Source organism: Perissodus microlepis, chromosome 3, assembly GCF_051167445.1.
Source record: "Perissodus microlepis isolate ML-2025 ecotype Zambia chromosome 3, ASM5116744v1, whole genome shotgun sequence".
In the NCBI taxonomy this organism is placed as follows: Eukaryota; Metazoa; Chordata; class Actinopteri; order Cichliformes; family Cichlidae; genus Perissodus; species Perissodus microlepis.
This window is the reverse complement of record NC_140463.1, coordinates 49,605,497-49,723,908: the sequence shown is the minus strand read 5'-3', so window position 1 is coordinate 49,723,908 and position 118,412 is coordinate 49,605,497. Positions and strand designations below refer to the sequence as shown.

The 118,412-nt window shown below is 48.7% G+C and overlaps 4 protein-coding genes and 1 pseudogene across 4 annotated transcripts; 3 read left to right on the top strand and 2 right to left on the bottom strand.

The window, feature by feature from the left end:
• Positions 1–69,206: 69,206 nt before the first annotated feature.
• LOC146391759 (uncharacterized) lies at positions 69,207–71,297 on the top strand (annotated as a pseudogene).
• Positions 71,298–71,315: 18 nt separating this feature from the next.
• Positions 71,316–75,555, top strand: LOC146391758 (uncharacterized). Its single transcript, XM_084917080.1, has 5 exons — positions 71,316–71,532; positions 71,858–71,945; positions 72,024–72,429; positions 75,064–75,223; positions 75,416–75,555. The coding sequence occupies exons 1-5, from the start codon at positions 71,316–71,318 to the stop codon at positions 75,553–75,555; spliced, it is 1,011 nt and encodes a 336-aa protein (XP_084773206.1).
• Positions 75,556–76,690: 1,135 nt separating this feature from the next.
• LOC146391757 (uncharacterized) lies at positions 76,691–94,402 on the bottom strand. Its single transcript, XM_084922894.1, has 7 exons — positions 93,869–94,402; positions 93,301–93,304; positions 92,850–93,157; positions 86,070–86,171; positions 85,347–85,778; positions 84,934–85,232; positions 76,691–76,742 (listed from the first exon to the last, which is right to left on the bottom strand). The coding sequence occupies exons 1-7, from the start codon at positions 94,400–94,402 to the stop codon at positions 76,691–76,693; spliced, it is 1,731 nt and encodes a 576-aa protein (XP_084779020.1).
• An 86-nt stretch (positions 94,403–94,488) lies between these two features.
• Positions 94,489–96,357, bottom strand: LOC146391756 (uncharacterized). The gene is given in 3 exon segments (XM_084922892.1): positions 94,489–94,508; positions 95,155–95,247; positions 95,250–96,357. Coding segments are annotated over 3 exon segments (1,221 nt in total).
• A 7,850-nt stretch (positions 96,358–104,207) lies between these two features.
• On the top strand, positions 104,208–117,970 carry znf16l (zinc finger protein 16 like). The gene is made up of 3 exons (XM_084916489.1): positions 104,208–105,070; positions 106,393–106,605; positions 114,890–117,970. The coding sequence occupies exons 1-3, from the start codon at positions 104,323–104,325 to the stop codon at positions 115,594–115,596; spliced, it is 1,668 nt and encodes a 555-aa protein (XP_084772615.1). The 5' UTR covers positions 104,208–104,322; the 3' UTR covers positions 115,597–117,970.
• Positions 117,971–118,412: the final 442 nt, after the last annotated feature.

Sequence of the window (118,412 nt, the reverse complement as noted above, 5' to 3'; positions counted from 1 at the left end):
AGTGCAGTCTCCAACTTCACCTCCAGTGCAGTCTCCAGTGCAGTCTCCAGTGCAGTCTCCAACTTCACCTCCAGTGCAGTCTCCAGTGCAGTCTCCAACTTCACCTCCAGTGCAGTCTCCAGTGCAGTCTCCAACTTCACCTCCAGTGCATTCTCCAGTGCAGTCTCCAATGCAGTCTCCAACTTCACCTCCAGTGCAGTCTCCAGTGCAGTCTCCAACTTCACCTCCAGTGCAGTCTCCAGTGCAGTCTCCAGTGCAGTCTCCAGTGCAGTCTCCAACTTCACCTCCAGTGCAGTCTCCAGTGCAGTCTCCAACTTCACCTCCAGTGCAGTCTCCAGTGCAGTCTCCAACTTCACCTCCAGTGCAGTCTCCAGTGCAGTCTCCAGTGCAGTCTGCACTGCAGTCTCCAACTTCACCTCCAGTGCAGTCTCCAGTGCAGTCTCCAACTTCACCTCCAGTGCAGTGTCCGGTGCAGTCTCCAACTTCACCTCCAGTGCAGTCTCCAGTGCAGTCTCCAACTTCACCTCCAGTGCAGTCTCCAGTGCAGTCTCCAGTGCAGTCTCCACTGCAGTCTCCAACTTCACCTCCAGTGCAGTCTCCAGTGCAGTCTCCAACTTCACCTCCAGTGCAGTCTCCAGTGCAGTCTCCAACTTCACCTCCAGTGCAGTCTCCAGTGCAGTCTCCAACTTCACCTCCAGTGCAGTCTCCAGTGCAGTCTCCAGTGCAGTCTCCACTGCAGTCTCCAACTTCACCTCCAGTGCAGTCTCCAGTGCAGTCTCCAACTTCACCTCCAGTGCAGTCTCCAGTGCAGTCTCCAACTTCACCTCCAGTGCAGTCTCCAGTGCAGTCTCCAGTGCAGTCTCCAACTTCACCTCCAGTGCAGTCTCCAGTGCAGTCTCCAACTTCACCTCCAGTGCAGTCTCCAACTTCACCTCCAGTGCAGTCTCCAGTGCAGTCTCCAACTTCACCTCCAGTGCAGTCTCCAGTGCAGTCTCCAGTGCAGTCTCCAACTTCACCTCCAGTGCAGTCTCCAACTTCACCTCCAGTGCAGTCTCCAGTGCAGTCTCCAACTTCACCTCCAGTGCAGTCTCCAGTGCAGTTTCCAGTGCAGTCTCCAACTTTACCTCCAGTGCAGTCTCCAGTGCAGTCTCCAGTGCAGTCTCCAGTGCAGTCTCCAACTTCACCTCCAGTGCAGTCTCCAGTGCAGTCTCCAACTTCACCTCCAGTGCAGTCTCCAGTGCAGTCTCCAACATCACCTCCAGTGCAGTCTCCAGTGCAGTCTCCAACTTCACCTACAGTGCAGTCTCCACTGCAGTCTCCAACTTCACCTCCAGTGCAGTCTCCAGTGCAGTCTCCAGTGCAGTCTCCAACTTCACCTCCAGTGCAGTCTCCAGTGCAGTCTCCAGTGTAGTCTCCAGTGCAGTCTCCAACTTCACCTCCAGTGCAATCTCCAGTGCAGTCTCCAACTTCACCTCCAGTGCAGTCTCCAACTTCACCTCCAGTGCAGTCTCCAGTGCAGTCTCCAACACTCACCTCCAGTGCAGTCTCCAGTGCAGTCTCCAGTGCAGTCTCCAACTTCACCTCCAGTGCAGTCTCCAACTTCACCTCCAGTGCAGTCTCCAGTGCAGTCTCCAGTGCAGTCTCCAGTGCAGTCTCCAACTTCACCTCCAGTGCAGTCTCCAGTGCAGTCTCCAACTTCACCTCCAGTGCAGTCTCCAGTGCAGTCTCCAGTGCAGTCTCCAACTTCACCTCCAGTGCAGTCTCCAGTGCAGTCTCCAACTTCACCTCCAGTGCAGTCTCCAGTGCAGTCTCCACTGCAGTCTCCAACTTCACCTCCAGTGCAGTCTCCAGTGCAGTCTCCAACTTCACCTCCAGTGCAGTCTCCAGTGCAGTCTCGAACTTCACCTCCAGTGCAGTCTCCAACTTCACCTCCAGTGCAGTCTCCAGTGCAGTCTCCAGTGCAGTCTCCAACTTCACCTCCAGTGCAGTCTCCAGTGCATTCTCCAACTTCACCTCCAGTGCAGTCTCCAGTGCAGTCTCCAGTGCAGTCTCCAACTTCACCTCCAGTGCAGTCTCCAGTGCAGTCTCCAGTGCAGTCTCCAACTTCACCTCCAGTGCAGTCTCCAGTGCAGTCTCCAACTTCACCTCCAGTGCAGTCTCCAGTGCAGTCTCCAACTTCACCTCCAGTGCAGTCTCCAACTTCACCTCCAGTGCAGGCTCCAGTGCAGTCTCCAACTTCACCTCCAGTACAGTCTCCAGTGCAGTCTCCAGTGCAGTCTCCAACTTCACCTCCAGTGCAGTCTCCAGTGCAGTCTCCAACTTCACCTCCAGTGCAGTCTCCAGTGCAGTCTCCAGTGCAGTCCTCCAACTTCACCTCCAGTGCAGTCTCCAGTGCAGTCTCCAACTTCACCTCCAGTGCAGTCTCCAGTGCAGTCTCCAGTGCAGTCTCCAACTTCACCTCCAGTGCAGTCTCCAGTGCAGTCTCCAACTTCACCTCCAGTGCAGTCTCCAGTGCAGTCTCCAACTTCACCTCCAGTGCAGTCTCCAGTGCAGTCTCCACTGCAGTCTCCAACTTCACCTCCAGTGCAGTCTCCAGTGCAGTCTCCAACTTCACCTCCAGTGCAGTCTCCAGTGCAGTCTCCAGTGCAGTCTCGAACTTCACCTCCAGTGCAGTCTCCCAACTTCACCTCCAGTGCAGTCTCCAGTGCAGTCTCCAGTGCAGTCTCCAACTTCACCTCCAGTGCAGTCTCCAGTGCAGTCTCCAACTTCACCTCCAGTGCATTCTCCAGTGCAGTCTCCAATGCAGTCTCCAACTTCACCTCCAGTGCAGTCTCCAGTGCAGTCTCCAACTTCACCTCCAGTGCAGTCTCCAATGCAGTCTCCAGTGCAGTCTCCAACTTCACCTCCAGTGCAGTCTCCAGTGCAGTCTCCAACTTCACCTCCAGTGCAGTCTCCAGTGCAGTCTCCAGTGCAGTCTCCAACTTCACCTCCAGTGCAGTCTCCAGTGCAGTCTCCAGTGCAGTCTCCAACTTCACCTCCAGTGCAGTCTCCAGTGCAGTCTCCAACTTCACCTCCAGTGCAGTCTCCAGTGCAGTCTCCAACTTCACCTCCAGTGCAGTCTCCAACTTCACCTCCAGTGCAGGCTCCAGTGCAGTCTCCAACTTCACCTCCAGTGCAGTCTCCAGTGCAGTCTCCAACTTCACCTCCAGTGCAGTCTCCAGTGCAGTCTCCAGTGCAGTCTCCAACTTCACCTCCAGTGCAGTCTCCAGTGCAGTCTCCAGTGCAGTCTCCAACTTCACCTCCAGTGCAGTCTCCAGTGCAGTCTCCAACTTCACCTCCAGTGCAGTCTCCAGTGCAGTCTCCAGTGCAGTCTCCAACTTCACCTCCAGTGCAGTCTCCAGTGCAGTCTCCAACTTCACCTCCAGTGCAGTCTCCAGTGCAGTCTCCAACTTCACCTCCAGTGCAGTCTCCAGTGCAGTCTCCAGTGCAGTCTCCAGTGCAGTCTCCAACTTCACCTCCAGTGCAGTCTCCAGTGCAGTCTCCAACTTCACCTCCAGTGCAGTCTCCAGTGCAGTCTCCAACTTCACCTCCAGTGCAGTCTCCAGTGCAGTCTCCAGTGCAGTCTGCACTGCAGTCTCCAACTTCACCTCCAGTGCAGTCTCCAGTGCAGTCTCCAACTTCACCTCCAGTGCAGTGTCCGGTGCAGTCTCCAACTTCACCTCCAGTGCAGTCTCCAGTGCAGTCTCCAACTTCACCTCCAGTGCAGTCTCCAGTGCAGTCTCCAGTGCAGTCTCCACTGCAGTCTCCAACTTCACCTCCAGTGCAGTCTCCAGTGCAGTCTCCAACTTCACCTCCAGTGCAGTCTCCAGTGCAGTCTCCAACTTCACCTCCAGTGCAGTCTCCAGTGCAGTCTCCAACTTCACCTCCAGTGCAGTCTCCAGTGCAGTCTCCAGTGCAGTCTCCACTGCAGTCTCCAACTTCACCTCCAGTGCAGTCTCCAGTGCAGTCTCCAACTTCACCTCCAGTGCAGTCTCCAGTGCAGTCTCCAACTTCACCTCCAGTGCAGTCTCCAGTGCAGTCTCCAGTGCAGTCTCCAACTTCACCTCCAGTGCAGTCTCCAGTGCAGTCTTCAACTTCACCTCCAGTGCAGTCTCCAACTTCACCTCCAGTGCAGTCTCCAGTGCAGTCTCCAACTTCACCTCCAGTGCAGTCTCCAGTGCAGTCTCCAGTGCAGTCTCCAACTTCACCTCCAGTGCAGTCTCCAGTGCAGTCTCCAACTTCACCTCCAGTGCAGTCTCCAGTGCAGTCTCCAGTGCAATCTCCAACTTCACCTCCAGTGCAGTCTCCAGTGCAGTTTCCAGTGCAGTCTCCAACTTTACCTCCAGTGCAGTCTCCAGTGCAGTCTCCAGTGCAGTCTCCAGTGCAGTCTCCAACTTCACCTCCAGTGCAGTCTCCAGTGCAGTCTCCAACTTCACCTCCAGTGCAGTCTCCAGTGCAGTCTCCAACATCACCTCCAGTGCAGTCTCCAGTGCAGTCTCCAACTTCACCTACAGTGCAGTCTCCACTGCAGTCTCCAACTTCACCTCCAGTGCAGTCTCCAGTGCAGTCTCCAGTGCAGTCTCCAACTTCACCTCCAGTGCAGTCTCCAGTGCAGTCTCCAGTGCTAGTCTCCAGTGCAGTCTCCAACTTCACCTCCAGTGCAATCTCCAGTGCAGTCTCCACTTCACTCCAGTGCAGTCTCCAACTTCACCTCCAGTGCAGTCTCCAGTGCAGTCTCCAACACTCACCTCCAGTGCAGTCTCCAGTGCAGTCTCCAGTGCAGTCTCCAACTTCACCTCCAGTGCAGTCTCCAACTTCACCTCCAGTGCAGTCTCCAGTGCAGTCTCCAGTGCAGTCTCCAGTGCAGTCTCCAACTTCACCTCCAGTGCAGTCTCCAGTGCAGTCTCCAACTTCACCTCCAGTGCAGTCTCCAGTGCAGTCTCCAGTGCAGTCTCCAACTTCACCTCCAGTGCAGTCTCCAGTGCAGTCTCCAACTTCACCTCCAGTGCAGTCTCCAGTGCAGTCTCCACTGCAGTCTCCAACTTCACCTCCAGTGCAGTCTCCAGTGCAGTCTCCAACTTCACCTCCAGTGCAGTCTCCAGTGCAGTCTCCAACTTCACCTCCAGTGCAGTCTCCAACTTCACCTCCAGTGCAGTCTCCAGTGCAGTCTCCAGTGCAGTCTCCAACTTCACCTCCAGTGCAGTCTCCAGTGCAGTCTCCAACTTCACCTCCAGTGCAGTCTCCAGTGCAGTCTCCAGTGCAGTCTCCAACTTCACCTCCAGTGCAGTCTCCAGTGCAGTCTCCAGTGCAGTCTCCAACTTCACCTCCAGTGCAGTCTCCAGTGCAGTCTCCAACTTCACCTCCAGTGCAGTCTCCAGTGCAGTCTCCAACTTCACCTCCAGTGCAGTCTCCAACTTCACCTCCAGTGCAGTCTCCAGTGCAGTCTCCAACTTCACCTCCAGTGCAGTCTCCAACTTCACCTCCAGTGCAGGCTCCAGTGCAGTCTCCAACTTCACCTCCAGTACAGTCTCCAGTGCAGTCTCCAGTGCAGTCTCCAACTTCACCTCCAGTGCAGTCTCCAGTGCAGTCTCCAGTGCAGTCTCCAACTTCACCTCCAGTGCAGTCTCCAGTGCAGTCTCCAGTGCAGTCTCCAACTTCACCTCCAGTGCAGTCTCCAGTGCAGTCTCCAGTGCAGTCTCCAACTTCACCTCCAGTGCAGTCTCCAGTGCAGTCTCCAACTTCACCTCCAGTGCAGTCTCCAGTGCAGTCTCCAACTTCACCTCCAGTGCAGTCTCCAGTGCAGTCTCCACTGCAGTCTCCAACTTCACCTCCAGTGCAGTCTCCAGTGCAGTCTCCAACTTCACCTCCAGTGCAGTCTCCAGTGCAGTCTCCAGTGCAGTCTCGAACTTCACCTCCAGTGCAGTCTCCAACTTCACCTCCAGTGCAGTCTCCAGTGCAGTCTCCAGTGCAGTCTCCAACTTCACCTCCAGTGCAGTCTCCAGTGCAGTCTCCAACTTCACCTCCAGTGCATTCTCCAGTGCAGTCTCCAATGCAGTCTCCAACTTCACCTCCAGTGCAGTCTCCAGTGCAGTCTCCAACTTCACCTCCAGTGCAGTCTCCAATGCAGTCTCCAGTGCAGTCTCCAACTTCACCTCCAGTGCAGTCTCCAGTGCAGTCTCCAACTTCACCTCCAGTGCAGTCTCCAGTGCAGTCTCCAGTGCAGTCTCCAACTTCACCTCCAGTGCAGTCTCCAACTTCACCTCCAGTGCAGTCTCCAGTGCAGTCTCCAGTGCAGTCTCCAACTTCACCTCCAGTGCAGTCTCCAGTGCAGTCTCCAACTTCACCTCCAGTGCAGTCTCCAGTGCAGTCTCCAGTGCAGTCTCCAACTTCACCTCCAGTGCAGTCTCCAGTGCAGTCTCCAGTGCAGTCTCCAACTTCACCTCCAGTGCAGTCTCCAGTGCAGTCTCCAACTTCACCTCCAGTGCAGTCTCCAGTGCAGTCTCCAACTTCACCTCCAGTGCAGTCTCCAACTTCACCTCCAGTGCAGGCTCCAGTGCAGTCTCCAACTTCACCTCCAGTGCAGTCTCCAGTGCAGTCTCCAACTTCACCTCCAGTGCAGTCTCCAGTGCAGTCTCCAGTGCAGTCTCCAACTTCACCTCCAGTGCAGTCTCCAGTGCAGTCTCCAGTGCAGTCTCCAACTTCACCTCCAGTGCAGTCTCCAGTGCAGTCTCCAACTTCACCTCCAGTGCAGTCTCCAGTGCAGTCTCCAGTGCAGTCTCCAACTTCACCTCCAGTGCAGTCTCCAGTGCAGTCTCCAACTTCACCTCCAGTGCAGTCTCCAGTGCAGTCTCCAACTTCACCTCCAGTGCAGTCTCCAGTGCAGTCTCCACTGCAGTCTCCAACTTCACCTCCAGTGCAGTCTCCAGTGCAGTCTCCAACTTCACCTCCAGTGCAGTCTCCAGTGCAGTCTCCAGTGCAGTCTCGAACTTCACCTCCAGTGCAGTCTCCAACTTCACCTCCAGTGCAGTCTCCAGTGCAGTCTCCAGTGCAGTCTCCAACTTCACCTCCAGTGCAGTCTCCAGTGCAGTCTCCAACTTCACCTCCAGTGCATTCTCCAGTTCAGTCTCCAATGCAGTCTCCAACTTCACCTCCAGTGCAGTCTCCAGTGCAGTCTCCAACTTCACCTCCAGTGCAGTCTCCAACTTCACCTCCAGTGCAGGCTCCAGTGCAGTCTCCAACTTCACCTCCAGTGCAGTCTCCAGTGCAGTCTCCAGTGCAGTCTCCAACTTCACCTCCAGTGCAGTCTCCAGTGCAGTCTCCAGTGCAGTCTCCAACTTCACCTCCAGTGCAGTCTCCAGTGCAGTCTCCAGTGCAGTCTCCAACTTCACCTCCAGTGCAGTCTCCAGTGCAGTCTCCAACTTCACCTCCAGTGCAGTCTCCAGTGCAGTCTCCAGTGCAGTCTCCAACTTCACCTCCAGTGCAGTCTCCAGTGCAGTCTCCAACTTCACCTCCAGTGCAGTCTCCAGTGCAGTCTCCAACTTCACCTCCAGTGCAGTCTCCAGTGCAGTCTCCACTGCAGTCTCCAACTTCACCTCCAGTGCAGTCTCCAGTGCAGTCTCCAACTTCACCTCCAGTGCAGTCTCCAGTGCAGTCTCCAGTGCAGTCTCGAACTTCACCTCCAGTGCAGTCTCCAACTTCACCTCCAGTGCAGTCTCCAGTGCAGTCTCCAGTGCAGTCTCCAACTTCACCTCCAGTGCAGTCTCCAGTGCAGTCTCCAACTTCACCTCCAGTGCATTCTCCAGTGCAGTCTCCAATGCAGTCTCCAACTTCACCTCCAGTGCAGTCTCCAGTGCAGTCTCCAACTTCACCTCCAGTGCAGTCTCCAGTGCAGTCTCCAGTGCAGTCTCCAACTTCACCTCCAGTGCAGTCTCCAGTGCAGTCTCCAACTTCACCTCCAGTGCAGTCTCCAGTGCAGTCTCCAACTTCACCTCCAGTGCAGTCTCCAGTGCAGTCTCCAGTGCAGTCTGCACTACAGTCTCCAACTTCACCTCCAGTGCAGTCTCCAGTGCAGTCTCCAACTTCACCTCCAGTGCAGTGTCCAGTGCAGTCTCCAACTTCACCTCCAGTGCAGTCTCCAGTGCAGTCTCCAACTTCACCTCCAGTGCAGTCTCCAGTGCAGTCTCCAACTTCACCTCCAGTGCATTCTCCAGTGCAGTCTCCAATGCAGTCTCCAACTTCACCTCCAGTGCAGTCTCCAGTGCAGTCTCCAACTTCACCTCCAGTGCAGTCTCCAGTGCAGTCTCCAGTGCAGTCTCCAACTTCACCTCCAGTGCAGTCTCCAGTGCAGTCTCCAACTTCACCTCCAGTGCAGTCTCCAGTGCAGTCTCCAGTGCAGTCTCCAACTTCACCTCCAGTGCAGTCTCCAGTGCAGTCTCCAGTGCAGTCTCCAACTTCACCTCCAGTGCAGTCTCCAGTGCAGTCTCCAACTTCACCTCCAGTGCAGTCTCCAGTGCAGTCTCCAGTGCAGTCTCCAACTTCACCTCCAGTGCAGTCTCCAGTGCAGTCTCCAACTTCACCTCCAGTGCAGTCTCCAGTGCAGTCTCCAACTTCACCTCCAGTGCAGTCTCCAGTGCAGTCTCCACTGCAGTCTCCAACTTCACCTCCAGTGCAGTCTCCAGTGCAGTCTCCAACTTCACCTCCAGTGCAGTCTCCAGTGCAGTCTCCAGTGCAGTCTCGAACTTCACCTCCAGTGCAGTCTCCAACTTCACCTCCAGTGCAGTCTCCAGTGCAGTCTCCAGTGCAGTCTCCAACTTCACCTCCAGTGCAGTCTCCAGTGCAGTCTCCAACTTCACCTCCAGTGCAGTCTCCAGTGCAGTCTCCAACTTCACCTCCAGTGCATTCTCCAGTGCAGTCTCCAATGCAGTCTCCAACTTCACCTCCAGTGCAGTCTCCAGTGCAGTCTCCAACTTCACCTCCAGTGCAGTCTCCAGTGCAGTCTCCAGTGCAGTCTCCAACTTCACCTCCAGTGCAGTCTCCAGTGCAGTCTCCAACTTCACCTCCAGTGCAGTCTCCAGTGCAGTCTCCAACTTCACCTCCAGTGCAGTCTCCAGTGCAGTCTCCAGTGCAGTCTGCACTACAGTCTCCAACTTCACCTCCAGTGCAGTCTCCAGTGCAGTCTCCAACTTCACCTCCAGTGCAGTGTCCAGTGCAGTCTCCAACTTCACCTCCAGTGCAGTCTCCAGTGCAGTCTCCAACTTCACCTCCAGTGCAGTCTCCAGTGCAGTCTCCAACTTCACCTCCAGTGCAGTCTCCAGTGCAGTCTCCAGTGCAGTCTCCACTGCAGTCTCCAACTTCACCTCCAGTGCAGTCTCCAGTGCAGTCTCCAACTTCACCTCCAGTGCAGTCTCCAGTGCAGTCTCCAACTTCACCTCCAGTGCAGTCTCCAGTGCAGTCTCCAACTTCACCTCCAGTGCAGTCTCCAGTGCAGTCTCCATTTCACCTCCAGTGCAGTCTCAAGTGCAGTCTCCAGTGCAGTCTCCAACTTCACCTCCAGTGCAGTCTCCAGTGCAGTCTCCAGTGCAGTCTCCAACTTCACCTCCAGTGCAGTCTCCAGTGCAGTCTCCAACTTCACCTCCAGTGTAATCTCCAGTGCAGTCTCCAGTCAGTCTCCAGTGCAGTCTCCAACTTCACCTCCAGTGCAGTCTCCAGTGCAGTCTCCAGTGCAGTCTCCAACTTCACCTCCAGTGCAGTCTCCAGTGCAGTCTCCAACTTCACCTCCAGTGCAGTCTCCAGTGCAGTCTCCAGTGCAATCTCCAACTTCACCTCCAGTGCAGTCTCCAGTGCAGTCTACAGTTCAGTCTCCAACTTCACCTCCAGTGCAGTCTCCAGTGCAGTTTCCAGTGCAGTCTCCAACTTCACCTCCAGTGCAGTCTCCAGTGCAGTCTCCAACTTCACCTCCAGTGCAGTCTCCAGTGCAGTCTCCAGTGCAGTCTCCAGTGCAGTCTCCAACTTCACCTCCAGTGCAGTCTCCAGTGCAGTCTCCAACTTCACCTCCAGTGCAGTCTCCAGTGCAGTCTCCAGTGCAGTCTCCAACTTCACCTCCAGTGCAGTCTCCAACTTCACCTCCAGTGCAGTCTCCAGTGCAGTCTCCAGTGCAGTCTCCAACTTCACCTCCAGTGCAGTCTCCAGTGCAGTCTCCAACTTCACCTCCAGTGCAGTCTCCAGTGCAGTCTCCAACTTCACCTCCAGTGCAGTCTCCAGTGCAGTCTCCAACTTCACCTCCAGTGCATTCTCCAGTGCAGTCTCCAATGCAGTCTCCAACTTCACCTCCAGTGCAGTCTCCAGTGCAGTCTCCAACTTCACCTCCAGTGCAGTCTCCAGTGCAGTCTCCAACTTCACCTCCAGTGCAGTCTCCAGTGCAGTCTCCAGTGCAGTCTGCACTGCAGTCTCCAACTTCACCTCCAGTGCAGTCTCCAGTGCAGTCTCCAACTTCACCTCCAGTGCAGTGTCCAGTGCAGTCTCCAACTTCACCTCCAGTGCAGTCTCCAGTGCAGTCTCCAACGTCACCTCCAGTGCAGTCTCCAGTGCAGTCTCCAGTGCAGTCTCCACTGCAGTCTCCACCTTCACCTCCAGTGCAGTCTCCAGTGCAGTCTCCAACTTCACCTCCAGTGCAGTCTCCAGTGCAGTCTCCAACTTCACCTCCAGTGCAGTCTCCAGTGCAGTCTCCAACTTCACCTCCAGTGCAGTCTCCAGTGCAGTCTCCAGTGCAGTCTCCACTGCAGTCTCCAACTTCACCTCCAGTGCAGTCTCCAGTGCAGTCTCCAACTTCACCTCCAGTGCAGTCTCCAGTGCAGTCTCCAACTTCACCTCCAGTGCAGTCTCCAGTGCAGTCTCCAACTTCACCTCCAGTGCAGTCTCCAGTGCAGTCTCCATTTCACCTCCAGTGCAGTCTCCAGTGCAGTCTCCAGTGCAGTCTCCAACTTCACCTCCAGTGCAGTCTCCAGTGCAGTCTCCAGTGCAGTCTCCAACTTCACCTCCAGTGCAGTCTCCAGTGCAGTCTCCAGTGCAGTCTCCAACTTCACCTCCAGTGTAATCTCCAGTACAGTCTCCAGTACAGTCTCCAGTGCAGTCTCCAACTTCACCTCCAGTGCAGTCTCCAGTGCAGTCTCCAGTGCAGTGTCCAACTTCACCTCCAGTGCAGTCTCCAGTGCAGTCTCCAGTGCAGTCTCCAGTGCAGTCTCCAACTTCACCTCCAGTGCAGTCTCCAGTGCAGTCTACAGTTCAGTCTCCAACTTCACCTCCAGTGCAGTCTCCAGTGCAGTCTCCAGTGCAGTCTCCAACTTCACCTCCAGTGCAGTCTCCAGTGCAGTCTCCAACTTCACCTCCAGTGCAGTCTCCAGTGCAGTCTCCAGTGCAGTCTCCAACTTCACCTCCAGTGCAGTCTCCAACTTCACCTCCAGTGCAGTCTCCAGTGCAGTCTCCAGTGCAGTCTCCAACTTCACCTCCAGTGCAGTCTCCAGTGCAGTCTCCAACTTCACCTCCAGTGCAGTCTCCAGTGCAGTCTCCAACTTCACCTCCAGTGCAGTCTCCAGTGCAGTCTCCAATGCAGTCTCCAACTTCACCTCCAGTGCAGTCTCCAGTGCAGTCTCCAGTGCAGTCTCCAACTTCACCTCCAGTGCAGTCTCCAGTGCAGTCTCCAGTGCAGTCTCCAGTGCAGTCTCCAACTTCACCTCCAGTGCAGTCTCCAGTGCAGTCTCCAACTTCACCTCCAGTGCAGTCTCCAGTGCAGTCTCCAACTTCACCTCCAGTGCAGTCTCCAGTGCAGTCTCCAACTTCACCTCCAGTGCAGTCTCCAGTGCAATCTCCAACTTCACCTCCAGTGCAGTCTCCAACTTCACCTCCAGTGCAGGCTCCAGTGCAGTCTCCAACTTCACCTCCAGTGCAGTCTCCAGTGCAGTCTCCAGTGCAGTCTCCACTGCAGTCTCCAACTTCACCTCCAGTGCAGTCTCCAACTTCACCTCCAGTGCAGTCTCCAGTGCAGTCTCCAACTTCACCTCCAGTGCAGTCTCCAGTGCAGTCTCCAACTTCACCTCCAGTGCAGTCTCCAGTGCAGTCTCCAGTGCAGTCTCCAGCTTCACCTCCAGTGCAGTCTCCAGTGCAGTCTCCAACTTCACCTCCAGTGCAGTCTCCAGTGCAGTCTCCAACTTCACCTCCAGTGCAGTCTCCAGTGCAGTCTCCAACTTCACCTCCAGTGCAGTCTCCAACTTCACCTCCAGTGCAGGCTCCAGTGCAGTCTCCAACTTCACCTCCAGTGCAGTCTCCAACTTCACCTCCAGTACAGTCTCCAGTGCAGTCTCCAACTTCACCTCCAGTGCAGTCTCCAACTTCACCTCCAGTGCAGTCTCCAGTGCAGTCTACAGTTCAGTCTCCAACTTCACCTCCAGTGCAGTCTCCAGTGCAGTTTCCAGTGCAGTCTCCAACTTCACCTCCAGTGCAGTCTCCAGTGCAGTCTCCAACTTCACCTCCAGTGCAGTCTCCAGTGCAGTCTCCAACTTCACCTCCAGTGCAGTCTCCAGTGCAGTCTCCAACTTCACCTCCAGTGCAGTCTCCAGTGCAGTCACCAGTGCAGTCTCCACTGCAGTCTCCAACTTCACCTCCAGTGCAGTCTCCAGTGCAGTCTCCAGTGCAGTCTCCAACTTCACCTCCAGTGCAGTCTCCAGTGCAGTCTCCAACTTCACCTCCAGTGCAGTCTCCAGTGCAGTCTCCAGTGCAGTCTCCAACTTCACCTCCAGTGCAGTCTCCAACTTCACCTCCAGTGCAGTCTCCAGTGCAGTCTCCAGTGCAGTCTCCAACTTCACCTCCAGTGCAGTCTCCAACTTCACCTCCAGTGCAGTCTCCAGTGCAGTCTCCAACTTCACCTCCAGTGCAGTCTCCAGTGCAGTCTCCAGTGCAGTCTCCAGTGCAATCTCCAACTTCACCTCCAGTGCAGTCTCCAGTGCAGTCTCCAGTGCAGTCTCCAGTGCAGTCTCCAACTTCACCTCCAGTGCAGTCTCCAGTGCAGTCTCCAACTTCACCTCCAGTGCAGTCTCCAGTGCAGTCTCCAGTGCAGTCTCCAACTTCACCTCCAGTGCAGTCTCCAGTGCAGTCTCCAAATTCACCTCCAGTGCAGTCTCCAGTGCAGTCTCCAACTTCACCTCCAGTGCAGGCTCCAGTGCAGTCTCCAACTTCACCTCCAGTGCAGTCTCCAGTGCAGTCTCCAGTGCAGTCTCCAACTTCACCTCCAGTGCAGTCTCCAACTTCACCTCCAGTGCAGTCTCCAGTGCAGTCTCCAACTTCACCTCCAGTGCAGTCTCCAGTGCAGTCTCCAGTGCAGTCTCCAGTGCAATCTCCAACTTCACCTCCAGTGCAGTCTCCAGTGCAGTCTCCAGTGCAGTCTCCAGTGCAGTCTCCAACTTCACCTCCAGTGCAGTCTCCAGTGCAGTCTCCAACTTCACCTCCAGTGCAGTCTCCAGTGCAGTCTCCAGTGCAGTCTCCAACTTCACCTCCAGTGCAGTCTCCAGTGCAGTCTCCAAATTCACCTCCAGTGCAGTCTCCAGTGCAGTCTCCAACTTCACCTCCAGTGCAGGCTCCAGTGCAGTCTCCAACTTCACCTCCAGTGCAGTCTCCAGTGCAGTCTCCAGTGCAGTCTCCACTGCAGTCTCCAACTTCACCTCCAGTGCAGTCTCCAGTGCAGTCTCCAACTTCACCTCCAGTGCAGTCTCCAGTGCAGTCTCCAACTTCACCTCCAGTGCAGTCTCCAGTGCAGTCTCCAGTGCAGTCTCCACTGCAGTCTCCAACTTCACCTCCAGTGCAATCTCCAGTGCAGTCTCCAGTGCAGTCTCCAGTGCAGTCTCCAACTTCACCTCCAGTGCAGTCTCCAGTGCAGTCTCCAACTTCACCTCCAGTGCAGTCTCCAGTGCAGTCTCCAGTGCAGTCTCCAACTTCACCTCCAGTGCAGTCAACAGTGCAGTCTCCAGTGCAGTCTCCACTGCAGTCTCCAACTTCACCTCCAGTGCAGTCTCCAGTGCAGTCTCCAGTGCAGTCTCCAACTTCACCTCCAGTGCAGTCTCCAGTGCAGTCTCCAACTTCACCTCCAGTGCAGTCTCCAGTGCAGTCTCCAGTGCAGTCTCCAACTTCACCTCCAGTGCAGTCTCCAACTTCACCTCCAGTGCAGTCTCCAGTGCAGTCTCCAGTGCAGTCTCCAACTTCACCTCCAGTGCAGTCTCCAGTGCAGTCTCCAACTTCACCTCCAGTGCAGTCTCCAGTGCAGTCTCCAGTGCAGTCTCCAACTTCACCTCCAGTGCAGTCTCCACTGCAGTCTCCAACTTCACCTCCAGTGCAGTCTCCAGTGCAGTCTCCAACTTCACCTCCAGTGCAGTCTCCAGTGCAGTCTCCAGTGCAGTCTCGAACTTCACCTCCAGTGCAGTCTCCAACTTCACCTCCAGTGCAGTCTCCAGTGCAGTCTCCAGTGCAGTCTCCAACTTCACCTCCAGTGCAGTCTCCAGTGCAGTCTCCAACTTCACCTCCAGTGCAGTCTCCAGTGCAGTCTCCAACTTCACCTCCAGTGCATTCTCCAGTGCAGTCTCCAATGCAGTCTCCAACTTCACCTCCAGTGCAGTCTCCAGTGCAGTCTCCAACTTCACCTCCAGTGCAGTCTCCAGTGCAGTCTCCAGTGCAGTCTCCAGTGCAGTCTCCAACTTCACCTCCAGTGCAGTCTCCAGTGCAGTCTCCAACTTCACCTCCAGTGCAGTCTCCAGTGCAGTCTCCAACTTCACCTCCAGTGCAGTCTCCAGTGCAGTCTCCAGTGCAGTCTGCACTGCAGTCTCCAACTTCACCTCCAGTGCAGTCTCCAGTGCAGTCTCCAACTTCACCTCCAGTGCAGTCTCCAGTGCAGTCTCCAACTTCACCTCCAGTGCAGTCTCCAGTGCAGTCTCCAACTTCACCTCCAGTGCAGTCTCCAGTGCAGTCTCCAACATCACCTCCAGTGCAGTCTCCAGTGCAGTCTCCAGTGCAGTCTCCACTGCAGTCTCCAACTTCACCTCCAGTGCAGTCTCCAGTGCAGTCTCCAACTTCACCTCCAGTGCAGTCTCCAGTGCAGTCTCCAACTTCACCTCCAGTGCAGTCTCCAGTGCAGTCTCCAGTGCAGTCTCCAACTTCACCTCCAGTGCAGTCTCCAGTGCAGTCTCCAACTTCACCTCCAGTGCAGTCTCCAACTTCACCTCCAGTGCAGTCTCCAGTGCAGTCTCCAACTTCACCTCCAGTGCAGTCTCCAGTGCAGTCTCCAGTGCAGTCTCCACTGCAGTCTCCAACTTCACCTCCAGTGCAGTCTCCAGTGCAGTCTCCAACTTCACCTCCAGTGCAGTCTCCAGTGCAGTCTCCAACTTCACCTCCAGTGCAGTCTCCAGTGCAGTCTCCAACTTCACCTCCAGTGCAGTCTCCAGTGCAGTCTCCACTGCAGTCTCCACTGCAGTCTCCAACTTCACCTCCAGTGCAGTCTCCAGTGCAGTCTCCAACTTCACCTCCAGTGCAGTCTCCAGTGCAGTCTCCAACTTCACCTCCAGTGCAGTCTCCAACTTCACCTCCAGTGCAGGCTCCAGTGCAGTCTCCAACTTCACCTCCAGTGCAGTCTCCAGTGCAGTCTCCAGTGCAGTCTCCACTGCAGTCTCCAACTTCACCTCCAGTGCAGTCTCCAGTGCAGTCTCCAGTGCAGTCTCGAACTTCACCTCCAGTGCAGTCTCCAACTTCACCTCCAGTGCAGTCTCCAGTGCAGTCTCCAGTGCAGTCTCCAACTTCACCTCCAGTGCAGTCTCCAGTGCAGTCTCCAACTTCACCTCCAGTGCAGTCTCCAGTGCAGTCTCCAACTTCACCTCCAGTGCATTCTCCAGTGCAGTCTCCAATGCAGTCTCCAACTTCACCTCCAGTGCAGTCTCCAGTGCAGTCTCCAACTTCACCTCCAGTGCAGTCTCCAGTGCAGTCTCCAGTGCAGTCTCCAGTGCAGTCTCCAACTTCACCTCCAGTGCAGTCTCCAGTGCAGTCTCCAGTGCAGTCTCCACTGCAGTCTCCAACTTCACCTCCAGTGCAGTCTCCAGTGCAGTCTCCAGTGCAGTCTCCAGTGCAGTCTCCAACTTCACCTCCAGTGCAGTCAACAGTGCAGTCTCCAGTGCAGTCTCCACTGCAGTCTCCAACTTCACCTCCAGTGCAGTCTCCAGTGCAGTCTCCAGTGCAGTCTCCAGTGCAGTCTCCAACTTCACCTCCAGTGCAGTCTCCAACTTCACCTCCAGTGCAGTCTCCAGTGCAGTCTCCAGTGCAGTCTCCAGTGCAGTCTCCAACTTCACCTCCAGTGCAGTCTCCAACTTCACCTCCAGTGCAGTCTCCAGTGCAGTCTCCAGTGCAGTCTCCAACTTCACCTCCAGTGCAGTCTCCAGTGCAGTCTCCAACTTCACCTCCAGTGCAGTCTCCAACTTCACCTCCAGTGCAGTCTCCAGTACAGTCTCCAATGCAGTCTCCAACTTCACCTCCAGTGCAGTCTCCAGTGCAGTCTCCAACTTCACCTCCAGTGCAGTCTCCAGTGCAGTCTCCAGTGCAGTCTCCAACTTCACCTCCAGTGCAGTCTCCAGTGCAGTCTCCAACTTCACCTCCAGTGCAGTCTCCAGTGCAGTCTCCAACTTCACCTCCAGTGCAGTCTCCAACTTCACCTCCAGTGCAGTCTCCAGTGCAGTCTCCAACTTCACCTCCAGTGCAGTCTCCAGTGCAGTCTCCAGTGCAGTCTCCAACTTCACCTCCAGTGCAGTCTCCACTGCAGTCTCCAACTTCACCTCCAGTGCAGTCTCCAGTGCAGTCTCCAACTTCACCTCCAGTGCAGTCTCCAGTGCAGTCTCCAGTGCAGTCTCGAACTTCACCTCCAGTGCAGTCTCCAACTTCACCTCCAGTGCAGTCTCCAGTGCAGTCTCCAGTGCAGTCTCCAACTTCACCTCCAGTGCAGTCTCCAGTGCAGTCTCCAACTTCACCTCCAGTGCAGTCTCCAGTGCAGTCTCCAGTGCAGTCTCCACTGCAGTCTCCAACTTCACCTCCAGTGCAGTCTCCAGTGCAGTCTCCAACTTCACCTCCAGTGCAGTCTCCAGTGCAGTCTCCAACATCACCTCCAGTGCAGTCTCCAGTGCAGTCTCCAACTTCACCTACAGTGCAGTCTCCAGTGCAGTCTCCAACTTCACCTCCAGTGCAGTCTCCAGTGCAGTCTCCAGTGCAGTCTCCAACTTCACCTCCAGTGCAGTCTCCACTGCAGTCTCCAACTTCACCTCCAGTGCAGTCTCCAGTGCAGTCTCCAACTTCACCTCCAGTGCAGTCTCCAGTGCAGTCTCCAGTGCAGTCTCGAACTTCACCTCCAGTGCAGTCTCCAACTTCACCTCCAGTGCAGTCTCCAGTGCAGTCTCCAGTGCAGTCTCCAACTTCACCTCCAGTGCAGTCTCCAGTGCAGTCTCCAACTTCACCTCCAGTGCAGTCTCCAGTGCAGTCTCCAACTTCACCTCCAGTGCATTCTCCAGTGCAGTCTCCAATGCAGTCTCCAACTTCACCTCCAGTGCAGTCTCCAGTGCAGTCTCCAACTTCACCTCCAGTGCAGTCTCCAGTGCAGTCTCCAGTGCAGTCTCCAGTGCAGTCTCCAACTTCACCTCCAGTGCAGTCTCCAGTGCAGTCTCCAACTTCACCTCCAGTGCAGTCTCCAGTGCAGTCTCCAACTTCACCTCCAGTGCAGTCTCCAGTGCAGTCTCCAGTGCAGTCTGCACTGCAGTCTCCAACTTCACCTCCAGTGCAGTCTCCAGTGCAGTCTCCAACTTCACCTCCAGTGCAGTGTCCGGTGCAGTCTCCAACTTCACCTCCAGTGCAGTCTCCAGTGCAGTCTCCAACTTCACCTCCAGTGCAGTCTCCAGTGCAGTCTCCAGTGCAGTCTCCACTGCAGTCTCCAACTTCACCTCCAGTGCAGTCTCCAGTGCAGTCTCCAACTTCACCTCCAGTGCAGTCTCCAGTGCAGTCTCCAACTTCACCTCCAGTGCAGTCTCCAGTGCAGTCTCCAACTTCACCTCCAGTGCAGTCTCCAGTGCAGTCTCCAGTGCAGTCTCCACTGCAGTCTCCAACTTCACCTCCAGTGCAGTCTCCAGTGCAGTCTCCAACTTCACCTCCAGTGCAGTCTCCAGTGCAGTCTCCAACTTCACCTCCAGTGCAGTCTCCAGTGCAGTCTCCAGTGCAGTCTCCAACTTCACCTCCAGTGCAGTCTCCAGTGCAGTCTCCAACTTCACCTCCAGTGCAGTCTCCAGTGCAGTCTCCAACTTCACCTCCAGTGCAGTCTCCAGTGCAGTCTCCAGTGCAGTCTCCAACTTCACCTCCAGTGCAGTCTCCAGTGCAGTCTCCAACTTCACCTCCAGTGCAGTCTCCAGTGCAGTCTCCAGTGCAATCTCCAACTTCACCTCCAGTGCAGTCTCCAGTGCAGTTTCCAGTGCAGTCTCCAACTTTACCTCCAGTGCAGTCTCCAGTGCAGTCTCCAGTGCAGTCTCCAGTGCAGTCTCCAACTTCACCTCCAGTGCAGTCTCCAGTGCAGTCTCCAACTTCACCTCCAGTGCAGTCTCCAGTGCAGTCTCCAACATCACCTCCAGTGCAGTCTCCAGTGCAGTCTCCAACTTCACCTACAGTGCAGTCTCCACTGCAGTCTCCAACTTCACCTCCAGTGCAGTCTCCAGTGCAGTCTCCAGTGCAGTCTCCAACTTCACCTCCAGTGCAGTCTCCAGTGCAGTCTCTAGTGTAGTCTCCAGTGCAGTCTCCAACTTCACCTCCAGTGCAATCTCCAGTGCAGTCTCCAACTTCACCTCCAGTGCAGTCTCCAACTTCACCTCCAGTGCAGTCTCCAGTGCAGTCTCCAACACTCACCTCCAGTGCAGTCTCCAGTGCAGTCTCCAGTGCAGTCTCCAACTTCACCTCCAGTGCAGTCTCCAACTTCACCTCCAGTGCAGTCTCCAGTGCAGTCTCCAGTGCAGTCTCCAGTGCAGTCTCCAACTTCACCTCCAGTGCAGTCTCCAGTGCAGTCTCCAACTTCACCTCCAGTGCAGTCTCCAGTGCAGTCTCCAGTGCAGTCTCCAACTTCACCTCCAGTGCAGTCTCCAGTGCAGTCTCCAACTTCACCTCCAGTGCAGTCTCCAGTGCAGTCTCCACTGCAGTCTCCAACTTCACCTCCAGTGCAGTCTCCAGTGCAGTCTCCAACTTCACCTCCAGTGCAGTCTCCAGTGCAGTCTCGAACTTCACCTCCAGTGCAGTCTCCAACTTCACCTCCAGTGCAGTCTCCAGTGCAGTCTCCAGTGCAGTCTCCAACTTCACCTCCAGTGCAGTCTCCAGTGCAGTCTCCAACTTCACCTCCAGTGCAGTCTCCAGTGCAGTCTCCAGTGCAGTCTCCAACTTCACCTCCAGTGCAGTCTCCAGTGCAGTCTCCAGTGCAGTCTCCAACTTCACCTCCAGTGCAGTCTCCAGTGCAGTCTCCAACTTCACCTCCAGTGCAGTCTCCAGTGCAGTCTCCAACTTCACCTCCAGTGCAGTCTCCAACTTCACCTCCAGTGCAGGCTCCAGTGCAGTCTCCAACTTCACCTCCAGTACAGTCTCCAGTGCAGTCTCCAGTGCAGTCTCCAACTTCACCTCCAGTGCAGTCTCCAGTGCAGTCTCCAGTGCAGTCTCCAACTTCACCTCCAGTGCAGTCTCCAGTGCAGTCTCCAGTGCAGTCTCCAACTTCACCTCCAGTGCAGTCTCCAGTGCAGTCTCCAACTTCACCTCCAGTGCAGTCTCCAGTGCAGTCTCCAGTGCAGTCTCCAACTTCACCTCCAGTGCAGTCTCCAGTGCAGTCTCCAACTTCACCTCCAGTGCAGTCTCCAGTGCAGTCTCCAACTTCACCTCCAGTGCAGTCTCCAGTGCAGTCTCCACTGCAGTCTCCAACTTCACCTCCAGTGCAGTCTCCAGTGCAGTCTCCAACTTCACCTCCAGTGCAGTCTCCAGTGCAGTCTCCAGTGCAGTCTCGAACTTCACCTCCAGTGCAGTCTCCAACTTCACCTCCAGTGCAGTCTCCAGTGCAGTCTCCAGTGCAGTCTCCAACTTCACCTCCAGTGCAGTCTCCAGTGCAGTCTCCAACTTCACCTCCAGTGCATTCTCCAGTGCAGTCTCCAATGCAGTCTCCAACTTCACCTCCAGTGCAGTCTCCAGTGCAGTCTCCAACTTCACCTCCAGTGCAGTCTCCAATGCAGTCTCCAGTGCAGTCTCCAACTTCACCTCCAGTGCAGTCTCCAGTGCAGTCTCCAACTTCACCTCCAGTGCAGTCTCCAGTGCAGTCTCCAGTGCAGTCTCCAACTTCACCTCCAGTGCAGTCTCCAGTGCAGTCTCCAGTGCAGTCTCCAACTTCACCTCCAGTGCAGTCTCCAGTGCAGTCTCCAACTTCACCTCCAGTGCAGTCTCCAGTGCAGTCTCCAACTTCACCTCCAGTGCAGTCTCCAGTGCAGTCTCCAACTTCACCTCCAGTGCAGTCTCCAGTGCAGTCTCCAGTGCAGTCTCCAACTTCACCTCCAGTGCAGTCTCCAGTGCAGTCTCCAACTTCACCTCCAGTGCAGTCTCCAGTGCAGTCTCCAGTGCAATCTCCAACTTCACCTCCAGTGCAGTCTCCAGTGCAGTTTCCAGTGCAGTCTCCAACTTTACCTCCAGTGCAGTCTCCAGTGCAGTCTCCAGTGCAGTCTCCAGTGCAGTCTCCAACTTCACCTCCAGTGCAGTCTCCAGTGCAGTCTCCAACTTCACCTCCAGTGCAGTCTCCAGTGCAGTCTCCAACATCACCTCCAGTGCAGTCTCCAGTGCAGTCTCCAACTTCACCTACAGTGCAGTCTCCACTGCAGTCTCCAACTTCACCTCCAGTGCAGTCTCCAGTGCAGTCTCCAGTGCAGTCTCCAACTTCACCTCCAGTGCAGTCTCCAGTGCAGTCTCCAGTGCAGTCTCCAGTGCAGTCTCCAACTTCACCTCCAGTGCAATCTCCAGTGCAGTCTCCAACTTCACCTCCAGTGCAGTCTCCAACTTCACCTCCAGTGCAGTCTCCAGTGCAGTCTCCAACACTCACCTCCAGTGCAGTCTCCAGTGCAGTCTCCAGTGCAGTCTCCAACTTCACCTCCAGTGCAGTCTCCAACTTCACCTCCAGTGCAGTCTCCAGTGCAGTCTCCAGTGCAGTCTCCAGTGCAGTCTCCAACTTCACCTCCAGTGCAGTCTCCAGTGCAGTCTCCAACTTCACCTCCAGTGCAGTCTCCAGTGCAGTCTCCAGTGCAGTCTCCAACTTCACCTCCAGTGCAGTCTCCAGTGCAGTCTCCAACTTCACCTCCAGTGCAGTCTCCAGTGCAGTCTCCACTGCAGTCTCCAACTTCACCTCCAGTGCAGTCTCCAGTGCAGTCTCCAACTTCACCTCCAGTGCAGTCTCCAGTGCAGTCTCGAACTTCACCTCCAGTGCAGTCTCCAACTTCACCTCCAGTGCAGTCTCCAGTGCAGTCTCCAGTGCAGTCTCCAACTTCACCTCCAGTGCAGTCTCCAGTGCAGTCTCCAACTTCACCTCCAGTGCAGTCTCCAGTGCAGTCTCCAGTGCAGTCTCCAACTTCACCTCCAGTGCAGTCTCCAGTGCAGTCTCCAGTGCAGTCTCCAACTTCACCTCCAGTGCAGTCTCCAGTGCAGTCTCCAACTTCACCTCCAGTGCAGTCTCCAGTGCAGTCTCCAACTTCACCTCCAGTGCAGTCTCCAACTTCACCTCCAGTGCAGGCTCCAGTGCAGTCTCCAACTTCACCTCCAGTACAGTCTCCAGTGCAGTCTCCAGTGCAGTCTCCAACTTCACCTCCAGTGCAGTCTCCAGTGCAGTCTCCAGTGCAGTCTCCAACTTCACCTCCAGTGCAGTCTCCAGTGCAGTCTCCAGTGCAGTCTCCAACTTCACCTCCAGTGCAGTCTCCAGTGCAGTCTCCAACTTCACCTCCAGTGCAGTCTCCAGTGCAGTCTCCAGTGCAGTCTCCAACTTCACCTCCAGTGCAGTCTCCAGTGCAGTCTCCAACTTCACCTCCAGTGCAGTCTCCAGTGCAGTCTCCAACTTCACCTCCAGTGCAGTCTCCAGTGCAGTCTCCACTGCAGTCTCCAACTTCACCTCCAGTGCAGTCTCCAGTGCAGTCTCCAACTTCACCTCCAGTGCAGTCTCCAGTGCAGTCTCCAGTGCAGTCTCGAACTTCACCTCCAGTGCAGTCTCCAACTTCACCTCCAGTGCAGTCTCCAGTGCAGTCTCCAGTGCAGTCTCCAACTTCACCTCCAGTGCAGTCTCCAGTGCAGTCTCCAACTTCACCTCCAGTGCATTCTCCAGTGCAGTCTCCAATGCAGTCTCCAACTTCACCTCCAGTGCAGTCTCCAGTGCAGTCTCCAACTTCACCTCCAGTGCAGTCTCCAATGCAGTCTCCAGTGCAGTCTCCAACTTCACCTCCAGTGCAGTCTCCAGTGCAGTCTCCAACTTCACCTCCAGTGCAGTCTCCAGTGCAGTCTCCAGTGCAGTCTCCAACTTCACCTCCAGTGCAGTCTCCAGTGCAGTCTCCAGTGCAGTCTCCAACTTCACCTCCAGTGCAGTCTCCAGTGCAGTCTCCAACTTCACCTCCAGTGCAGTCTCCAGTGCAGTCTCCAACTTCACCTCCAGTGCAGTCTCCAACTTCACCTCCAGTGCAGGCTCCAGTGCAGTCTCCAACTTCACCTCCAGTGCAGTCTCCAGTGCAGTCTCCAACTTCACCTCCAGTGCAGTCTCCAGTGCAGTCTCCAGTGCAGTCTCCAACTTCACCTCCAGTGCAGTCTCCAGTGCAGTCTCCAGTGCAGTCTCCAACTTCACCTCCAGTGCAGTCTCCAGTGCAGTCTCCAACTTCACCTCCAGTGCAGTCTCCAGTGCAGTCTCCAGTGCAGTCTCCAACTTCACCTCCAGTGCAGTCTCCAGTGCAGTCTCCAACTTCACCTCCAGTGCAGTCTCCAGTGCAGTCTCCAACTTCACCTCCAGTGCAGTCTCCAGTGCAGTCTCCAGTGCAGTCTCCAGTGCAGTCTCCAACTTCACCTCCAGTGCAGTCTCCAGTGCAGTCTCCAACTTCACCTCCAGTGCAGTCTCCAGTGCAGTCTCCAACTTCACCTCCAGTGCAGTCTCCAGTGCAGTCTCCAGTGCAGTCTGCACTGCAGTCTCCAACTTCACCTCCAGTGCAGTCTCCAGTGCAGTCTCCAACTTCACCTCCAGTGCAGTGTCCGGTGCAGTCTCCAACTTCACCTCCAGTGCAGTCTCCAGTGCAGTCTCCAACTTCACCTCCAGTGCAGTCTCCAGTGCAGTCTCCAGTGCAGTCTCCACTGCAGTCTCCAACTTCACCTCCAGTGCAGTCTCCAGTGCAGTCTCCAACTTCACCTCCAGTGCAGTCTCCAGTGCAGTCTCCAACTTCACCTCCAGTGCAGTCTCCAGTGCAGTCTCCAACTTCACCTCCAGTGCAGTCTCCAGTGCAGTCTCCAGTGCAGTCTCCACTGCAGTCTCCAACTTCACCTCCAGTGCAGTCTCCAGTGCAGTCTCCAACTTCACCTCCAGTGCAGTCTCCAGTGCAGTCTCCAACTTCACCTCCAGTGCAGTCTCCAGTGCAGTCTCCAGTGCAGTCTCCAACTTCACCTCCAGTGCAGTCTCCAGTGCAGTCTCCAACTTCACCTCCAGTGCAGTCTCCAACTTCACCTCCAGTGCAGTCTCCAGTGCAGTCTCCAACTTCACCTCCAGTGCAGTCTCCAGTGCAGTCTCCAGTGCAGTCTCCAACTTCACCTCCAGTGCAGTCTCCAGTGCAGTCTCCAACTTCACCTCCAGTGCAGTCTCCAGTGCAGTCTCCAGTGCAATCTCCAACTTCACCTCCAGTGCAGTCTCCAGTGCAGTTTCCAGTGCAGTCTCCAACTTTACCTCCAGTGCAGTCTCCAGTGCAGTCTCCAGTGCAGTCTCCAGTGCAGTCTCCAACTTCACCTCCAGTGCAGTCTCCAGTGCAGTCTCCAACTTCACCTCCAGTGCAGTCTCCAGTGCAGTCTCCAACATCACCTCCAGTGCAGTCTCCAGTGCAGTCTCCAACTTCACCTACAGTGCAGTCTCCACTGCAGTCTCCAACTTCACCTCCAGTGCAGTCTCCAGTGCAGTCTCCAGTGCAGTCTCCAACTTCACCTCCAGTGCAGTCTCCAGTGCAGTCTCCAGTGTAGTCTCCAGTGCAGTCTCCAACTTCACCTCCAGTGCAATCTCCAGTGCAGTCTCCAACTTCACCTCCAGTGCAGTCTCCAACTTCACCTCCAGTGCAGTCTCCAGTGCAGTCTCCAACACTCACCTCCAGTGCAGTCTCCAGTGCAGTCTCCAGTGCAGTCTCCAACTTCACCTCCAGTGCAGTCTCCAGTGCAGTCTCCAGTGCAGTCTCCAGTGCAGTCTCCAACTTCACCTCCAGTGCAGTCTCCAGTGCAGTCTCCAACTTCACCTCCAGTGCAGTCTCCAGTGCAGTCTCCAGTGCAGTCTCCAACTTCACCTCCAGTGCAGTCTCCAGTGCAGTCTCCAACTTCACCTCCAGTGCAGTCTCCAGTGCAGTCTCCACTGCAGTCTCCAACTTCACCTCCAGTGCAGTCTCCAGTGCAGTCTCCAACTTCACCTCCAGTGCAGTCTCCAGTGCAGTCTCGAACTTCACCTCCAGTGCAGTCTCCAACTTCACCTCCAGTGCAGTCTCCAGTGCAGTCTCCAGTGCAGTCTCCAACTTCACCTCCAGTGCAGTCTCCAGTGCAGTCTCCAACTTCACCTCCAGTGCAGTCTCCAGTGCAGTCTCCAGTGCAGTCTCCAACTTCACCTCCAGTGCAGTCTCCAGTGCAGTCTCCAGTGCAGTCTCCAACTTCACCTCCAGTGCAGTCTCCAGTGCAGTCTCCAACTTCACCTCCAGTGCAGTCTCCAGTGCAGTCTCCAACTTCACCTCCAGTGCAGTCTCCAACTTCACCTCCAGTGCAGGCTCCAGTGCAGTCTCCAACTTCACCTCCAGTACAGTCTCCAGTGCAGTCTCCAGTGCAGTCTCCAACTTCACCTCCAGTGCAGTCTCCAGTGCAGTCTCCAGTGCAGTCTCCAACTTCACCTCCAGTGCAGTCTCCAGTGCAGTCTCCAGTGCAGTCTCCAACTTCACCTCCAGTGCAGTCTCCAGTGCAGTCTCCAACTTCACCTCCAGTGCAGTCTCCAGTGCAGTCTCCAGTGCAGTCTCCAACTTCACCTCCAGTGCAGTCTCCAGTGCAGTCTCCAACTTCACCTCCAGTGCAGTCTCCAGTGCAGTCTCCAACTTCACCTCCAGTGCAGTCTCCAGTGCAGTCTCCACTGCAGTCTCCAACTTCACCTCCAGTGCAGTCTCCAGTGCAGTCTCCAACTTCACCTCCAGTGCAGTCTCCAGTGCAGTCTCCAGTGCAGTCTCCAACTTCACCTCCAGTGCAGTCTCCAGTGCAGTTTCCAGTGCAGTCTCCAACTTTACCTCCAGTGCAGTCTCCAGTGCAGTCTCCAGTGCAGTCTCCAGTGCAGTCTCCAACTTCACCTCCAGTGCAGTCTCCAGTGCAGTCTCCAACTTCACCTCCAGTGCAGTCTCCAGTGCAGTCTCCAACATCACCTCCAGTGCAGTCTCCAGTGCAGTCTCCAACTTCACCTACAGTGCAGTCTCCACTGCAGTCTCCAACTTCACCTCCAGTGCAGTCTCCAGTGCAGTCTCCAGTGCAGTCTCCAACTTCACCTCCAGTGCAGTCTCCAGTGCAGTCTCCAGTGTAGTCTCCAGTGCAGTCTCCAACTTCACCTCCAGTGCAATCTCCAGTGCAGTCTCCAACTTCACCTCCAGTGCAGTCTCCAACTTCACCTCCAGTGCAGTCTCCAGTGCAGTCTCCAACTTCACCTCCAGTGCAGTCTCCAACTTCACCTCCAGTGCAGTCTCCAGTGCAGTCTCCAGTGCAGTCTCCAGTGCAGTCTCCAACTTCACCTCCAGTGCAGTCTCCAGTGCAGTCTCCAACTTCACCTCCAGTGCAGTCTCCAGTGCAGTCTCCAGTGCAGTCTCCAACTTCACCTCCAGTGCAGTCTCCAGTGCAGTCTCCAACTTCACCTCCAGTGCAGTCTCCAGTGCAGTCTCCACTGCAGTCTCCAACTTCACCTCCAGTGCAGTCTCCAGTGCAGTCTCCAACTTCACCTCCAGTGCAGTCTCCAGTGCAGTCTCGAACTTCACCTCCAGTGCAGTCTCCAACTTCACCTCCAGTGCAGTCTCCAGTGCAGTCTCCAGTGCAGTCTCCAACTTCACCTCCAGTGCAGTCTCCAGTGCAGTCTCCAACTTCACCTCCAGTGCAGTCTCCAGTGCAGTCTCCAGTGCAGTCTCCAACTTCACCTCCAGTGCAGTCTCCAGTGCAGTCTCCAGTGCAGTCTCCAACTTCACCTCCAGTGCAGTCTCCAGTGCAGTCTCCAACTTCACCTCCAGTGCAGTCTCCAGTGCAGTCTCCAACTTCACCTCCAGTGCAGTCTCCAACTTCACCTCCAGTGCAGGCTCCAGTGCAGTCTCCAACTTCACCTCCAGTACAGTCTCCAGTGCAGTCTCCAGTGCAGTCTCCAACTTCACCTCCAGTGCAGTCTCCAGTGCAGTCTCCAGTGCAGTCTCCAACTTCACCTCCAGTGCAGTCTCCAGTGCAGTCTCCAGTGCAGTCTCCAACTTCACCTCCAGTGCAGTCTCCAGTGCAGTCTCCAACTTCACCTCCAGTGCAGTCTCCAGTGCAGTCTCCAGTGCAGTCTCCAACTTCACCTCCAGTGCAGTCTCCAGTGCAGTCTCCAACTTCACCTCCAGTGCAGTCTCCAGTGCAGTCTCCAACTTCACCTCCAGTGCAGTCTCCAGTGCAGTCTCCACTGCAGTCTCCAACTTCACCTCCAGTGCAGTCTCCAGTGCAGTCTCCAACTTCACCTCCAGTGCAGTCTCCAGTGCAGTCTCCAGTGCAGTCTCGAACTTCACCTCCAGTGCAGTCTCCAACTTCACCTCCAGTGCAGTCTCCAGTGCAGTCTCCAGTGCAGTCTCCAACTTCACCTCCAGTGCAGTCTCCAGTGCAGTCTCCAACTTCACCTCCAGTGCATTCTCCAGTGCAGTCTCCAATGCAGTCTCCAACTTCACCTCCAGTGCAGTCTCCAGTGCAGTCTCCAACTTCACCTCCAGTGCAGTCTCCAATGCAGTCTCCAGTGCAGTCTCCAACTTCACCTCCAGTGCAGTCTCCAGTGCAGTCTCCAACTTCACCTCCAGTGCAGTCTCCAGTGCAGTCTCCAGTGCAGTCTCCAACTTCACCTCCAGTGCAGTCTCCAGTGCAGTCTCCAGTGCAGTCTCCAACTTCACCTCCAGTGCAGTCTCCAGTGCAGTCTCCAACTTCACCTCCAGTGCAGTCTCCAGTGCAGTCTCCAACTTCACCTCCAGTGCAGTCTCCAACTTCACCTCCAGTGCAGGCTCCAGTGCAGTCTCCAACTTCACCTCCAGTGCAGTCTCCAGTGCAGTCTCCAACTTCACCTCCAGTGCAGTCTCCAGTGCAGTCTCCAGTGCAGTCTCCAACTTCACCTCCAGTGCAGTCTCCAGTGCAGTCTCCAGTGCAGTCTCCAACTTCACCTCCAGTGCAGTCTCCAGTGCAGTCTCCAACTTCACCTCCAGTGCAGTCTCCAGTGCAGTCTCCAGTGCAGTCTCCAACTTCACCTCCAGTGCAGTCTCCAGTGCAGTCTCCAACTTCACCTCCAGTGCAGTCTCCAGTGCAGTCTCCAACTTCACCTCCAGTGCAGTCTCCAGTGCAGTCTCCAGTGCAGTCTCCAGTGCAGTCTCCAACTTCACCTCCAGTGCAGTCTCCAGTGCAGTCTCCAACTTCACCTCCAGTGCAGTCTCCAGTGCAGTCTCCAACTTCACCTCCAGTGCAGTCTCCAGTGCAGTCTCCAGTGCAGTCTGCACTGCAGTCTCCAACTTCACCTCCAGTGCAGTCTCCAGTGCAGTCTCCAACTTCACCTCCAGTGCAGTGTCCGGTGCAGTCTCCAACTTCACCTCCAGTGCAGTCTCCAGTGCAGTCTCCAACTTCACCTCCAGTGCAGTCTCCAGTGCAGTCTCCAGTGCAGTCTCCACTGCAGTCTCCAACTTCACCTCCAGTGCAGTCTCCAGTGCAGTCTCCAACTTCACCTCCAGTGCAGTCTCCAGTGCAGTCTCCAACTTCACCTCCAGTGCAGTCTCCAGTGCAGTCTCCAACTTCACCTCCAGTGCAGTCTCCAGTGCAGTCTCCAGTGCAGTCTCCACTGCAGTCTCCAACTTCACCTCCAGTGCAGTCTCCAGTGCAGTCTCCAACTTCACCTCCAGTGCAGTCTCCAGTGCAGTCTCCAACTTCACCTCCAGTGCAGTCTCCAGTGCAGTCTCCAGTGCAGTCTCCAACTTCACCTCCAGTGCAGTCTCCAGTGCAGTCTCCAACTTCACCTCCAGTGCAGTCTCCAACTTCACCTCCAGTGCAGTCTCCAGTGCAGTCTCCAACTTCACCTCCAGTGCAGTCTCCAGTGCAGTCTCCAGTGCAGTCTCCAACTTCACCTCCAGTGCAGTCTCCAGTGCAGTCTCCAACTTCACCTCCAGTGCAGTCTCCAGTGCAGTCTCCAGTGCAATCTCCAACTTCACCTCCAGTGCAGTCTCCAGTGCAGTTTCCAGTGCAGTCTCCAACTTTACCTCCAGTGCAGTCTCCAGTGCAGTCTCCAGTGCAGTCTCCAGTGCAGTCTCCAACTTCACCTCCAGTGCAGTCTCCAGTGCAGTCTCCAACTTCACCTCCAGTGCAGTCTCCAGTGCAGTCTCCAACATCACCTCCAGTGCAGTCTCCAGTGCAGTCTCCAACTTCACCTACAGTGCAGTCTCCACTGCAGTCTCCAACTTCACCTCCAGTGCAGTCTCCAGTGCAGTCTCCAGTGCAGTCTCCAACTTCACCTCCAGTGCAGTCTCCAGTGCAGTCTCCAGTGTAGTCTCCAGTGCAGTCTCCAACTTCACCTCCAGTGCAATCTCCAGTGCAGTCTCCAACTTCACCTCCAGTGCAGTCTCCAACTTCACCTCCAGTGCAGTCTCCAGTGCAGTCTCCAACACTCACCTCCAGTGCAGTCTCCAGTGCAGTCTCCAGTGCAGTCTCCAACTTCACCTCCAGTGCAGTCTCCAACTTCACCTCCAGTGCAGTCTCCAGTGCAGTCTCCAGTGCAGTCTCCAGTGCAGTCTCCAACTTCACCTCCAGTGCAGTCTCCAGTGCAGTCTCCAACTTCACCTCCAGTGCAGTCTCCAGTGCAGTCTCCAGTGCAGTCTCCAACTTCACCTCCAGTGCAGTCTCCAGTGCAGTCTCCAACTTCACCTCCAGTGCAGTCTCCAGTGCAGTCTCCACTGCAGTCTCCAACTTCACCTCCAGTGCAGTCTCCAGTGCAGTCTCCAACTTCACCTCCAGTGCAGTCTCCAGTGCAGTCTCGAACTTCACCTCCAGTGCAGTCTCCAACTTCACCTCCAGTGCAGTCTCCAGTGCAGTCTCCAGTGCAGTCTCCAACTTCACCTCCAGTGCAGTCTCCAGTGCAGTCTCCAACTTCACCTCCAGTGCAGTCTCCAGTGCAGTCTCCAGTGCAGTCTCCAACTTCACCTCCAGTGCAGTCTCCAGTGCAGTCTCCAGTGCAGTCTCCAACTTCACCTCCAGTGCAGTCTCCAGTGCAGTCTCCAACTTCACCTCCAGTGCAGTCTCCAGTGCAGTCTCCAACTTCACCTCCAGTGCAGTCTCCAACTTCACCTCCAGTGCAGGCTCCAGTGCAGTCTCCAACTTCACCTCCAGTACAGTCTCCAGTGCAGTCTCCAGTGCAGTCTCCAACTTCACCTCCAGTGCAGTCTCCAGTGCAGTCTCCAGTGCAGTCTCCAACTTCACCTCCAGTGCAGTCTCCAGTGCAGTCTCCAGTGCAGTCTCCAACTTCACCTCCAGTGCAGTCTCCAGTGCAGTCTCCAACTTCACCTCCAGTGCAGTCTCCAGTGCAGTCTCCAGTGCAGTCTCCAACTTCACCTCCAGTGCAGTCTCCAGTGCAGTCTCCAACTTCACCTCCAGTGCAGTCTCCAGTGCAGTCTCCAACTTCACCTCCAGTGCAGTCTCCAGTGCAGTCTCCACTGCAGTCTCCAACTTCACCTCCAGTGCAGTCTCCAGTGCAGTCTCCAACTTCACCTCCAGTGCAGTCTCCAGTGCAGTCTCCAGTGCAGTCTCGAACTTCACCTCCAGTGCAGTCTCCAACTTCACCTCCAGTGCAGTCTCCAGTGCAGTCTCCAGTGCAGTCTCCAACTTCACCTCCAGTGCAGTCTCCAGTGCAGTCTCCAACTTCACCTCCAGTGCATTCTCCAGTGCAGTCTCCAATGCAGTCTCCAACTTCACCTCCAGTGCAGTCTCCAGTGCAGTCTCCAACTTCACCTCCAGTGCAGTCTCCAATGCAGTCTCCAGTGCAGTCTCCAACTTCACCTCCAGTGCAGTCTCCAGTGCAGTCTCCAACTTCACCTCCAGTGCAGTCTCCAGTGCAGTCTCCAGTGCAGTCTCCAACTTCACCTCCAGTGCAGTCTCCAGTGCAGTCTCCAGTGCAGTCTCCAACTTCACCTCCAGTGCAGTCTCCAGTGCAGTCTCCAACTTCACCTCCAGTGCAGTCTCCAGTGCAGTCTCCAACTTCACCTCCAGTGCAGTCTCCAACTTCACCTCCAGTGCAGGCTCCAGTGCAGTCTCCAACTTCACCTCCAGTGCAGTCTCCAGTGCAGTCTCCAACTTCACCTCCAGTGCAGTCTCCAGTGCAGTCTCCAGTGCAGTCTCCAACTTCACCTCCAGTGCAGTCTCCAGTGCAGTCTCCAGTGCAGTCTCCAACTTCACCTCCAGTGCAGTCTCCAGTGCAGTCTCCAACTTCACCTCCAGTGCAGTCTCCAGTGCAGTCTCCAGTGCAGTCTCCAACTTCACCTCCAGTGCAGTCTCCAGTGCAGTCTCCAACTTCACCTCCAGTGCAGTCTCCAGTGCAGTCTCCAACTTCACCTCCAGTGCAGTCTCCAGTGCAGTCTCCACTGCAGTCTCCAACTTCACCTCCAGTGCAGTCTCCAGTGCAGTCTCCAACTTCACCTCCAGTGCAGTCTCCAGTGCAGTCTCCAGTGCAGTCTCGAACTTCACCTCCAGTGCAGTCTCCAACTTCACCTCCAGTGCAGTCTCCAGTGCAGTCTCCAGTGCAGTCTCCAACTTCACCTCCAGTGCAGTCTCCAGTGCAGTCTCCAACTTCACCTCCAGTGCATTCTCCAGTTCAGTCTCCAATGCAGTCTCCAACTTCACCTCCAGTGCAGTCTCCAGTGCAGTCTCCAACTTCACCTCCAGTGCAGTCTCCAACTTCACCTCCAGTGCAGGCTCCAGTGCAGTCTCCAACTTCACCTCCAGTGCAGTCTCCAGTGCAGTCTCCAGTGCAGTCTCCAACTTCACCTCCAGTGCAGTCTCCAGTGCAGTCTCCAGTGCAGTCTCCAACTTCACCTCCAGTGCAGTCTCCAGTGCAGTCTCCAGTGCAGTCTCCAACTTCACCTCCAGTGCAGTCTCCAGTGCAGTCTCCAACTTCACCTCCAGTGCAGTCTCCAGTGCAGTCTCCAGTGCAGTCTCCAACTTCACCTCCAGTGCAGTCTCCAGTGCAGTCTCCAACTTCACCTCCAGTGCAGTCTCCAGTGCAGTCTCCAACTTCACCTCCAGTGCAGTCTCCAGTGCAGTCTCCACTGCAGTCTCCAACTTCACCTCCAGTGCAGTCTCCAGTGCAGTCTCCAACTTCACCTCCAGTGCAGTCTCCAGTGCAGTCTCCAGTGCAGTCTCGAACTTCACCTCCAGTGCAGTCTCCAACTTCACCTCCAGTGCAGTCTCCAGTGCAGTCTCCAGTGCAGTCTCCAACTTCACCTCCAGTGCAGTCTCCAGTGCAGTCTCCAACTTCACCTCCAGTGCAGTCTCCAGTGCAGTCTCCAACTTCACCTCCAGTGCATTCTCCAGTGCAGTCTCCAATGCAGTCTCCAACTTCACCTCCAGTGCAGTCTCCAGTGCAGTCTCCAACTTCACCTCCAGTGCAGTCTCCAGTGCAGTCTCCAGTGCAGTCTCCAACTTCACCTCCAGTGCAGTCTCCAGTGCAGTCTCCAACTTCACCTCCAGTGCAGTCTCCAGTGCAGTCTCCAACTTCACCTCCAGTGCAGTCTCCAGTGCAGTCTCCAGTGCAGTCTGCACTACAGTCTCCAACTTCACCTCCAGTGCAGTCTCCAGTGCAGTCTCCAACTTCACCTCCAGTGCAGTGTCCAGTGCAGTCTCCAACTTCACCTCCAGTGCAGTCTCCAGTGCAGTCTCCAACTTCACCTCCAGTGCAGTCTCCAGTGCAGTCTCCAACTTCACCTCCAGTGCATTCTCCAGTGCAGTCTCCAATGCAGTCTCCAACTTCACCTCCAGTGCAGTCTCCAGTGCAGTCTCCAACTTCACCTCCAGTGCAGTCTCCAGTGCAGTCTCCAGTGCAGTCTCCAACTTCACCTCCAGTGCAGTCTCCAGTGCAGTCTCCAACTTCACCTCCAGTGCAGTCTCCAGTGCAGTCTCCAGTGCAGTCTCCAACTTCACCTCCAGTGCAGTCTCCAGTGCAGTCTCCAGTGCAGTCTCCAACTTCACCTCCAGTGCAGTCTCCAGTGCAGTCTCCAACTTCACCTCCAGTGCAGTCTCCAGTGCAGTCTCCAGTGCAGTCTCCAACTTCACCTCCAGTGCAGTCTCCAGTGCAGTCTCCAACTTCACCTCCAGTGCAGTCTCCAGTGCAGTCTCCAACTTCACCTCCAGTGCAGTCTCCAGTGCAGTCTCCACTGCAGTCTCCAACTTCACCTCCAGTGCAGTCTCCAGTGCAGTCTCCAACTTCACCTCCAGTGCAGTCTCCAGTGCAGTCTCCAGTGCAGTCTCGAACTTCACCTCCAGTGCAGTCTCCAACTTCACCTCCAGTGCAGTCTCCAGTGCAGTCTCCAGTGCAGTCTCCAACTTCACCTCCAGTGCAGTCTCCAGTGCAGTCTCCAACTTCACCTCCAGTGCAGTCTCCAGTGCAGTCTCCAACTTCACCTCCAGTGCATTCTCCAGTGCAGTCTCCAATGCAGTCTCCAACTTCACCTCCAGTGCAGTCTCCAGTGCAGTCTCCAACTTCACCTCCAGTGCAGTCTCCAGTGCAGTCTCCAGTGCAGTCTCCAACTTCACCTCCAGTGCAGTCTCCAGTGCAGTCTCCAACTTCACCTCCAGTGCAGTCTCCAGTGCAGTCTCCAACTTCACCTCCAGTGCAGTCTCCAGTGCAGTCTCCAGTGCAGTCTGCACTACAGTCTCCAACTTCACCTCCAGTGCAGTCTCCAGTGCAGTCTCCAACTTCACCTCCAGTGCAGTGTCCAGTGCAGTCTCCAACTTCACCTCCAGTGCAGTCTCCAGTGCAGTCTCCAACTTCACCTCCAGTGCAGTCTCCAGTGCAGTCTCCAACTTCACCTCCAGTGCAGTCTCCAGTGCAGTCTCCAGTGCAGTCTCCACTGCAGTCTCCAACTTCACCTCCAGTGCAGTCTCCAGTGCAGTCTCCAACTTCACCTCCAGTGCAGTCTCCAGTGCAGTCTCCAACTTCACCTCCAGTGCAGTCTCCAGTGCAGTCTCCAACTTCACCTCCAGTGCAGTCTCCAGTGCAGTCTCCATTTCACCTCCAGTGCAGTCTCAAGTGCAGTCTCCAGTGCAGTCTCCAACTTCACCTCCAGTGCAGTCTCCAGTGCAGTCTCCAACTTCACCTCCAGTGCAGTCTCCAGTGCAGTCTCCAGTGCAGTCTGCACTACAGTCTCCAACTTCACCTCCAGTGCAGTCTCCAGTGCAGTCTCCAACTTCACCTCCAGTGCAGTGTCCAGTGCAGTCTCCAACTTCACCTCCAGTGCAGTCTCCAGTGCAGTCTCCAACTTCACCTCCAGTGCAGTCTCCAGTGCAGTCTCCAACTTCACCTCCAGTGCATTCTCCAGTGCAGTCTCCAATGCAGTCTCCAACTTCACCTCCAGTGCAGTCTCCAGTGCAGTCTCCAACTTCACCTCCAGTGCAGTCTCCAGTGCAGTCTCCAGTGCAGTCTCCAACTTCACCTCCAGTGCAGTCTCCAGTGCAGTCTCCAACTTCACCTCCAGTGCAGTCTCCAGTGCAGTCTCCAGTGCAGTCTCCAACTTCACCTCCAGTGCAGTCTCCAGTGCAGTCTCCAGTGCAGTCTCCAACTTCACCTCCAGTGCAGTCTCCAGTGCAGTCTCCAACTTCACCTCCAGTGCAGTCTCCAGTGCAGTCTCCAGTGCAGTCTCCAACTTCACCTCCAGTGCAGTCTCCAGTGCAGTCTCCAACTTCACCTCCAGTGCAGTCTCCAGTGCAGTCTCCAACTTCACCTCCAGTGCAGTCTCCAGTGCAGTCTCCACTGCAGTCTCCAACTTCACCTCCAGTGCAGTCTCCAGTGCAGTCTCCAACTTCACCTCCAGTGCAGTCTCCAGTGCAGTCTCCAGTGCAGTCTCGAACTTCACCTCCAGTGCAGTCTCCAACTTCACCTCCAGTGCAGTCTCCAGTGCAGTCTCCAGTGCAGTCTCCAACTTCACCTCCAGTGCAGTCTCCAGTGCAGTCTCCAACTTCACCTCCAGTGCAGTCTCCAGTGCAGTCTCCAACTTCACCTCCAGTGCATTCTCCAGTGCAGTCTCCAATGCAGTCTCCAACTTCACCTCCAGTGCAGTCTCCAGTGCAGTCTCCAACTTCACCTCCAGTGCAGTCTCCAGTGCAGTCTCCAGTGCAGTCTCCAACTTCACCTCCAGTGCAGTCTCCAGTGCAGTCTCCAACTTCACCTCCAGTGCAGTCTCCAGTGCAGTCTCCAACTTCACCTCCAGTGCAGTCTCCAGTGCAGTCTCCAGTGCAGTCTGCACTACAGTCTCCAACTTCACCTCCAGTGCAGTCTCCAGTGCAGTCTCCAACTTCACCTCCAGTGCAGTGTCCAGTGCAGTCTCCAACTTCACCTCCAGTGCAGTCTCCAGTGCAGTCTCCAACTTCACCTCCAGTGCAGTCTCCAGTGCAGTCTCCAACTTCACCTCCAGTGCAGTCTCCAGTGCAGTCTCCAGTGCAGTCTCCACTGCAGTCTCCAACTTCACCTCCAGTGCAGTCTCCAGTGCAGTCTCCAACTTCACCTCCAGTGCAGTCTCCAGTGCAGTCTCCAACTTCACCTCCAGTGCAGTCTCCAGTGCAGTCTCCAACTTCACCTCCAGTGCAGTCTCCAGTGCAGTCTCCATTTCACCTCCAGTGCAGTCTCAAGTGCAGTCTCCAGTGCAGTCTCCAACTTCACCTCCAGTGCAGTCTCCAGTGCAGTCTCCAGTGCAGTCTCCAACTTCACCTCCAGTGCAGTCTCCAGTGCAGTCTCCAACTTCACCTCCAGTGTAATCTCCAGTGCAGTCTCCAGTACAGTCTCCAGTGCAGTCTCCAACTTCACCTCCAGTGCAGTCTCCAGTGCAGTCTCCAGTGCAGTCTCCAACTTCACCTCCAGTGCAGTCTCCAGTGCAGTCTCCAACTTCACCTCCAGTGCAGTCTCCAGTGCAGTCTCCAGTGCAATCTCCAACTTCACCTCCAGTGCAGTCTCCAGTGCAGTCTACAGTTCAGTCTCCAACTTCACCTCCAGTGCAGTCTCCAGTGCAGTTTCCAGTGCAGTCTCCAACTTCACCTCCAGTGCAGTCTCCAGTGCAGTCTCCAACTTCACCTCCAGTGCAGTCTCCAGTGCAGTCTCCAACTTCACCTCCAGTGCAGTCTCCAGTGCAGTCTCCAACTTCACCTCCAGTGCAGTCTCCAGTGCAGTCTCCAGTGCAGTCTCCAGTGCAGTCTCCAACTTCACCTCCAGTGCAGTCTCCAGTGCAGTCTCCAACTTCACCTCCAGTGCAGTCTCCAGTGCAGTCTCCAGTGCAGTCTCCAACTTCACCTCCAGTGCAGTCTCCAACTTCACCTCCAGTGCAGTCTCCAGTGCAGTCTCCAGTGCAGTCTCCAACTTCACCTCCAGTGCAGTCTCCAGTGCAGTCTCCAACTTCACCTCCAGTGCAGTCTCCAGTGCAGTCTCCAACTTCACCTCCAGTGCATTCTCCAGTGCAGTCTCCAATGCAGTCTCCAACTTCACCTCCAGTGCAGTCTCCAGTGCAGTCTCCAACTTCACCTCCAGTGCAGTCTCCAGTGCAGTCTCCAACTTCACCTCCAGTGCAGTCTCCAGTGCAGTCTCCAGTGCAGTCTGCACTGCAGTCTCCAACTTCACCTCCAGTGCAGTCTCCAGTGCAGTCTCCAACTTCACCTCCAGTGCAGTGTCCAGTGCAGTCTCCAACTTCACCTCCAGTGCAGTCTCCAGTGCAGTCTCCAACGTCACCTCCAGTGCAGTCTCCAGTGCAGTCTCCAGTGCAGTCTCCACTGCAGTCTCCACCTTCACCTCCAGTGCAGTCTCCAGTGCAGTCTCCAACTTCACCTCCAGTGCAGTCTCCAGTGCAGTCTCCAACTTCACCTCCAGTGCAGTCTCCAGTGCAGTCTCCAACTTCACCTCCAGTGCAGTCTCCAGTGCAGTCTCCAGTGCAGTCTCCACTGCAGTCTCCAACTTCACCTCCAGTGCAGTCTCCAGTGCAGTCTCCAACTTCACCTCCAGTGCAGTCTCCAGTGCAGTCTCCAACTTCACCTCCAGTGCAGTCTCCAGTGCAGTCTCCAACTTCACCTCCAGTGCAGTCTCCAGTGCAGTCTCCATTTCACCTCCAGTGCAGTCTCCAGTGCAGTCTCCAGTGCAGTCTCCAACTTCACCTCCAGTGCAGTCTCCAGTGCAGTCTCCAGTGCAGTCTCCAACTTCACCTCCAGTGCAGTCTCCAGTGCAGTCTCCAGTGCAGTCTCCAACTTCACCTCCAGTGTAATCTCCAGTGCAGTCTGCAGTACAGTCTCCAGTGCAGTCTCCAACTTCACCTCCAGTGCAGTCTCCAGTGCAGTCTCCAGTGCAGTGTCCAACTTCACCTCCAGTGCAGTCTCCAGTGCAGTCTCCAGTGCAGTCTCCAGTGCAGTCTCCAACTTCACCTCCAGTGCAGTCTCCAGTGCAGTCTACAGTTCAGTCTCCAACTTCACCTCCAGTGCAGTCTCCAGTGCAGTCTCCAGTGCAGTCTCCAACTTCACCTCCAGTGCAGTCTCCAGTGCAGTCTCCAACTTCACCTCCAGTGCAGTCTCCAGTGCAGTCTCCAGTGCAGTCTCCAACTTCACCTCCAGTGCAGTCTCCAACTTCACCTCCAGTGCAGTCTCCAGTGCAGTCTCCAGTGCAGTCTCCAACTTCACCTCCAGTGCAGTCTCCAGTGCAGTCTCCAACTTCACCTCCAGTGCAGTCTCCAGTGCAGTCTCCAACTTCACCTCCAGTGCAGTCTCCAGTGCAGTCTCCAATGCAGTCTCCAACTTCACCTCCAGTGCAGTCTCCAGTGCAGTCTCCAGTGCAGTCTCCAACTTCACCTCCAGTGCAGTCTCCAGTGCAGTCTCCAGTGCAGTCTCCAGTGCAGTCTCCAACTTCACCTCCAGTGCAGTCTCCAGTGCAGTCTCCAACTTCACCTCCAGTGCAGTCTCCAGTGCAGTCTCCAACTTCACCTCCAGTGCAGTCTCCAGTGCAGTCTCCAACTTCACCTCCAGTGCAGTCTCCAGTGCAATCTCCAACTTCACCTCCAGTGCAGTCTCCAACTTCACCTCCAGTGCAGGCTCCAGTGCAGTCTCCAACTTCACCTCCAGTGCAGTCTCCAGTGCAGTCTCCAGTGCAGTCTCCACTGCAGTCTCCAACTTCACCTCCAGTGCAGTCTCCAACTTCACCTCCAGTGCAGTCTCCAGTGCAGTCTCCAACTTCACCTCCAGTGCAGTCTCCAGTGCAGTCTCCAACTTCACCTCCAGTGCAGTCTCCAGTGCAGTCTCCAGTGCAGTCTCCAGCTTCACCTCCAGTGCAGTCTCCAGTGCAGTCTCCAACTTCACCTCCAGTGCAGTCTCCAGTGCAGTCTCCAACTTCACCTCCAGTGCAGTCTCCAGTGCAGTCTCCAACTTCACCTCCAGTGCAGTCTCCAACTTCACCTCCAGTGCAGGCTCCAGTGCAGTCTCCAACTTCACCTCCAGTGCAGTCTCCAACTTCACCTCCAGTACAGTCTCCAGTGCAGTCTCCAACTTCACCTCCAGTGCAGTCTCCAACTTCACCTCCAGTGCAGTCTCCAGTGCAGTCTACAGTTCAGTCTCCAACTTCACCTCCAGTGCAGTCTCCAGTGCAGTTTCCAGTGCAGTCTCCAACTTCACCTCCAGTGCAGTCTCCAGTGCAGTCTCCAACTTCACCTCCAGTGCAGTCTCCAGTGCAGTCTCCAACTTCACCTCCAGTGCAGTCTCCAGTGCAGTCTCCAACTTCACCTCCAGTGCAGTCTCCAGTGCAGTCACCAGTGCAGTCTCCACTGCAGTCTCCAACTTCACCTCCAGTGCAGTCTCCAGTGCAGTCTCCAGTGCAGTCTCCAACTTCACCTCCAGTGCAGTCTCCAGTGCAGTCTCCAACTTCACCTCCAGTGCAGTCTCCAGTGCAGTCTCCAGTGCAGTCTCCAACTTCACCTCCAGTGCAGTCTCCAACTTCACCTCCAGTGCAGTCTCCAGTGCAGTCTCCAGTGCAGTCTCCAACTTCACCTCCAGTGCAGTCTCCAACTTCACCTCCAGTGCAGTCTCCAGTGCAGTCTCCAACTTCACCTCCAGTGCAGTCTCCAGTGCAGTCTCCAGTGCAGTCTCCAGTGCAATCTCCAACTTCACCTCCAGTGCAGTCTCCAGTGCAGTCTCCAGTGCAGTCTCCAGTGCAGTCTCCAACTTCACCTCCAGTGCAGTCTCCAGTGCAGTCTCCAACTTCACCTCCAGTGCAGTCTCCAGTGCAGTCTCCAGTGCAGTCTCCAACTTCACCTCCAGTGCAGTCTCCAGTGCAGTCTCCAAATTCACCTCCAGTGCAGTCTCCAGTGCAGTCTCCAACTTCACCTCCAGTGCAGGCTCCAGTGCAGTCTCCAACTTCACCTCCAGTGCAGTCTCCAGTGCAGTCTCCAGTGCAGTCTCCAACTTCACCTCCAGTGCAGTCTCCAACTTCACCTCCAGTGCAGTCTCCAGTGCAGTCTCCAACTTCACCTCCAGTGCAGTCTCCAGTGCAGTCTCCAGTGCAGTCTCCAGTGCAATCTCCAACTTCACCTCCAGTGCAGTCTCCAGTGCAGTCTCCAGTGCAGTCTCCAGTGCAGTCTCCAACTTCACCTCCAGTGCAGTCTCCAGTGCAGTCTCCAACTTCACCTCCAGTGCAGTCTCCAGTGCAGTCTCCAGTGCAGTCTCCAACTTCACCTCCAGTGCAGTCTCCAGTGCAGTCTCCAAATTCACCTCCAGTGCAGTCTCCAGTGCAGTCTCCAACTTCACCTCCAGTGCAGGCTCCAGTGCAGTCTCCAACTTCACCTCCAGTGCAGTCTCCAGTGCAGTCTCCAGTGCAGTCTCCACTGCAGTCTCCAACTTCACCTCCAGTGCAGTCTCCAGTGCAGTCTCCAACTTCACCTCCAGTGCAGTCTCCAGTGCAGTCTCCAACTTCACCTCCAGTGCAGTCTCCAGTGCAGTCTCCAGTGCAGTCTCCACTGCAGTCTCCAACTTCACCTCCAGTGCAATCTCCAGTGCAGTCTCCAGTGCAGTCTCCAGTGCAGTCTCCAACTTCACCTCCAGTGCAGTCTCCAGTGCAGTCTCCAACTTCACCTCCAGTGCAGTCTCCAGTGCAGTCTCCAGTGCAGTCTCCAACTTCACCTCCAGTGCAGTCAACAGTGCAGTCTCCAGTGCAGTCTCCACTGCAGTCTCCAACTTCACCTCCAGTGCAGTCTCCAGTGCAGTCTCCAGTGCAGTCTCCAACTTCACCTCCAGTGCAGTCTCCAGTGCAGTCTCCAACTTCACCTCCAGTGCAGTCTCCAGTGCAGTCTCCAGTGCAGTCTCCAACTTCACCTCCAGTGCAGTCTCCAACTTCACCTCCAGTGCAGTCTCCAGTGCAGTCTCCAGTGCAGTCTCCAACTTCACCTCCAGTGCAGTCTCCAGTGCAGTCTCCAACTTCACCTCCAGTGCAGTCTCCAGTGCAGTCTCCAGTGCAGTCTCCAACTTCACCTCCAGTGCAGTCTCCAACTTCACCTCCAGTGCAGTCTCCAGTGCAGTCTCCAACTTCACCTCCAGTGCAGTCTCCAGTGCAGTCTCCAGTGCAGTCTCCAGTGCAATCTCCAACTTCACCTCCAGTGCAGTCTCCAGTGCAGTCTCCAGTTCAGTCTCCAACTTCACCTCCAGTGCAGTCTCCAGTGCAGTTTCCAGTGCAGTCTCCAATTTCACCTCCAGTGCAGTCTCCAGTGCAGTCTCCAACTTCACCTCCAGTGCAGTCTCCAGTGCAGTCTCCAATGCAGTCTCCAACTTCACCTCCAGTGCAGTCTCCAGTGCAGTCTCCAGTGCAGTCTCCACTGCAGTCTCCAACTTCACCTCCAGTGCAGTCTCCAGTGCAGTCTCCAGTGCAGTCTCCAACTTCACCTCCAGTGCAGTCTCCAACTTCACCTCCAGTGCAGTCTCCAGTGCAGTCTCCAGTGCAGTCTCCAACTTCACCTCCAGTGCAGTCTCCAACTTCACCTCCAGTGCAGTCTCCAGTGCAGTCTCCAACTTCACCTCCAGTGCAGTCTCCAGTGCAGTCTCCAGTGCAGTCTCCAGTGCAATCTCCAACTTCACCTCCAGTGCAGTCTCCAGTGCAGTCTCCAGTGCAGTCTCCAACTTCACCTCCAGTGCAGTCTCCAGTGCAGTCTCCAACTTCACCTCCAGTGCAGTCTCCAGTGCAGTCTCCAGTGCAGTCTCCAACTTCACCTCCAGTGCAGTCTCCAGTGCAGTCTCCAACTTCACCTCCAGTGCAGTCTCCAGTGCAGTCTCCAGTGCAGTCTCCAACTTCACCTCCAGTGCAGTCTCCAACTTCACCTCCAGTGCAGTCTCCAGTGCAGTCTCCAACTTCACCTCCAGTGCAGTCTCCAGTGCAGTCTCCAGTGCAGTCTCCAGTGCAATCTCCAACTTCACCTCCAGTGCAGTCTCCAGTGCAGTCTCCAGTTCAGTCTCCAACTTCACCTCCAGTGCAGTCTCCAGTGCAGTTTCCAGTGCAGTCTCCAACTTCACCTCCAGTGCAGTCTCCAGTGCAGTCTCCAACTTCACCTCCAGTGCAGTCTCCAGTGCAGTCTCCAATGCAGTCTCCAACTTCACCTCCAGTGCAGTCTCCAGTGCAGTCTCCAGTGCAGTCTCCACTGCAGTCTCCAACTTCACCTCCAGTGCAGTCTCCAGTGCAGTCTCCAGTGCAGTCTCCAACTTCACCTCCAGTGCAGTCTCCAACTTCACCTCCAGTGCAGTCTCCAGTGCAGTCTCCAGTGCAGTCTCCAACTTCACCTCCAGTGCAGTCTCCAACTTCACCTCCAGTGCAGTCTCCAGTGCAGTCTCCAACTTCACCTCCAGTGCAGTCTCCAGTGCAGTCTCCAGTGCAGTCTCCAGTGCAATCTCCAACTTCACCTCCAGTGCAGTCTCCAGTGCAGTCTCCAGTGCAGTCTCCAACTTCACCTCCAGTGCAGTCTCCAGTGCAGTCTCCAACTTCACCTCCAGTGCAGTCTCCAGTGCAGTCTCCAGTGCAGTCTCCAACTTCACCTCCAGTGCAGTCTCCAGTGCAGTCTCCAACTTCACCTCCAGTGCAGTCTCCAGTGCAGTCTCCAACTTCACCTCCAGTGCAGGCTCCAGTGCAGTCTCCAACTTCACCTCCAGTGCAGTCTCCAGTGCAGTCTCCAGTGCAGTCTCCACTGCAGTCTCCAACTTCACCTCCAGTGCAGTCTCCAGTGCAGTCTCCAACTTCACCTCCAGTGCAGTCTCCAGTGCAGTCTCCATTGCAGTCTCCAACTTCACCTACAGTGCAGTCTCCAGTGCAGTCTCCAACTTCACCTCCAGTGCAGTCTCCAGTGCAGTCTCCAACTTCACCTCCAGTGCAGTCTCCAGTGCAGTCTCCAATGCAGTCTCCAACTTCACCTCCAGTGCAGTCTCCAGTGCAGTCTCCAGTGCAGTCTCCAACTTCACCTCCAGTGCAGTCTCCAGTGCAGTCTCCAGTGCAGTCTCCAACTTCACCTCCAGTGTAATCTCCAGTGCAGTCTCCAGTACAGTCTCCAGTGCAGTCTCCAACTTCACCTCCAGTGCAGTCTCCAGTGCAGTCTCCAACTTCACCTCCAGTGCAGTCTCCAGTGCAGTCTCCAGTGCAGTCTCCAACTTCACCTCCAGTGCAGTCTCCAGTGCAGTCTCCAGTGCAGTCTCCAACTTCACCTCCAATGCAGTCTCCAGTGCAGTCTCCAGTGCAGTCTCCAACTTCACCTCCAGTGCAGTCTCCAACTTCACCTCCAGTGCAGTCTCCAGTGCAGTCTCCAACTTCACCTCCAGTGCAGTCTCCAGTGCAGTCTCCAGTGCAGTCTCCAACTTCACCTCCAGTGCAGTCTCCAGTGCAGTCTCCAGTGCAGTCTCCAACTTCACCTCCAGTGCAGTCTCCAGTGCAGTCTCCAACTTCACCTCCAGTGCAATCTCCAACTTCACCTGCAGTGCAGTCTCCAGTGCAGTCTCCAACTTCACCTCCAGTGCAGTCTCCAGTGCCGTCTCCAGTGCAGTCTCCAACTTCACCTCCAGTGCAGTCTCCAGTGCAGTCTCCAGTGCAGTCTCCAGTGCAATCTCCAACTTCACCTCCAGTGCAGTCTCCAACTTCACCTCCAGTGCAGTCTCCAGTGCAGTCTCCAGTGCAGTCTCCAACTTCACCTCCAGTGCAGTCTCCAGTGCAGTCTCCAGTGCAGTCTCCAACTTCACCTCCAGTGCAGTCTCCAGTGCAGTCTCCAACTTCACCTCCAGTGCAGTCTCCAGTGCAGTCTCCAACTTCACCTCCAGTGCAGTCTCCAGTGCAGTCTCCAACTTCACCTCCAGTGCAGTCTCCAGTGCAGTCTCCCGTGCAGTCTCCACTGCAGTCTCCAACTTCACCTCCAGTGCAGTCTCCAGTGCAGTCTCCAGTGCAGTCTCCAACTTCACCTCCAGTGCAGTCTCCAACTTCACTTCCAGTGCAGTCTCCAACTTCGGACGTGCTGGTTTTAGGTGTTGGGCGTGGCTCGACGCGCCGGGGTGCGAGGGCCCTCATAACGCTGCTTGCAGCTTTAATGAGGGCCCGAGCACCGAGAGTGCGAAGGCCCTATTGTATCTGCTCCGTTTCTTATTATTAGGGCCCGAGCACTGAGAGTGCGAAGGCCCTATTGTATCTGCTCCGTTTCTTATTAGGGCCCGAGCACCGAGAGTGCGAAGGCCCTATTGTATCTGCTCCGTTTGTTATTATTATTATTATTATTATTATTATTATTCAGGCAAAACAAGGGCCTTTTTGAGGGCCTAAACATGGTCAAAAACTCATGAAATTTTGCACACATGCCAGGTCTGGTGAAAAATTTCGTATTTTAATGGTTTTACATATGAGCACTGGGAAATGGCTCTAGAGCGCCACCTATACCTTGTTAAATGCAGCCCTACGACCACATCAACAGGAAGTCCGCCATTTGGACGTGAAAGTGATATTTTGGCTCTAATTTTGCCATTTCCATGCCTCGAACTTTTTCGAACTCCTCCTTGGGATTTGGTCGTATAACCTTCATCTTTGGTCAGTGTCAACTACACAACTGGGCCATGTTAAATTGCGGAGCTTTTGAGTTTTCGTGATACGGTGAGGCCGTGGCGCCATGGCGAATTTCGATGACTCGCCATGAAAATCTTATTGACTCTTATTTTGTCATACATTTTCTGACCTTGACCAAAGTGAACACATATGATAAGGCTCCACCCCTGAACATATTTCAACTGCCATATTTGACATCAGGGACAGCGCCACCTAGTGGGAACAGGAAATGTCATGTTTTACACTTTGGGATACAGTATTGTGATGGGTGACATCTGCAGCCTCAAATTTCTCCAGGAAAGCCTTAAGGAGTTGGTCTTTCGCGAAAGGGTGTGACCCCAGCAGCATGGCGAACTTTGATGTCTCGCCATGAAGAAACAAATTAGTATAACTCAATGAAATCCAGTCTGATCAGTACCAGACTTTACAGGCATGATGTCAGACCCGCCCTGAACAGATTGATGTGCCCATTGTCAGGAATACGCAGAGCGCCACCTAGAAAAATGAAAAACGCGAGCCCCCGGTATGGGTATGACCTACATGTTTGAAAGTCGGTACACATATATAACGTTCAGAGTCGAACAAAAAAGTCTATTATGGCCATGTCCTAAACCCAACAGGAAGTCCGCCATTTTGGATTGAAGGTGACATTTTGGCTCTGATTTTACCGTTTCCATGCCTTGTACTTTAACGAACTCCTCCTTGGGATTTGGTGGCGCTGTCACTTGGTGTTCGCTCGCTCTGCGGTAGAGTATCACTTCCTGTTCCTGCTCAAACACAGTGGTGTTTCTGAGTAGCTTATTTGCTTAGCAATTTAATTAACAACTTTTAAATACATTCTTCTTTCATAGTATAATCTTCACGTGCTTCATCCGAAGCACACTTTCTGTGTACTCACTACCTAATTTATAGCCAAAGTTTTCACTCACTGTCTCTGTACTGTTTCGCTAGCTTAGCTTAGCTCGTAGCCGACTCGTTAGCACCATGGCTACTTCACCTGTCCCTCCTGCACTTTCTTGCTCATTGTGTCAGATGTTTAGTTACTCCTCGGCCTCCTTTAGCAGTAATGATATCTGTAACAAATGTAGCATATTTGCAGCTCTGGAGGCCAGGATTACTGAATTGGAGACTCGGCTTCGCACCCTTCATTCACCCGTAGCTAGCCAGGCCCCTGTAGCTGGTGCAGCCGAAGATAGCGTAGGCCCCGCTAGCTGTTCCCCGGCAGACCCCAAGCAGCTGGGGAAAGAGGGCGGCTGGGTCACGGTGAGGAGGAAGCATAGTCCTAAACAGAAGCCCCAGGTACACCACCAACCCGTTCATGTGTCTAACCATTTTTCCCCACTCGGTGACACACCCGCCGGGGGTCAAACTCTGGTAATTGGTGATTCTGTTCTCAGACATGTGAAGCTAGAGACACCGGCAACCATAGTCAATTGTCTTCCAGGGGCCAGAGCAGGCGACATTGAAGGAAATTTAAAACTGCTGGCTAAGGGTAAACGTAAATTCAGTAAAATCATAATTCACGTCGGCAGTAATGACACCCGGTTACGCCAATCGGAGGTCACTAAAATCAATATTGAATCGATGTGCAACTTTGCTAAAACAATGTCGGACTCTGTAGTTTTCTCTGGTCCCCTCCCCAATCAGACCAGGAGTGACATGTTTAGCCGCATGTTCTCCTTAAATTGCTGGCTGTCTGAGTGGTGTCCCAGAAACGATGTGGGCTTCATAGATAATTGGCAAACCTTCTGGAGGAAACCTGGTCTTGTTAGGAGAGACGGCATCCATCCCACTTTGGATGGAGCAGCTCTCATTTCTAGAAATATGGACAAATTTATTAAACCCCCCAAAATATGACTATCCAGAGTTGGGACCAGGAAGCAGAGTTGCAGTCTTACACGCCTCTCTGCAGCTTCTCTCCTCCTGCTACCCCCCCAAAAACCCATCTCCATAGAGACTGTGTCAGCTTCCAAAAAGACAAAAAACAAACTAAAAACCAGCAACAAACAACTTAAACATAAACAATCAAAAAGAAAGAACAATACAGTATCCACATCTGAACCAAAGAGTAAAACAGTGAAATGTGGATTATTAAATATTAGGTCTCTCTCCTCCAAGTCTCTGTTAGTACATGACTTAATAATTGATCAACAAATTGATTTACTCTGCCTTACAGAAACCTGGTTGCAGCAGGATGATTATGTTAGTTTAAATGAATCAACACCCCCGAGTCATTCTAACTACCAGAAACCTCGAAGCACAGGCCGAGGGGGCGGTGTGGCAGCAATTTTTCACACCAGCCTATTAATTAATGAAAGACCAAGACAGACTTTTAATTCATTTGAAAGCCTGATGCTTAACATTGTCCACCCCAGCTGTGAAACTCAGAAACCAGTCTTACTTGTTATCATCTATCGTCCACCTGGGCCTTACACAGAGTTTCTGTCTGATTTCTCAGACTTTATATCTAATCTAGTTCTGAGCTCAAATAAAATAATTATTGTGGGTGATTTTAACATCCATGTAGATGCTAAAAATGACAGCCTCAACATGGCATTTAGTCTGTTATTAGACTCAATTGGCTTCTCTCAAAATGTAAAAGAACCCACCCACCACTTTAATCACACTCTAGATCTTGTTTTAACATATGGCATAGAAACTGAACATTTAACAGTGTTTCCTGAAAACCCTCTCCTGTCTGATCATTTCCTGATAACATTTACATTTACAATAATTGATTACACAGCGGTGGAGAGTAGATTTTATCAAAGTAGATGTCTTTCTGAAAGCGCTGTAACTAAGTTTAAGAATATAATCCACCCACTGTTATCATCTTCAATGCCCTGTACCAACACAGAGCAGAGCAGCTATCTGAACGCTACCCCAACAGAGGTTGATTATCTTGTTAATAATTTCACCTCCTCACTACGTACGACTCTGGATACTGTAGCTCCAGTGAAAACTAAGGTCTCTAATCAGAAGTACCTGACTCCGTGGTATAATTCTCAAACACGTACCCTAAAGCAGATGACTCGTAATCTGGAGAGGAAATGGCGTGTCACAAATTTAGAGGATCATCATTTAGCCTGGAGAAATAGTTTGCTGCTTTATAAGAAAGCCCTCCGCAAAGCCAGAACATCTTACTATTCATCACTGATTGAAGAAAATAAGAACAACCCCAGGTTTCTCTTCAGCACTGTAGCCAGGCTGACAAAGAGTCAGAGCTCTGTTGAGCCAACCATCCCTTTAACGTTAACTAGTAATGACTTCATGAACTTCTTCACAAATAAAATTTTTATCATTAGAGAAAAAATTACCAGTAATCATCCCACAGATGTAATATTATCTACAGCTACTCTTAGTACCATTGATGTTAAGTTAGACTCTTTTTCTCCAATTGATCTTTCTGAGTTAACTTCAATAATTACTTCCTCCAAACCATCAACATGTCTTTTAGACCCCATTCCTACAAAACTGCTCAAAGAAGTCCTGCCATTGATTAATTCTTCGATCTTAAATATGATCAACCTATCTCTAATGGTCGGCTATGTACCACAGGCCTTCAAGCTGGCTGTGGTTAAACCTTTACTCAAAAAGCCATCTCTAGACCCAGCAGTCTTAGCTAATTATAGGCCAATCTCCAACCTTCCTTTCATATCAAAAATCCTTGAAAGAGTAGTTGTCAAACAGCTAACAGATCATCTGCAGAGGAATGGTTTATTTGAAGAGTTTCAGTCAGGTTTCAGAGCTCATCACAGCACAGAAACAGCTTTAGTGAAGGTTACAAATGATCTTCTTATGGCCTCTGACAGTGGACTCATCTCTGTGCTTGTCCTGCTAGACCTCAGTGCAGCGTTCGATACTGTCGACCATAATATCCTATTAGAGCGATTAGAACATGCTGTAGGTATTACAGGTACTGCACTGCAGTGGTTTGTATCATATCTATCTAATAGACTCCAATTTGTGCATGTAAATGGAGAGTCCTCTTCACCCACTGAGGTTAATTATGGAGTTCCACAGGGTTCAGTGCTAGGACCAATTCTGTTTACATTATACATGCTTCCCTTAGGCAGCATCATTAGAAGACATAGCATACATTTTCACTGCTATGCAGATGACACCCAGCTCTATCTGTCCATGAAGCCAGATAACACACACCAATTAGTTAAACTGCAGGAATGTCTTAAAGACATAAAGACCTGGATGGCCGCTAACTTTCTGCTTCTTAATTCAGATAAAACTGAGGTTATTGTACTCGGCCCTGAAAATCTTAGAAATATGGTATCTAACCAGATTCATACTCTGGATGGCATTACCTTGGCCTCCAGTAACGCTGTGAGGAACCTTGGAGTCATTTTTGACCAGGACATGTCCTTCAACGCACATATTAAACAAATATGTAAGACTGCTTTCTTCCATTTGCGCAACATCTCTAAAATTAGAAATATCCTGTCTCAGAGTGACGCTGAAAAACTAGTTCATGCATTTATTACTTCCAGGCTGGACTACTGTAATTCATTATTATTAGGATGTCCAAAAAACTCACTGAAAAGCCTTCAGCTAATCCAAAATGCTGCAGCAAGAGTACTGACAGGGACTAGAAGGAGAGAGCATATTTCTCCTGTTTTGGCTTCCCTTCATTGGCTTCCTGTTAAATCCAGAATTGAATTCAAAATCCTGCTCCTCACATACAAGGTCTTAAATAATCAGGCCCCATCTTATCTTAATGACCTTGTAGTACCATATCACCCTATTAGAGCACTTCGCTCTCGCTCTGCAGGCCTACTTGTTGTTCCTAGAGTATTTAAAAGTAGAATGGGAGGCAGAGCCTTCAGTTTTCAGGCCCCTCTTCTGTGGAACCAGCTTCCAGTTTGGATTCGGGAGACAGAAACTATCTCTACTTTTAAGATTAGGCTTAAAACTTTCCTTTTTGCTAAAGCATATAGTTAGGGCTGGACCAGGTGACCCTGAATCCTCCCTTAGTTATGCTGCAATAGACGTAGGCTGCCGGGGGATTCCCATGATGCATTGAGTTTTTCCTTTCCAGTCACCTTTCTCACTCACTATGTATTAATAGACCTCTCTGCATTGAATCATATCTGTTATTAACCTCTGTCTCTCTTCCACAGCATGTCTTTTATCCTGTCTTCCTTCTCTCACCCCAACCGGTCGCAGCAGATGGCCGCCCCTCCCTGAGCCTGGTTCTGCCGGAGGTTTCTTCCTGTTAAAAGGGAGTTTTTCCTTCCCACTGTCGCCAAAGTGCTTGCTCATAGGGGGTCATATGATTGTTGGGTTTTTCTCTGTATCTATGAAGCGCCTTGAGGCGACTTTTGTTGTGATTTGGCGCTATATAAATAAAATTGAATTGAATTGAATTGAATTGAATTGGTCCTATAAACTTCAAATTTGGACAGTGCCAACTACACACCTGGGCCATGTTAAATTGCGGAGCTTTTGAGTTTTCACAATACGGTGAGGCTGTGGCGCCACGGCGAATTTCGATGACTCGCCATGAAAATTTTATTGCCTCTCATTCCGTCATACATTGTCCGATCTGGACCAAAGAGCACACATATGATAAGGCTCCACCCCTGAACATTTTTAAACTGCCATATTTGACATCAGGGACAGCGCCACCTAGTGGGAACAGGAAATGTCATGTTTTACACTTTGGGGTACAGTATTGTGATGGGTGACATCTGCAGCCTCAAATTTCTCCAGGAAAGCCTTAAGGAGTTGGTCTTGGGTTACAGTGAAAACTGTGACTTTTCGCGAAAGGGTGTGACCTCAGCAGCATGGCGAACTTTGATGTCTCGCCATGAAGAAACAAATTAGTATAACTCCATGAAATCCAGTCTGATCAGTACCAGACTTTACAGGCATGATGTCAGTCCCGCCCTGAACAGATTGACATGCCCATTGTCAGGAATACGCAGAGCGCCACCTAGTGGCAACAGGAAATGTCATGTCTTTCATTTTGTTGTACGGATTTTCAGACGTTCATCGTGGCCACCTCAAAAGTGCTCAATATAAGCATCAGTCCTTCATGATGCTTCAGTGTGAAAATTGTGACTTTAAACTGAACGGCGCACCCTGGTGGCAACACAGTTCACCATGAAAGATGAAGTGGCTTTTGAGGGGCTTGGAAAGTTTAAAAAGTCTTGAAATTTGGCGCACACCTCCAATCTGATCAGCGCTATCTGGTTATGTGATCAATCTCATTGAATAGCGCAAAATGGCTCCACAGCGCCCCCTACAAAATTTCAAAACATCAGCCCCTGCTCTGTGTTTTATCTATGAGTCTGAAACCTGGTAAGCTTATGGAAGATATCAAGATGTACAAAAAAGTCTCTTGGAGCAATATCCCAAATCCAACAGCAAGTCAGCCATTTTAAAATGAATGTGCAATTTTGGCGACATTTTCCCCTCTTTTCAGGCCTCATACTTTGACGAACTCCTCCAAGGGATTTCATCAGATTGACGCGATTTCCTGTGTGTGGAATCTAAAGACCTTTGTGATGTTAAATTGCGAAGCTTTTTACATTCAGGGAAACGGGGTGGTCATGGCGGCACGTGGTTTCAGTCACTCGCCAAAAAGCAGTAATCTGCTGTCACTCAAAAACACAATGTTCAATCTCTCCCAAAGGTCATAGCCGTGATGAGACTCGAGCTCGGAAATGTTTGTTATGCCATTTGTCAGTAATGGTTAGAGCGCCACCTAGTGGGACGACTAACTAATCATGATTGAACGAGATGAAATGTTAGCTGGTGGTTAAATGCATGAATTCCATCAATGTGACATCAGATCGGACGTGCTGGTTTCAGGTGTTGGGCGTGGCTCGACGCGCCGGGGGTGCGAGGGCCCTCATAACGCTGCTTGCAGCTTTAATTATTATTATTATTATTATTTCGGCAAATGAATCGGCCTTTTGAGGGCCTAAACATGCTCAAAAACTCATGAAATTTTGGACACGAGTCAGGTCTGGTGAAAATTTACGTATTTTAATGTTCTCAGACATGGCCAGGGAAAATTAGCTCAGTAGCGCCACCTAGAAAAATGAAAAACGCGAGCCCCCGGTATGGGTATGACCTACATGTTTGAAAGTCGGTACACATATATAACGTTCAGAGTCGAACAAAAAAGTCTATTATGGCCATGTCCTAAACCCAACAGGAAGTCCGCCATTTTGGATTGAAGGTGACATTTTGGCTCTGATTTTACCGTTTCCATGCCTTGTACTTTAACGAACTCCTCCTTGGGATTTGGTCCTATAAACTTCAAATTTGGACAGTGCCAACTACACACCTGGGCCATGTTAAATTGCGGAGCTTTTGAGTTTTCACAATACGGTGACGCCGTGGCGCCGCGGCGAATTTCAATGACTCGCCATGAAAATCTTATTGCCTCTCATTCTGTCATACATTGTCCGAGCTGGACCAAAGAGTACACATATGATAAGGCTCCACCCCTGAACACATTTCAACTGCCATATTTGACATCAGGGACAGCGCCACCTAGTGGGAACAGGAAATGTCATGTTTTACACTTTGGGGTACAGTATTGTGATGGGTGACATCTGCAGCCTCAAATTTCTCCAGGAAAGCCTTAAGGAGTTGGTCTTGGGTTACAGTGAAAACTGTGACTTTTCGCGAAAGGGTGTGACCCCAGCAGCATGGCGAACTTTGATGTCTCGCCATGGAGAAACAAATTAGTATAACTCAATGAAATCCAAGCTGATCAGTAGAAGACTTTACAGGTATGATGTCAGACCCGCCCTGAACAGATTGATGTGCCCATTGTCAGGAATACGCAGAGCGCTACCTAGTGGCAACAGGAAATGTCATGTCTTCCACTTTGTTGTACTGATTTTCACAGGTTCATCGTGGACACCTCAAAAGCGGTGAATATTAACATGGGTCCCTCATGATGCTTCAGTGAGAAAATTGTGACTTTAAACTGAACAGCGCACCCTGGTGGCAGCGCAGTTCACCATGAAAGATGAAGTGTCTTTTGAGGGGCTTGGAATGTTTATATAGGCTTTAAATTTGGCCCACATCTCCAATGTGATGAAGGCTTTGTTGTTGTGTAACCATTTTCCTTGAATAGCGCAAAATGGCTCCACAGCGCCCCCTACAATATTTCAAAACATCAGCCCCTGCTCTGTGTTTTATCTATGAGTCTGAAACCTGGTAAGCTTATAGGAGATACCAAGATCTACAAAAAAGTCTCTTGGAGCAATATCCCAAATCCAACAGGAAGTCAGCCATTTTAAAATGAATGTGTAATTTTCCCGTTTTCCCCTCTTTTCAGGCACCATTCTTTGACGAACTCCTCCAAGGGATTTAATCAGATTGACGCGATTTCCTCTGTGTGGAATCTGAAGACCTTTGTGATGTTAAATTGCGAAGCTTTTTACGTTCAGGGCAACGAGGTGGTCATGGCGGCACGTGGTTTCGGTCACTCGCCAAAAAGCAGTAATCTGCTGTCACTCAAAAACACAATGTTCAATCTCTCCCAAAGGTCATAGGCGTGATGAGACTCGAGCTCGGAAATGTTTGTTATGCCATTTGTCATTAATGGTTAGAGCGCCACCTAGTGGGACGACTAACTAATCATGATTGAACGAGATGAAATGTTAGCTGGTGGTTAAATGCATGAATTCCATCAATGTGACATCAGATCGGACGTGCTGGTTTCAGGTGTTGGGCGTGGCTTGACGCGCCGGGGTGCGAGGGCCCTCAAAACGCTGCTTGCAGCTTTAATTAGGGCCCGAGCACCGAGAGTGCGAAGGCCCTATTGTATCTGCTCCGTTTCTTATTATTATTAGCGCCCGAGCACTGAGAGTGCGAAGGCCCTATTGTATCTGCTCTGTTTATTATTATTATTATTATTAGGGCCCGAGCACTGACAGTGCGAAGGCCCTATTGTATCTGCTCTGTTTATTATTATTATTATTATTATTATTATTATTATTATTATTATTTCGGCAAATGAATCGGCCTTTTGAGGGCCTAAACATGCTCAAAAACTCATGAAATTTTTCACACGCGTCAGGTCTGGTGAAAATTTACGTATTTTAATGTTCTCAGACATGGCCAGGGAAAATTGGCTCAGTAGCGCCACCTAGAAAAATGAAAAACGCGAGCCCCCGGTATGGGTATGACCTACATGTTTGAAAGTCGGTACACATATATAACGTTCAGAGTCGAACAAAAAAGTCTATTATGGCCATGTCCTAAACCCAACAGGAAGTCCGCCATTTTGGATTGAAGGTGACATTTTGGCTCTGATTTTACCGTTTCCATGCCTTGTACTTTAACGAACTCCTCCTTGGGATTTGGTCCTATAAACTTCAAATTTGGACAGTGCCAACTACACACCTGGGCCATGTTAAATTGCGGAGCTTTTGAGTTTTCACAATACGGTGACGCCGTGGCGCCGCGGCGAATTTCAATGACTCGCCATGAAAATCTTATTGCCTCTCATTCTGTCATACATTGTCCGAGCTGGACCAAAGAGTACACATATGATAAGGCTCCACCCCTGAACACATTTCAACTGCCATATTTGACATCAGGGACAGCGCCACCTAGTGGGAACAGGAAATGTCATGTTTTACACTTTGGGGTACAGTATTGTGATGGGTGACATCTGCAGCCTCAAATTTCTCCAGGAAAGCCTTAAGGAGTTGGTCTTGGGTTACAGTGAAAACTGTGACTTTTCGCGAAAGGGTGTGACTCCAGCAGCATGGCGAACATTGATGTCTCGCCATGGAGAAACAAATTAGTATAACTCAATGAAATCCAAGCTGATCAGTACCAGACTTTACAGGTATGATGTCAGACCCGCCCTGAACAGATTGATGTGCCCATTGTCGGGAATACGCAGAGCGCCACCTAGTGGCAACAGGAAATGTCATGGCTTCCACTTTGTTGTACTGATTTTCACAGGTTCATCGTGGCCACCTCAAAAGCGGTGAATATCACCATCAGTGCCTCATGATGCTTCAGTGCGAAAATTGTGACTTTAAACTGAACGGCGCACCCTGGTGGGAAGGCGGTTGACCATGAAAAATGAAGTGGCTTTTGAGGGGCTTGGAAAGTTTATATAGGCTTTAAATTTGGCCCACACCTCCAATGTGATGAAGGCTTTGTTGTTATGTGATCACCTTCCTTGAATAGCGCAAAATGGCTCAGCAGCGCCCCCTACAAAATTTCAAAACAACAGCCCCTGCTCTGTGTTTTATGTATGAGTCTGAAACAAAGTCCAATCTCTTCCAAAGTTCGCAGGCATGATGAGACTCGAGCTCGGAAATGTTTGTTATGCCATTTGTCAGTAATGGTTAGAGCGCCACCTAGTGGGATGACTATAATCATGATTGAATGAGATGAAATGTTAGCTGGTGGTTAAATGCATGAATTCCATCAATGTGACATCAGATCGGACGTGCTGGATTTAGCTGTTGGGCGTGGCTTGACACGCCGGGGTGCGAGGGCCCTCATAACGCTGCTTGCAGCTTTAATTATTATTAGGGCCCGAGCACCGAGAGTGCGAAGGCCCTATTGTATCTGCTCTGTTTCTTATTATTATTGTTATTATTATTATTATTATTATTATTATTATTATTCAGGCAAAACAAGGGCCTTTTTGAGGGCCTAAATATGCTCAAAAACTCATGAAATTTTGCACACATGCCAGGTCTGGTGAAAAATTTCGTATTTTAATGGTTTTACATATGTTACATATGTTCGGAATTCCGGAATGCGTTCCGGAATGTTCGGAATTCCGGGATGCGTCAACGTTCCGGAATGTTCGGAATTCCGGGATGCGCCATAGTTCATAGTGTCACAGTTCATGTTTTTTGCCACTTCCCTCTTAGCTGTGAGTCCCCTAGTTCATAGTTCCTGCTCTGTTTTCAGCCTCTCATAGTTCATGCTCTTAGCTCCTGCTCAGCTTTTATTGATATTAACTCTCCTACAGTCCCTCTTCCCCTCCTTCTCATTTGGTACCACCACCTTGACCTTTCCGGAATGTTCGGAATTCCGGGATGCGTTCCGGAATGTTCGGAATTCCGGAATGCGTTCCGGAATGTTCGGAATTCCGGGATGCACCAAGGTTCCGGAATGTTCGGAATTCCGGGATGCGCCAAGGTTCCGGAATGTTCGGAAAGTTTTCAGCGTCTCATAGTTCATGCTCTTTGCTCCTGCACAGCTTTTATTGATATTAACTCTCCTACAGTCCCTCTTCCCCTCCTTCTCATTTGGTACCACCTTGACCTTTCCGGAATGTTCGGAATTCCGGGATTCGCCAAGGTTCCGGAATGTTCGGAATTCCGGAATGCGTTCCGGAATGTTCGGAATTCCGGGATGCGCCTTTTCTGGAATGTTCGGAATTCCGGGATGCGTTCCGGAATTTTCGGAATTCCGGAATGCGTTCCGGAATGTTCGGAATTCCAGAATGCGTTCCGGAATGTTCGGAATTCCGGGATGCGCCATAGTTCATAGTGTCACAGTTCATGTTTTTTGCCACTTCCCTCTTAGCTGTGAGTCCCCTAGTTCATAGTTCCTGCTCTGTTTTCAGCGTCTCATAGTTCATGCTCTTAGCTCCTGCTCAGCTTTTATTGATATTAACTCTCCTACAGTCCCTCTTCCCCTCCTTCTCATTTGGTACCACCACCTTGACCTTTCCGGAATGTTCGGAATTCCGGGATGCGCCAAGGTTCCGGAATGTTCGGAATTCCGGAATGCGTTCAAGAATGTTCAGAATTCCGGAATGCGTTCCGGAATGTTCGGAATTCCGGGATGCGCCATAGATCATAGTGTCACAGTTCATGTTTTTTGCCACTTCCCTCTTAGCTGTGAGTCCCCTAGTTCATAGTTCCTGCTCTGTTTTCAGCCTCTCATAGTTCATGCTCTTAGCTCCTGCTCAGCTTTTATTGATATTAACTCTCCTACAGTCCCTCTTCCCCTCCTTCTCATTTGGTACCACCACCTTGACCTTTCCGGAATGTTCGGAATTCCGGAATGCGTCCCGGAATGTTTGGAATTCCGGGATGCGCCAAGGTTGCGGAATGTTCAGAATTCCGGAATGCGTTCCGGAATGTTCGGAATTCCGGGATGCGCCATAGTTACGGAATGTTCGGAATTCCGGAATGCGCCAAGGTTCCGGAATGTTCGGAATTCCAGGATGCGCCATAGGTCATAGTGTCACAGTTCATGTTTTTTGCCACTTCCCTCTTAGCTGTGAGTCCCCTAGTTCGTAGTTCCTGCTCTGTTCTCAGCCTCTCATAGTTCATGCTCTTAGCTCCTGCTCAGCTTTTATTGATATTACAGTTTTTCTCAAATGTTAAAACACAAAAGCCAATCCTGTAACCCAAATGACCAGTAGTCTAAACACATTTACTAAATGTAGCCACCATATTCCAGTACCATAAACACATGTCACATGAAGACACAATTCACAAAACACAACCCTCTGTACTCATAAATCTAAACACATTTTTCCTTGCTAAAACACATGTTGCAAAACAACTCTGCTCATATTCTCAAATGAAAGCCCATGTGATGCAAAATGCTTGCCACAGTCACCAATCTTTGAACACAGGGAACACACCTGGCGTCAGTCACTACACACAACGACTCAAAATTGAAGACACCCGTTGCTAATGATGTGACCCCACCTATAAAAGCATAGTTTGGTGAAGATGCCAAACAATCACAATGGATGAAGGCATTCGAGCGTGCGGAAGGAGAAGAGCTGCAGGCCAAAGAGGAAGAGGGGTTGAGATCAGAGGAGGAAGAGGTGAAGGCCTAAGAAGAAGAGGAGTTCGGAGTAGAGGAGGAAGAGAAGGAGGCCAACAAGAGAGAGGAGAAGGTCCAGGTGGGAGAAGAAGACAACCTCGCACCATCATAACAGATGATATGCGAGCAACAGTAATTGATCATGTCATTGGCCATGGCATGACAATGGCTGAAGCGGGACGAAGAGTACATCCAAACCTGAGTAGGTTCACCGTGGCCACCATTATCAAGGCATTTAGACAACACAACAGGTATAGTACGCTATTGCTTTCTTTGTCACACTACAGTTTTACAGGCCTGTGAAAGTGGTCTGTTACTTTACATGTAGTTTTACATATAAATCAGTCAATTGACAACACATGTTTCTTTCTTTAGAGCTGAAAGGATGCCACATAGAGGTGGGAGGGTTGCCATATTCACAGCGGCACAAGAAACCCTCATTGCAGATATGGTCCGTGAGAACAACTGCATTAGACTCCGAGAGATCAGAGACAAAGTCATTGCAGATAATGTAAACTTTGAGAACATTGATGCTGTCAGCGTGTCCACAATAGACCGAGTTCTCCGGCGCCAACAGATGAGGATGAAACAGGTCTACAGGGTTCCCTTTGAGCGCAACTCTGCGCGACACATAGAACAACGTTACGAGTATGTGCAAGTACGTATACATCCATGTCCACAGTACAGTTAGTGGACATACTGTGTTGCTTAGTGGCCTACATTACTTCTGGACAATACTGTGCTACCTGATTGACCGTTCTGAACACCTGTATGCTTTTCCATGTTGACAGAGGATAATGCAGTTGGACGCGATGGCCAGACCCCATGAGTACCTCTTCCTGGATGAGGCTGGCTTCAACCTCCAGAAACGAAGGCGAAGAGGCCGTAACATCATTGGCCAAAGAGCCATCACTGAGGTTCCTGGCCAACGGGGGGGTTACTCTTTGTGCAGCTATGGGTACGGAGGGGCTTGTCCACCGGCATGCTGTCCTTGGGTCTTACAACACCCAACGTCTCCTCACCTTCCTAGAGGAGCTAAAAGACATCCTCCTGGACCGTCAACAACACCATCCTAGGCTAGCACATCACATGTATGTGATCATTTGGGACAACGTCCGCTTCCACAAAACACACCAAATCAGAGAGTGGTTCACCACCAACAGTGACCACTTTTTAAACGTCTGTCTGCCACCCTACTCCCCTTTCCTGAACCCTATAGAGGAGTTCTTCTCATCATGGAGATGGAAGGTGTATGACAGACAGCCATACACAAGAGAGAACCTCGTACGGGCAATGGAGCTGGCCTGTGCTGACATCCCAGTGGAGGCCTTCCAGGGATGGATTCGCCATTCCAGGGCGTTTTTCCCGCGGTGCCTAGCAAGGGACAATATAGCCTGTGATGTGGATGAGGTGATGTGGCCCAATGCAGCTCGGCGACATGATGCCGCACAGTGACTGTGTGTAATACTGTAAAAAGACCGTGTAGACAATAAAAAAGACTTCACACCCTGATCATGTTTCCGAGAGTACTGTTGTGTGCGATAGATTCTGTTTTTGCATTGAGTTGTGTTACAGTAGTGTACGTACATGCAGGATGTTTTTATAGATTTATAGTCTTCATGTGAAACTCACAAATCTAAATGCCTAATCCTCTGCAGGGTTCTATGACGATCCGTTACTGTACAGTTTATAAAAATATGCATTGGCAGTTATGAACCAAAGAACCTTCTCACAAATTGAGCATTGTGTTTTCAATTGTTTTGCTGTAGTGTGTAATGCTGTGTATAGTGTTTACAGTTTTGACAGCTTCGAGCTGCTCTCTTGGTGTGGGAGTTTGAGTTTTGCAGTGGGAAGGTGTGGTTGTGTTTATGTAGCTTTAGAGAAGGGTGTTGTGTTTGGACATTGGGGGACCTGGTGGTAACGTTTGTGACATGTGTTTTAGCATTTGAGAAAAACTGTAACTCTCCTACAGTCCCTCTTCCCCTCCTTCTAATTTCGTACCACCACCTTGACCTTTCCGGAATGTTCGGAATTCCGGGAACTATGAACTAGGGGACTCAGACCCAGCCAACATGTATATATGGGCCCCACGTGGTTTTTGCTCGGGCTGGATGGGTACCATATGGGCATGGGCTCAAACTGGGCTTTTTGTATGGGGCCTAATTGGGTTCTTCACATTAAACCCATATGGGCAATCCCAAGTGGGCACTTTTAGTAGGTCCTAGCTGGGTCAAACATGGGAAACACTTTACTTGGTCCAAAATGGGAAACACATGTAGGACCCACTTGGGTTTTCCACCTGGGATAGACATGGGCAAACACAGTCATTTAAGGATAGGCTGTTGTTGTGTGCCCCAGGTGGGGCAAAGTGAGGTAATCAATATATGTTTTAGTATCGATGACACAGGTGGGGCCCACCTGATCAAACTAAATGGGTCACACATGGGCAAATGCAAGTCAGACCCTGAAAAAATGTCTATGTGGGCCCCAGGTGGGGCAAAGTGAGGTAATCAGTATATATTTTTTAGTACTGATGACACATGTGGGGCCTACCTGGTCAAACTATATGGGTCACACATGGGCAAATGCAAGTCAGACCCTGAAAACATGTCTATGTGGGCCCCATATGGGTTATGTTAAGTTAATATGGGCATATATTTTACGTGGGCTCAAGATTGTTTAGTATATATGGGACCCACTTGGGTTTATCACATGAAAGCCATATGGGCAAAACCAAGTGGAAACATATAGTAGGTCCTGGCTGGGTCAAACATGGGAAACACTTCACTTGGTCCAAAATGGGAAACACATGTAGGACCCACTTGGGTTTTCCACCTGGGATAGACATGGGCAAACACAGTCATTTAAGGATAGGCTGTTGTTGTGTGCCCCAGGTGGGGCAAAGTGAGGTAATCAATATATGTTTTTAGCACTGATAACACAGGTGGGGCCCACCTGGTCAAACTATATGGGTCACACATGGGCAAATGCAAGTCAGACCCTGAAAACATGTCTATGTGGGCCCCAGGTGGGGCAAAGGTGAGGTAGTCAATATATTTTTTAGCACTGATGACACATGTGGGGCCCACCTGGTCAAACTATATGGGTCGCACATGGGAAAATGCAAGTCAGACCCTGAAAAAACGTCTATGTGGGCCCCATATGGGTTATGTTAAGTTAATATGGGCATATATTTTACATGGGCTCAAAATTGTTTAGTATATATGGGACCCACTTGGGTTTATCACATGAAAGCCATATGGGCAAAACCAAGTGGAAACATATAGTAGGTCCTGGCTGGGTCAAATATGGGAAACACTTCACTTGTTTCAAAATGGAAAACACACGTAGGACCCACTTGGGTTTTTCACCTGGGTTAGACATGGGCAAACACAGTCATTTAAAGAAAAGCGTTTGCTGTGTGCCCCAGGTGGGGCAAAGTTAGGTAATCAGTATATATTTTTTAGTACTGATGACACATGTGGGGCCTACCTGGTCAAACTATATGGGTCACACATGGGCAAATGCAAGTCAGACCCTGAAAAAATGTCTATGTGGGCCCCAGGTGGGGCAAAGGTGAGGTAGTCAATATATTTTTTAGCACTGATGACACATGTGGGGCCCACCTGGTCAAACTATATGTGTCACACATGGGCAAATGCAAGTCAGACCCTGAAAACATGTGGGCCCCAAATGGGTTATGTTAAATTAATATGGGCATATATTTTACATGGGCTCAAGATTGTTTAGTATATATGGGACCCACTTGGGTTTCTAACATCAAATCCATATGGGTGGGCATCCAATGTAGGTCCTAGTTGGGTCAGTGATGGTAAATGTGTACATTGGTTCAAAATGGTAGCACATGCTGTGCTGACTTGCATTTTGAATGTGAGGATTCTTCTTCTGTGAAGAGCCTGAGAAAGTGTTATTTGAATAAAGGAGGATTTATTCCAAACAAGCCCATCACAGATTACACACAATCCAGGGAGTTGTGAAAGTCAAATTTTAAAAAGAATCTCAAAAGGAAGTAAGAACATAACTCTCTTTTATAACCTGCAGACGGCACCCATGGGTACCATTCTCTAACAAATCACCCTAACTTTAAAATATTTTGCACAACCTCAGTCTATCACTTCTGCTATCCTTAGGCACAGTCAAATATTCTTTACTTTTCATTTTTGACCCTCTCAGTTTTTAGCCTCAGTATTTGAACTTTCAGTGCTCTGCATGGTCAGGCTCAGATAAGATAAAATAAGAACTTAATTGATTCCTCTTGGGGATATTCACTTGTCACAGCAGCAAAAAAATGTGATGAAAACGGACATAAGAATAGAAAAAAAAACATTATACCATGCAATATCAAGAAAAGCAAAAAAATACAAATTAAAACCTAAGATATAAGTGAATTATACAGAGAAAAATACAGATTTGGCATTTTGTGCAAATTCAGGATTTCCAGTTGTTCAATTAGGACTGTTCACATTAGCAAACATGCAGTTGACGATTTCCAGTAAATCAGACACACTATACTGCATTAGAGAAAAGACCATTAGCTATATTACATATGTGGAAGCATAACTCACTTGAAAAACTAAAAAGACTTTGGAAGTTGAAAGTTTTGGTTGATCAGATCCAATATGTAAAAGCTCCTCAGTATAAAGCTTACTCTTCAACTTGAGTCCACAAATTATATAACCAGAAATAATTTATATTTTCTTTGAACTGATGCAAAGGGAATGCAGCCTTTCCAGCAGTCACGCCTCAACTGTATGGTGTATTGACACTTGAAACTTTTCAAAAGAACTTTTCAAAAACTTTTCTATTGTTTATTTAGAAGAGCTTTACACATCACCTCCTCCCACCACTACTCTCCATATTCATGAAGCAGATGTGAGGAAGCAGTTTAAGAGTCTGAATGCTCGAAAAGCTCCTGGCCCAGACGGTGTGTCTCCTGCCACCCTCAGACACTGTGCAAACGAGCTGGCCCCAGTGTTTTCTGGCATTTTCAACTCCTCACTGCAGGCATGTCATGTGCCTGCCTGCTTCAAGTCCTCTACCATAATCCCTGTCCCCAAGAAACCTAGGATCACTGGACTAAATGACTACAGACCTGTGGCTCTGACATCTGTGGTCATGAAGTCATTTGAGCGCCTGGTTCTCTCCTACCTCAAGACCCTCACGGCCCCCCTCCTGGACCCCCTGCAGTTTGCATACAGAGCCAACAGGTCTGTAGATGACGCCATCAACATGGCTCTACACTTCATCCTGCAGCATCTGGACTCCCCAGGAACCTACGCCAGGATCTTGTTTGTGGACTTCAGCTCTGCCTTCAACACCATCCTTCCAGACCATCTCCAAGGCAAGCTTTCCCAGATGAATGTGCCTGATCCCATCTGCCGGTGGATCACTGACTTCCTGACGGACAGGAAGCAGCATGTGAGGCTGGGAAAGAATGTCTCGGACTCCCGGGCCATCAGCACCGGCTCCCCTCAGGGCTGTGTTCTTTCTCCTCTGCTCTTCTCCCTGTACACCAACTGCTGCACCTCCACCCACCAGTCTGTCAAGCTAATCAAGTTTGCAGATGACACCACCGTTATTGGACTCATCTCGGACGGGGATGAGTCTGCCTACAGGAAGGAGGTTGAACGTCTGGTGTCCTGGTGCAGCCACAACAACCTGGTGCTGAATGCCCAGAAGACAGTGGAGATTATTGTGGACTTCAGGAAGCACACAGCCCCACTGCCCCCCATCATCCTGACTGACACCCTCATCACCTCTGTGGACTCATTCCGCTTCCTGGGTACCACCATCACCCAGGACCTGAAGTGGGAGCCCACCATCACCTCCGTCATTAAGAAAGCCCAGCAGAGGATGTACTTCCTGAGGCAGCTGAAGAAATTCAACCTGCCAACACGGACGATGATGCAATTCTACACTGCAATCATCGAGTCCATCCTCACCTCCTCCATCACCGTGTGGTACGCTGGAGCCACTATCAGGGACAAACAGAGACTGCAGCGTGTTGTGCGCTCTGCTGAGAAGGTGATTGGCTGCAGACTCCCATCTCTGCAGGACCTGTACACCACCAGGACACTGGGGCGTGCAGCTCGGATCTCAGCTGACCCTTCTCACCCTGGACACAGTCTGTTTGACCTGCTCCCCTCAGGCAGGAGGCTCCGGTCCATTCGCACCAGAACCTCTCGCCATAAGAACAGTTTCTTCCCCTCTGCTGTTGGACACATGAACAATAACCGTATGACTGTTCCCACCACTAACACATGACCCTACGGTGTGTTCACTGCATCATTCCATGTTTGGCATTGATCACCACCTGCACTCATGTATATATCTATCTACTTAGCACTTTTAATTCTTATTCTTATTTTTATTTTTATTTAAGCGTTTGCACCAAGCACCGCAGCAATTTCCTAATGTTGTAAACCTGCTCAACATTTGGCAATAAAACCCTTTCTGATTCTGATTCTTTTAAGTGAGGTGTTGCTATTGTTATCATTATGATATATTCTGTCAATTATACTTTTATTATTATGTTGTTTTATTTTTATGTTATTTGACAATAATTACATATGATTTTTTAAAACATATTAACCATTCCTATACTTAAAAAACTAAGAAAAACTAAAATTTATCTTTTTAGCTTGTGCATGGTTTGCCTTTTAAAATGTTTGTATCAGGCGTAAAATGACTTTTTAAATAAAGTTGTTTTTTAAAGTGAGCGGTTTCTATTGCAACCAGTCTTCGCGGTCTTTTTTGTTTAAATGAGGGAGGAGCGGATTGCGCCGCCTATGAAAAAAACAACTTTTTAAATAAAGTTGTTTTTTAAAGTGAGCGGTTCCAGTCTTCGCGGTCTTTTTTGTTTAGGGAGGAGCAGATTGCGCCGCCTATGGACTAGTGTGGTCTGTCCTCAGCTGTGAGCAGATTTTTCACTCGCTGGTGCCTGGAGTACGTGGAGGACATCGATTATTTAAAGGAATTTAAAACTAACACCAAGGTAAATACTGAAGGTTTGATAAGTTATCATCAATGGTTATTTTAGTTGCTTTCTATACTTGTCCTAAACAGTATAAGGGAGAGAGGCATATAACATCCTTAGCTAGCAGGTGAAACTGGGTTAATTTACTGTCATTGTCTTTGGCAAACATAATTAAAAGTTACTCACAAAACTCCTACTGCCTATATTCTACTCAGTAAAGTACATTTTATCTTATCTTATTCTGTTTCCATCGCACCAATATCTCTATACAGTTTGTGAATTTACATAATATAATGTACACCGCGTTTTTTCTCCCTCTGTGCATCTGCAACCAGGTATTTTTAATTAATTCAAAAAGTAATGATTTTTTAGTACTGTGCTTTAGTGGATTCCCGCTCAGGTAATGCGGCCATTATGCACTACTCAGTAAACAAAATGGCAGTTAGTCATACAGTACCACGTGACATACATGTGCAATGTGGCAAGCTCACTTTATAGGGGTGTAAAATATGAGATGATTGTTTAAATTACTGCAGTAGATGCCTGCAGCTTAAATGGTAATGTTATCAGATATGCATTTATGGTGTGCAAAAAGAAGGGGGGGAGAGAAACACAGCTTTTTCAGCTTAAACACTGCCTGGATCACTCTCTTAGGCTACGTCCACACGTACATGGGTAATTTTGAAAACGGAGATTTTCTGTTTTCGTTAAAAAAAAAAAATCCCGTCCACTCGTAAAAGCCAAAACGCTGCTAGGAACATGCCAAAGCAGCAGGTGGCGATATATTCCTAACGTGTAGAAATGTTGGCCAATCAGAAGTCATGAAGCCTCGGTGGGAAAGAGTAAACAAAGATGGTGCATAGAAGCAGAACTGAGTCCTATGTGTGGAGGGACAGTAACTGTGTATATGTAAGCATTGAAACACTGCATGGAGTAAAATTAACAGTAATGGTATTTTGTCTAAGTCATTGTAGAAATTCATTTCACCAAAGCAATAACCTGGCGCACGGTGTGATGTCAAAAAAGGCACAGACCTTTGATGCTGCGTTTCCTCTGTTTCCCTCATCCACACCTAAACCCAAAAACGGTTTTTGAAAATCTCCACCCTGGCATGAGTTTCAAAAAAGTCTCCGCTTTCAGTAACCGTAAATGCCGTTTACGTGTGGACGAAAGGTGAAAACGCACAGAAAAATCTGCGTTTTCAAAAATACCTGTGTACGTGTGGACGTAGCCTTAAATACTGTGCTGTTCCATCTAGTTATTGGTTACTGAAAAATGTTTGGCCAAGGCAGTTATTAATTTAATAAGTGCAGCTGTTCAGATCAGATGGTGATGTAGGAAAATGCAGAACATGTTACTATAGCTGAATGCTGTGTAAAACACTAGTATTAAATCTAACTCCCATTGATGGCTTAATTAACTATTTAATAAAATTAAGTCTTTCACTAAATATCCCCCTATGCATAGTTAAGTACTCTATGTAGCAGTCTACTGCAGGATGTCCAAAGTGCAGCCTGCAGGTCATATGTGCCCCTCTAAGTGATTTTGTGTCATTCAACTGCAAATGAAACATGTTAAAATTTTATAGTGCTTGTACAGCACACAGTTGCTGAAGATAGACAATTAATAATATTTTTATGTTCAGATTTGTTCTGGGATATGTCACCATTTATATATATCTTCCTGTGACTTTAAAGTCTGTCAGCTAGTTAAGTACATTTTTGCACTGCCAGTGTTTGCTGCTGGAGTTGATCAGTTTACCATATAAACACTTGCAGTGCATTTCAAACTTATAATTACACTGTTCATTTTGTGCATTAGTAAGTAAATCTCCTATATTGAATTATCCTGGAAAAAATGGACACGTTTGCAACTTTTTCTTTCTCATGTACTTTTATTTCCTTATGACATTTAGATTCTTTGGGATCTCAAACACCATCTTTGACATCTAAGTCATTTTCAAATTATTTGTATTACTTATTAGCCATATTCAATAGCTTGCACGGATTATTTTGAAAAGTGATGGTTAATGGGACATCTGTGAAAGGAGTGCATTACTATTTTTTTTCTTCTGGTAATCGGTATAAATGTTTATTTAGCTGCAGGAGTCAATGACCAATTTCATAATTAGACATCTATTGAAATTTCAATGTTTTGTGCTAACATAATGCCAACAGTGCTCTCTTCACATGTCCCACAACTCTGACAGTTTTGCTCCTCCCCTCACAATTGGAGTTCTCTCTGAGCTGCTGCTGTCAGGTGCATCAAAACATTTTACATTCCCTTGTTATTCTGATCTCTATCTGAGTTTAGGACTCCAAACATTCACACCTGCTGTCAGTAACCAGAGCTCACAGGACTGTAAGTAGTGCAGCTCATTAAGGTGAATTGAATTGAAATCTATACTTTATAGGAAGGTTTTTACTGATAAAAGTGGTAATAAACATGGTAACCAATAAAAATGCAGGCTTACCGCTTAAAAAAAAAGAAAAAGAAATTACTCCTGTAATTTCTAACAGTTTTTTTAACAGCAGGTGTGAGCATCCACAGCCGTTAAGCTTTGGTAAAGATTTAAAAATAACATAACATTAAACATTAAATAAGTTTGATGGTGTTGACAGCAGCAGCTCAGTGTTAATCAGCTGATGGTGAGGGGAGCAGGAAAGCGTTTTTCGTCATAGTTGTTGGAGTTGTTTAAGATGCTGGTATTCATAGGAACAAAAATTAACTGAGTTGTTTTCCATTCTATAGAAATTGTGTATCTACTTTTTAATAAGTCTTTCTGCTGATGTTCTTAATTATCATGTATTACAGATTTTATTTTTAAGCAACAACATTTTAGCATGCAATCAGAGCATGCCTTACAGTACAGTTTTGTAAGCTGTGCACACAAACATAGACTGTTAATTTACAAAATTGATCATTCAACAAATGTAAATCACTGCAGATTTTTTGTTTTAGGTGCACTGTATGGGCTCAAAATGTGGACATAAATATTTTGTACTTGTAAATCAGGATTTGTATGTGTAAAAAGAATTTGTGTGTGTGTAAAAAAAGATTTGTGTGTGTAAAAAAGATTTGTATGTGTAAAAAGAATTTGTGTGTGTGTAAAAAAAGATTTGTGTGTGTAAAAAAGATTTGTATGTGTAAAAAGAATTTGTGTGTGCGCAAAAAAGATTTGTGTGGCCAAAAAACCCCTGCACGTTACAAGTACGAATTTTGACCCTATTTTTCTTCCTTTCATCTGATTGGTCAATGTCATGTCAATCACAATTGTAACAATCCAATCAGAGAACAGATGGGTTTGGCTGTCGGAGGGGAGCTTTTTTGAACTGCAGGTCCTTGAAGGGTGATACAGTTTGAACCTGGAGGATCTCTATATAAATATCCGATAGCAGCTAGGTCCCCTAACTTTCAGCAGCTGTTGAAAGGATAAAGTTGTGGTATATCACTGGTTAGAAATACCATTATTACTTTAGGATTAGTTTAACACAAAGTCAGGGCTGACCCGGGACCATTGCTGTGAGTCACAGTGCGCAGCATAAAAGTGCTTTCACATCGGACGCAGGATGTGCTGCTAATGCTAACTAAAAGCAAAGGATCCAGAATTTGTAGCGCTGGCTGCTGGGCTCTGTGGGTTTTTGCAGCAGCTCTACCTGTACTAGATGCACCTGCTCCTTGTCGTTTCTATCTCTGACTTTATGTCCTCTACAAGAGTTTCTGGTTTTTTTGCTAGTTCTTCAAATGTTCAATAAAAACATGTATGCTAATTCATAACGGAGAAAGCTTTGTAATGAAAACTGTCATTTCCAAAAGACTGCCCCCCCCCCCTTTTTTTCTTTTTTATGCACACACACAAATCTTTTTTTACACACACACACACACACACACACACACACGCGCACACACACACACACACACACACACACACACACACAAATCTTTTTTACACATACAAATCCTGATTTACAAGTACAAAATATTTATGACCACATTTTGAGCCCATAGCACTGTAACAGCTAGAAGGAACTCCTCAAAATTAAAGGCAGAATAGGGAAATACATGGAAATAACCATTTTCCTTCAAGCACATCAGCAAAGTTAAATTGGTATACTTGATAACTGTTGTTATAAGTATCACATGAATATGAATCCCCACAATTATAGATTTTAATTGGGAAGCAACATGCAGATGTACAGAAGGACTATAAACAGCAATTTCTATCACATACAACTCTTTGAGAAAATACCAGCAACAGTGATAATTTATCACTTGCTGATATTAACATTTTACAGTGTAGATTGATGGAAAATCTCCACTCTGGCTGAAGTGTTTTTTACAAACAATGTTTCCACATACAGTGGCTTGCAAAAATATTCGGCCCCCTTGAACTTTTCCACATTTTGTCACATTACAGCCACAAACATGAATCAATTTTATTGGAATCCCACGTGAAAGACCAATAGTGGGGATGGTGTGTTCAGAATGTGTGCAGTGTTAGTTTTCCGCCACACATAGCGTTTTGCATTTTGGCCAAAAAGTTCCATTTATGGTCTCATCTGACCAGAGCAGCTTCTTCCACATGTTTGCTGTGTCCCCCCACATGGCTTGTGGCAAACTGCAAACGGGAGTTCTTATGGTTTTCTGTTAACAATGGCTTTCTTCTTGCCACTCTTCCATAAAGGCCAACTTTGTGCAGTGCACGACTAATAGTTGTCCTATGGACAGATTCCCCCACCTGAGCTGTAGATCTCTGCAGCTCATCCAGAGTCACCGTGGGCCTCTTGGCTGCATTTCTCTCTTTCTCTGCAACGCCCTCCTTGTTCGGCCTGTGAGTTTAGGTGGACGGCCTTGTCTTGGTAGGTGTACGGTTGTGCCATACTCCTTCCATTTCTGAATGATCGCTTGAACAGTGCTCCGTGGGATGTTCAAGGCTTGGGAAACCTTTTTGTAGCCCAAGCCTGCTTTAAATTTCTCAATAACTTTATCCCTGACCTGTCTGGTGTGTTCTTTGGACTTCATGGTGTTGTTGCTCCCAATATTCTCTTAGACAACCTCTGAGGCCGTCACAGAGCAGCTGTATTTGTACTGACATTAGATTACACACAGGTGCACTATATTTAGTCATTAGCACTCATCAGGCAATGTCCATGGGCATCTGACTGCACTCAGACCAAAGGGAGCTGAATAATTACGCACACCCCACTTTGCAGTTATTTATTTGTAAAAAATGTTTGGAATCATGTATGCTTTTCATTCCACTTCTCACGTGTACACCACTTTGTGTTGGTCTTTCACATGGAATTCCAATAAAAATGATTCCTGCTTGTGTCTGCAATGTGACAAAATGTGGAAAAGTTCAAGGGGGGCGAATACTTTTGCAAGCTACTGTATTCCTCTTCAGAATATCTTCTGCAATTTTTTGGATTGCCGTATGTGTGAAAATGGCTCACACTTCTATTCTGCACACAATCTTCTGTGTATTTTAGTGAAATGGATTACCTTCTTGCCAAATCATGGACGAGGAGAAGGAGAATTAAAGTTAGAGTTCAGCAGCATTTACAGAGCCTTGCTTTAGATGCTGTGGAACTTGCAGAGAAGGCCGTGGACCAGGCTTTGCAATACACCGAAGATGTGGCGAACAAACATTCGATTGTGGATGAAGCAGTGGAAAATATTGAAGATATAGAAAATAAAGATGAGACTATCAACAAGGCAGAGGACAATGTAGAGGAATATTCGAGTAACAGCTTGGATGAAGATTTACCTCTGGATTTTAATAGTAATGACTTTTACATGGATAGTGAAGCAGATGAAGAACAAAACTGTGACTTTCCTGATGTGGAGTCAAACTCTGATGCTAAGAGGAAACTTGCTGAATGGGCAGCAAACCGAAATGTGTCTCATTCTGTGTTGTCAGAGCTCTTAACCATACTTTTGGAGCTTGGTCTAGATTTGCCAAAGGATCCCAGAACTTTGCTCAGTACATTAAAAGACTGTGAAGTGAAACAGATTGGCAGGGGAAGTTACTACCATTTTGGTCTTGAAAGTGCAGTATTGTCAGAACTGAAAATGATAAATCAACATGAACTGAAAACTGATACATTAACCATTCGTATGAATGTTGATGGTTTGCCTCTCTTTAAGAGCTCTAATATGCAACTGTGGCCTATTTTAGGTAAGATAGTTGAACTGCCACAAGCAAATGTTTTCATGATAGGTATATATGCTGGTCCCTGCAAACCTGAGTCGGTGAACGACTACATGCATGATTTTATAGAAGATGTAAAAAAGGTCACAAAAACTGGTATTGTTTTCAATGGAAAACACTTCAATGTACCCCTTCCAGATGCTTTTATCTGTGACACCCCAGCTAGAGCTTATTTAAAATGCATCAAAGGTCATGGTGGCTACAGTTCTTGTGAGCGCTGTACACAGTATGGTGTTTATGTTGATGGGAAAGTTATTTTTCCAGATATGGATTCAAGTCTCAGATCAGATTCTCAGTTTGAAGAAATGTTAGATGAAGATCACCACAACTCCAAATAACCTCTTCAAGAGCTAGGCATTGGCATGGTTTCAGCCTTTCCCTTAGACTATATGCATTTAATTTGCTTGGGTATTGTACGTAAATTACTTGCCCTGTGGATTAAGGGACCATTGCAGTGTCGGGTTCCTACTTCTACTCTGTCTGCCATTTCAGATCACTTAAAACAGTGTAGGCAAAGTCTGCCACGCACATTTTCCAGAAAGCCACGGTCCCTAATGGAGTACAGACAATGGAAAGCTACAGAATTAAGACAATTTTTGTTGTATACTGGACCAGTTGTGCTTTTCCAGAAACTGTGCAATCCACAGTACAAGAACTTCCTGGTTTTGTCATCTGCTATGAGGATACTTTTGTCTCCTTTGTGTAAAGAGTACTGTTATTATGCAAAAAATTTATTGAGATGCTTTGTTGCCAACTTTGCTAAGATTTATGGGACTAAATTCTTAGTTAACAATACACACAGTCTTTTGCACCTAGCAGATGATGCTACAAAGTACGGCCCTCTGGATTTGGTTTCATGTTTTCCATTTGAGAATTATTTGGGACAGTTAAAAAAGATGATGAGAAGACCACAGGATCCTGTACAGCAAATTGTCAGACGAGTTTGTGAAAAGCAATTGTATCCTCACAGGTCTTGCAAAATGCCAGAGGGTGTACTCACACAGCCACATACATCTGGACCTATGATGACTGAATTTTTTGTCCATCATTCTTTTCAGTACAAGATGTACAGACATGGAAATCAAATAATCTCCACCTCCAATGGAACAAATTGTTTTGATCTTGAAGGCAAAGTTGCAGTTGTGCAGAACATTGTGCTGTTCATCAGGGAAATACACGTTTTGTATGAACTGTTTGAGACTGGAACAGCGTTTTTTAACTACCCTATTGATTCAACATCTCTGGGTGTACATTTGTTGTCAAAACTGTCAGGTCATCTTGCTAGTGCTCCTGTAACTAAATTTACAAAACCAATTATTTTGTTACCTTTTCGTAATGCATTTGTAGCTTTGCCTCAGCTACACAGCATGTAACTTAATGGCGTTTACAGGATGTCTTCATTCAGTGTGGTCGAGTTTGTGGATGAAGTTGACTCTGATGGCTGCAAGAAGGTAGACATCATTCCATCAGAGTGGTTCCATGACGCAGAGAGAAAATTATGCTGGTGGCCTCCTGCCTCATTGGTGAATGTGACAAAGGCTGTAAAGGAAGGAACACCACCAACCAGCAACTGGATACTCTGCAAAGTCCGTGTCATGGGAAATGCAGGTAAGTTTGACTTTATTTGTACACTACATCTGTATTTCCTTTTCTTTAAAAGTTTATACATGAACTTTTTTTTTTACTTGGAGGCTTTTGAAAATGTAAGGCCCTGTATTACTGTATTATTGTATGTTTCTGTTCTGTGTACTGTTTGTTTGTATATGTGTCTTTCTGGCTGCTGTTACAACCAAATTTCCCCTTGTGGGACAATTAAAGGATTATTCTATTCTATTCTACTGGAAACCATTTTTTCATTGTCATTGTTTTTGCAGATTTATTTCTTCTTTACATTGTATCTTACATGTTGTATTCTGTACAATTTATGTTATAGCAACTTATGCAAATGCCAGGGCAAAGTTGCATCAAGCAGAGTATTCATCAGACTTGACGGACAATGAGAATGGCATAAGAAAAAGAAAGTAAGTGGTACTAGCATACAAACAAGATGAAGTTTATTTCCTGCAGTGTCATAAATGTTCTGTGCTTAACCTTTCTAGGCCAAGTGTTAAACTGATCAATCAACTGAGCAGCCACACTGAATCAAGTGAGCCTTCTGATTCAGATGAAGAACTTCCACCCACGCCTCCAGAACAACTCCTTAAGCGACCCTCTGGAAAAAACAATAGTGTAGTCACCAGCCCCGCTGCCCGGAGTGCCGCCAGCCCCACTGCCCGGAGTGCCGCCAGCCCCACTTGTGAAGCCATGTTCTCGAAAGTACTTGCCATTTTAGAGGAAGTGAAGGAGACTCAACTGGTTCATAGCAAGATGTTAAATGCCTTGCTGAAACAGAAAAATGGTTCAGTTACGGAGGTCCCTGAAGGGGTTGTTTTACCTCTTAAAACCCAAGACGATGTTGAGGCTCTTAATGGAAAACTGGAGGACTCCAGTCTCATGTCTGCTGAAGTAAGTTTTTTTTTCCTCCCCATTCAGCTTGCCACTGTTCTTTATACAGTAGTCAGAAAACATTCTTTGATATATTTTCTGAAAGACATTCTCCTTCATGATTTTTTTTGGTATACAGCATAATTGGTTTCATTTAACACAGCAAGTCTTACTGGTCCTGAGGCAGCAAAGCAGGCCAGAGACCATCACATCTGCTACCATGTCTTTCTGTTGCTATGATATTTTTTTTTTTCTGAGATGTTACTTTTATACCACATGTTTACCTTCCAGAAAGTTCCATTTTTTTATTCTAATGAAGCATTTGATTCTGATTTTGATAACGGATAGATTTCTTATTTTTGTTCTGCTATGATAGTTTATGCAAATTCTGGCCAGTTCCTATTTATTTTAACCCTTTAGCCCCCAACCCATCGCCGATGACAGGTTTTTCCAACCTGTCTCTTCCAACCAGAGCTCTACCAGGGGCCCAACACGGCTGGACTTATTTAGAAGAAAAGAGATGCCCAAAAACAAACCACAGGGCCAAAGGTCACAAAATTGTTTTTGTTCTGTTTTAAAATTAATAATTCAAATTGCCTATTCTAAATCTTTTATTCATGTACATTATGAGTCCCTTTTTCAGTTAAAAAAACAGTAAAATTTCAAGTTTGTTTTTTGCCCTTTTCTGTTATTAATCCCCGATTACACTCTTATAGTATACAGTAGAGAAAAAAAACTAGCAGATGTGGAAAGTAGAAGTAATCCTGAAAAAAGGGATAAAAGCACACACACTCACAGCTGATTTTATGACACTTTTACAGCTAAAACAACAAAATATTCACAGGTGTCCTGCTTAACATTATGGATAAATGATAAAGGGGTAAGGAATAGGGGTGGGTTTTGATTATAGATTTATCAAATAAAACCTATTTTAGGCACGGTGGTTAGCACTGTTGCCGCACAGCAAGAAGGTCCTGAGTTCAATTCCACCATCAGGCCGGGGTCTTTCTTTGTGGAGTTTGCATGTTCTCCCCGTGTTTGCGTGGGTTCCCTCCGGGCACTCCGGCTTCCTCCCACCGTCCAAAGACATGCAGCTTGTGGGGATAGGTTAATTGAATAATCCAAATTGTCACTAGGTGTGAATGTGCGAATGAATGTGAGTGCGAATGGTTGTCTGTCCCTGTGTGTTGGCCCTGCGACAGACTGGCGACCTGTCCAGGGTGTACCCCGCCTTTCGCCCTATGACAGCTGGGATAGGCTCCAGCGACCCCCGCGACCCTGAAAAGGATAAGCGGAAGCGAATGGATGGATGGATGGAACCTATTTTAGTTTGGAGAAAGTAAATGAAAGCAGGCACACGCATTCTGCACAAAGATGTAAACACAAAGCGCGGACCCGCCGATGGATCAGAATCAGTGAGATGTGGCCTTTCTCAGCCGACGGCACTTTGTGTTTTTTGTGCTAGATTCTGAAGCTGCAGGTTTTATCTTTCTCCAAACAATATTGACTGAACCAGCAGCAAAAGAAGATCCAAACTACACTGAAAATTTCGCTTCACGTAAACATCGTCATGAATTCCCTCTTACTTTTGCTGTTTTGGTTTTCCACCATGGTAGTTTTCCACCACGGTAAAATCACACTTCACGCAGAGCTCGCTGTCTCTCTCTCACTCTCTCTCAGTGTACTTCAAGAACAGTTTCCCATCTAAAAATCTGTTTTCTGCATTTACAGTGCGGTCGCTTATTTTTTTCCCTTTCACTTACGAAGAGAAAGCCTTTCTGCCTTTCAATAGGCCTGCTGAACAAATTTAAACTTTTTAAAATTATGCAAAATTGCAAAATGCTTAGCTGTGTCTCTAATAAAACCTCTGTAACTTTGCTCTGCTTCACTTCAGCAGCATCAGGTAATGTTCAGATGTTGATTAATTTTTTTTTTTCATTTTTGATCTACTGCAGAATATTTTTAAGGTCATCTGCTATAAAATCCCAGGCCAGAAAATCGGCTTCATGTTTTTCTGTGTTTTATCCTCAGTTACTTTGATACAAAGGCATCTGCTGTGATGCTTACACCTTTGATAAAGTCTCACAAGTGTCAGCTTTCTTTTATAGATATAAAAATATGGAAATGTACTGATACGTGATCAGGTGATAGTATTTCTGACTGTCTGAGACAAAAGTTCTCCGAATCGAATCGATTCGGGACCTTGTGAATCGGAATCGAATCGACTCTAGAAATCTAGAACCCAGCCTTATTAAGGAACTTCAATTCAATTTTTAACAGTTTAGCTTGTGTTACTACCATATTTTTTTATGTATATATTTTTTTATCTCCACACAATTAACATTAAGTAATATGTAAAGCGTCCATTTATCCTCCATTCCTGGTCCATTATCTTAAGCTTAGGCTGCTCCCCCTGTGACCCAATCCGGTACTAAGTAGAGAGGCCCAGACTTCGCTCTCTCCAGTCACTTGGCCCTGCTCCTCCAGCGGAATCCCAAGGCATTTCCAGGCCAGCCGAGAAATATAGTCCCTTTAGCATGTCCTGGGTGTTCCTCTGGGTCTCTTCCTGGTTGGATGTGCCCAAAACACCTCCCCAGGGAGGCATCCTACCCAGATGCCAGTATCTAATCTGTCCTTTTTGTATGTTCCCCTCAGGTTGCCATGGTAGCAGATATAGGGGGAACAAGTGTAGATGATGCTACAAGGAGAATGATGAAATTCCTCATATCACCCGAGCTTGCCGTGGAGTACAACTTGCTTGGCCGACATGGGAAGAAAAAGTTCCGAGATTTGCGCCTCTTTAATGTTGTGTATGGTAAGTTAATTTCACTTGAGACACTTTTTTTAATAAAGTGTTTGAAAGTGTAAGTGAGATTGGTTATTGTGCCATCTTATATATTTGAGGCAAGAAAGTGAAATAAACATTGTTCTTTGTAAATCATCACCAAAGGAAGTAAGCTACGGTTAACTTTACTTTGGCTTACCCATTTTTCTTCTTCATTTGCAGAGGCACTGAAGAAGAATTCTTTGACTGCAAAAGTCAACCTGCAAGAAGCAGAGAAAGCTCTCTCCAAATGGTTCACTGGAGCTAGAGACAGAGGAGGACTGAGGGCTGCTAGGGGACAAAATAGACTAACGGCTCTGTAAAAAAACATAACAGACACCCCTGCTGATTCAAGACAAGGTTCTGAGTTTCCCTTCTTATTTTTTCCCATGTTGCTACAGTTCCAACTCTAAGCAATTTGTATGTAGTTTGATATTTCTAGTTTTTTAAGTTCACACTCCTTGGAATACAGTTACTTAAACCCACAGTTGTGTGACAAAATAAATGTGAACAAAATGTGTTTTGTGTCCCCTCTTGATGTTTCTGTTTGCAGTCAGCTTTAATATATTTAGTGTCTTTGTGTCACAGAAGCCGTATTGGCCGTCTGTTAAATTGATTTTGTGGCTGTTTTTCTACATGGGACCCGCCCAGTGCCAGAAATTAGCCAATTCAAACAAGAAGTAAGATGCAACTACAGAAGCCACTGATAATGCCATTCCAACTTTTTAGCTCATGTTTTCCTCATGTTGTACACACTAAGAACTTGAAAAATGGGGCCCGGGTGGGTTTCTGTGTACTTTGCCCAGTTGGGGTCCATTTAGTTCCCAGATTTTACCAATATAACACCAAGATGGGCATTTAACATGGGGCCATTATGGAACCCGCGGACAATCCCACTTAAAACCCACTTTTTAGCCTATGTGGTGCCCACATGGTACCCACAAAAAACTTGAAAGATGGGGCCCGGGTGGGTTTCTGTGTATGTTGCCCAGTTGGGGCCCATTTAGTTCCTAGATTTTACCAATATAACACCAAGATGGGCTTATAAAATGGGGCCATTATGGAACCCGCGGACAATCCCACTTAAAACCCACTTTTTAGCCTATGTGGTGCCCACATGGTACCCACAAAAAACTTGAAAGATGGGGCCCGGGTGGGTTTCTGTGTACTTTGCCCAGTTGGGGTCCATTTACTTCCCAGATTTTACCAATATAACACCAAGATGGGCATTTAACATGGGGCCATTATGGAACCCGCGGACAATCCCACTTTTTAGCCTATGTGGTGCCCACATGGTACCCACAAAAAACTTGAAAGATGGGGCCCGGGTGGGTTTCTGTGTATGTTGCCCAGTTGGGGCCCATTTAGTTCCTATATTTTACCAATATAAAACCTATATAGGCATTTAACATGGGGCCATTACGGAACCCGCGGACAATCCTATATAGAGCCCATTTTTCAGCCCATTTCCAAACCATATGGGCCCCACGTATAAATGTTGGCTGGGGAGCTAAGAGGGAAGTGGCAAAAAACATGAACTGTGACACTATGAACTATGGCGCATCCTGGAATTCTGAACATTCCGGAACGCATTCCGGAATTCCGAACATTCCGGAACGCATTGAGGTGAAGGTGGAGGTGAAGTTGGAGACTGCACTGGAGGTGAAGTTGGAGACTGGACTGGAGACTGCACTGGAGGTGAAGTTGGAGACTGCACTGGAGGTGAAGTTGGAGACTGCACTGGAGACTGCACTGGAGGTGAAGTTGGAGACTGCACTGGAGACTGCACTGGAGGTGAAGTTGGAGACTGCACTGGAGGTGAAGTTGGAGACTGCGCTGGAGACTGCACTGGAGGTGAAGTTGGAGACTGCGCTGGAGACAGCACTGGAGGTGAAGTTGGAGACTGCGCTGGAGACTGCACTGGAGGTGAAGTTGGAGACTGTGCTGGAGACTGCACTGGAGGTGAAGTTGGAGACTGCGCTGGAGGTGAAGTTGGAGACTGCGCTGGAGACTGCACTGGAGGTGAAGTTGGAGACTGCACTGGAGACTGCACTGGAGGTGAAGTTGGAGACTGCACTGGAGACTGCACTGGAGACTGCAGGGGAGGTGAAGTTGGAGACTGCACTGGAGACTGCACTGGAGGTGAAGTTGGAGACTGCACTGGAGACTGCACTGGAGGTGAAGTTGGAGACTGCACTGGAGACTGCACTGGAGGTGAAGTTGGAGACTGCACTGGAGACTGCACTGGAGGTGAAGTTGGAGACTGCACTGGAGACTGCACTGGAGGTGAAGTTGGAGACTGCACTGGAGACTGCACTGGAGGTGAAGTTGGAGACTGCACTGGAGACTGCACTGGAGGTGAAGTTGGAGACTGCACTGGAGACTGTACGAGGAGCTGAGCTACTAGTGGAGGTGAAGTTGGAGACTGTACGAGGAGCTGAGCTACTAGTGGTGGAGACTGCACTGGAGACTGCACTGGAGGTGCAGTTGGAGACTGCACTGGAGACTGCACTGGAGACTGCACTGGAGGTTAAGTTGGAGACTGCACTGGAGACTGCACTGGAGGTGAAGTTGGAGACTGCACTGGAGGTGAAGTTGGAGACTGCACTGGAGACTGCACTGGAGGTGAAGTTGGAGACTGCACTGGAGACTGCACTGGAGGTGAAGTTGGAGACTGCACTGGAGGTGAAGTTGGAGACTGCACTGGAGGTGAAGTTGGAGACTGCACTGGAGACTGCACTGGAGGTGAAGTTGGAGACTGCACTGGAGGTGAAGTTGTAGACTGCACTGGAGACTGCACTGGAGGTGAAGTTGGAGACTGCACTGGAGGTGAAGTTGGAGACTGCACTGGAGGTGAAGTTGGAGACTGCACTAGAGACAGCACTGGAGTTGAAGTTGGAGACTGCGCTGGAGACTGCACTGGAGGTGAAGTTGGAGACTGCGCTGGAGACTGCACTGGAGGTGAAGTTGGAGACTGCGCTGGAGACTGCACTGGAGACTGCACTGGAGGTGAAGTTGGAGACTGTGCTGGAGACTGCACTGGAGACTGCACTGGAGGTGAAGTTGGAGACTGCGCTGGAGACTGCACTGGAGACTGCACTGGAGACTGCACTGGAGGTGAAGTTGGAGACTGCGCTGGAGACTGCACTGGAGGTGAAGTTGGAGACTGCGCTGGAGACTGCACTGGAGGTGAAGTTGGAGACTGCGCTGGAGACTGCACTGGAGGTGAAGTTGGAGACTGCGCTGGAGACTGCGCTGGAGGTGAAGTTGGAGACTGCGCTGGAGACTGCACTGGAGGTGAAGTTGGAGACTGCGCTGGAGACAGCACTGGAGACTGCACTGGAGGTGAAGTTGGAGACTGCGCTGGAGACTGCACTGGAGACTGCACTGGAGGTGAAGTTGGAGACTGCACTGGAGGTGAAGTTGGAGACTGCACTTGAGACTGCACTGGAGACTGCACTGGAGGTGAAGTTGGAGACTGCACTGGAGGTGAAGTTGGAGACTGCACTGGAGGTAAAGTTGGAGACTGCACTGGAGGTGAAGTTGGAGACTGCACTGGAGACTGCACTGGAGACTGCAGGGGAGGTGAAGTTGGAGACTGCACTGGAGACTGCACTGGAGGTGAAGTTGGAGACTGCACTGGAGGTGAAGTTGGAGACTGCACTGGAGACTGCACTGGAGATTGCACTGGAGACTGCACTGGAGGTGAAGTTGGAGACTGCACTGGAGACTGCACTGGAGGTGAAGTTGGAGACTGCACTGGAGGTGAAGTTGGAGACTGCACTGGAGATTGCACTGGAGGTGAAGTTGGAGACTGCACTGGAGACTGCACTGGAGGTGAAGTTGGAGACTGCACTGGAGACTGCACTGGAGGTGAAGTTGGAGACTGCACTGGAGACTGCACTGGAGGTGAAGTTGGAGACTGCACTGGAGGTGAAGTTGGAGACTGCACTGGAGACTGCACTGGAGGTGAAGTTGGAGACTGCACTGGAGATTGCACTGGAGGTGAAGTTGGAGACTGCACTGGAGGTGAAGTTGGAGACTGCACTGGAGACTGCACTGGAGGTGAAGTTGGAGACTGCACTGGAGACTGCACTGGAGGTGAAGTTGGAGACTGCACTGGAGGTGAAGTTGGAGACTGCACTGGAGGTGAAGTTGGAGACTGCACTGGAGATTGCACTGGAGGTGAAGTTGGAGACTGCACTGGAGGTGAAGTTGGAGACTGCACTGGAGACTGCACTGGAGGTGAAGTTGGAGACTACACTGGAGATTGCACTGGAGGTGAAGTTGGAGACTGCACTGGAGGTGAAGTTGGAGACTGCACTGGAGACTGCACTGGAGGTGAAGTTGGAGACTGCACTGGAGGTGAAGTTGTAGACTGCACTGGAGACTGCACTGGAGATTGCACTGGAGACTGCACTGGAGGTGAAGTTGGAGACTGCACTGGAGACTGCACTGGAGGTGAAGTTGGAGACTGCACTGGAGGTGAAGTTGGAGACTGCACTGGAGATTGCACTGGAGGTGAAGTTGGAGACTGCACTGGAGGTGAAGTTGGAGACTGCACTGGAGACTGCACTGGAGGTGAAGTTGGAGACTACACTGGAGATTGCACTGGAGGTGAAGTTGGAGACTGCACTGGAGGTGAAGTTGGAGACTGCACTGGAGACTGCACTGGAGGTGAAGTTGGAGACTGCACTGGAGGTGAAGTTGTAGACTGCACTGGAGACTGCACTGGAGATTGCACTGGAGACTGCACTGGAGGTGAAGTTGGAGACTGCACTGGAGACTGCACTGGAGGTGAAGTTGGAGACTGCACTGGAGATTGCACTGGAGGTGAAGTTGGAGACTGCACTGGAGGTGAAGTTGGAGACTGCACTGGAGACTGCACTGGAGGTGAAGTTGGAGACTGCACTGGAGGTGAAGTTGGAGACTGCACTGGAGACTGCACTGGAGGTGAAGTTGGAGACTGCACTGGAGACTGCACTGGAGGTTGCACTGGAGGTGAAGTTGGAGACTGCACTGGAGACTGCACTGGAGGTGAAGTTGGAGACTGCACTGGAGACTGCACTGGAGGTTGCACTGGAGGTTAAGTTGGAGACTGCACTGGAGACTGCACTGGAGGTGAAGTTGGAGACTGCACTGGAGGTGACGTTGGAGACTGCACTGGAGACTGCACTGGAGGTGAAGTTGGAGACTGCACTGGAGACTGCACTGGAGGTGAAGTTGGAGACTGCACTGGAGGTGAAGTTGGAGACTGCACTGGAGGTGAAGTTGGAGACTGCACTGGAGATTGCACTGGAGGTGAAGTTGGAGACTGCACTGGAGGTGAAGTTGGAGACTGCACTGGAGACTGCACTGGAGGTGAAGTTGGAGACTGCACTGGAGACTGCACTGGAGGTGAAGTTGGAGACTGCACTGGAGACTGCACTGGAGGTGAAGTTGGAGACTGCACTGGAGGTGAAGTTGGAGACTGCACTGGAGGTGAAGTTGGAGACTGCACTGGAGGTGAAGTTGGAGACTGCACTGGAGATTGCACTGGAGGTGAAGTTGGAGACTGCACTGGAGGTGAAGTTGGAGACTGCACTGGAGACTGCACTGGAGGTGAAGTTGGAGACTGCACTGGAGGTGAAGTTGGAGACTGCACTGGAGACTGCACTGGAGGTGAAGTTGGAGACTGCACTGGAGGTGAAGTTGGAGACTGCACTGGAGGTGAAGTTGGAGACTGCACTGGAGACTGCACTGGAGGTGAAGTTGGAGACTGCACTGGAGGTGAAGTTGGAGACTGCACTGGAGACTGCACTGGAGGTGAAGTTGGAGACTGCACTGGAGGTGAAGTTGGAGACTGCACTGGAGACTGCACTGGAGGTGAAGTTGGAGACTGCACTGGAGGTGAAGTTGGAGACTGCACTGGAGATTGCACTGGAGGTGAAGTTGGAGACTGCACTGGAGGTGAAGTTGGAGACTGCACTGGAGACTGCACTGGAGGTGAAGTTGGAGACTGCACTGGAGACTGCACTGGAGGTGAAGTTGGAGACTGCACTGGAGACTGCACTGGAGGTGAAGTTGGAGACTGCACTGGAGACTGCACTGGAGGTTGCACTGGAGGTTAAGTTGGAGACTGCACTGGAGACTGCACTGGAGGTGAAGTTGGAGACTGCACTGGAGGTGACGTTGGAGACTGCACTGGAGACTGCACTGGAGGTGAAGTTGGAGACTGCACTGGAGACTGCACTGGAGGTGAAGTTGGAGACTGCACTGGAGGTGAAGTTGGAGACTGCACTGGAGGTGAAGTTGGAGACTGCACTGGAGATTGCACTGGAGGTGAAGTTGGAGACTGCACTGGAGGTGAAGTTGGAGACTGCACTGGAGACTGCACTGGAGGTGAAGTTGGAGACTGCACTGGAGACTGCACTGGAGGTGAAGTTGGAGACTGCACTGGAGACTGCACTGGAGGTGAAGTTGGAGACTGCACTGGAGACTGCACTGGAGGTGAAGTTGGAGACTGCACTGGAGACTGCACTGGAGGTGAAGTTGGAGACTGCACTGGAGACTGTACGAGGAGCTGAGCTACTAGTGGAGGTGAAGTTGGAGACTGTACGAGGAGCTGAGCTACTAGTGGTGGAGACTGCACTGGAGACTGCACTGGAGACTGCACTGGAGGTGAAGTTGGAGACTGCACTGGAGACTGCACTGGAGGTGAAGTTGGAGACTGCACTGGAGACTGCACTGGAGGTGAAGTTGGAGACTGCACTGGAGGTGAAGTTGGAGACTGCACTGGAGGTTAAGTTGGAGACTGCACTGGAGATTGCACTGGAGGTGAAGTTGGAGACTGCACTGGAGGTGAAGTTGGAGACTGCACTGGAGACTGCACTGGAGGTGAAGTTGGAGACTGCACTGGAGGTGAATTTGGAGACTGCACTGGAGACTGCACTGGAGGTGAAGTTGGAGACTGCACTGGAGGTGAATTTGGAGACTGCACTGGAGACTGCACTGGAGGTGAAGTTGGAGACTGCACTGGAGGTGAAGTTGGAGACTGCACTGGAGGTGAAGTTGGAGACTGCACTGGAGACTGCACTGGAGGTGAAGTTGGAGACTGCACTGGAGGTGAAGTTGTAGACTGCACTGGAGACTGCACTGGAGATTGCACTGGAGACTGCACTGGAGGTGAAGTTGGAGACTGCACTGGAGACTGCACTGGAGGTGAAGTTGGAGACTGCACTGGAGGTGAAGTTGGAGACTGCACTGGAGATTGCACTGGAGGTGAAGTTGGAGACTGCACTGGAGGTGAAGTTGGAGACTGCACTGGAGACTGCACTGGAGGTGAAGTTGGAGACTGCACTGGAGACTGCACTGGAGGTGAAGTTGGAGACTGCACTGGAGACTGCACTGGAGGTGAAGTTGGAGACTGCACTGGAGACTGCACTGGAGGTTGCACTGGAGGTTAAGTTGGAGACTGCACTGGAGACTGCACTGGAGGTGAAGTTGGAGACTGCACTGGAGGTGACGTTGGAGACTGCACTGGAGACTGCACTGGAGGTGAAGTTGGAGACTGCACTGGAGACTGCACTGGAGGTGAAGTTGGAGACTGCACTGGAGGTGAAGTTGGAGACTGCACTGGAGGTGAAGTTGGAGACTGCACTGGAGATTGCACTGGAGGTGAAGTTGGAGACTGCACTGGAGGTGAAGTTGGAGACTGCACTGGAGACTGCACTGGAGGTGAAGTTGGAGACTGCACTGGAGACTGCACTGGAGGTGAAGTTGGAGACTGCACTGGAGACTGCACTGGAGGTGAAGTTGGAGACTGCACTGGAGACTGCACTGGAGGTGAAGTTGGAGACTGCACTGGAGACTGTACGAGGAGCTGAGCTACTAGTGGAGGTGAAGTTGGAGACTGTACGAGGAGCTGAGCTACTAGTGGTGGAGACTGCACTGGAGACTGCACTGGAGGTGCAGTTGGAGACTGCACTGGAGACTGCACTGGAGACTGCACTGGAGGTTAAGTTGGAGACTGCACTGGAGACTGCACTGGAGGTGAAGTTGGAGACTGCACTGGAGGTGAAGTTGGAGACTGCACTGGAGGTGAAGTTGGAGACTGCACTGGAGACTGCACTGGAGGTGAAGTTGGAGACTGCACTGGAGGTGAAGTTGTAGACTGCACTGGAGACTGCACTGGAGGTGAAGTTGGAGACTGCACTGGAGGTGAAGTTGGAGACTGCACTGGAGGTGAAGTTGGAGACTGCACTAGAGACAGCACTGGAGTTGAAGTTGGAGACTGCGCTGGAGACTGCACTGGAGGTGAAGTTGGAGACTGCACTGGAGATTGCACTGGAGGTGAAGTTGGAGACTGCACTGGAGGTGAAGTTGGAGACTGCACTGGAGACTGCACTGGAGGTGAAGTTGGAGACTGCACTGGAGACTGCACTGGAGGTGAAGTTGGAGACTGCACTGGAGACTGCACTGGAGGTGAAGTTGGAGACTGCACTGGAGACTGCACTGGAGGTTGCACTGGAGGTTAAGTTGGAGACTGCACTGGAGACTGCACTGGAGGTGAAGTTGGAGACTGCACTGGAGGTGACGTTGGAGACTGCACTGGAGACTGCACTGGAGGTGAAGTTGGAGACTGCACTGGAGACTGCACTGGAGGTGAAGTTGGAGACTGCACTGGAGGTGAAGTTGGAGACTGCACTGGAGGTGAAGTTGGAGACTGCACTGGAGGTGAAGTTGGAGACTGCACTGGAGATTGCACTGGAGGTGAAGTTGGAGACTGCACTGGAGGTGAAGTTGGAGACTGCACTGGAGACTGCACTGGAGGTGAAGTTGGAGACTGCACTGGAGACTGCACTGGAGGTGAAGTTGGAGACTGCACTGGAGACTGCACTGGAGGTGAAGTTGGAGACTGCACTGGAGGTGAAGTTGGAGACTGCACTGGAGGTGAAGTTGGAGACTGCACTGGAGGTGAAGTTGGAGACTGCACTGGAGACTGCACTGGAGGTGAAGTTGGAGACTGCACTGGAGGTGAAGTTGGAGACTGCACTGGAGACTGCACTGGAGGTGAAGTTGGAGACTGCACTGGAGGTGAAGTTGGAGACTGCACTGGAGACTGCACTGGAGGTGAAGTTGGAGACTGCACTGGAGGTGAAGTTGGAGACTGCACTGGAGGTGAAGTTGGAGACTGCACTGGAGACTGCACTGGAGGTGAAGTTGGAGACTGCACTGGAGGTGAAGTTGGAGACTGCACTGGAGACTGCACTGGAGGTGAAGTTGGAGACTGCACTGGAGGTGAAGTTGGAGACTGCACTGGAGGTGAAGTTGGAGACTGCACTGGAGGTGAAGTTGGAGACTGCACTGGAGATTGCACTGGAGGTGAAGTTGGAGACTGCACTGGAGGTGAAGTTGGAGACTGCACTGGAGACTGCACTGGAGGTGAAGTTGGAGACTGCACTGGAGGTGAAGTTGTAGACTGCACTGGAGACTGCACTGGAGGTGAAGTTGGAGACTGCACTGGAGGTGAAGTTGGAGACTGCACTGGAGACTGCACTGGAGGTGAAGTTGGAGACTGCACTGGAGGTGAAGTTGTAGACTGCACTGGAGACTGCACTGGAGATTGCACTGGAGACTGCACTGGAGGTGAAGTTGGAGACTGCACTGGAGGTGAAGTTGGAGACTGCACTGGAGATTGCACTGGAGGTGAAGTTGGAGACTGCACTGGAGGTGAAGTTGGAGACTGCACTGGAGACTGCACTGGAGGTGAAGTTGGAGACTGCACTGGAGACTGCACTGGAGGTGAAGTTGGAGACTGCACTGGAGGTGAAGTTGGAGACTGCACTGGAGATTGCACTGGAGGTGAAGTTGGAGACTGCACTGGAGGTGAAGTTGGAGACTGCACTGGAGACTGCACTGGAGGTGAAGTTGGAGACTGCACTGGAGACTGCACTGGAGGTGAAGTTGGAGACTGCACTGGAGACTGCACTGGAGGTGAAGTTGGAGACTGCACTGGAGACTGCACTGGAGGTTGCACTGGAGGTTAAGTTGGAGACTGCACTGGAGACTGCACTGGAGGTGAAGTTGGAGACTGCACTGGAGGTGACGTTGGAGACTGCACTGGAGACTGCACTGGAGGTGAAGTTGGAGACTGCACTGGAGACTGCACTGGAGGTGAAGTTGGAGACTGCACTGGAGGTGAAGTTGGAGACTGCACTGGAGGTGAAGTTGGAGACTGCACTGGAGATTGCACTGGAGGTGAAGTTGGAGACTGCACTGGAGGTGAAGTTGGAGACTGCACTGGAGACTGCACTGGAGGTGAAGTTGGAGACTGCACTGGAGACGGCACTGGAGGTGAAGTTGGAGACTGCACTGGAGACTGCACTGGAGGTGAAGTTGGAGACTGCACTGGAGACTGCACTGGAGGTGAAGTTGGAGACTGCACTGGAGACTGCACTGGAGGTGAAGTTGGAGACTGCACTGGAGACTGCACTGGAGGTGAAGTTGGAGACTGCACTGGAGACTGTACGAGGAGCTGAGCTACTAGTGGAGGTGAAGTTGGAGACTGTACGAGGAGCTGAGCTACTAGTGGTGGAGACTGCACTGGAGACTGCACTGGAGGTGCAGTTGGAGACTGCACTGGAGACTGCACTGGAGACTGCACTGGAGGTTAAGTTGGAGACTGCACTGGAGGTGAAGTTGGAGACTGCACTGGAGGTGAAGTTGGAGACTGCACTGGAGACTGCACTGGAGGTGAAGTTGTAGACTGCACTGGAGGTGAAGTTGGAGACTGCACTGGAGGTGAAGTTGGAGACTGCACTGGAGACTGCACTGGAGGTGAAGTTGGAGACTGCACTGGAGGTGAAGTTGTAGACTGCACTGGAGACTGCACTGGAGGTGAAGTTGGAGACTGCACTGGAGGTGAAGTTGGAGACTGCACTGGAGGTGAAGTTGGAGACTGCACTGGAGGTGAAGTTGGAGACTGCACTAGAGACAGCACTGGAGTTGAAGTTGGAGACTGCGCTGGAGACTGCACTGGAGGTGAAGTTGGAGACTGCACTGGAGATTGCACTGGAGGTGAAGTTGGAGACTGCACTGGAGGTGAAGTTGGAGACTGCACTGGAGACTGCACTGGAGGTGAAGTTGGAGACTGCACTGGAGACTGCACTGGAGGTGAAGTTGGAGACTGCACTGGAGACTGCACTGGAGGTGAAGTTGGAGACTGCACTGGAGACTGCACTGGAGGTTGCACTGGAGGTTAAGTTGGAGACTGCACTGGAGACTGCACTGGAGGTGAAGTTGGAGACTGCACTGGAGGTGACGTTGGAGACTGCACTGGAGACTGCACTGGAGGTGAAGTTGGAGACTGCACTGGAGACTGCACTGGAGGTGAAGTTGGAGACTGCACTGGAGGTGAAGTTGGAGACTGCACTGGAGGTGAAGTTGGAGACTGCACTGGAGGTGAAGTTGGAGACTGCACTGGAGATTGCACTGGAGGTGAAGTTGGAGACTGCACTGGAGGTGAAGTTGGAGACTGCACTGGAGACTGCACTGGAGGTGAAGTTGGAGACTGCACTGGAGACTGCACTGGAGGTGAAGTTGGAGACTGCACTGGAGGTGAAGTTGGAGACTGCACTGGAGGTGAAGTTGGAGACTGCACTGGAGATTGCACTGGAGGTGAAGTTGGAGACTGCACTGGAGGTGAAGTTGGAGACTGCACTGGAGACTGCACTGGAGGTGAAGTTGGAGACTGCACTGGAGGTGAAGTTGGAGACTGCACTGGAGACTGCACTGGAGGTGAAGTTGGAGACTGCACTGGAGGTGAAGTTGGAGACTGCACTGGAGACTGCACTGGAGGTGAAGTTGGAGACTGCACTGGAGGTGAAGTTGTAGACTGCACTGGAGACTGCACTGGAGATTGCACTGGAGACTGCACTGGAGGTGAAGTTGGAGACTGCACTGGAGACTGCACTGGAGGTGACGTTGGAGACTGCACTGGAGACTGCACTGGAGGTGAAGTTGGAGACTGCACTGGAGGTGAAGTTGGAGACTGCACTGGAGGTGAAGTTGGAGACTGCACTGGAGATTGCACTGGAGGTGAAGTTGGAGACTGCACTGGAGGTGAAGTTGGAGACTGCACTGGAGGTGAAGTTGGAGACTGCACTGGAGACTGCACTGGAGGTGAAGTTGGAGACTGCACTGGAGGTGAAGTTGGAGACTGCACTGGAGACTGCACTGGAGGTGAAGTTGGAGACTGCACTGGAGGTGAAGTTGGAGACTGCACTGGAGGTGAAGTTGGAGACTGCACTGGAGACTGCACTGGAGGTGAAGTTGGAGACTGCACTGGAGGTGAAGTTGTAGACTGCACTGGAGACTGCACTGGAGATTGCACTGGAGACTGCACTGGAGGTGAAGTTGGAGACTGCACTGGAGACTGCACTGGAGGTGAAGTTGGAGACTGCACTGGAGGTGAAGTTGGAGACTGCACTGGAGACTGCACTGGAGGTGAAGTTGGAGACTGCACTGGAGGTGAAGTTGTAGACTGCACTGGAGACTGCACTGGAGATTGCACTGGAGACTGCACTGGAGGTGAAGTTGGAGACTGCACTGGAGACTGCACTGGAGGTGACGTTGGAGACTGCACTGGAGACTGCACTGGAGGTGAAGTTGGAGACTGCACTGGAGACTGCACTGGAGGTGAAGTTGGAGACTGCACTGGAGGTGAAGTTGGAGACTGCACTGGAGGTGAAGTTGGAGACTGCACTGGAGGTGAAGTTGGAGACTGCACTGGAGGTGAAGTTGGAGACTGCACTGGAGATTGCACTGGAGGTGAAGTTGGAGACTGCACTGGAGGTGAAGTTGGAGACTGCACTGGAGACTGCACTGGAGGTGAAGTTGGAGACTGCACTGGAGACTGCACTGGAGGTGAAGTTGGAGACTGCACTGGAGGTGAAGTTGGAGACTGCACTGGAGATTGCACTGGAGGTGAAGTTGGAGACTGCACTGGAGGTGAAGTTGGAGACTGCACTGGAGATTGCACTGGAGGTGAAGTTGGAGACTGCACTGGAGGTGAAGTTGGAGACTGCACTGGAGACTGCACTGGAGGTGAAGTTGGAGACTGCACTGGAGGTGAAGTTGGAGACTGCACTGGAGACTGCACTGGAGGTGAAGTTGGAGACTGCACTGGAGGTGAAGTTGGAGACTGCACTGGAGACTGCACTGGAGGTGAAGTTGGAGACTGCACTGGAGGTGAAGTTGTAGACTGCACTGGAGACTGCACTGGAGATTGCACTGGAGACTGCACTGGAGGTGAAGTTGGAGACTGCACTGGAGACTGCACTGGAGGTGAAGTTGGAGACTGCACTGGAGGTGAAGTTGGAGACTGCACTGGAGATTGCACTGGAGGTGAAGTTGGAGACTGCACTGGAGGTGAAGTTGGAGACTGCACTGGAGACTGCACTGGAGGTGAAGTTGGAGACTGCACTGGAGACTGCACTGGAGGTGAAGTTGGAGACTGCACTGGAGACTGCACTGGAGGTGAAGTTGGAGACTGCACTGGAGACTGCACTGGAGGTTGCACTGGAGGTTAAGTTGGAGACTGCACTGGAGACTGCACTGGAGGTGAAGTTGGAGACTGCACTGGAGGTGACGTTGGAGACTGCACTGGAGACTGCACTGGAGGTGAAGTTGGAGACTGCACTGGAGACTGCACTGGAGGTGAAGTTGGAGACTGCACTGGAGGTGAAGTTGGAGACTGCACTGGAGGTGAAGTTGGAGACTGCACTGGAGATTGCACTGGAGGTGAAGTTGGAGACTGCACTGGAGGTGAAGTTGGAGACTGCACTGGAGACTGCACTGGAGGTGAAGTTGGAGACTGCACTGGAGACTGCACTGGAGGTGAAGTTGGAGACTGCACTGGAGACTGCACTGGAGGTGAAGTTGGAGACTGCACTGGAGGTGAAGTTGGAGACTGCACTGGAGATTGCACTGGAGGTGAAGTTGGAGACTGCACTGGAGGTGAAGTTGGAGACTGCACTGGAGACTGCACTGGAGGTGAAGTTGGAGACTGCACTGGAGGTGAAGTTGGAGACTGCACTGGAGACTGCACTGGAGGTGAAGTTGGAGACTGCACTGGAGGTGAAGTTGTAGACTGCACTGGAGACTGCACTGGAGGTGAAGTTGGAGACTGCACTGGAGACTGCACTGGAGGTGAAGTTGGAGACTGCACTGGAGACTGCACTGGAGGTTGCACTGGAGGTTAAGTTGGAGACTGCACTGGAGACTGCACTGGAGGTGAAGTTGGAGACTGCACTGGAGGTGACGTTGGAGACTGCACTGGAGACTGCACTGGAGGTGAAGTTGGAGACTGCACTGGAGACTGCACTGGAGGTGAAGTTGGAGACTGCACTGGAGGTGAAGTTGGAGACTGCACTGGAGGTGAAGTTGGAGACTGCACTGGAGATTGCACTGGAGGTGAAGTTGGAGACTGCACTGGAGGTGAAGTTGGAGACTGCACTGGAGACTGCACTGGAGGTGAAGTTGGAGACTGCACTGGAGACTGCACTGGAGGTGAAGTTGGAGACTGCACTGGAGACTGCACTGGAGGTGAAGTTGGAGACTGCACTGGAGACTGCACTGGAGGTGAAGTTGGAGACTGCACTGGAGACTGCACTGGAGGTGAAGTTGGAGACTGCACTGGAGACTGCACTGGAGGTGAAGTTGGAGACTGCACTGGAGACTGTACGAGGAGCTGAGCTACTAGTGGAGGTGAAGTTGGAGACTGTACGAGGAGCTGAGCTACTAGTGGTGGAGACTGCACTGGAGACTGCACTGGAGGTGCAGTTGGAGACTGCACTGGAGACTGCACTGGAGACTGCACTGGAGGTTAAGTTGGAGACTGCACTGGAGACTGCACTGGAGGTGAAGTTGGAGACTGCACTGGAGGTGAAGTTGGAGACTGCACTGGAGACTGCACTGGAGGTGAAGTTGTAGACTGCACTGGAGACTGCACTGGAGGTGAAGTTGGAGACTGCACTGGAGGTGAAGTTGGAGACTGCACTGGAGACTGCACTGGAGGTGAAGTTGGAGACTGCACTGGAGGTGAAGTTGTAGACTGCACTGGAGACTGCACTGGAGGTGAAGTTGGAGACTGCACTGGAGGTGAAGTTGGAGACTGCACTGGAGATTGCACTGGAGGTGAAGTTGGAGACTGCACTGGAGGTGAAGTTGGAGACTGCACTGGAGACTGCACTGGAGGTGAAGTTGGAGACTGCACTGGAGACTGCACTGGAGGTGAAGTTGGAGACTGCACTGGAGACTGCACTGGAGGTGAAGTTGGAGACTGCACTGGAGGTTGCACTGGAGGTTAAGTTGGAGACTGCACTGGAGACTGCACTGGAGGTGAAGTTGGAGACTGCACTGGAGGTGACGTTGGAGACTGCACTGGAGACTGCACTGGAGGTGAAGTTGGAGACTGCACTGGAGACTGCACTGGAGGTGAAGTTGGAGACTGCACTGGAGGTGAAGTTGGAGACTGCACTGGAGGTGAAGTTGGAGACTGCACTGGAGGTGAAGTTGGAGACTGCACTGGAGATTGCACTGGAGGTGAAGTTGGAGACTGCACTGGAGGTGAAGTTGGAGACTGCACTGGAGACTGCACTGGAGGTGAAGTTGGAGACTGCACTGGAGACTGCACTGGAGGTGAAGTTGGAGACTGCACTGGAGACTGCACTGGAGGTGAAGTTGGAGACTGCACTGGAGGTGAAGTTGGAGACTGCACTGGAGGTGAAGTTGGAGACTGCACTGGAGGTGAAGTTGGAGACTGCACTGGAGATTGCACTGGAGGTGAAGTTGGAGACTGCACTGGAGGTGAAGTTGGAGACTGCACTGGAGACTGCACTGGAGGTGAAGTTGGAGACTGCACTGGAGGTGAAGTTGGAGACTGCACTGGAGACTGCACTGGAGGTGAAGTTGGAGACTGCACTGGAGGTGAAGTTGTAGACTGCACTGGAGACTGCACTGGAGATTGCACTGGAGACTGCACTGGAGGTGAAGTTGGAGACTGCACTGGAGACTGCACTGGAGGTGAAGTTGGAGACTGCACTGGAGGTGAAGTTGGAGACTGCACTGGAGATTGCACTGGAGGTGAAGTTGGAGACTGCACTGGAGGTGAAGTTGGAGACTGCACTGGAGACTGCACTGGAGGTGAAGTTGGAGACTGCACTGGAGACCACACTGGAGGTGAAGTTGGAGACTGCACTGGAGACTGCACTGGAGGTGAAGTTGGAGACTGCACTGGAGGTGAAGTTGGAGACTGCACTGGAGATTGCACTGGAGGTGAAGTATGAGACTGCACTGGAGGTGAAGTTGGAGACTGCACTGGAGGTGAAGTTGGAGACTGCACTGGAGACTGCACTGGAGGTGAAGTTGGAGACTGCACTGGAGGTGAAGTTGGAGACTGCACTGGAGGTGAAGTTGGAGACTGCACTGGAGATTGCACTGGAGGTGAAGTTGGAGACTGCACTGGAGGTGAAGTTGGAGACTGCACTGGAGACTGCACTGGAGGTGAAGTTGGAGACTGCACTGGAGACTGCACTGGAGGTGAAGTTGGAGACTGCACTGGAGACTGCACTGGAGGTGAAGTTGGAGACTGCACTGGAGACTGCACTGGAGGTGAAGTTGGAGACTGCACTGGAGACTGCACTGGAGGTGAAGTTGGAGACTGCACTGGAGGTGAAGTTGGAGACTGCACTGGAGACTGCACTGGAGGTGAAGTTGGAGACTGCACTGGAGACTGCACTGGAGGTGAAGTTGGAGACTGCACTGGAGACTGCACTGGAGGTGAAGTTGGAGACTGCACTGGAGGTGAAGTTGGAGACTGCACTGGAGGTGAAGTTGGAGACTGCACTGGAGACTGCACTGGAGGTGAAGTTGGAGACTGCACTGGAGGTGAAGTTGGAGACTGCACTGGAGGTGAAGTTGGAGACTGCACTGGAGACTGCACTGGAGGTGAAGTTGGAGACTGCACTGGAGACTGCACTGGAGGTGAAGTTGGAGACTGCACTGGAGACTGCACTGGAGGTGAAGTTGAAGACTGCACTGGAGGTGAAGTTGGAGACTGCACTGGAGACTGCACTGGAGGTGAAGTTGGAGACTGCACTGGAGACTGCACTGGAGGTGAAGTTGGAGACTGCACTGGAGACTGCACTGGAGGTGAAGTTGGAGACTGCACTGGAGACTGCACTGGAGGTGAAGTTGGAGACTGCACTGGAGACTGCACTGGGAGCTGAACTACTAGTGGAGGTGAAGTTGGAGACTGCACTGGAGACTGCACTGGGAGCTGAGCTACTAGTGGAGGTGAAGTTGGAGACTGCACTGGACACTGCACTGGGAGCTGAGCTACTAGTGGAGGTGAAGTTGCAGACTGCACTGGTGACTGCACTGGGAGCTGAGCTACTAGTGGAGGTGAAGTTGGATACTGCACTGGGAGCTGAGCTACTAGTGGATGTCAAGTTGGAGACTGCACTAGGAGCTGAGCTATTAGTGGAGGTCAAGTTGGAGACTGCACTGAAGACTGCACTGGGAGCTGAGCTACTAGTGGAGGTCAAGTTGGAGACTGCATGGGGAGTTGAGCTACTAGTGGAGGTGAAGTTGGGGACTGCACTGGGGAAAGCTGAGCTGCAGGGGACTGCACTGGAGACTGCAGTGATGGTTGTGGTGGAGGTGTAACGGGTGGAGGAGTTGTTGAATTGGCTGCGGGTCGGGCGGCTAACGGCTCAGCTACAGAGTGCCTTAATGGCAGGGCTATAGGTTGAATGACTGACTGAGTAGCAGCCTGAATGGCTGAGTGTAGTGATGGTTGTGGTGGAAGAGAAACGGGTGGTAGTGTGGATGATGGAGCTAAGCGCAACTGAGTGGCAGACCAAACGGAGGGAGACTGAAGTGCTACGGGGAACTGAACCGGTGACGATGCAGGAGACTGAGCTCGGAACTGAATAGGTACATGAGCAAAGGACTGAATGGGTAATTGAGCTATGGATTGCACAAGTGGCCGAACTAAGGGTTGAATCGAACAATGAATAGCAGACTGGGCTAAAGGCAACGTAGGAGGCTGGAGTGATAGCTGAGGTTGTCAATGGAAAATTGTACTTAGTAGTCAGTATAGTCTTTTAATGATATAAGTTTGCATATGGTAGAATACTGCATGTAATCATTTGTGTTTAGAAGTATATAGTTGGTGGCATATTGAAAGAATGTCTCATCCTAGGAGGTCTGTAACATTCCAGGGTGTTCGGGCGTTCACCCCCACATCCTGGGAGTATGGGAGAGGTCGTACCTTGTTTTATTGTAGGATTAACGTAGCTATGTCTGTTTTAGTCTAAGTGCCTTTTGTTTAGATGAACTGCTGGACTTCTTCACTGTGTTATCTAGGGTGAACCATCTAGGGTGTGGGGGAGACTACCCTCTTTATGACCAAGGATGTTCCTCCTGTGCTCTTATGTTATATGACCCTTTGACACACACACACACACACGCGCACACACACACCTCAGTGCGAGTCTCAGTTCTGGAGGCTGCCCTTGCAAGCAAGAAGTTCTATGTGTTTCTCTTCTGTGAGTCTTTACTGAAGAAGTGTTTTAGAGTATATCTCTTAACAGAGGTGAAAAATGGAGCTAGTGGCGGAGTAAATGACTGTGCTAGCGGGGACACAGGAGGCTGGGCAGCTAAGTGAGCTTCACGAGGCTGGGCAGCTAAGTGAGCACAAACGGCTCCGGAATAAACAGTCCCAAATCCAGGAAACTCTTCAGTATTGTCTCTTTCTTTTACCACAGCTGGTAACTCAGAGGACTCGGGGTCCGGCTGTGGTGATGGACTTCGGCGGGGTGATCGCCGCTTCTTTTTTGATGATGGCTCCGACGGGCCGAGCAGCTCCACGTCCGGCCCTTCAGGCAGGTGAGCAGTAGCAGCTGGGGGATGAAGGTGGATTTCATTTAGGATTAAATCCTGTTCGAGCGGGTGGAGCGCACTGAGTAGCCAAGGAAGACCAGCGATTAAACGCTGTAGTTTAGTTTCCACAGCACGGCGAAATTCCCTCCCCTCATGTTCAAGCCAGAGATGCAGGAGTCTTTCCACCGAGTAAATTATGTCCAGACGCAGTTCTTCTGGTGGGTTGAGAGCTGCTGGGTCCATGTCTGGTTGCGTCGTTCTGTCATGTTTCGGCTGTGTGGCAGGCAGGGATTGGACCCAAACGCAAACTCACGGGGCAGAACTTGAACTCAAAAGCACAGCTTTATTGCTGGAAAATAGAACACAAGCAATACAAAACTAAACTGGGAAAAACTAAATATAAAGCGCACCAAGAAACACAGGGAGAATCACACACAGCATGAGGGACAACACAACACTGACTCAGAGAAACACAGGGTTCAAATACACTGGGAAGTAACGAGGGGAATGAGACACAGAAGGAGGACACAGCTGGGAGAAATCAGGACTGACGAGACAAGGAAGCAAAGCAGAACACATTCACATAAGACACGGACCTTCAAAGTAAAACAGGAAGTATGACACAGAGACGTGAACTTGAAACAGTGGAGACAGCAACTAAGAAACACAGAGACATAAACCATAAGGCAGAGGTCTAAGAACCAAAATACACAGAGGGAAATACTAAGCTTGGAACACAAGAAACTAGACTTGAGGGAGTAACAAAAGACCAACCATGAGAACATAATGCACAATGCAGAGTGACAGAAAACAAGAAACTCAAACATGCAAAGACACACACTTACACAGAACAGAGGGAGAACAGAGGGGGCACAGAGAAACATGAAGGGCAAGGGATCAAAACTAGAAACCATAGAATAAATCACACACAAGTACAATAATACAAAAATCACAAAGAACTAAAAACGCTGGGTCAGGAGACCCAGGACCCTGACAGAACCATTTTTCTTTTTTTTCATGCACTTTTCCACGAGCGCTTTTTTCTCCAGGATGAGATTTCTCAGCTCATCAATGGTTTCTGCATTTTGCTTTTCAATTTTCTCACATCTTTGTTTCACCTCTTCCAATGTTGCTTGTTGTTCTTCAAGCTTGTCTTTGAGTTGTTTGGATGTTGACTCCTGTATCAGCTTGTCCTTGTGCATGTCTGCATTTCTCTGTTGGACCTCTTTGTGCTTGTCTTCTAACTGCTCGTTTCTTTTCTGGATTTCTTGGAGCGTGAGCTGCAGGTCTTCATGTATTTTGTCTTCTTGTTGTTTTTGCGCCTGCATTTGAGTGTTTTCACGCTTCAAGTTATTGAATTCCACCAAAATCCCCTTAACGAGCTCGGAGTTGTTTCTCGCTATCTGATCGATCCTTTTCTGCATCTGTGAGCACCGTTTCTCCAGTTTGTCCTTTTCTTCTTCCACTTTAGTTGCTTTGTCCTCCAGCTGACTACAAAACTCTTGCAGTTTTAGATTTTTAGACTCAAAGTCCTGGACGATACGTTTTCCTTCTTTCAGTCTTTCTTGCTGTTGCTCTTTCTGTTGAAGAAGGTCTTTATTTTGGCGCAGTGTTTCATCCAGGCTTTCTTTCAGCATTTGGTATTTTTCCTGCATGCTCTTCAGTTTGTGCTGCATGTCTCGTTGGTTTTTGTCCTGCTCTTCCTTCTGTTGGAGGAATTTATTCTTTTCTTCCACAGCTTCATGGAGCTGTCTTTGGAGGAGCCGATTTTTTCGGTCCATGTATTGGAGATCCCATTGTATCTTATCAGTCATCGTTTTCTTGTCTTGGAGCTGGTTGGTCATTTCTTTTAGTTCTGCACTCTTTTGCCTGTTTTCTTTAATGAGGTGCACAATCTGCACTCGGGTCTGAGCAAACTTGATTCCCCAGCCCTCATTAATAATTTTTATGTCCGGCTGGCGCTGTTGTCTTTCTTCCAGCTCTTTATTTTGGGCTTCCATTCGTCTACACTTGTCCTCCAGTTGAAGTTTCTCTTCTTCAATTTGTTGCATTTTTTTCTGGAGAAGGTAGTTTTCCTTCCTACTCTCCTCTAATGCCCTTTGGAAGGATGAGACGCCATTTGGGGAAATTGGCCGGCCACGCCAGGAAGGAGAGGCGGCGTAATCTTTTTGAATTGGTTGTTTTTTTCTTGGAAACATGTTGGAGTTTCTATACGATGACTTTGAAGAGCTTTCCAAATGTTTCTGTGGTGAACGTTTTGTAGGCTACAAACACAGATGCTGCTGAAACGAACTAAAACTTGCTGTTTCTCACCCCTACTTAAGGAAAAACATCAAAGGACTTAAGATTCTTAAGATCTATGACATCGTCACTCCCTAAGCCAATGAGATTGTCACAAGACATTTTGGAATGGGGTATTTTTTTTTAAACTGTTTTCAAACTTAACTTAAAATTTCAGTGTTTCCTGGTTGTGGACTATTGGTTAGTCCAGCCGATTAAGAAATTAATTGTCACAAACATCCCTAATATTATATAACAGACAACAGAAAACAAGACAGTTTTTTTTCTACGCAATAGAGGTATAATAAAAAATTTTTAATTATCCTACTTTTTATAAAAGAGAACATTTATTAAAGAATATGTATTTAATTAAAAAACTCTGTTCATCTAAAGCAGGGGTCAGCAACCTTTAAGACCCAAAGAGCCAAAGAGCCATAATTGGCCTATCTGGGGTTGAAAGGCTCGATAAATGCAAGGCGTTTCGCCGGGTACACCGGCTTCCGCGAGTGTGACGCTTATTTTGAGCGATGAAAAAATAACAAAATATAATTTTATTTGTATATTGCAAAATCACAATAATCTTCCAATTTAGAACTGCAAGTTAAAAAAAAGAACTAACATAAATAAAATACACTTCAGCTAAATACTAATTTATTTTCCCAAACCACGCAGAGCCGCACTATAAGGACTAAAGAGCCGCATGCGGCTCCAGAGCCACAGGTTGCCGACCCCTGATCTAAAGGCTATAACAAAAAGGGGGAGCTTCCTGCTGGAAAATGAAATGTCCCCATGTCCCCACTGGGCGATCGTTGCTCAAGAGTTAGGAGTTTGCCTTGTAATCGGAAGGTTGCCGGTTCGAGCCCCGGCTTGGACAGTCTCGGTCGTTGTGTTCTTGGGCAAGACACTTCACCCTTCTGGTGGTGGTCAGAGGGCCTGGTGGCACCAGTATCCGGCAGCCTCGCCTCTGTCAGTGCGCCCCAGCGTGGCTGTAGCTACATCACCAATGTGTGCGTGAATGGGTGGATGACTGAACGTGTAAAGCGCTTTGGGGTTTTTAGGGACTAAGTAAAGCGCTATACAAATACAGGCAATTTACCATTTTTCTGGGCGTGGGTGCTTAACTAGTTAAAAAGAACAAAAAAACGAAAAAAAAAAGCTTCAATATCTGATGAGAAGACATTAATTTGTTGGTGTTTGGTGCAGTTTTCTTGTTTTCTGGCTTGTTGTTTATTTACAGTGGAGATGAAGATAACAAGTTGATTTGTTCACATTTGCACATTTTTAAGAGGAATGTGTTTTTTGAGTTTGTACACTAGGGCTGCCACGATTAGTTGACTAGTCACGATTATGTCAACTATCAAAATCGTCGACGACTGATTTAATAGTCGACGCGTCTTCTGAAGCTTTGTAAGATCACAAAAGCCGCAGAAGTAGTAGGATTTAAGAGTGTAATAACGGACTGAAACAGAAGATGGCAGCATTGCATGTACGAGGATGCCAGCAGCCGTTAACCCCCGAAGAAGAAGAATATTACTCTTATTATTCTTTCTGGGTTACAAAATACACATTTAACATATTTTCAGGCGAGAATGTAGCTGTGTAAACCTCAAATATCTGCTCAGTTTATCAAGACACCACATACTTTCAAAAGCACTCCGACATTTTCGGAGACGTCTGTTACCCACTAGCTCGATAGCTAGCCGGGGGCAAGGCTCACTAGAGCCGTGAGAACACCGGACTCCCGGCAAATCGTTTTCAAACCCACCGCCGTCTTTCGCTACTCAGGTTAAACATATATAAGTCACTTAGATAACTTAAAAATTTTATTGTTTGGCTTTTTTTTTAGCATTTTATATGTTCCTGAGTAAATCGGTTTGGCTGAGATTAAAGTTATAGTTTTTACACAGCTGAATAAACATCAAGCAGACAACTGATTATCAGAAGTGTGAGATGCTCGAGAATATACTCCGGTGTCCCGTTATATTTTAGATAGCAAGGAGTTTATTAAACTTCACCGAAACAATCTGCAAATTTCATTAAAATGTATTAAACTATCATCTTGTCTTTATTTTTAGTTAGCACCTTAAACACTTAAAGCTGTAAGCTAATGATAGTTATATAAGAGCAGATGCTGCTGGTGCAATAAGCTGTACGTTTTAAGTCCAATGGATGCATGATCTGATTAGCCGACTAATCGCAAAAATAATCGGTGACTAGTCGACTATCAAAATAATCGTTTGTGGCAGCCCTATTGTACACTATATGAATGTAAGGCAACCATCTCAGCTGCAGCGTTCGACTACACCTAAATGAGTGAAGAGCACAGACCTGGGGATTAAACTCATATCTAATAACATATTAGGCTTATGTTGTGTGTTGTGCAGCTGATGGTTGGTTTGGAGTGAATCTAGCTGATGGTTTTTCTTTTGTTGTGAAGTTGAGCCTGCCAATTAGTATGATGGTATGATAAACCATGCTAATGGTATGATTTACCCTCCTGAGATGAGGAGCTTGTGTCATGACTTAACAAGGCCTTTTTATTTTGATACTTTCACAGTGCACTGAAAGTTTTGTTCGATAATCTCTGTTTGAGCAGATCTGCACGATTAGAACAGAAAGCGCTGTACGACACGTCGTCGAGAAAATTGTTACAAGTGAGCTTCTCCACATTAAAATGGGCTCAGGAGAAAGTCACTTATCTGGGGACAATTAGAAGGTAAGTTCCTGTCCAAAAAGGATTCAGCGATGTAATCCGAGCTAAAGTTCTTCTTTTTCTTTTTGAAGTGACGTCATTTTGCTGAGGGTGGAAACTAAATGCGACGATAGGTTCCACTATCAGCAAAGAAAGAAAGAATGAAAGAATGAAAGAATGAAAGAATGAATGAATGAATGAAAGAATGAATGAATGAATGCATGAGTGAAAGAGAAAAAACTGATTGGTAAAAGCTGACAAAAGCTGACAAGACTTTACTGATGTAACACTACTGTGTGAAGTTAACCCCACCTGACAAAGGTGCAGATGAATCTATGTGTGTTTCCTTTTACAGGAGCAGAAAGATGACAGCAACATTCGAGGTTGCATGACGATTTAACCTTTTAAGTGCCACTTTCTGTGTCTGTGCATCTACCAGGGGTGTTATTCACTACCTTGTGTTGCTCACAGAGGAAACTGTGAGAAAGTGTGTATACATCTGCGCAGCGCTAACATTTGCATTTTCTTGTCTACAGCATTACAGTTCTTCATGTGACTTGATGATGCGATTTATACCAGGATAACTGGTTGATGTTTTTTCCTACTACAGGATTTCTGGGTTTATGTGTGAAGAAAACTGTGTTTACAGGTTATGAGTGGTGATGCTGTTACACTGTGTTTTTGGGAAAATGTGAAGGTTACTTTGATGATGTGAATAACATTCTTTCCACAGCTATGGATGGCTAACTTTATGGTCTTTTTATAGCACCTCTGGAACCTGTCGACCTGCGTCTGACCACCGTCTGACCACGGTCAATGTGTATTGCTAATGTTTGTTTTTCTAAGAGTACATGTAGAGGATTCAGCAGAGGCGGACAAGTGACATGAGAAAAACAAATAAGAGATGCAGTGTTTATGGAATAGTTTAATATGGTGCTCATTAGCTGGCCACTTTTGAGCCCATAGTAATATATGAGTGGAGTGACTTTGCTTAAGGGAAGTCACCGATTACATTAATGTTGACTGAGTACATGGGGTGATCCATGTCTGAGGCAAATTATGGTAATAGTTGTAGTTTACTGATTTGAGAAAACCTGCACATGACACTTGTCTTGCTGATGCTGAATGCTTTATTACTCTTATGATACAATTGTTTACAAGTGTGAAGTTTGATTTCACTTCCAGATCTTGCTTTCCAGGCCATGATGGTGTGTATGCAGGCTCCTGGCAGAGCCAGGTGTTAAGCAAATTTAATATGCAAAACACGCTAACATCTTTTATTGCAGGGTTACGGAGCTACTCCAGCGGAGATGCCCTGATGTTGCCTGGGACATGATCTAGCTAAACTTTTTCTTTAAGACAGGAATCCAGGTTTGATGAGTTGACTCATGGGAGTGTCCATGTGTCAAGAGGAGGGGTCCAGGATTAACATTAAACAATGTTTTCTATGATTGTTGCAGTGATTTGTGTGATTAACAGTTCATTTACGGGTATTAAACCTATGCAAGTGGTGTATCCATGTTCAGATGAGGCTTTGATGGCCTATAAGTGAAGTTCACTGAACTAAAGAATGTGGTTTGATGATTGTTGACATGCTCTCCAAATAGAAGTTTTTCCTCCTAGCAAGGAAATACAGGTGCAGCAGTCTGCTGAAAGGGATCTCCTGAGGAATCTTCAGAGGCCCAGTGAGAAGCAAGAACCATTCCAGGGATAGCTGACAGCCAGGCAGTGGTTGAGGTCAAAGGTCGAGCTGGTTGGAGCCCATCATGAGATCAGAGCCACAGCAAGGACCATGAAGCTGCGTGGGAATGAGAGCTGTGCCAAGGGGGCTTTCCAGAGGCCAACAGAGGAGATTGTGGACAACAGACGGGCACCTGAAGGATGAGGGGAGCGTGCCAAGCTCCATCGACAGCGCAGAGGGAGTCTAAGGATGGCATCATGATTCTGTGGAAAGCACAGGAACCAGAAGATATGGTGGTGATGACAGCAGTTTCCTATGAACATCACCTAATGCTGTGCCACTGCACTGTGCATACGATGACACTCTGAAGACTGCTGGGATCATAACAGCAGTAAGATAACTGGACCCAGCACCCTTTCCACAGAGGGGTTTTTCTGCAGAGCATGGACAATGGAGGAGTCATAAGTATCCCCCTCGCAGGACGAAGGCCTGAAGTGAGGTAATGGGGGTTGGTAGAGGCCATAAAACTAGAGTGCTGACGAGTTCTGCAGCTTTCACGATAGCTGAGACCCATGTTGACAAACAACAAACTCAACTGGTATGTCTGAATTTCTATTCTACATACATTTGGACTCTGGTCCTATGGACAGTGATGGAAACAACTGGAAGAGACATTCATGACGCCCTGCCGAACTAAAACCACTCTGCACAGATGATGGGTGATCACCGCAAAGCTGGGATGTTTTTGAAAATGTTACTTTCTTATTTTAACTATTAAATTAACAATTCATTTGTTTGCTCGTAGGATGCAGTTTACCATTGGATGAGATCAATGAGGAATGGGATAACTGCTAATACATTTGTTAAACTGTGTACTTTTACAGTAATTTAGGGCGATTTGACATATGCTGAGTATAAAAATGTTTGCATTGAAACTGTCAGACATGAGGTGATCATAACTGGGAACTTTTCTAGCATAAAGGTCAAAAAGGGGGGTTTTGTATTGTTGATTGTTATTTATGCTTAGAAATATCTACTTATATATGCTTAGAGTTTTATAATTAGTTGTAGATTGGTAGAGGTTTGATCCTTGATAGTCTGCAAACTTTGTGTGCATTAGAGAGCACTCTGGGAGCATGGGAGAGGTCGTACCTTGTTTTATTGTTTTATGGTAGGATAAACGTGGCTATATCTGTTTTAGTCTAAGTGCCTTTTGTTTAGATGAACTGTTGGACTTCCAGACCAGCAGGTTTAGGGAAGTCATTTATGGGGTCACACTCTGACCACACACACACACACACACACACACACACACACACACACACACAGGCAAGGTACTCTTTGTTTGTATGTATACGTCGTATGTTAATGAACCTATGCATATTCATGTAACCTCAATAAAAGAGCAGTGTTACGGGGGAGCGGACGAGAGCAACTGGGGTCAAGCGAAGGAACGGCGTTTGTCCGGTTCTCTCCCGTGCACAAGAAACATGAAGAACTTTGCCTACTTCGTGTCTTGCTTGCTGTGTAATTATATTGTCTTCAACGTTCCAGCGAATAGGTTCAAGCTACAAACCTATCAGGGGGTCTGGACTGATGGGCTCCTCTGCTGCTGCGTAGGCTGGGGTAATTGTCATGCTTAGTACTGGCACAAGATGGTGCTAAACATATTCTAAAAATTTTTACTTTAAGCACTTATTCCCTAAATCCAGTTTTTGAGAGCAGGGCTCCACGCTTCAAATAGTCTTCACACATATGGTGTTTCATGTCCACTTTAACCCTGCATTTCAACATACAACTACTTGTATAGATGCCCTTATCAACTTTAAATAGATAAGGGCATCTATTACATTTTAAAACAGAGAAGGTGGACAGATACCCCACCAGCACTTTTATATTAACATATCAATGAAAAAACTTTGTTGGTTAAATGTACAAAATGTAAACAGCTTTTTTGCTAATACACAATTCATTTTTAATCATCCTGTAGATATATACAGTGAACCATGTCACACAGTGCTCCCTTAATTTCAGATGTGATTTTATTTTTAAGTAAAATTTACTTTTTAAAATTATGACCTGGCCTGTGTTTCTGAGCTGATTAAAAGCTTTGAAAAGCGTTGTTAATCTGTAGAGCCAGCACCCCAATACCGGAAATCTGAATCGGCTCTTTGTTTAAGAAATCCTAATGTTTGCTCCTGTGAGTATTACCCAGTAGTCTTTGAAGAAGTTAGATGGAGCTGCTGGGTGAGGGGACTCCCCCAGTTCTAAGTGCCTCTATCCTCCAGATGTCTACCCTGCCTACTCTGATAAAAACCAGTGGTCATGAATAGCTTTGCAGGCCCAGTATTTCACTAGCCACACTGTTGCAGAAGCTCCCTTCTACATAGGTGGACTTGGTGGATTCAATTGAGTGGCTTGGAAAACTAAGCTCCAAGGTGTTACTGTTTATTTAAAGGCTAATACTCAGATTTTTACATTTACTGCTTTGCAGCAGGTTAAAAAGGGAATGTCCACAATTTAGACTTTCTGAAGATTGTTTTAGTAAAGCAATTTAGCAGGAGCAAAGCAAACAACAAACCAAGTAATAATAATAATCACATAATAATCAAATGACTTGAATTATACTTATCTAATTAACCTACTCTGAGCTAACACCGATTTTGTTCTGATCTTTGAGAGGAGAGAGACTGAGGAGAGAACAGGCATGCCTTGGCCACCGACGCACTTATCTCTCTTTCATGCTGATAACAATAATAATCCAACAGGAAAACAGCAAAACTTGTAAATTCAGTCCATCAATAATAACATTGATAGAGTCACTAGCGTTTTGTTTTTATAAGGTGTTGTTTTTATGTATCTAATGATATTACGATTAGGATTCAACTGTATTGTATAAATACACATGTATAAATACGGGATAGTAAAATACAGTTTGCATCTAATCAGAAGTGCAAGAGCAGTAAGTGCAATAGGAGCAGATTATACACAGAGTGGTGGGATAAAAGGTGGGAATAGTTATGAACAGATTATGTACAAATAAGTATACAGATGTTTATATACAGACAGCAAATATACAGATGTACTGATATGTCTTTTGTTTTCAAATAGATTTTATATGGTATAGTTATATGTGAAATAAATATAAGATTGCAGTCAGTTCAATTCCTATTTTCACTGAGTGCAGTGCATTCGTTTTCTGCTGCATGCTTTTGGCTTATAGTAATTCATGTAAACTCTGATATTGCTGCAGCTCTGTTCTGTGTCTGTCAAGTACCACGTGTCGAAAACAATACTTCCATTCACTCATTTCGAAACAAAATGGGTAATGAGCCTACATCCAGACAGCTATTCGACACGAAATGCTTTTATTTTGAAAAGTCATTTCCGGTAATAGTCACGTTAAGTGTGGCAATCCGACCGTCTCTCAGCTCCATCCAAACATTAGCTTGCTAAATAGCTTTCAGCTACCCAAACTGAAGAAAACAGAGCGCTCCATCCAAATAATCTATGAGTCGCAAACGAAACCACAGTTTCACTGAAGCGAGCTTGTCTCCTGAAGCCCACGGCGTCTTCATGGAACCTCCCGGGTCAGTAAGTGCAGCTGACGGTGATTTCGTGGAGCTGGAACCCGACGAAGAGCTTCTCTGCTCGGTTAGCGATATCACTGAGCACCTCGGGAGAAACATCACCGTAGTGCTGGAGACTGCGTTGTCCGAGATCCGTAAAATGGTCAGCATCCGGATAAGAGTATTGAAAATGGAACTTCGCGAGAAAAGTGAAGAAATCGAAATGTTAAAAGCACAATTGGATACAGTTCAGCGGGATGGTAGGGACGCATTTCCTGGCGTAGCGAGCGTAGAGCCGCCTGCAGAGGCTGGCTTCAAGAAACATGACTTCAGCTCTGGAGCCAAGCACAACAATATCGACCCACGGAGAGCCAAAGCTCTCATGTCTGGTGTGAAGAAGGAAAATATAGACGCCATTTGTCACTATCTGATGAAAGACAAGAACTCGAGAGGATGTGCTGAAATGGACGGAGACCAGAGCAACCAGGCCGGTGACAGGGAGGTTCGCCAAGGGCCAGACCCGCATTCCCTTAACTTGTGGTCGGACAGCGGGATGGCCGGGACCGTGTCTATGCACGTAGATTCCGAGTCCACCACAGATGACATCTTCAGCATGCTCCCTTCCGGTAGCAAGCGAATGTATGAATATGAATGGATGGCACCAATGGAATACACTTCAGACCTGAAAGGTAAACGCACATAGACGTAGTCATAAATAACGCTTATTTACTTATAACTTGATGACTAATATGAAAACAGAGCCAAGTGCGTGTTTACCACAATATAGAAACGTATAAGTGCTTGAAGTAGTTCTCGAGGCTTGTTGAAGGGCATTCCAAGGCTCTCCAACTCCAAATGCGTCCTAAAGCATGACTGAGCGTTTTACACACGAACCTCTCATGAACTCTTCTGTACCCATAGTGACCATTTTTGGCACTTTTTTGTAGTGTTAAAATGGGAACAAATTATGTGTTTTTGCAGTTTGCTGCTAGAAACAAAATAACTAATGACATCACAAGCCCAACACGTTCAGGGTGCATCAGTCCTCCTGTTGTCCACGTGGGGACAGTGTTTATATTGCAAACTGTCTTTGGTAGTTTTTTTTAACAGCGTCTGTGACATTCAACAGTTGGCTCACTGTTTGGATGCACAAAAGAAAATAATGACTACACTACACACTAACTACACACTAACTACACACTCCAAATAAGCTGAGTGTCACAAATCTCTTAAATCTGAAAACTTTTCTCTTTTACCATCACTCTCACTCTTCCCCTTTCCCCCCCAATTTTTTTCTAAGTGGTTGGTGTGGTTCATTTTTCCTACAGAAATGGGGAGTGTCATGTTTGTTTTTCCTTTGTTTTTCTCACAAGCAGAAAGTGCTTGTGAGAGCTTTCTTTAGAAAATCCCATTTTTACCTTTTCTTATTGCACTAAATGTGACGACGCATTAATGGAAAAGCATTGTGTAAATCATTTATCATACGTCTCATTTTGCTTTGCCTATCAGCAAAATAAAAAAACTGGTACATATTGGTTCACACTTTGGACAAAAGTTGAAATGAGACACTGCGAGGTTGTGTCTTGCTGCTGTGTCATTTTAAATCAGTCATGTGATTTGGGGGCCACTTACTTACCCTAACCCTATACAGGCCTCTATGGGGTTAGGTAAGTGGTGCTGGCAGACCACCTTAGTCCAGGACATCACAATCAAGCACAATCATTACCTTTTTATGAACAGCATAAAAATGTAATACAATGATATATTCATACACTTCATGATAAATTTGATTTCCATTGTTGACTTTTACTTTTCTGCAAATTCAAGTTTTGTATTTTGAACTTAATTGTTCAAAAATATCCAGTAATATATCAGTATTTTAGATCTGGACAGTTTTGCAAGTAATAAGTCTTTATATTGATTTGATCTGTTGTATCAGTCTATTTATATGGTAACCACTGGCTTGTAGAACATTAATATTAATCCTGATTTTTCTGCTATTTTGCCACAGTTATAAAGGAGCCTGATCATGAGAACGCCTGCACCACTGAGACAGAGAATGATGGGAATGAAGATGACTCGACCACGAGGGAGGGGTCGATACCTGAGCAAGCACAGACTCCGCTGTCACGTGCCCAGCCTTGCGACTTCTCTATGGAGCCTCAGAGCTCTCCAGGGGAGGAAGGGAATCCTTTGGAGGACTGCACAGACAGGCCTGAGGCAGGTGCGAATGTAGCGAATTATTTTAAAACCCCGTACTTATTGAATACAATTACAAGTGGCATATTGCAATACCAGGTCAGTGTATACAGCTGAACTATAATACTGGTGAAAACACATAGATAGATTGTCTGTCATCAGTGACAGAAACTTTGATAAGGAAAATAACTTTCATTTTGTGCACACTAATAAATGCAGCTGCCTGGTTGCTGCGCTCGGCGATGAAATTTTGTTTAGTGTTTATGTCATAAATGTTATCGTGAATTTAATTTCAAGGCTAAATCACCCACCTTTAAGTGCCAGTTCACAACAATAATCAACTCAAGGCATGTTGTGTGGTGGAAGTTTCAAATAACGACTGAAACCGACAATTTCAAACTAAATATTTTCTTGATGAAAATGCTGATGTTGACGAATAGCAAGGGATACATAACTTTCATATTCTGCACATAACCTTCATAACATCAGCAAGATGTTATGAAGCAGCAGCAGCACTAGGATAATTCCCTGCATTTCAAAATAAAAACATTTCCTGTCTATACCTTTCACAATAAAGCAAAAATAATTGTCACTAGCAGTTTAAACATAGCTGCAGTTTATATATTCACTGTAATAAATGACAAGGAAGGATAAGCTAAATCAGCTGAACCCAATATCATAAAGTGTCATTTAATTTCAATTCACAACATTCTCACCCCCCCATCAGCAGTTGTTCATCAGTATCCAGCTACCTTACTTTGGTAAGGTAGCTGGATAACTTATCTCTAATGGATATGATAGCCGAACAGGTCTCTTCAGCAAACTTCCTCACAAGTGCGAACATTACATGAACAAATGCGTCCATCACTCCTTGGAAAAAAATGCTATTCTCCCGATCCTCCAGGTTTGGGAGGGTCAGTTATTGTCTCCAGTCAAGACAACATCTCCCACTTTCAACACTTCAGAGCAAATCCAGAGCAGTTCACTTCAGAGCAGTCTGTCAAGTTGTCACTGCCAGTGGCTCCATAAGCTGGTTAAGAATCTCTACCCATACTTCATCCTCGACACTTTCCCCATCTCAGACAGCTTACGTTGATCGTCTGAGATGGGGAAAGTGTAGTCTTTGGCAGAATAGAAGTGAGTCTCCCCCAAACGGACCGCTGATGCATCACTGTATACATAAGAAAGAGGTCGGGAATTCAACATGGCCTCTACCTCAAGTAAAGTAGTTAACACCTCAAAGTTCAGGACTCATCAAGAATGGATGCTCTCCGATGCATTCATCGGAGTATGAATGTGTATGAATGTGTATGAATGTGTATGACTGTTAGATAGTAAGCACTTAACAACTTAGAAAACGTGCTTGTGTGGTGTGGATGTGGGTTTGATTGGGTGAAAGAATTAGTTGTATAAAGCGCTTTGAGCTTTGAGCGCTTTTCTACTCTATCTGAGCACTCAGAGTAGAAAAGCACTATATAATAACCACTCCATTTACCAGATGTGGGGTTCAACACCTGGCCCTGTGGTGCAGTCAGAGTAACAGAACTGAATATGCTCAAAACTAGAGACGGTTGTGGATAGAGCAGGGTAGGACTGGGCGATATATCGAGTTTTTTAAAAATATAGATGTATTTTCATACGACATATAAGATGTGACAGTATCGTTTATATCGATATAGTCTATGTTACGTTATAACTATTCTTGTGGAGCCGTAAGTTTGCCTCTCTTTCATCCACTTTTGTCTCTACGCAACGTTACTCGGCCTCGCCTCTCCTTCACTGAACACAACTCCCCTTGTCAGGCAATGACAAGATGAACACGGCAAATCTCCGTTAACCCCCACGCACGGATCGCCCCGTGCGTGGGGGTGGACAGCGTCAACATGTTAGCGAGCTAACCGCCCAACGCCATGGCCTAGCATGGCCTAAAATCCTTTCATTTTCTCATAAATCGACAGTGCACCTTATGTGTGAATTCTGGTTGTGCTTGATGACCGCAAACCGATTTTATGTGGAACACGGCGCTCAGCAATATGTCAAAAAATGTTTTAGTACGACTTTGCTAAGCTACGGAGCTGCACCGCTTGATGGATTGTTGGAGCATTATGGCTACCGAGGAGCCTCGCGGAGTGATACATACTGTGCTTCAACGTAATATTACGGTATTGTGTGTGTATAAGGACCATAAATGGCACCTGTTAAGAGATGTGATTACAAAGCGGATTTCAAACTCAAGGCTGTCAGTCACGCAGTAGAAGTTGGGAACAGAGCAGCTGTGAAATCTGTCTGTTATTATGCTCAGCGTCTTTTAGTTTATATTTTGACTGCACAATTGTGAGCTTTTTGTTATGCACAAAAACAACATTGTTTTCTTTTATTTATGGAGCATTATTATTTAATAAATGCTCATAATTTATTTTTGAGTAATTTCTTCATGTACATCTATGCTGTATGCTAATAAAAGTGCCTGTGTGACATCTGGGACACAGCAAAAAGAACTCTGTTTTTGTTCTTACCTTATGGCTTTAAAAAAAAAATATCGAGATATATGTCGTATATCGCCATCCAGCTAAAAAATATCGAGATATGAATTTTGGGTCATATCGCCCAGTTCTAGAGCAGGGCAATATGACCAAAAATATTTATCACGATATACATTTGAAAATTTGCGATAACGATATAACTGACGATATGATTGACACTAAACAAAATACTTTACAACTCCACAACTTTATTAGTGCAAAAAAAAAAACCATCAATGTATTTTCACTTAAACAAGCAGCTGTTTTTTATGTGCATTAAAGTTATACAAACATTTAACAGTGCAAATGCAAATTCCTTGCTGACAGTTTAACCAAAAGGCATTTCCAGTGGAAATTGGCCGACATATCCTCAGCATAACCATGTATAATATCCACAAAACTTAAAAAGAGGTTATACACACACAATACGGTAATATTATGTTGAAGCACAGTACGTATCACTCCGCGAGGCTCCTGCCTACAGTAGCCGTAATGCTCCGACAATCCATCAAGCAGTGTGGCTTCGTAGCTTAGCAAAGTCGTACTAAAACATTTGACAAAATAGTGCTTTGTTGTGTATCTGACGGACGAAAGCTTAACCAGTCCCACACCACTGAAGTTGCAGCATTTTTACAAACCAATTTTGGTTCATCTTCTCCATTATCCCCCCTCACCTTACTCAAAAGCACTGTGTCTGCTGTGGAAACCTTCAGGTTTCTGGGATCCACAGTCTCGCCTCAGGAACTGTTGATCCAATCTATAATCCAGTCTGTTCTCTGCTCATCCATTATTGTAGGACTTGGATCAGCCACCAAACAGGCCAAGACCAGACTACAACGGACAATGAGGTCTGCAGAAAAAGTCATTGGTGCTGGTAGGCGCTACAGAGCACTGTATGCCAAAACAAGCAGACAGCGTCTTTCTATAGGCCATCACTTTGATGAATACTTACTACATTCACATAGTCTTGTACCAGTCATAGTACAGGACCATACCTTTTGTATGTAATTACTTATCCATCCCTTATTTATCCCATAATTTTATTCCAACATTTTTGCTCTCTGCACCATACATGTTGTTGTTGTCTTTGTATACGCGCACACATACTTGGTCAATAAAACTGATTCTGATTCTGACATTTCCACGACCACCTCATTTGTGTGCACTGTCTGTCCACATAACTCTCAGATCTGGTGATTTTGTCCCATTTGCACAGATTCATGGCTGCGTTTGACAGAATCTCCTTTGCTGTTGTGGTAACCAAAAAGGCCTTCTCCACAAATGGTAAATGGACTGATTCTTATATAGCGCTTTTCTACTCTCCCGGAGCACTCTATACAACATGTCACATTCACCCATTCTCACAAGCACTGACTCTAAACTGAGTGCTTTTCTAACTACATTCACACTCCGATGGATGCATCGGAGAGCAACTTGGGGTGAGTATCTTGCCCAAGGATACTTGGCATGCAGACTGGAGGAGCCAGGGATCGAACCACCAACCTTCCAATCAGTAGGTGACCTGCTCTACCTCAAGAGCTACAGCCACCACATTACATGAACTGCAACGGAAACGTTTCATAGTGCCTGAGATGTTTTCTTATGGTTGCAGCTAACAGGAATTGGCTGGCTAACACACCAAATACCACTCATTCACATGTCTGTGAAGGTTCTCAGTCATCCAGGTCATCGTAGTCAAAGGAGCTTGCAAAGAAAAGCGTCTGAACTTCTTTAAGTTGCTTGAAGACGGATGAGAGGTGAGAGGTGAAACGTCTTCAAGCAACTTAAAGAAGTCCAGACACTTTTCTTTGCAAGCTCCTTTGAACACTCATTCACATGATGCACAACTCAGTTTGGCAGCCTTTGGTTGGAGGTCCATCAAGCCACAGAAACCAAACAGCATGTGTGTCCTGTTGTCCTAGAGCAGGGGTAGGCAACCTTTTTGATGACGAGTGCCATCTAAAATTTCCTCAGAAGTCAATATGCCATATAATTGCATTAGCAATAAATTTAATAACACTCTATATTAACAGTTGCTGCGCTGAGCGGAGAGCTCCTGAAGCATTTGAAGTGTCAGAATGTGGAACTTTCAACATTGCTTGAAAAAACTGGCAGCTAGCAACGTCCCTCTCACCAGTAGGCTAAGTGATTTTTAGCCAATTACAAGTTGAATCTGGTAGTTGGGGTTGTTAGCTAAGATACCGTCATTAAGAAGAGGCACAACTAATGTGTCTATGCGAGCTAATTTGCGATGCGCACCGCTGGCCCGGCCACTTATTTTTTAATTCACTGCGTGTCGTGCCCAGGGCTGGGCTGGGACAAAAAATCAGCCCGGGCATTTTGACTAGAGACCGGCCCACCAGGTATTAAAGCCATAAAGCCTTTGAATGAAAACAAACGCTGTTGTGACAGTGATGTACAGTCTTGTTGGTATATGTATGATTTCTATACATTTTACATCAGGTAAAAACTTTGGTTTAAGCTTCAGATAATTATTTAATAAAAACTAGATATTTTAAATGAGAATGAGAAAGTATTTATTTGTGCCCCCCTCTCCCTGTTAATGCTCTACCTGCCCCTGGCAAAACTTTGCTAGACCCGCCCCTGCACAGTTACCAGCTGTTAGTTACGTAGAAAAGGATCCTGGTGTTATTTGTCTCTCAGAAACAGTTCATAACTTCCCTTCAACTCATTCATGTCACCTAAAAGGTGAACCTGTTTCTCCATCACCTGTTCAGCTCTGATGATTCAGTAAGGACATCTCCTGGTTTCATCTTCATGACATCCGCTGGTTTCCTCTTTCTGGCACAAAGTCGGAGATAAACAAAGGAGAGACGGGACTTGCGTTAGAAATACTGATCAGCTGATCATTGATCAGTTTCATGATTGAATGAGAGAAGAAAAGGCAGCTGATAGCGTAAAGACGCAGAATGACTCCAGCTTTGTGTCTTTTTTTCATTCTAGCTAAAATACAGGACAAACTGTGTTCCTTTTCAGCTCAATACGAAACGCTTGATATTTTCTCTGAATACAGGACGATTCCGTTTTTTACGGCACGGTTGGCAACCCTACTAACTAACCTTATGAATAAAATAAAGTTCACTATCAGTAACATCATTGCACCCACCCAGCTGTATAGAAACTCTGTCATGCTAGCTAGTACGCAGTACGAGTTATTGTAACTGACTGTAAAAACTCAGCACAACGAAAATAAACTCCACCTAAACTTGGTTTATATCTGACCCAGATAGACTGCAGGTCATAACTTCTTACCTGAAGTTTGGTTCATTGATCAATGGTCATGAAAATTTGCATAATTAAGATTAAGGAACTGACCTCCTAGCTCATTGTTCCTTCAGTGGGCTGGTTTCAGTCATTATGCAAATCTACTGTTTATAAGATTGAAAGCTGCAGTCAGCTGAGACTGAAGAAGTCACTTGGATGAGTGACGAAACGTTTCTCCCACTGAAAATGCTACGTCCAGATGAACAGAATCAACTTTTGGAGAACAATGGAAAATGCACAATATGAGGAAAGACGAGGAGAAAAAATAACTCCCCCCAGACTGAGCTCCAACAGGGAGATCAGTTTGAGAACAGAAAAAAACACCTCAGCACATCTCACTACATAGAAGACATAAGCTTCGAAGGCATTTGGAGGGGGTGGGGGGTGGTGATTGTAGGTCTGTGTCAGTGTACATGCATATGTGTGCGTATGAGTGTGTGTGTGTTCCGTGTTCAGCCGAGAGAAAGTGTCCCTTCACCCTGTTAGGCAAAAGTCAACAATCTTCGGTCGACGCGGGTGGCCTTGAATGAGGGGGGAGAAAGTCACAACACAGTTTTGTTATCTAAAGGAGAATTGTTATTCCCGTCAGCTTTTGCCTTGAGCATCCAGCTGGCGCCATGAGATGAAGATGGTAGTTGTTTTGGTTAGTGCGAACAAACTGCTTCCAATTTTACAGTTGGTCTAATGTCTGTCACTGGTCACCAGGTCTCTCAATTCTTGTTGTTCTTCTTCAAGATGTTATCCATATTGCATTCAAAAACACAGTCTGAGTACTCACAGCCCTGTCCATCGTCTATCATGTCGGCCAGCCTTGTGGGATTTTGAACAGCTGTAGCCGCTTCTTGTTCTTCAGTAAGTCAGGTCCGAGCCAGCTCCAGCCAGAACTCTGTTATCGTGGTTCCGAATTGGTAGATGTCATTCACTGTCCTCCATCGAGAGTGTCGCCAGACACACGACGCAACTGACCATTGAGTATCCGTCAGCAAACGTCTCCGCAGGACAATCAGGCTCTCCCAAGCCCAGGAAGGTGTCAGTTTCAGGGACCAGTTGATCAAATCCATAATTCTTCTTTAGGTTTTTAGAGAACAAGTCTGGGAGACTCTCTTAGGGTTAGAGAATAAGCGAGACTATACAAAAGACATGAGAAGCCAAGGAAGAAAGACAAGGGAGAAGGAGAAAGTGTGACCGCCTCCGTCAAGAGCCAAGAGAAGAAGAAGACTATAGAATAGGGCAAATTATTATAAACCTTGTATGTGAGGAGCAGGATTTTCAATGTAATTCTAGATTTAACAGGGAGCCAATGAAGGGAAGCCAATATAGCAGAAATCTGCTCTCTCTTTCTAGCCCCTGTCAGTGCTGTCACTGCAGTATTTTAGATCAACTGAAGGCTTTTTAGGGAGTTTTTGGGGGAACGTGATAATAATTAATTACAGTAGTGCATTGAGAATATCCTGTTAAAAAACGACTCCTAAATTCCTCACACTATTAATGCAGGCCAAGGCAATGGCACCCAGGTTAAAGATCTGGTTAGATATCATATTTCTAACATTTTTAGTGCAATGACCTCAGTTTATCTGAATTTAGGAGCAGGAAGTTAGAGGACATCTAGGTCTTTGTTTTTAAGACTTTCCTGCAGTTTAAGTAACTGGTGTGTGTTATCTGGCTGCATGGATAGACAGAGCTCGGGATCATCACATGGCAATAGAAATCTTGGAGTCATTTTTGACTATGATATGTTCTTCAGTGCATATATGTAAGACTGCTTTCTTCCATTTGTGCAAAATCTCTAAAATTAGAAATATTCTGTCTCAGAGTGGAAAAACTAGTTCATGCATTTATTAGGCTGGACTACTGTAATTCATTATTATCAGGAAGTCCTAAAACTCCCTGAAAAGCCTTCAGTTAATCCAAAATGCTGCAGCAAGAGTCCTGACAGGCACTAGAAAGAAAGAGCAGATTTCTCCTGTATTGGCTTCCCTTCATTGGCTCCCTGTTAAATCCAGAACCCTGCTCCTCACATACATCTCATCAGTCAGTGGACTGGTTCATTCACACAAACACTTTTTCTGTATTGTTTTTAACAGCATAGTTTGTGTCTAACATTCACCCTTACTTAGTATCTTGCACAAGGATATTTGGCATGCAGACTGGATTGAACCAACAACCTTCTGGTTTGTAGGTGACCCGCTCTACCACCTGAGCTACAGCCACCCACCTTATAGTACCATATCACCCCATTAGAGCACTTCTGATTTGAGACTTTCTTTTTAGAGTAGTTACAGTATCCAAAGTCATATCCAGTGAGGATGTAACACTATTAACAACTAGATCTGGGGGGATCTCAGGTAGCTGCTCTCCTCTATGTTGGAACATGTCATCGAAGACGATAACAGTGGAGGAATTATATCCTTAAACTTAGTTACAGCACTTTCAGACTGTAATGCAATTTATTCCCTACTGCTGTGTTATTCATCATTGTAAATTTAACTGTCTTTGTTTCAGACCAGCAGTTATCCAGTCACACCTACATCTGCTCAATGTGTGGAACCTTCTGCCCTGACTCCTTCTTTCTGGAGGAGCACATAAAACTAATACACTCAGACTCTGCTGGAGCCCTGGCTCTCCAGGCACTCCAGTCCACGTCCTCCACTACACCCTCCATGGGAGATAGCAGTGGTGATTCTAGGAGGGCTGGTGGGAGCCAAAATGAGGGAAGCACACAATTTGGGTCTGTTGCAAGCATCAGTCAAGGAGGGGGTCCTATAAAAAAGGAGATAAAAATTGAGGGGGGGTATGAATGTGGGGACTGTGGCCGCCGCTTCAACTACCTCGGCAACCTGCGGCAGCACCAGCGCATCCATACTGGAGAAAAACCCTTTGTGTGTCCAGAGTGCGGGGAGAGATTTCGCCATGCAGCCCGCTTAAAAAGCCACAGGCTAATTCACAGCGGTGCCCAGAGCCCGTTTCCTTGCCCTCAGTGTGGGAAAGGTTTCTCTGTGCTGTCAGGACTCAAGAGACACCAACGGGTGCACACTGGTGAGAGTCCATACGCATGTCCTCAGTGCGGACGGCGCTTTAAAGAACTGGGAAACTTGTACACCCACCAGAGGATTCACAGCGGGGCCACACCCTACCGCTGTCAGCAGTGTGGGCGCAGCTTCCGACATCTGGGCACCTACAAGAGTCACCGCTGCACCCCGGGACAGTAATCGGCCTCTGCTTCTGTTCTCTACACTCCTAATACTAGGAAGTCTAAAATGTACATCAAAGATAGATTGTGATCCAGAGTTTGACTCATAAGTCGTAATTTCAGTGCTCTCTGATGACACCGTGAGGACGCTGGACATGTGAAGACTCGGTTTTATGAGATGATGCCCCAATGTTCATGTTCTGTTATATTCATGATAGAGATGTGCTTAATGAGCCTCAGTGTCTTGAATAAACTGACCTCAAGGCAAATAAATTGAATTGTTCTTTAGCTTTCAACAGTATTGCAACGCCTTCATCACCAGATCAAGTCTGAAATTGTCTGAGAATAATCGGAAACCACCGGCAAAATGATATTTCTATGATTATTAAGCAAACCACTGGTACAAGTTACCTGCCCTGCAGTGAGATTGTTAACGTTTTTTTCAATGTGTATACATTGAGCTTGCAGGAAGTCCTGTGGTGTATAGTGTATAGTATGGTGCTTATACATATAAACATGACGGCAGGTGTGTCATAGCTAAATTCTCAAGAGCCTGCTGTCTTTAAAGTCACTTAACTATTTCCTGAAGTAAAGCACAACATATTTTTTAAATTTAAAACAGCTTGAACAGACACAGAAATTTGTCAGTTTCTATGTGTAACAGGTAAGGTCCTAGATTTCTTCCTTTCTAATGATTAAGAGTATCATATTCACAGCCACATTTCTAAATTATGGCAAAATATTATATTTTTAAACCGGGTTTCATTTTGTCTGTTGTTAGTATTGCATCCACAAGGTCACATATCAGGCAAGCCTTTGGCTAATTCTTTTTTCTTTTTTCTTTTGCCATAATGACAAGTTCACCTGCAATCCTGTCTAAAAAAAATGAGACATTGAGTATTAAAGCTAGAGTATAATTTCTTTCTGGAGTAGCTGCTGGTTTACAGGTTTTGCTTATCAGGACATAAGAAATCATCTGGTCCTTTGCAGAGGGGTTGATTTTAGATTTGAGAAGTGATTTTATTCTACCGGAGTTGCAGCTCATTGAACATTGTCCACACATCAAGAATACCTGTTCAGTCATTAAAATTAATTTCATTTTGATCTGCTGACAAATTAAGGGAATTTACACATCTCTTTTATTAGCGTATAGTTATCATAGTTAGTATTTAAATATGTCCAAATTAAATCTTCAGAGCTCTGATGTGCAGCTGTCAATGTCGATATAAAAAGCAGCACTAAGGGCACACTCAGAGCTAAAGTTACTAACTCGAATTAAAATATTAATTGAAGCACTCTGTGCAATAAAACACCACATTAATAACTTTCTGCAGCATTATTCTCTCATCATGTCAATAAAAATGTTGCGTTTAACGTTTTGTATATTCTTTATATTTATCATCATCATCATCATCTGGTAACATTTGTGATTCAATTGGGGAAAAACCCAAGAGATCACTGCATGCGGAAGAGTCCTATGACGTGCAAAAGTCCCATTTTTATATGAGTGCACACAGAGCTCGGCTTAACAGAGACAGCTGTTAATCACTATTGTGATACCTGTTATTCCCAACTTGGGTTTTAGGTTTGTTGAACAAGCAAAGGCAAAAAAAAGAAAAGCCTGTGTGTGTTGAACTTTGTTTCTGGAACACTGAACTCTCTGCACTTATTTCAAAAGATCCTGAAACAACAACGCATTTTAATAATTTACCAAAAACTATGCCAAACTGGAGTAATGGCATATGAAAAGCTAAGTACACTCCATGAACTCAGTAACTTGGAGAACCACTTGAAGAAGATGTTTTCTGTGTGACTTTATCAGTCTCCTCATCACATTGTTGTGGAGGGACTTTGGCCTACTCTTGTTTACAGCGTTGGTTCAGTTCATTGTTTATGTACAGGTCTGCTAAGGCCCACCACAGCTTTCAGTCACGACATGGTCTGGACTTTGACTGGGCCATTGCAACACTTTCTTTTCTGTTTTTTAACCATTCTGTTTTATATTTTCTGTTTTGTGGTCATTGTCCTGCTGCAGTATTAGAAAAGCTCATGACTGCTTCAATGACTACGAGATACCCAGATCATGTGGCTGCAAAACAAAACAAGCAGACCAAATAATTTTTTGTTTTGTTTTTTTGGGTTTGTTTATTTACAATTTCTTCATGTGAATTTGCTGTGACACCAAACCCTGGGTCAGTGATTTTGAATATTATCCACTTGTGAATAATTGTTCTCACTGCAGAATGACAGATGGAATTGTTGGAAATGGTCTTTAACCCTTCCCAGATTAATGGTCAGCAAAAATTGCTTCCCTGAGTTAATGGCTTTCCTCCTTAGCATTGTGTAGACTTTTTATCTTCTGAAAATATGAATAAAAATAAATCTAACTATAAGTATTGGCTCCTCTATTATACACTATGTTACTCCTCATATTATTTAAGTAATAAAATGATCTTTGTTACCAGGCCAGTAAAACACTGGTCTTTTTTTTATGCATTCAGAAAATTTGATGACATGCTGGGATATTTGAATTAGAAAGGCAAAGCATTTCTTATTTGACCAACATGGTTGAAGTATGTTTAAATCATGAATCTTTGATTACTAAAATGTAACAGTTTGACTCTAGTAGGTTCATATTAACTGATTTGTTCTCAAACCCGCTGAATCTCCAGGATCCCTCTTACATGTGTAACTAAATGGATGGACCTGACAAAGCTTTTGGACAGCACCACCCACATGTAGACTGTTTGTGTAACAGCAACAAAACCTGGCTTTTGTGATATGTTTACTGTCCTGATGCTACTTGGTGTTTATATTTAAATCCTAATTCTACAG

Coding starts and splice junctions, on each gene's coding strand:
- LOC146391758 (XM_084917080.1), top strand. CDS start 71,316: ATGTCTTCATTCAGTGTGGTCGAGTTTGTGGATGAAGTTGACTCTGAT. Junction 71,946..72,023: donor AATGGCATAAGAAAAAGAAA/GTAAGTGGTACT, acceptor TAACCTTTCTAG/GCCAAGTGTTAAACTGATCA. Junction 75,224..75,415: donor CCTCTTTAATGTTGTGTATG/GTAAGTTAATTT, acceptor CTTCATTTGCAG/AGGCACTGAAGAAGAATTCT.
- LOC146391757 (XM_084922894.1), bottom strand. CDS start 94,402: ATGGACCCAGCAGCTCTCAACCCACCAGAAGAACTGCGTCTGGACATA. Junction 86,172..92,849: donor CCCCAACTTCACCTCCACTA/GTAGCTCAACTC, acceptor CCTCCAGTGCAG/TCTCCAACTTCACCTCCAGT. Junction 85,233..85,346: donor AGTCTCCAACTTCACCTCCA/GTGCAGTCTCCA, acceptor CCTCCAGTGCAG/TCTCCAGTGCAGTCTCCAAC.
- znf16l (XM_084916489.1), top strand. CDS start 104,323: ATGAGTCGCAAACGAAACCACAGTTTCACTGAAGCGAGCTTGTCTCCT. Junction 105,071..106,392: donor ATACACTTCAGACCTGAAAG/GTAAACGCACAT, acceptor ATTTTGCCACAG/TTATAAAGGAGCCTGATCAT. Junction 106,606..114,889: donor CACAGACAGGCCTGAGGCAG/GTGCGAATGTAG, acceptor TCTTTGTTTCAG/ACCAGCAGTTATCCAGTCAC.